Genomic DNA, 144179 nt, shown 5'->3' on the forward strand with positions numbered 1-144179 from the left:
ACTAATCGCGGCAATGATGATAATGATGATTCCATGAAACGACAAGGGGAGGAACCCCACAAAACTTTCTTAGTGCCATCGACATGAGTGTAAGGAAACTTTCAAACCAATGGGACAAGCGACACGGGATGTTCACACTGTCACACCAGTGACACACACTTCCAGACTGTAAAATAGCATTCATTGCACATTAGGGTCCAAACAGCAAACGACACGTTCATATGGCGTATTCGCGTGCTACTTGTTACTTCGGTCGGAAAGCTCCTTAAAGGAAGGTTGCTCAGACCGAAGCGACGCGCTGCAGGGGGGGGTTCCCAACTAAGTGACAAGCGACATGGTGCCTTCAGTCTATTGGCAAGCGTTCGCTGCTAATTGTGCGAACAACAGATAGGCGACACGACAAACCGCACATTACAACAACAGATCTAGGCGACACGATAAGTCACACGTGTCGCTTTGTCGCTTGTGCGTCGCTCAAACTGGGCCATTTCCTCAATAGCTTGCAACATGTTGCCGTGGTTTGTTGTTCGCGCATGCGCGATGCAATGAGTGTCTTGCTTTAGGGAGATTGCGCACCAAAGCGACAAGGGGCACGCGACACTTGTCGCTTGAGGATTTCACCAACCGAACGCTGGTCTGTGCTTCCCATCATGCCGCTACGATGTGAAATGTTGCTCTTGATTGGCTCGTTTCCAAGCAACATGTGACGCTTCGGTGTGAAAGTTGCCTTGGACCGAAGGACCCGTGTCGCTTTGGTGTGAAATCCTCGTATCGTTTGTCGCGTGTCGCTTTGGTGTAAAATCTCCTTGAGGAAACGGTGCAGTCAGAGCTTGTGTCCGTACGGTTCGAAAGGCTGCATTGATTACGGACTGTTCGCTTCCAAGCGACACTTGTGGTTTGTCGCTTCGGTATGAAATATCTCTCAGGATACGATTTATATTCTAATAACATAGAAGAATAAAACTCTAGTACACAATCCAACACCTGACGTCCGGAATCACTTTGCGATGTTTCTTCTTGTGTTACTCATGCTATTTATTTATTAATTTTATTTTACTTTTCTTTTCAAATTATTGTCATTTCGTGACTGCAAATCACTCCACAAATATAACTGTTTCCATCAGTTCACGTACCGCCTTTCAAGACAAACAAATCTACATAATATATTCCAAAAACTAACAAAGCCGCATTACTTCCATAAGAAAATTAGCACCGACATTGATCGCACTGCCATCTATGTTTCTCATCCGTCTGGGGAACCAGTTTCTTGGGTCGTTTTCCACACTACGTTATTCAAGGCGCGGCTTTTTTAATTTTTGGAATATAGACGGTGTTAAAGGCGGAGCTACTGCGGAGCATGCGCACTCGTCTGGTCCCCCTCGAACATCCGGTCACGCTTACGATGCTATGGACGTTATATGAAAGAGCAAAGTGGAGATTCTTTTACAAGGGAATAGGGTGTCAGCTGTGTAGCATATGGTTGCACAGTTCGATCGGGAACAACTTTATTGAGTCAAGTATCACTTCGTAGATTTCCGAAGGACGTAGAGAGACGAAACCTGTTGATACAAGCAGAACGAGAAAGGATCGATACCCGGAAAGGATTTTTACGACTTGCAATTTGTTACAAGCATGTTGATCGTTTATCTGCGTATTGTGTTGTGGTGAAAAGCACGCCTTTTAGTGAGCGACAGCGGTGGTTCGTACCGAAGTGACAAGCGACACAGGCCCATTTAGTCTATAAATATGCATTTACCGCTCATGGGAAATCAAGTCTCAGGCGGCACAATACACGCCATTGGGAATCTGAGCGACACGTGTAGCTTGTCGTGTCGCTTCGGTTCGAAAAATTTCATTGATCACCGAGGATTCACTTTAAGTGGCACAGAGATTACACACCGAAGCGACAAGCAACAGCCCCTTTACTCTAAAGGAAAGAACTTGCATACGAGTACAACAGAGCGAGGCAACACGATATATGGTACTGAGAAAACAACATTCCAGTCCAAGCGACACGTGCATTTTCTCGTGGTGAATTGGTTCGATTGATTGGTTTATTGAATTGTTGTTTTTAAGTCTTTATGCACAGAAAAGCTAATCGGGACTGGACCTACAGTTTAAAGTGGAATCCAAACCACTGTGCCTCCACCGGGTATCGAACCTGGGACCCCTTGATTACAAGGCAACAATGCTACCACTGCGCTATCGGGGAGGCCCTGAATTGGTTCGAAAGGAAGCTTTTAGACTGCAGCGATACGTGTCTCTTGGAAACCAACATTAAAAAATAAACAACACCTTCCGAACGACAAATTGCAGGTGTCGCTTGTCGCTCGGACTGGGCCGTTTTATCAATACCGTGCATTGTGTTGACCCAGCCTGTTATTTGTGCAAGCGTCCCTGGTGAATGGTTTGCTTTATATCGAATGCTTATGTGCGAAATCCCGATATCGCTTGTCGCTTCAGTCTGAAAACTCCCTTGTTGCTTGAAGTAAATTTGTGCAAGTGAAAGTGGCATGCCATATCATAGGTTTTCCCTAAATCCCTCAGGCGAAAAGGTGACATTGAAAGCACTTATATTTACTAGCATTTGTAATGTGTCATTACTTCTGCAGATTTGTTGGCAAAGATTCACTTAAGCATAGCTACTTTATAATATAATAATATCACTAGTTTTATAGAATTCTCTTTTCCTCACTTTTCCATTTACAAAATAATTGAATATATCTAAACGTTCGTCGTGCGTGTACATGAGATACTTGTATGTACGTAGTGTGCTATACAACTGGCGGACACAAAGACACGTCATATTTTAATAATTTGCTCTGGAGTTGATCATCCGACGGATTCTAGACGTCCACTCCTTCATAGTAGAACGGTAGAATTTTAACAAATACCTTTCTTGACTATCGTCGCACAACTGATGAAAACAAGTGCTCATTTTTCACTTCGTATGCCGGTGAATCTGCACTGGCAACAACGGGGACTGGCCTAAACCGGAAGTTCTGGGGGGACCGGGCAAGACCTCACCAATGTTTATGTTTACATTTTTAACACGGTCTATAGGAGCTATCCACGAACACGAGTAAACAAAAACATAACGAACGGCACAATCGATTGTGGAACTGTAGCACAACAACTTCCGGTTGACGGCGGTCGGGTAATTCAAGCGCGTACTTGTGTCCTTTCTTCTCGTTTTATATACCGGATGAAATGGATAATATAAAAGCACTTGACGACGAGGAGAATAAGAGATATCAGGGCAAAGTAGGGGCCATTTCATATCAATTGGATGAGAAACTAGAATACGGCATTATTCCAGGATGAGATCCATTTGCTGATCGTCGTTGCATTGGCGATCTTTGAAGCCGACATATTTAAATAGAAGGTAGTGTCTGCTACCACGTTCTTTTTCTGCTGGAACCTCAAAAAAGATGCGCGTGGCAGTAGACTCGGTCTTTGTTTTATCGTGATTTCATCATGCTATGTGTGCAATTACGTCTGTAACACATACTGTGAAGCTGTAGCGATTACATTCACAAAAATGTCTTAAGATTAGGTCCCTCAGCATTCTCTTTAATAATAAACCTAAATGCTCTCGTAGTTAGGTTAAGTTCTGTTAGCATGAGAATAATATCGCTAAATGCTTTCTAAAGAAAAATGGTTCTAAATTACCTGTATATTCATTCCCACTAATCATAAACTTGCATTTCTCTCGTCTTAATCTGTTCTTAAGATTTGTAACATCCTCATAGCAGACGAATTACGTGGCAGCAGCAAATTTGACACTTATTCTTACTGCTGACACGTGCGTGGCAGCAGACTCGGCTTTAATAGAAAGTAATTTTTCCTACAGAGCGACGAGCGAGAACGCTTAAAGCATGTAAATCTTTGGATGCATACATTTATATTTAAGTGAAAAAGTGCGAGATGTATGGACATATAAAAAACGGGAAAAGGAGCTTTTTTCTTCTTTCTTCAGCCAGGGCGAGTCAGAGGGATGCGGTAATACACACTTGCTGGTTTCGTTCCCGTATGAACGCAGAAATACAAAACGCTCATTGTTATTTTAAGTCAATTTTCTGCTATTTGTGTTAAACATGACGGTGAAGATTAATAATAAACTGGAAAAATTAATGATGGGAGAAAGACAATGACACACCATTGCCTGACCATGGTGTTCAAACCTAGGACATCTTCGCTATCAATGTTGAAAAGATTTCCATTGCAAAAGACGAAAATTAATAATAGTGCCCGCACTTAATTTTCTGGTTACACAAAAAAATATTTCCTCTGGTTGCACAAAAATTTATTTCCTCTGGTCAAACACACACACACACATACTACTTCACACTTGCGTATACCTAGCAGGCACGTATCTAGAAATACATTTTGGGGGGTCCAACCAAGTGTCGCAATAATAATAATAATTAGGATAATTATAATTAATTAAATTAAAATATTAATTAATTAAATATGTACATTAATTAATATTGTTATTATTACATGAATAGGTAAAATATAGTAAAATAATATAAATACGAGGCGGTATTTTTTAAGTAAGTACCATTTTGATATGTACAAGAAACAAGTAAACTTTTTATAACAATTTTATTGTTACATGAAAGACCACGCTTTTATCTACTTTTTCCACATAATTGCCACCAATATTAAGGAACTTATCATATCGAACAACAAGCTTTTGTATTCCGTCGTCATAGAAGTTTGCCGCCTGAGTTGACAGCCACTGCAACACGGTCGTTTTGAGGCTATCGTCGTCATCGTGGCGCTGACCTCCGAGATGCTTCTTCAGTTGCAGTCACTTAACGCTAGATCGGGGCTGTATGGAGGATGATCAAATTGTTCCCAGCCAAATGATGCGATGAGATCTTGACTTCGATTGGCCGCATGTGGACGGGCATTGTCATGCAACAAAACGATCCCTTTACTCAGCATGCTGCGCCTTTTGTTTTGAATGGCACAGCGCAGTTTTTTTAAAGTCTCACAATATGTTTCGGAATTTATTGTGTCACCACGAGGCAAAAAATCAACAAGCAACACCCCCTTCCTGTCCCAAAACAGACGACTCCCGGGCCAAGGTTGAGCACAAAGTACATGAAGCTCTAGAGGCCCTAAGAATATGGTGCAGGGAAGCCAAGCTAGAACTATCCGCAGAAAAGACAAAATACTTGTTTCTAAAGGGTAAAATTAGCACCAGGAGAAACCCATCGATAAAACTATCTGGCTCTATCATTCAAATATCAGAACATTTTGAATATCTTGGGGTAACCATAAGTGAGGGATTAAAATTCGATAGACACATACAAAAAATAACTACCAAAGCTGAAATCACAATGCAAAAACTCACCAGGTTGACATCATACCAAGTTAATCTAAATTCCAGCTTAATGGAAGCATATACCAAGTCAATTTATGAAGCAATAGCCACATATACGTCATCCACATGGATGGAGGGGTTGACACTGAAAAAGAACATTAGAATGCTTAGGGCCTCTCAACGTAGGATTCTTCTGCGAGTAACGGGGGCCTTCGGAACAGTCTCTACGGAGGCATTGCTTGCCCTTACGGGATACCTTCCGCTGGATCTGGAGGTCCGCTGGAGGGCGGCCAAATATTGGTTTAGGAAGGGAGACGAGGAAAACCTTACTAAATGTGTTGGAATTTTCTTGCCTACTCTACGGGAGATAAGGGAAAGATTCATGGATGCCTGGCAAGGGGAATGGGACGTTGCCCGGAATGGAAGAAGGACGTTCGGCTTCGTCCCAAACCTACGTCAAAACAAACTGATAACTTCTCATGCCACAAAGGGCTTAATACACTTCCTGACAGGCCATGGCCCTTACGGAGAGCATCTACACCGGATAGGCAGCAGAACTTCCACAAAATGCATCGCCTGCGAAGCTCCGGAAGACACCCCAGAGCACAAGGTCTTCTTCTGCCTAGGATCGGGTGAGAACATCAAAAACATGAGGAGGGAACTTCCAACATATGATATAACAATCCTGCTCTCTAAGCAACAGATAGGAAGATTCGAGAAACAGCAAAGGCGACCACCCCAGCCAATACACATACTACAGACCCAATCTGCCATGGAAACCAGGAGAAGAACTGCTGGAAGGCCCCTTGCTTCTCGTGCTTTGCCTCCTACTCCTGTAGAGGAGGAAGGTGAGGAGGAGGAGGAAGCACCCACCAATGTTTCCAGACGAAGGCACTGTGTGGTTTCCACTGGACGAAGGGACGCCGCAGAGCGGAGAAGAATTCGCCTCGTCCGATTACCAGGAGTAAGACATAAGGATTATATGGAAAGAGTAATGGCTTCAAAACAAACACCTAGCTGGCACACCAGCTACCATTCAAACGTCGGTATTCCGGCGTTATTCTCTAAACTACATATCATACAATGCATTTATAAATTCTAATCCATAAATCCCATTCAAAATTAAATTCATTAATATTTCAAATATTTTTACCTTTTGTATTGTACTACCTATATTTTATCATTCAATAATTCATATCAACTATGCTGCTTTCTGCTGAAGTGTATTTATTTAAGCAAACAGATATACAAGGCAGCAGGTAACTTTCTTCCACACGCACAATACTACACACATTTTTACAATTCCAAATGGGAACTGACCGCACCTAATCACATCAAATTATCTTCAAAAAATGGGAGCTGGAGACCGACAGCGGAACACCTGGCCTCTGAGGTGAAGCATACCCATCCCACTAAATTAATATAACTCAAATCAATGGTCTTAAACCACATGCTGATCTACTATCGCTCTCTGGCTCCCTATGCACTGTTTGTAACAAGAAATGGTAACATGCAGGGCGCGTGAGTTCTCAACACTATAGATTTCGGATCCCGAAATCCGATATATGTTAAACAATGCATACATACACACAATACTCATCGTATTTTAAACATATTCCAGCTAAGGTTCATGTAAAAAATGAAAGGTATAGATGTGTTAACATTGTATTGTACTCATACCAATGTAATTATACAAATTACATTTATGTTATATATTATGTTATTAAATATTATTGTAATTGTCAATTTTTTATTTCAAGATTTATGTAAAATGCAAATTTCAAATAAAGTAATGGAGCGTAACAATAATGGGGGAACCGTAAAACGAGCAACTGCCGTCCCAGTTTTTATCAGAGGCACTGGGACATGCGCATACCCTCGAATGTATGCGGGTGGAGGTTAGGATACATTCGGGGGTTCCCCCCTTATTGTGTCCCAAAACACGATGCACATGATTTTCCGGACTGAAATTGTCTGCTTAAACTTCATTTTATTGGGTGATGTTGAATGCCGCCATTCCATGGATTGTTGTTTTGTTTCGGGTGTAACGTAGGCCACCCATGTTTCATCGCCTGTGACAATTTGGCTTAAGTACGCGTCACCTTCAGCTTCATAACGCACAAGAAAAGTCAAGGCGCTACGTAAACGTTTGCTTTTGTGCGCCTCAGTTAACATTTTTTGTACCCATCGTGAGCACAATTTTCGATAGTTTAAGCGTTCGGTAACAATTTCGTAGATAACACTTCTTGAAACTTCAGGGAACTCCTCTGATAACGAAGAAATCGTGAAGCATCTGTTCTCTTTCACTTTTTCGTCGACTTTTTGCATCAAATCGACAGTGATCACTGAGGGTCGCCCACTCCGTTCCTCGTCACGAACATTCTTTCGGCCATCTTTGAAAGCTCTTACCCATTTGCGTACCATTCCCTCACTCATAGTGTTTTGTCCGTACACTTCACAAATCTGACGGTGAATTTCAACTGCTTTCACGCCTTTAGCACTAAGAAAACAAATAACGAATAAAAAGCAAATGCATACACGATCGATTGTTGCCGCAATGGCGTCTGTGGCTTGCCAACAGATGTAGGTACACAGTGCGCATGCACGGGATACCGATTGCAGCGCTACAGCGGCGGAATTTCAAAACGGTACTTACTTTAAAAATACGCCTCGTATAACAGCACGTATTCATTATCTAGGTTACGTGTAGTTAAGATCGCCAAGAATTGCACAAGACAACTGCCCTGGCAAGGAATTTAACGTCAAATAGAAAAAGAATTGAATATTTATTGAATAATAAAAAAGGAGTTAGATCCAATTAACGAAAAGTAAAGTTCCTGAATAATATTGTATGGATATTATCATTAGTAGTGTGCATAAATCTTTGGAACCCTTCAAAGCCGTATGAGCCAAATTTCTTGCTTTCCAATAAGTTCAGCGGAAATAACCATCGAGTATACAGACTGCAGCAGAAATAACTCCGAGACTTCATTTGTGAATAACAAAGCAACGATAGATGTTATATAAAATTTTATTTCACAGTTGGAAAGAACAAGGTTTACCATTTTGTTTCCCATATGTACCGAGACAACTTCATGAACGCCCCTACTTTTTTTTAGGAAGACGGCACGCAGTTACTGTAACGTCTGACCGTTATGTATGGATGCTACGCAATTTCCTGAAGCCGCAAAGAACGAACGTGGGAAATTGGCTGTGTGGTTCCAACAGGAGGGTGTCACAGCACACGTATCGATGAACGTGCTACTCGAAATGTTTCCAGGATGTCTGATCTCACTTCGAGGTGACATTCTATGGCCAACTCGTTCCTCCGAGCTCGCACCCTGCGACTTCTTTCTGTGGGGGTACCTGAAGGCTAAAGTTTATCAAGGAAGGCAGAGGATAGCCAATGATCTGAAAGATGGTATCCGACAGGAAAGCGCGGCAATACCAACCAGACATGACTAGGAGGGTAATGGAGAACTTCAGGGCGAGACTTCAGAAATGCGTACACTGTGCAGATCAGCATTTGGACGATATCATTTTCAAAACAAAGTCAACTATGTCACAGAAAATGGTGACTTGTGGCAATTTTGCAACAAAATGGTAAACCTTGTTCTTTCCAACTGTGCAACAAAGTTTTGATTAACACCTATCGTTGCTTTGTTATTCACAAATGAAATCCGGGAGTTATTTCTGCCGCACCATAACTTTTAATTGTTACGCTGTTCAAGCATGGTATTGGCATTGATGGAAGTTGTGTGTAACAAATGCTAAACAATTATATTTTGATAATTTACTTTTACTACTTGGTAAGTCTTTCGGGGCGGGAGGGGATCCGGACCCCCACAAATACGTCCTTGATAACTAGGTATAATGTGAAGCCATGAGACATATTAACAAATGTCCTGTTATTTAATGCAAAATTTGCATAAATATATTTCTTTGTTTTTCTTAGAATTTTTTTTTTTTTTTAAAAAAAGAAGAAGCAGATTTTAGAATCAGATAACAATTCTGAAACATAGAAAGCTAAGCTCTAGACCTCATTCTGGGCTTATTAGGATTTCACGGAACAGAAAATCAGGAGTGATGGGGGTCTTGAGCCACCCCAACCAAAAGTAATCATCTCCAACCCACTGGATATAGAATCCACATTATTGAATATATCATACTTATAGAGCTCCACTTCAGTTCAGTTCATTCTAATTAGAAGTCCCATAGCTACGCATAAAAATATATTTAAACAATTTATGGCAGATGTGTACTAGGGATGGCCAAACGGATCTGAATTAGGATCCGAAAATTCCGGATCCGAAAATCCGGATCCGGTTCCGAGAGTTTCGTATCTCAATCCCATTATAATATTACCACACGGTACGAGGGTCTCTATTTATATTTTGAGCCTTGGCAACACTGATCGAAGTTAGGCGCGATTTGACGTTTGCACGGAATCGTCTGGCATTATTGACCATAACATACTTCAAATGTTTTGTCAATAGCTTCATTTGTGTTGCTTATGTTGCCTTGGAGATTGCGCGACAACAATAAAATGGAATTAACTCGTGAACATTTTCGTGCGATGATTTTTTATGATTTTCGACGTGGATTATCAAGACAAGAGTGCATCGATAAACTTACTTCCACATTTGGCGATGAAGCCCCATCCTTTGATACTGTGAAACGCTGGTATAACGAATTTATTCGTGGCCACCATTCGCTCACCGACGAGATTCGCGAAGGTCGTCCAAAATCAGTTGTTGTTCAAGAAAACATTGATGCTGTGCAAAACCTAATACTGCAAGATCGTCATGTGACATACCGTGAGATTGAGGCAACCATAGGCATTAGTTCCACCAGCATATATAAAATATTACATGATCATTTAGCTGTGAGAAAGGTATGTTCTCGTTGGATCCCACACAATTTGACAAAAAATCAAAAAGACGCTCGCGTCAATTGGTGCAAACAAATGCTCGATAAATACAATCGTGGTGCTTCAAAAGACGTATATAACATTGTAACAGGTGACGAATCATGGATATATGCATATGAGCCGGAACGTAAACAGCAGTCGACTGTATGGGTGATTCAAGATGAACCCAATCCAACAAAAGTTGTTCGCGCTCGAAGCACATCGAAACAAATGGTCGCCTGTTTTTTCGGGAAAACTGGTCATGTGACAACTGTGCCTTTAGAGGAACATAGAACGGTCAACTCTGAATGGTACACAACAATTTGTTTGCCAGAGGTCTTCGGTCAAATACGGAAAACAAACAAACGCCGTCGGATCATTCTTCATCAAGACAATGCCAGCTGTCACACATCTCGTCTAACAACCGACTTTATGAAGTCAAAAAATCGAATTGATGGGTCATCCGCCGTATAGTCCTGATTTGGCACTCAATGACTTCTTCTTGTTCCCGAATGTCAAGAATAAATTGCGTGGACAACGATTTTCGTCGAAGGAAGACGCCGTTGATGCGTTCAAAAACCATATTATGGAGGTGTCTCAAGAAGATTGGAAACACTGCTTTGACAAATGGTTCGAACGAATGCAAACGTGTATTGACCATAAAGGAGAATACTTCGAAAAACAATAAAGCAGTTTTCAATGCCAAATTCCTATTTTTTCATTGTTAGGCTCAAAATATAAATAGTGACCCTCGTAAAAGGTATTATAATCTTCGATTACAAAGAAATTTTTCATTAGTTAGTCCTACAAGAAATTTTTTCAAGTGTTGTTCCTAAAATACTTTGCTACGCATCCCCTAACACACTCGTGCACAAAATAATCTTACTTGTTTAACATAAAATGTCACAGGTGATTTTGTAAATGCCATTGAAACGAATATGTATTCATTCGAATGTATTGGAAACACACATAAATGTGAGACATTCCATTCCAGGATGAAACCTTTAACACATATAACAAGATAGAAATGTTATACAAAAATTATAAAATTTTTCTACAGTTACAGTTTTACAAATTAAAATAAAACATTATAATATATGCAGTGTTATATAATTACAAAGTGTAAGACTAACAAGGGAGGTTATCTAAGTGTCCCCCTCTGATTTCCATGAAACTTGACAGGTGTATAGGGGCCCAATGGAAGAAATACGTGTTTTTTTGTTTCAACTAAAAAACTGTTTTAGGGGGCAAACCCCCCTCAAATGTCAAAATGAGGACAAATATAAGTGGGCATTTGACCCCTGTGTCTCCGTCCGATTGTCTTTTTTTGTTTCTGCTAAAAAACTGTTTTAGGGTGCAAACCCCGCCTCAACTGTCAAGATCAGGACAAATTGACGTGGGGATCATCTGACCCCTGTGTCCCCCTCCGATTTTCATGAAATTTGGCAGGTGTATAGAGAGGCCCTATGCCCCCTGTTTCTTCCTATGCCATATTTACGTGGTTTCGGGGTCAGATCCCCACTTCAATTTCTCCTCATCTTGACATTTGAGGGGGTGGGGTTTGCCCCTAAAACAGTTTTTTTAGTTGAAACAAAAAAACACGTACTTCTTCCTTTGGGCCCCTCCATACACCTGCCAAATTTCATGGAAATCGGAGTGGCACACAGGAGGGGTCAGATCCCCGCGTCAATTTGTCTTCCTCTTGACCTTTGAGGGGTGTTTTGCCCTCTAAAACAGTTTTTTCTTTAGCTGAAACAAAAAAAACATGTATTTCTTCCTTTGGGCCCCTCTATACAACTGCCAAGTTTCATGGAAATCGGAGGGGGAGACTTAGACCTCCCTTGAAAGTGTATTAATTAATTACAAATCGCGCACGCGCACACACACACTATATATATATACCGCGTGAGGCACCTAAAAGTACCACCTGAAATAGCGAAGAAACCAGAAACAGTAGCGATGTGAGGTTTGCGGGAAACAATAATATCAAATGGGGCTCGTAAATCGGAGGTATGGGGTGGGTCGAAAAATATCGACAAATGGGGCATCTGGAGCAAAGTCATATATATTTTTTAAATGGAACGATATACAATAACATGCATAATATAAAAGAGCACACGCAGAGAAACACAACGCCGTTGGTCTCATGCATCTACTGCACATAGGAACGAAGATATGGCCATGTGAAAATATGTAAACAAACTAACAAGTGGCCCACTTGACCGTCAGTATGTCGAAGAACCACTGCGTAAGAAGCGAAAACCTGTCAAAGTGTGTGTTCAAAGTGGTGGCCGTCAGCTGCGATACAGGCAACGAGGCGCCCACGCAAAGATCGTTGCACAAAATGTAGAGTCTCGTAGGGAATGTCCCTACAGGCTGCAGTAATGCGGTGTTGCATATCCTCTGGATTTGTTGGCACATCCCGGTAGACAACGTCCTTCAGCTTTCCCCACAGGAAAAAGTCTATTGGTTACAAATCTGGGGAACGAGCCGGCCATTTGACAGGCCCTCCACGTCCAATCCAACGATTTGGAAATGTATTTTCCACACATGCTGTAGCGCGTCTTGCACTGTGAGCTGGGCACCCGTCATGTTGGTACGTACCACATTTCCCTCCTTGTCTGAAGTGGTATGTCCTCCAATAGTACAGGCAGTTCATGTTGTAAAAACTGTATGTATCGGTCAGCATTCAGTGTCCCTTGTATAAAAGAAGGGCCAATGAGATGTTCACCCACTACACCACTTCACACGTTCACACTCCATTGGCGCTGGCGTTCACTTGGCGAAGCCAATGTGGATTTGTCACCGACCAATAGTGCATGTTCCTTAAGTTAACATTTCCATGATTGGTAAAAGTTGTCTCGTCAGTGAAGAGGATACGTGACAAATCGGTTGTGTCGTGTCGTAACATCCATGTGCAAAACTGAACACGGTCCACAAAATCATTCCCGTGAAGTTCCTAATGGAGGGAGATATGATACGGGTGAAACTTGTGTGTGTGTGCAGAATGCGCAATACACTTCGCCGACTCATCCCAGCATCCCTGGTAATTTCACGGGAGCTAAGGTGCGGATTCACAGCAACAGCTGCGAGAACATTTGTTGCACCGGCCTCACCTGTAGTTGGCTTGTTCCGCACACGTGCTCGTGGTGTTACACTTCCGGTGTCTCTTAATTTAATAAATAACTTACCAAACAGACGTCGAGATGGCTGTCGTTTGTCCGGATATCTCTCTGCGTACACACGGTAGGCTTCTGAGGCATTATTTCGGCATTCCCCATAAATCAGGATCATGTCCGCTTTTTCTATGTTTGTGAACACCATAATCCTCGCTCTTACCACTACGACTGCTTGCTATGAACTAACACGATCTCGTGGACCTGCTATGAAAACTTGCTCTGCGTAAAGGCAGTTCTGTCAGGCACCTGAGAAGTCTTACATGCCGTGGTACTGACGGTCAAGTGGGCCACTTGTTAGTTTGTTTACATATTTTCACATGGTCATATCTTCGTTCCTATGTGCAGTAGATGCATGAGATCAACGGCGTTGTGTTTCTCTGCGTGTGCTCTTTTATATTATGCATGTTATTGTATATCGTTCCATTTTAAAAAAATATGACTTTGCTCCAGATGCCCCATTTGTCGATATTTTTCGACCCACCCCATACCTCCAATTTACGAGCCCCATTTGATATTATTGTTTCCCGCAAACCTCACATCGCTACTGTTTCTGGTTTCTTCGCTATTTCAGGTGGTACTTTTAGGTGCCTCACGCGGTATATATGTGTGTATGTATGTATATTATATATATATGTATATTAGCAGGTAACAATATGTTATAAACACATTCTTACTGTCCAAAGAAGCGCATGTGTGATGGCAAAACGGATACGGATCTGAAAATTCCCAATCCTGATCCGGATCCGGATCCGAAAAATTTTAGGATCCAGAACCAACTGGATCCGGATTTCGGATCCGCCAGGATCCGGATCTGGACATCCCTAATGTGTACCACATCCAATCCCTTTTAGAAGCCATGTATTAGGCGCGTCCAGAAAGTAAGTTTCCCCGGGGTCGTGCACAAGGAGGAAGCATTATTTCATTCAATGATTTATTGCCACAGACAGGCACGTATCCAGGAATTCCTTTCGGGGTGGGTCTGAACACCATTTTTTAAAGGGGTATAGATAGAACCTCACAATTGTATGTTTAAGGCCAGTGGTGACAATTGAGTGCCAAAACGGGAAGGGGGGGGGGTGCAAGGAAAGTTTACTTTCTCTTGGTAGACAAGGCTTAGCATTAAGAGGCCATAGTGTGATAGTGTGCAGGCAAAAAATGAGGAGCAACTATCCCCTCAATCGTCGGTACTGTTTAAGGGTACATTTTCATCAGAACGTGAGATCGGAACACTTTCTACCACTCAACTCTGTTTCCATGCTCTAACGGAACCATCTATCTCAGTAGGTGTGTTTTCCATTTCTTCTCATCAGGCATCAAAACATCTATGTAGTACCAGAAGTGTTTTTACAAAGCTGTTACACATGCACGGGATGCACAATTAACTTGACAACACGAAATTCAAACTGTGGACTGCGAACTGGACGCTGACAGTTCTCGAATATTTCACTCTGATCCGAGCCTGAACACCACTAATGTGCCTTGTCCTCCCATGTTTGCAGCTCTTATAAAATTCAAAACCCACCAAATGGTTCATATTCAGGCCTAAGCACTCGCAGTTGTTCTAAATTGTCTGTTGAGTGTGTCGAACCCAGTAGGCTTAAACAAAAGTATTTTTTTATGCCATGAAATTATCGGACTGCATACACGAAATTAGGTCCTGGCACAACTAAATCATCACCTGTGCACAGGGCCGTGTCAAGGCTTGTGGAGGCCCCTGGGCAAAATGTTTTGTGGGGGCCCCCATTTTTTTTATTATTTTTTACTAGGAGCTTCATTAGCTCAATATCTTAACCACCAATTTTCAGAAGTTGATATGATAGACGTGATTTCAGATTCAGTAGTCATTCACAATCGAACATATCGCAGATAGGTTTGCAGGGAGAATAGCGCAGTAAAATAAAGTTACAGGACGAAAATTGTAGCGCTATAGCAGTAGTAAAATTCTGCGTCTAAATGTCTACAGTAGCTATATTATGAAGAGTGAACACCGTAACTACAATATGTAGTAAATACTAAGGGGTTTCAGACAGAAACAGAGAACTGAGCAGTAGACTGTACTTACGTACATAATTTATTATAAATGATATTATTTACAATTAAGAGTACATATGCACTTTCCATCTACTGGACAATTACCGACAGGTTCATTGTGGAAATTGTAGTAACTGCACTTTCTTCAAGAACATTCCCAAAGGCATAACACTTACAGTAGACACAGTTTTCTTGGCTTTTTCCCTGTCCCATGGCAGCACGAACCCTGTTTTTTACTATTTGTTACCATTAAGACCAAATACATTCTAAAGAGAATTTCGACATTGGGAAATGTACTGCGGATCGGGTCCTTACATACAATATTTTAGAGGCATGCATATTTCGTTTTTGACGAAAACACGAAATGTGAAAAAACACAATCTAATGATAATTTTCATGTTTCTGAAAGGTGTGAGGTGCATTTTCCTACCCTATTTGTCACGAAACGATGCGAAATGAACTGCAAAATGCGAAATAGACTCTTAAACACGAAATTTACCGTTTATATACCGACGCGACACTTTCTAAAGTCTGAAGTATCCTGTGAGTTATGCAATTCACGGAAAATTGATTAATTCTGCTGTAAATATTTGAGAAGAAAAAATGGACCCCTTTATACAGGAATAAACTTTATATTCTGGTAATGATTTAATGTGCAACGTATTAGCAGGGATATGTTTGTTTTGTGTAATAAATCAAACTTGGGATTATATTCACATTTTTTAAAACCAAATCGTCATTTTATATGGCGCTTTTTCACCGCTATAACAGCGAAATTTCATTTTATTTACAGATTTTGAACCCGAAATTGACTCTATTTTGCTTTTTTATTTACCAAAAATATGTGCCTCTAACATTATACATACAGTTCCATTGGGATGTCTTCCTGATGTTGACATTGCTACTGCTTAGAACTCATAGTTAACGAAAGAAAGTTATGTACTTCGTAGGATTATTTATTATCTTAATCGTATCTGAGAATTGATTGTTTGAATAAGTGTACCTTTTTTCCACACCACAGCCAAATCAATCCATGGTATAAACTATACTGACCTTCAGATATCTACAAACAGATCGACTGAGAGCTGTGCTACAATTGGATCCAGAAGAGTGTAGACATACGACAATATTGAAGTTCTTTTGATTTTTAAAATACAATTTCTTATGTAATTTTTCACAAGCATAGCCAGCTGGTTAAAAGATTTTTTGGAGGAGGACCTTCACAACTTCCTCTTGGTGGGGGGCTCGGGGCAATTGCCCCAGTTGCTCATAGGTTAATCTGGCCCTGCCCGTGCATCTTATTTATTTTTTAATAAACTGCTCTAATACCCGCTACTGCTGAAAGATACACTTGAGAGAGAGAGAGAGAGAGAGAGAGAGAGAGAGGCAGACACTCGATCTCTTCGGTTATATATAGGGTTATAGAACATTCTCCGTCTTGCCTCGATAATTATTTCTCTCTTTAAATTAACGTCAAATTATTTTATTTCACTCCAAAAGAAACAAAAAATCCCATTTTATCTAGTGTAAACCGAAAACTTTCGGGGGGGGCTCGAGCCCCCTAAGCCCCCTTGGATATGTGCCTGGCCACAGATACAGCACTTGTCCAGTTACTTGTCAACAGTGACGTGCGGTGACATCGACACTTGGGGTAGCAATCAGTGGAGTGCCAAAGGAGGGTTGGTGGTGTCATACCCCCCCCCCTCTTTAGGACAAGTATAGCTAAATATAAAGAGCTTGACTTGCAACAATATGTAGTATTGAAGATTGATCATAATCGTCACAACCTCATCATCAAAATTATGGATAAAGCGAGATATGAGAATACACAAACTTTAGGTATATGCTTAGGTATCCTGAAAATCTCACATTGTAGTCAAACAATTTGGTTAGTCGATATGTGTATAGCACGAAGACGATAATACAAGCGACAAATCAAATTATATTGTGAGACAACATCGATCTGTACTTTCTAGTATGTTCATGGACGTACCCAGAGATTTTTCCAGGGAAACAAACTTTCTCCCGCGGGGGAAAACAACATTAAGATATTTTTTAATATTTACAAATTTGAAAATGTATATTTTATTCAGGCAGATGAACAACTACAATTTTAATGTTTGAGCAATATCGCTGAACCAATATTAAAACGTTTGCCATCACAAAATTTTGGACAATTTTTGGGGAGAGGGTGTCCTCTCTGGATGCGCCCGTAATTATGTTCTTCGTCTCAAATAAACAACGAAAAATAAAATAGATATAACAACATCAAATCCATTCAAAACATACAGTCACGGACACTTCTGGAATGTAACGATTACATTGAGAGTTAATGGGGTTCTTACAGCCCAGAAGTGTCTGTGACTGTACAACATAGAATGCAAGACAAATCCAAAGACTTACCTATTTGTATGTGAAGTCCATTCGACGCTCTGCTGTAGCGAAGCGGTCAATTACAGACAAAAAATGTATCTTGTTCCTTTAGTTCACTCAGCAGTCTTGATTCAATTGATATAAGCGCAAGATTAGAAAGACGAATTTGTCCGCATCTGTTTCTCGCGTAGTTCTTAATCCTTTTCATTGCTGAAAACAATCGTTCCACGGTGGCTGTCGTTACCGGTATTGTAGAGATCAAGGAGGCTAGTATGAGAAGCTGTGGCATTGCCTTCCCAACAGGCGTTGCGCTCAGATAAAGTAGCAGCTGGTGAGGAGATTTGTCTGCAAATTCAGCAGAAGAATAGGCTACGACCAACTCATTTTTCAACAGAACTTCATCAAAGAAACGACCGTAACTTGCAATTAGGTTCTTGAAGTGTTCCGAAGGAAATTGATGTTTATATGTCTGAAATTTGGATGTGTCCAAAAGACTCAAAAATGAAATGCTATTGTAGTCCTGAAATCTGGTCTGAATCTGTTGCTGTATATTATCTAATATTTCAATGAACAAACGCTTGAAATTTAACTTCGGATCTAACGAAGCATCGGAACTACGTGATCTTCTACGTGGTGGCCCCACATCAGTGACAATTTCATCATAAATCTCATCAAAAGAATTTCTTAGAGACTGAATCGCCATTAAAGTTTCCGACACCTTATGTCTGTAGTACACAATGTCCAAAGCTTGCTTCTGAAGATAGGAAAAGAGAACATCTGTGTGCATGAATATTCGGTGGAAAACAGCAAGAAGGAAACAAAATTGAAAATTTTCCATGTTTGCTAAGTGACCCTCTACAGATTCCAAAACATCTCTTTCAAGTTCATTGTTGTGGTCGATCATGAGACACAAAACACTTCGCGTAGGCTTTCTTTCTTTTCGTGTACAGTGTTTACCAGACGCGATGAATAGTTCCACCTGGTTGGACAGACACTTGGGAGACGGCGTTTCAGGAACTCTTCTAAATATTTTGCACGTTTTGGCGACCGAGAAAAAAATGCTGCCAATCCACCTAAGGTGGCAAAAAAATACGACATTCTGAAATATTTGACGCACTTTGTGACAGCACTAGATTTAAAACGTGTGCGTAGCAATGAACAAAAACATAGTTGCCCCGATTCACTGAATTTTCTGTTTCATCGTCACCACGAAATGAGAGTTCTTGTTGGCCTAAAAAGCAAGCTGCGTTTATCAGGCGTTTCAAAAGTTCCCTGTTTGTTTTTACGGTTTCATTATGCAGCAACCTCTCCTTTCTAACCTGCTCACTAAGTTGAGTCTCGATTCTCACATTGCCAAACGTAGATAAGGCAAGAGACGCTTTAATATGTGTTAGGGATGTTTCGTGAACTTTTACAGCCTTGGTAAACCCCCCTAAATTACAGAAACCTAATTTCGTCCAAGACGAATTTCTGTCCGTGCTGAAAAGTAGGCAATTCCAGCAATACAGTTTCTTATTTGTTGTACTACCTGTCAACCAGTAAGTAATTCTTATTCTGTTGCGATATTTGAAGAGGTGGAGTTGGTCGACCTTTCTTGATCAGTGCCGCCTTTTCTTCAAATGTCCTGCAAGCAAATGGTCTCTGAAGAATGTTGGCCACAAGATCTTGATTTTCTTCGGACATTTGATTTGTTACACACAAACGCACACGCAGGCACACACACTACACACGCACAACCACACAACGAACTTTTCTTTGCTTAAAAACGCACTATGAAAACCTTCGCGAATCGCAATAGCACTCACGTCTACACTCACAGCTCGGAACGGAAGCAACTATTTTAACTAACCACCGTACCCTATTTTCACCAAGGGTCACGAGACATCGTTGCCAATATTTGTCTGATTTCAGTTCTTCTATCCCACTGAAACACGAGAGAAATATGAATACTTTTAAAATCCAATTCAAGTATTGGAGCAACAAAATTTTCGAATAACATACGTTTATTTTACTGGATTGCTAGATGCATTGCGCAGAATTGTATTATGCAAGTTTATACACTATCCGGAGGGTGATTCCATAAATTATGTAGTTTTGCAAAAAGTCTAATAGTTGGCAACCTTTTTTTATGATACTTGTAAACTGCGGCATCTCTCGCCTCTCTTGTCCAGTGATATCTCCGAGGGACACTTGTTTCTTGGCAGGAAACGAGGAGAAGGGGAGGGGAGTGGTTGCTACCGCTTCGGTGTCAAGCAGCTAGGAAAACAAGGGTCCTTTGAGACCTAATGCCAAACAAGGGCCTTTTTTTAAAAAATAAAGAAAAAAGTGCGAGGAGAGAGGGGGGTATCGCGTAGACAACGCATCGAATCCCATCGCGCATTTTTCTGAAACCGGATCCAATACGTATTCTTAAGTAGCTCTCACACACTTTGGGGTCCCCATTAGGAACCGAACCTATTACAGATGACAACAAAGACGATTTGATTTGACTACGAAGATAGACATACGGGTTCGAATCCCGGCCCGGGCATTGGTGTTCTTTGTGTGTGTCCCTTCATCAATTTTATCGTATCATCTTCGCGATTACCCAAAAGTGGCAGACAAGTGAAATAGAATAAAGCATATCAAGCAATCAATCAACGATTTGATTTTTGTTGTTTGGCGTACCCTTTTTGCCACATTTGGTTAATCTCGGGGTAGAGGATGGGCGATGGTATGATGACATTGATGAAGGGATACTCACAAAGAACACGCATACCCAGGTCGGGGTTTGAAACCAGGACCCCTGGTGTCGTAGTGCGCTGTGATAACCACTTCCCCAGGGAGGTTGTCCAAACAAAAGAAACGGGAGGAAAGCTCTAACTAATCCGATACGGTTGTATCGGAAAAGCAAACTGCACTTTTCCGCTGTTGTATTTTTCAAATGGATTTTTTAAACTCAATCTTTGCATATGATTCGTGTTTTTTGAAATAATGTTTATTTCTTGATTTCCCTAATTTCACAATCGCAAGATCTCGTTACTGAAAGATCCAGGCTCGAAGCCTGGCCTGTGCATCAGTGTTTCTTGTAACCACTCTTCACCCGTTTAATTTAATCAACGTTCATCGTCATAGCAAAGATTAGGTGATGAAAGAGCAACGCTAAATAACAAAAATACAAATTATTTCCTTCCAGTGCATTTGCAAGGCACTACGAAATCAGGAGTCAAGAGCTCTCTATTTATGAATGTCCCTCATGACTTCCAAAAGCTCATTAGCTACTTATTATGGCAATTTAACCTATACAGCTAGAAAAAGTGATGGAAGGTAGCAAACATTCAACATAGTAAAAGGCGGATGAACTGGTAATAATAGACACTTTGTGTACTTTCTTCAATAATATTCAGGGCCTCCCCGATGGCCCAGTGGTAGCGTCGTCGCCTTGTAATGAAGATGTCCCGGGTTCGATACCCAGTGGAGGCATATAGCAGTTCGGATCCGTACTTTAAACTGTAGGTCTAGTCCGGAATAGCCTTACTGTGCATAAAGCGGAATTAAAACACCAAATCAATCAATCAATACTATTTATTTGGCTCTTTGAGCTCTGGAATACATAATTCATTCCAAATTATTTCATTTTTCACTGCACGACTGCAGAGTACAGCACATCGAACAGGAATGCGCGTTCTTCACGGATTCGAATCCTGGCCTGGGCATGGGTGTTCTTTGTGAAGTTCCTTCATCAATTTCATCACATCATCAATCATCTTCATCTTTGCGATAACCAAATGTGGCAAAAAATCGAAGTAAAATAAACCAAACCAACAACAATAAGAATGTGTGTTCTTTGGCCCAAATAAATACATTCGTATTTATGACCGTTTAGCTTACCCGTTTTTTTATTTATTTAAATAAAACACTACTTAGACGAACGAGAGAGAGCGAGTGAGCAAATATTTGTTATTTAATCATTATATCTTCCATATTTGAAAAAAAATAAAATAAAGCATAACATTTCCAAGTATTTTTGTCTGCACATAATACGTTCCCATTTCATAAACAATAAAACTATATTTTTACATCCCACATTATACATTCATATTATACAACGTGCATAAATACAGAGAACGTATTAAGTACTGCAGACACTTCCCCCCGAGTTCTTTAGAGGATTTACAAAGGAATCGAAGGGAAACCAGTCCCCTATCTGTCCTATAGGAGATAGACTGGGGGACCTGAAACCACGGGCTTCGAAAACCCGTTTCTACCTGAAAGTGCTGCGGCCGAGGAAGAGCGAGCTAGACCAGTCCTGCCGGCTGATGTCACCGAGGGACGAGAAGCGCGTGAAAAAAAGTATTGTATATGAACTGCGGCTTCAACAAGACAATAAATATTGTGATTTGAAAATAATTAGAGACGTGAGATTGATTGATCTATCTCTGCTAGACTAGCTACTCCTCAGTGCACGTCACTGCTTGTCAACATAACTCCCGCTGGAATTCAGACACTTGTCATAGCGTGGGACCAACTTCTGTATACCTGCGTCGTAGAAATCCGCCGCCTGGGCACCGAACCACTGTGTGACAGCAGTCTGAACCTCTTTGTCGCTGTGAAAATGTTGACCGGACAGGAACTTTTTCAGGTGCAAGAACAGGTGGTAATCACCTAGAGCGAGATCCAGGCTGTAAGATGGATGATCGAACACCTCCCAATCGAACTTGTCCAGAAGGGCTGCAGTGTGCCTAGCCATATGCGACTTCGCATTGTCGTGCAGCAAGATCACCCCGGCACTGAGCTTAGTGCATGCCTTATTCTGAATGGCTCGTCGCAATGTTCCCAGTGTTTCACAGTAACGGTTAGCATTCACAGTCTCACCTCTGGGCAGAAACTCGATGAGCAGAATGCCTTGTGTGTCCCAGAATACTATGCACATCACTTTTCATGCCAACACAGTATTTTCGAACTTCGTCCTGCATGGAGATCCACTGTGACGCCAATGCATGGACTGCTGCTTGCTTTCTGAGGTGCTGTATGCAACCCATGTTTCATCCCCTGTGATTATCCGGTTGAGAAAATCGTCATCATCATGGTAACGCTGCAGAAATGTCAGTGCTGTGCCCATGCATTTTCCTTCGTGTTCGGGCATCAGTTGTTTTGGCACCCACCAGGCACACAATTTCCGGAACAAGAGGCATTTGGTAACAACGTCGTGCAACAACGACCGAGAAATCTTTGGTAAATGGCTGCTGAGTTCTGTGATCGTGACGCAACGATCCTCCAATATGCGCTGCTGCACCTGCTCCATAAGCTCGTCCATAACGGCCGCTCACTGCACTCTTCGTCATGCACATTTTGCCGGCCTTCAGTAAATGTCCTGCACCAACGACACACCATCTGCTTGCTCATGACGTCTGGCTCATACACCTGGCACAGCTGACGATGAATTTCGATCAGCTGTATGTTTTGTGCGTTCAAGAACTTGATCACCGAACGAACCTCGTACGCGGCGGGAGATGGAATAAGAGCCGCCATGTTTCCACGCTACTGAGGACTTTCACTAGCCAGGGCATGTGCTTCTCATGCATGCGCAAAACCAGTTTCAATACTTACTTTCTGGATGCACCTAATATTTGGTATTTCCTCAGACATCTATAGAGCGTTGTATTAAAAAGTAAAAAAAAAAAGTTCAGATGGTTCTCAATCAACTCGTAAGAAGTCTAACTCGAAATATTTGTGAAACATTTGACAAAGCATTTATTTGTAATATAATTAGCTGTACCTAATGACGCTCTTCAAATACTGAAAGTAATATCGTTCGGTACATTTACAAAACCGAAATCATTCAGCTCTCAGAGGAAGCAAGGAAAGCCATACTCTCTAAAGTTTTTTTTCTTTTCAATTTTTGGTGGAAAATGTGAAGAGCCGGCCAAGGTTTATTTTCGTATGTAGTAGTATTAAATGCAGATGCATGCGTGTGTTTTAGGGTGACATGTCAATTTCTCGTTTATGTGAAAAGGTAAACTTTAATGTAAGCAAAAGCATGTGGACGTCACAGTTATAGATTTTCGAATCTACAAAGAAAATCCAAAACACATTCCCACCTCGCCGGCCTCCATGTTGGAGGGGTTAGCATAGCCAGAGGCTATGATGCCTGAGGTCCTAGGTTCGAATCCCGGCCTGCCCATGGGTGTTATTTATGAGTGTCCATCAATTTCATCATATTATCACTCATCCTCATCTTTGCGATTAGCCAAAAGTGGCAGAAATGCGAAGAAAAATGAACCAAATCAATCAATCATTCCCATCTCACTCCTAAAGACCTTGTGAATCCAATCCAAAATCTACAAATAGAACCTGCAGTGAGTCTCATTTATCTCCTGCATTCATCTGACTAAAGTAATTTGCTTACAGTTTGACTTTAGGGTTTAACATAAAATGGCGTTGTGTTTGTGTTACATTCGATATCATAATTAGATTTTAAGCAATTAATATCCAATTAATTATAAGTATACCTAATAAGAAACCATATAGCGCTACAGCCCAATATTGGGCCAAGGCTTACCTACCGACTGCTGGCCTCCCTCCCACGTGGGCCACCAAGGGGGCATGGAGATCTGCAGCCAGACTAGGGGGACGGGTGGTCGGCCCGACCAACCCCCCAGCCGTTGTAGGGCTTTGCGACCGGATTACGCTCACTCACTTGGAGCTCCCCAATTTCTTCACGATGGTGGGTTGCCACCGGCCCTATACGTAGGCCGAATAAATTCCGACCAGAGCCGGATTCGAACCTACGCCGTCCCACAGCGAACAATCTCAAGACGAGTGAACGCCTTAACCTGCTCGGCTACGGAGGAGGACAAGTATACCTAATACATAGGTAAAAATAAACCCCCCCTCTGATAAAATCACAAATTGCACCGTTTAAATGTCACCTAGGAATGATATCGCCATGCGATGCGTCAAGAATTGTCACAGCCTCATCTTCTCTCCTTTGTGGTGAGGAGGTCCTTCTTGTTCTTGCTTGTGCTTATTTTTCTTTCGGTTTCCACTCTGAAGTTATTAAAACTTATTCTAGATTCACCTCATACTCAAATAGGCTAATCGGCACTCTATTTTAAAAAAAATATATCTTAATATATAGGTTTAAGTATAGTTTTCCGAACACCCTCTTACAAATTTATGAAAAATATGGGCGAGGTACAGGAGTGCATTGTACCCCCCAAGTTGGTCTGTCATGTCTCATCTCGTTCGTGTAAGTATTTAGTTTCGGAAAATTCCATTTTAAATATTAAAAGAAAAAGGGGTCAGTCATATACTCTTCTGATGAATTGAATCTTATCTTCGATTCGACGCGACCACTTCTTTAGAAAAAGTGTACACCTTCCCCTTATGCAAAGCAGCATTTGTCTGCAGCGTGTTTTTCTGAGAGCTAATCTGATTCCATCCTTCCACACACACATTTTAAACAATTTTCATCTCCTTAAAGAGGTTTCCAGGAACTTAGGTCAATGAACTAACTAGTAGCAAGCACAATGAGAATAAGTTTACAATTAAATGGTTTGAATTTCTGTGGTAAGGCAAATAATGCTTATAATTTACAAACAATATAATTTTTTTTATTGGGCAAATTGAAAATAGGTTATTTTCACAGTAGCACCTTCAGTCTGCTGTCAAATTACTAAAAGGGGGGGGGGGGTACAACTCGATTTACGGATTTAGGGGGTTCATGTACCCCTTCAAAAATTTTGGGGGGTACAATGTACCCCATTTTTGTGCCACTGGAATTCATGCAATTCAATATATTAACTACACGTCCAGCATCAAATTCCCCATGTATTTAAATGGGAAAACAGTTGTCTGCACCACCAGGACACACCTATTGTGAAGCCATCTGCACCAGGACACACCTATTGTGATGCCATCTACAATTATGTTTGCCTGACAAGCGATATTGCAAGAGGGTGGAGAGAAGGCACCTGCAGAATAAGTTTAAGTGTGTCATTCCAAGATTCCAGCTATCTGATATGACATCTGGTGAGAGAGTTTGTAACTCCCGAGTATGCTAGGGATGAAACACAGGAAAAGTACATTGAGTATTGAACAAGTGTATTTGTCTAGAGAGGCACATAACCAATGACAAACACCCAGAGCCATGTATCTCAAAATATGACATGCAGCAATACTCTTTACAATATATCAATCTCCTGAGGACCTATTTTGATTATGTTTCATGTCCTGCAACACATAAAACCCCACAAAATGTACCATTGTCAAGTTTAAAATTAAATCTAAACCAGACTCGCACAATATACTTTACAGGCTTGCAATACGGCATTCTTCACCAGGAGCACATAGTGGTCCGGAACCCACTTTAAACTGTAGGTCCAGTCCCAATTAGCCTTACTGTACACAAAGTGGACTTAAAACACCAACTCAATCAATCAATGACAATATGCATATGCACTTATTGTGACTGGATTTTCTGTATTTCTGCTCACAATCATGTTCAAATTATGCTTCCAACATTTTATGCCTCACCGAGTTCACATTGGATTTGCAACATATGAAAATTCCGAAAATTCAAAGCTTCCTCTATTCTGAACAGTTTCAGTGATCTTAGTGATAGCAACACTAGCACCCCAGTGTTAATTTGAATTTTGAATAATGCTCAACTTCCATATTCATGTTGTTCTCTTAGTAGTATAACCTTTAAAAAGTTAGTAGCAGTCGTGTAGTCTCACCAGGTTGTCACCCTGGTACTTTCTTGTGTGACCAGGGCATGCTCTTCTTCCCAAAATGACATTATATATTTGAAAATTTTCTATATTTAACATTAATTTTTTGTGTGTGTTTCTAAACCAAATCTAACATAGCAAAACAACTCTTTTTTGTATAACAACACGATAATACTTTTCTTACTGGGAGACACTTGAGATGTGAAGTGCATTTGGCTTGTCAACATAGAGCAGAAAATAATAAAGGATGTGGTGCACTGAAAGAAATAAAACATACGGTTCTTTCTCTGTGTGCTATTACTTACATATGATGATGATTATAAACATCATGTTGTTACATATGATGATGATGATAAACATCATGTTTCATATGATGATGATGATGATAAACATCATGTTAACAACTGTTACACCATACTGTGTAGCATAATACAGGCACCATACTGTGTAGCATAATACAGGGTGTCTACAATTTCATGAAAAGAAATTCCCGGACTCTTGCATATCAGGAACCAAAATTGTCCAGATTAAAGCCATTAGGACAATTTATGTATTTAAACGTGTGTGTAAGAAGATCACAAAATTTAGCTAACACCACACTTAGAATCCTACTTAACCAAGTTTTTAGAATATTAAATTTACAAGTAAAAGTGACGAGAAGGAAAAGTGAATAGAAAGGGAGTATCGATGCAAGCTTTTATGTAATGCTTGGCATGTATTGACTTATGATTAACAATAATTTTTTTTTTATGAAAATCATAATTATACAATTTCATAATACTATCCTATAATCCTAATATCTAACAAACACAATCCAAAAATTGAAAAAGAAAGTGGGATATTCCAACAACCACTTACTCTAATAGATTTCTACTTGAAAATAGTTCAAAGCATGACCTTTTTCCTAGAGTATTTACTATACAATTTCTAATGTAACTTCCGGTAATGTTCAGCAAACTGTAGTATAGGTTGTCCACAACAATTTTTTAATTTCTTGCTTGTCCTTTTTTTCCGTCTTTGTTCATACTTTTGGTGCACTACTCCAAAAAAGACGTTTTTCACCCCCAGAAACAGAGTAAATTTCCATGACATTTCCAGGAAAGTAAATTCCCTGACTTTTCCATGGTTTTCCAGACTGATATAGACACCCTGTAATATGTTTACTGCTGGTATTTTATGTCAGTGTAGACTTACTGGGGGATGATGTGAATACAATTAAGAATAATGCTAAAATATTTTTCAAAACTGCTAAAGAGATAGGTTTGGAAGTTAACACAGAGAAAACTAAATATATGCTTACAGGCCGAAACCAAGTGTTAGGTAATAATCAAAATCTAATTATTGATAACAACTCGTTTGAACCAGTTTCCAAATTCAAATACTTAGGAGTAATATTAACAAATGAAAATTATATTAAAGAGGAAATAAAAAGTAGGCTTAATTCGGGAAATACATGTTACTTCTCTCTTCATAAACTTTTGTCTTCTCGTTTAATATCTAAGAAACTAAAAGTTAAAATATACAAAGCAGTAATTTTGCCTGTAGTATTATATGGGTGTGAAACTTGGTCCCTTACATTGAAAGAGGAACATAAATTGAGAGTATTTGAAAATAAAATCCTTAGGAAAATCTTTGGACCTAAAAGGGATGAGGAGACAGGTGAGTGGAGAAGGTTACATAATTTAGAACTACATAATTTGTACTCATGTCCAGATATTATTAGAATAATTAAATCAAGAAGACTTAGGTGGGCAGGCCATGTGGCACGAATGGGAGAGGAAAGAGGAGTTTACAGGATTCTTGTTGGGAAACCAGATGGGAAGAGACCTGTAGGAAGGCCAAGACGAAGATGGAGGGACAACGTTGAGATGGACCTAAAGGAAATCGGTAGGGATGGAAAAGAGTATATAGATCTTGCTCAAGATAGGGACAGGTGGAAGGCCTGTGTTGCTGCAGCCATGAACCTTTGGGTTTAAGAAGGCTAGAGAGTTAGTTAGTTAGTTAGTTATTTTATGTCAGTATGATGCAGTTTGAAAAGTGCCCTGGTACTTTTTATTTTACAACTACATCACTGGTTGGCACTGCTGATTAACAATAATGCCAAATCCGTTTTAGTCCCAGTCAGTCCATCCTTTGTTTTGGATATCTAAGGAATATGCTTAATTTGAGACATCGGGGGGGGGGGGGGGGGGACATGGAAGCTGATATGAAAATTTGGACAATCAAAATAATGTACATGTTGGAACTATTGTCTTGCTTAATTTTATGATGTCAACAACACATGGCAAGAAGGATCAACTTTCTAATGATGATGATGTTTCAGATATATTGTAAGCAAGAAGCAACTGCACCCCCTATTCTCTTTAATCCACCCTTGCAATTTTGTTAAACACTACAATAGGAAAAAAAAAGGTCAAATGAAGCTTGTATAATGAACTTTATTTTGCAGAATGATTCAAAATGCATGTACCTGTATTGCACAAGAAAACAGGGCATATATCTACCACAATTAGAAAATTTTCAATCCCTGAACTATTTTTAAAGTATATCAAACTAGAAAATATGTGAAAATTACATACACATACAATGCACAGGAAGGCAAAGTGCTGTTTTCACAGAAAGCTTCAGGTATCAAAATATTTAAATAAATGATAATACATAACTATTTCAATAAATAAATACTTTTGTAGATATTATTTCTTCAGTTTTAATATATATTATGTACAAATATTTTAATGAAATAAGTTATAGATCAGTGATCTTTTCCCCTTATATCCCATAATGTGAAAGTTGTTTAACACTAATAGTTCATTTCATTAACAATACAATCATAAAAAAAATCATATTTACAAAAATTTAAAACCTTTTTCAGGAAAAAACACAGCCACTCAAAAAGATACTTTAGAAAAGAAAGGTAAGTAAATTTTTCGCCTATAAATGTAACTTATATTGCACAAAAAAATAAGTTAATAAATTCCTATGATAAAACTAACAATACACAATTTCTGAAAAGAAACTACTAATTTCCTCCTTTTATTGTGTCAAGGATAAAAAATATTAGAAGACAAAAAATGACTAGCTTCATTTCTCTTTAGTTAAATCGTGTATTATGACTCCATCTTCATCGACAACAGTCTGTATTATAGCTTTGCAGAAGAAACACTCTCGACTGTTCATTAAGTGGTGGGCAATGCAGCATCTGAAACAATAAATAAAAGTACATCCATAACCAGTTTACATACAAACTATGTTCATATTTCCTAACCTCAGGCTCACAAAATTCTAACCCATCCAGTAAAAATATCAACTTCCAATGCTCAATTATTATCTGTTAGTGATGGGTAATTCCATTCATTTTGGGGATTCGTTCGCAAACGAATTGCCTCACCCGAAACCTGGTTATAAACAACAGACAAATTGGAAACAGGTACTTATGTAGAAATATATTCCACAGGGGAGGGGGGTCCAAACCAAGTCTCTCAGAAATAATAACAACTTAAATGTTTAAATTAAAATAATATTAAATAACTGGTGTAAATTAATTAATATTGTATTGTTTTTATTACGTCAATAGGGGCCGGTCTCTGTGGCAAAGTGGTTAGCACACCACGCTACAACACAAGAGGACCCGGGTTCTAATTCTAACTGGGGCATGGGTGTTCTTTGTATGCCCCCTCATCAATTTCCTCATATCATCACTCATTCTCATCTTCACAATTAGCCAAAAGTGGCAGAAATGTGAAGTAAAATAAACCAAATCAATCAATACATTAATAGGTATAAAGGTGATAAGATCACCAAAATTGATCTAAAAAACTGTCCTGGCAAGGAAATTTGCATAATGTTAAATAGATACAGAATTGAATAAGAAAGAAGTATGCGAGATCCAGTTGACGGAAAGTAAAGTTCTTGAGTAATATTTTTGCATATTATCCTAAGTTGTAGTGTGCATAAATCTTCTTTGATACTGTCCTCTAAACTCGTATTATCCCAATAAAATCCTTGCCTTCCAATAAGTTTGACGAAAATAAATAAACCATTGATTAATACAGAAATGTTAAACAAATATATTTTCATTAATTAATTCAGCCTTTATAAGGGGCCCGGTCCTCTTGGACACCCGCTAAATACCTCCTTGGCTAGAAGATTTGTATTCTTTTCTCTAAGCAGCACGAATCCGCTCGCGAACAAATTGCCAAGGCCTTCGCAACCGACTGACAAGCTAGAAGATCGGTTTCTTTGAATCCGTTCGCAAACAAATTCACTGATCTGGTCACACACGACCGATAAGCTGGGTGTTCTGTTTGCTGGAATCCGTTAGCGAATGAATTTGCTGATCCAGTCATCAATCACCAGCTGGAAGATCTGCATTCTTTTCAGCTGTCCAGATACGCGAGGCCTGCCTTGCCTGCAAGAACCAATCAGAGAACACAGTTTCGGCTATTCCATAACCTTTCATTCGTCTTTGCCACACACCTCGCCCAGCAGCAACCAAAATAGTCCTCATTACGTAGTACCGAATGGTACTTCGCTTGGAAGAATGACATCATAAGGACCTGCTTTGCATCGATAGGCAGCCAAGGTCTTCGCTGCAACACCACACACACCCCTCGTATGCATTGCATTTGTTCAGAACAATGAAAACAATATATTTTTTTAAACAATTGGAGAGTAAATGTGTTTCTTGTGTACTTATTACTTCATATTTATGAGAGACCATATTTTTATGAAAAGCATTCCCCTCGATATAGCACTGTCCGGTCTCGGAGTTTGAAACAATGCATCCTTTACTACACATTATTGTTCAATACATAGCACTTATGTTTGTCATTTTGTTTATGTAATTTGGCTTCACCCTCACCGCCCGTTGAAAGCATGAAGATTAAAAAGAAAAAAAAATGCATAATACTAACAAATCAGACAAATATATAACTTACACTCAAAGAGATTATGCTAAAATGATCGGAAAAGGAGGCAGAACAATGGGTGATTAACGACAGGCTGCATAAATATTGTATTTCAATTTTACGTCACTTTTCTGTCATTTTCAGTAATTACAACAACTGAATGACGATCACATGATAAGGTGGCTCACGACAGAGTAACGTGACCCATAAAGCACCCAGACTAGGACTCGAACCCGGGAGCTTCAGTAGAATTTTCAGTAAATTAGAATGCACATTTAAATGAAAACTTTGTAAAATAAACTAAACTAAACTAAACTGATTTGCTGGGCGACTTATTTCGAGACATAAAATAATGAGGCAGCTGTCTGATTTGTTTACCGTTTGATGTACAAACTTATGTTGTTGTTTTTTTGTTTTAATGATTTTTTTTTTACATTTTTGTATCTAATAGATACACATTGTCAAAAAACTTGTTGGAGTTTAAGTTCAATTTGTTCTCATGTCTGAATTACACCTGGAGTTTAAATTAAGATCCCCATCGGCATTGAACCCTGGATCTCTTGATTTCAAGGCTACAGTTACCATTACGCCATCGGGGAGGCCCGAGATATTTCTTGAAGAATGAGACATAACCCGAGACAACAATGCTCCTTCACTCAAGAAACGAGACGTGATTATGGCAGCTCTCACCACATAAATGAAGAAATAAATAAATGAATAACTTTCCCACATTTTCTTTATGCTTCTGATAAAACAACAAATTTGGCAAATGGTTGCAGCATTATTTTCTTGCGTAAACAAAATAAAAAAACATCACCTTCAGTGTTTTTAACCAGTACATTACCTTTCTTCACAGTGGAATTTGTCCTTCCCTGAGTGAATGGGAGGAGGGAGGGGCTGGTTTCTAACTGTATACCCCTTGTTGAACAGCACTGGTGCTCACATGAATGGCTATGGTTGATGTTACGCTGGAACTTTGTTTCGTATCGTGGGCAAGAACAAAGGAACGAGCAGCTTCTCCCGAGCAGAAACTTGTCCTTCGTATTTGTTCGCTACTGAGCCGTTTGAAAGCGGTCCGGTGAACCAGAAGACTCGTTCATTGAAAAGATTCGTTCGTTCGCGAACGACTCATCTCTATTAGCTGCTTGCTTACATATCAGAGGCACGTCAAAAAAAGGGTCGATAATTTTTTACTTGGGACTGGCAACACTGACGAAGCTGCAGGTGCATGGAAGCATGCTATAGTAGTATTCTGTGCCTGCAACAGAGGTATATTTCTCAGTGTGGAGGTGCATACGTGCATATAGCAGGAAGTTAAAATTGCTGCTGTAATAGAAAATCCCGCCAAATGCGAGGTGAGGTCGGTGATTAGATTTCTCAACGCAAAAGTTCTGAGTACAGCTGACATTCATCGGGAATTGTGTGCCATTTATGGACCAACAGTAATGAATGAATTAAAGGTAAGACAATGGTGCCGTGCTTTTCGGGAAGGACGTTCAAATGTTCATGATGACGAGCGAAGCAACGTGTTGATGAGAAAGTGCGATCCAATCACCATTTCACCATTACTGATCTAGGCAAGGAGTTTCCTGAAGTGTCTGATAAAACATTGCACAGAATTGTAACGGACAATCTGGGTTATCGCAGACTGTGTGCAAGGTGGGTGCCAAAAATGTTGAGAAACACTCACAAAGATGAAAGAATGAAATCAGCACGTGATTTTTTGGCCCGCTGGGAGAAGGATGGGGATGACTTGTTTCTTCACACAGTGACTGGAGACGAAACCTGGATGTCATATGTCACTGGCGAGTTGAACCGTATTTTGGGACCAAAAAGGTGTAATCCTTGTGAAATTTCTGGAACCGGGACGAACCATCACAGCAGATGTGTATTGCCAAACACTCGTCTAATCTGCGACGTGCCATCCAAAACCGGCGAAGAGTAATGTTACGGTCTGGAATTTTGCTTATTCATGACAATGCCTGTCCACATACAGCTGACCGTACTGTTGCGACAATTCAAAAATTCCGATGGGAACGTTTTAAGCACCCACTATACAGTCCCGATCTTCCCCCAAGTGATTACTTCCTGTTCCTTCATTTCAAAAAGTGGCTTGCTTTGCAATGTTTCGATGATGTGAAGTTCTCAAGACATCAGATCTCAATTGGCAGAGATCCCAGGTGGCAGATTTCTACGCAGAGGGTCTACATAAACTTGTTCCACGGTACCAAATTGGTTGGAGCGTCATGGTGACTATGTACAAAAATAGCCAGGGTATGCACTTGTATAGCATCAAAATAAAAATTTTCGCGCTTGATTTTATTCTCTGTAATAACCAATCAGCTCTTTTTTTTTTACATGCCCTCGTATGAAACTCCCCAGTAGCAGTGGCATAACCTGAAAATTGAACCTGGTGTAGTGCAACAATTCTTATGTATTGTATGTATTTATTATATACCCCACTATCTAGATGAATTAGCTGTAATAGAAATAAAACACAAGTGAAGGGTCGGGAGGGGGGGGGAACAGTTAAGTCAATTTTCTGAAGTAAGTGTTGAAGCTTTCCTGGCGACGAATGATGAAAAGATTCTCTCAGGCCATCGACCAACTCACCTGGTCAATAGCCTGCAAGAATCTTTTCAACAAGTCAACAAGTCAGTGATGTCATTTCCTGCAATGTGGATGCTGTACTGACTTTACAACATGTTTTCTTTTGAATATTATGCACACAGAGGAGATGTACGACGTAGAAATTTTCAGCGAAAAATGCAGGCTCGACCAGGACACGAACCTGGGTCTCTGGCATACCGTGTCATTGCTCTAACCACTGAGCTACCGAGCCAGCCTGGCCTCGCCTGATTTTTTGTGTTCCTGTTTTACCTGTGTGGAATCGTCTCTGCCAGTGCTACTGCAATGGGATCTGTTGCCAGGTCGGCTCGGTAGCTCAGTGGTCAGAGCAATGGCACAGTATGGCAGAGACCTGGGCTCGAGTCCTGGTCGAGCCTGCATTTTTCGCTGAAAATTTCTATGTATGTTTTCTTTTGTTTCATACATTTACATTCATGAAAGTACATGTTTTCTGTACCTTTTCATTTACATGGTGAGTAACATTTTGCAATTAAAATTAATTTTTCTGGAGTTTGATGAGCATTGACTTACCTGGTTTTCTCCCCCGACCCTTCAAATGCATGAAACTAGAACAAAAACAGAGGTTCGACAACTTCAAATTTTATGGCAATTTCAATATTTTTCATATTCCCTTTTCACAGAAAACTGGATCTAGACTTTCATTCACCAAGATAAATTTCCCTTCATGTAGCAACACTGCCTCTCTCAAGCATGGCACAGAAACAGAAAGGAACTAACATTATTCTCTCACCAATGCTGTTGTAATATATGCAGTAATAAAACAATGTATATATTATTTTATTACAAAATAACAATAACGAAAGTTGTGAACAGTATTTAAACTATTTAGGGACATGGAAGAGTAGCCAATGATAGCTGGGATGTGTCTGGATAGAAATGGAGTGAGTATTATCTTAAGAATTATCATTTGACAAAAGATCATGAAACAAATGTAAAGTGGATGTAAAAATGTTGAGTTTCTCTCTCTTGTCCTGTTCACACCAATGGACATTTCCACTCATTTTTTTTTACAACAATTTTAAAAACTACACCCTGGAAAAATGACCGCTGCAAGTTCTCGCGTTTCTCTGCGTCCAGTTTAAGGCAGAAACGAGACTTCCAAAGTTGCGAGGCTAGCGTTGCGCTGAAAACACGCCGCCGCCATGTTACTACGTCAGTCCTTAGGGAGAGCTCGTTTGTCGTCTGCTTCGAGCGTCCAGTTCCGGATGGGTAGCCTACGGTGAGCGAACACGTGCAGCAGTTTCACAAATCTGTACCGATTTAAATACTGGAAGGAGGAGCGATAGGAGAAAGGAAAGCTATGCTTTGTAATGATCATTCTTCTATGAAATATCCGTGCTGCTCACGTGCAAGATAAATTAAAGGGTTCAGTTGCGTGTGTGTTCTCAGGCCATACGAAAAATATTGCTTATAAAATTGGTTGCTGACCAGACACTCAAAAATCATTTTTAAACTTATATTTATCGATATTTACCGTAACCTATGTAGTGTAAGATAGGAATTTTCACTTTATTTATAAAGCCTATTTAACTTTCTCTTCCATAATGCAATTTCAGTTTGTGTTCCATTTCTGTTGCGCAAATTATGATCAAATATGTTTGTGCAGATAAGAGAAAATACACTGAGAAGATTACATTAGTTGCACAGTACACATCTATACTTAGTTTATGTATAATTATTACAAGGAAATAATGTGTATAACCATGGGCGTATTTAAGGGGGATTCAAAGGGTCCAACCCCCCTCTTTTTTTGGTTCACTAAAATTACCAGTTTCCTTGTTCTTTCCGCTTGTTCATAAAAAATTCCTTCGGACTTATTTCATTCTCTTAAATTAGAGACGTATAGGACGGGATACGGATGGGAAGGAAATTTCGTAATACCACACACCAGATGGGACTGCAGACCAATATCTGCAATTTCCTGAGAGTTTCGGAATTTCTGCGATAAGAAACTGCATTGAGACTGTCAAATCAGTTATTCCCCCCCCCCCTCGAATCATATTAAAGAAATTTGGTTCTTAAAAACGTAGTGACACAAGATGAACAGAAAAGTATCAATACTAAGTAGCATGACTTCGTGACTACAAACACACAACTTTGTCGGGTCCAACATCCCCTCCCCCCATGCTCCCCAACAAGCTACCGGCCAGCAGTGTCCTGGATTTTCACTTACGAAATAAAGCAACCCTAATCATACCAAAAGTTGATCCATCCCTCACCCCGTGAACTATATATACGCCCATGTGTATAACAATATCCCATACTGAAATAGTACGATATAATTATTTTGAATTTTGTACTGCGAAAAAAGCCGCCTCATCTCGTTACCGCGAACGCATTAATTGGTTGGTTCACAACTTCACCACTAAGGATCCTATCGAGACGAGACATGGCAGCCTTGGTCTCGTTCTCGTTGAGAGTTGTAAATGTCTGTCTCGTGTTTATTTGTAAATGTCTCATTGACAGTCTCGTCTCAATTTATAACATCCGTCTCGGTTTGGGAGGGCAATTCTCGTTCTCGTCTCAAGTCTAGAAAAATATAGAATTAACAACGTATGCAAAGGCTTATCATTATAAATACAAAAAAATCTCTCTTATTATTTTTTTTGACTCCTCGTTTCGACGGTACAGCCCTCAAAAACTGTATATTATCCTGCTTATATATGCAAACCAAACTGCAGATTCAGAATTACCAGGAATGAACTGGCGTTGTAATGATTATACACAAAATTCATGATTTATCTGAGGAAGTCGCATGTTCAGGTTTGACTCTCGACCTGGGCATGACTGTTTCCTTGTGAGTGACATTTCATTGAACTGGAAATTGTTACATGGGAGGATGTTTGCTCGAGACTTTGGGGACAGCTAGGGGGATGCTTCTATTGTTAATGTTAGTGTTGCTCACGAGACGAGGCATGTTCCGTTTCGTCTCATAAAAGGAGATTGGACAAGTGAATGTTTTCGAAATGAGATGGGACAGAAGAAAAAGTTCGTCTCTTATCATGGCAGGTTGGGTGATACTCAGTTGGTGGTAGTGTGTGTGTGGGGGGGGGGGGTGTACTCCTGCACCCCGACTTCGAATACGGCTTGTAGTTCTTCATCTTCATTGTAGCGATTAGCCAAAAGTGGGAAGAAATGTGATGTTAGAGATGATAATTAATAAATAATTTATAATAAATTAACCATGCGTTCTCATCGTTGCGGTTAAACGAAGTGAACGGAAAAGTGACGTAAAAGTAGGCTAAATATAAAAGTTTGCAATATATATATTAACTGAAGAAAACTGTCATTTACTGCAGGAAATTGAAAAACTCACCGTACCTTTTTATACCGTATCACCTCTTATATTGCAGAAATTGGCGTGTAAACCAGAGTGTTCTAAACGTATTATCTTAAAGTTTGCGAAGAAAATATTATGACGAAAATAATTGTAATTCCAGAAAAGGCATTCCTATAACATTAAGTTCTTGCCAGTCAGAACTAACCTATGTATTCGCAATGAGCAAGGCTGTTCACGTGTTCAGCCATTGACTGTTACAAGGTTTGCTTTGTCACCCTAATGGGAAAAACTCTCTAACGAGTGGCTGAATTATAGTAAATACTGCTATACTGCTAGGGCATAATTCATCTCCAAGAAATGGAGCACAGATTTTTGCACTGGAAGTTGTAAGATACTTGTTTTACACAGTAACAAGTGAATTTCCTGTCGCTTCCGCGGCTCTTGCTAAGTTGACGGGACGAGCAGAAGCCCCGCCTCCACGCATTTCTAAGGGATGACGTCAGAGGACCTCCTGTCTGTGGAGAGAACGTTTTCAAATCTGTGACGTAGGAGGTGAATTTCAGCGGTGTTTGAAGGCGTGTTTCTCGAGAACCGAAACAAATATCGCCGAGATATTTTGCACATCTCATATTTGTGTCATTATCTGTAAAATGAATGGATTTAAAACGTTTTTCATGTCAAAGTGGAAATGTCCATTAGATAATTATTATTTTCCTGTAGTTTACGGTTATTACAAGCATAAGAAAACAGTTTTTCGTTGTGACGTTTCACAACACATCACATAAAATTCACTTGCGAACCCATGAATAACAATGTAATTTCTTTCCTTGATCTCCTTGATCTGCAAATTAAGACAAATGACGCAACAATTCAAACATCAGTCCATAGGAAAAAATTAGCAGGGGAAAAATACATCCATGCCAATTCAGAACATTCACGTATAACAATGGATAATATATTTTTAATTTTTTTCCTGAGAGCACAAAGACTATGTTCTAATAATAAGGATATCAAAAATGAAGAAGAAAGGCTTTTTTAATATAGCAAAACAAAATGGCTTTCACACTAACAGAATAAACCAAATCAAAAAACAAGTCGCAAGAAAACTAAAGGAAAAGAGAAATACAGACAAAGATGAAAAATCTGTTGAAAATAAATTTGTGTGCATTCCATTCCACAAGGGATTCTCACATAAAATTGCCAAAATTTTTAGAAGATTTAATTTCAAAATTGTCTTTAGATCACCAAGAAGTTTGGAATGTACATTTAATGAATTCAAAATGAGAAACTCTCTACCAGATGTGGAAACCACAGGAATATATAATATAAGTTGTTCATGTTCAAAGGATTATGTAGGACAAACAGCAAGGAAAATGGCAATAAGATCGCATGAACACGATTTGGACATTATACATCTAAACCCAAGAACAGGTTTGTCAGCTCACATCATCGAAGAGAAGCATTTGATTAAAAAGAGAAGGGTTTTAAAAAGATTGATGGGAAACATAGAGTTGAATGTCTGGGAAGCTGTTCATTGCAGAAGAACACTGGAATAAATTAAATAATGAAAATGGTAACATAGATCCAGTATGGAGTTTTCTTTTCACAAATGGTGTAAACAACCATCTTTAAAATTGAATGTAACAGAAAACATCAAGAGACTTTGTGAAAACAATGATGACTTTGAATTACCTGATGATATTTGGGATTCATAATTTTAAATAAAAAATAATGTGATAAAAAAAATATCTGAAATAAAAATAAAAAAGACTGCTTCTTTTCAGTTAGGTTGCTATAATACAACAATGTAACATTGACAACATCCATTATATAATGGATTATTTTTGTTTACAAAATTGCTAACCATTGTTATAACTGTATCTTTAGTCAAAATGAAAATAAATGTCTGATGAAGGGAGCGTGTGTTCTCCTGAAACATCACAACGAAAAACTGTTTTCTTATGCTTGTAATAACCGTAAACTACAGGAAAATAATTCTACAATGCAAGCAATGTGTACATACAAGAAAAACTATTAGAAAATTATACTTCAAGTTTATTTTCGGGATACGTAAAATAATGACGTAAAAATAATCCAAAACGACCAATATTACATTCCGTCAAACAGACATCCGTGACTATGCAATCCCACACAACGATAGTGTTTCTCAGTTTGTCTAACATTCAGGCTAATATGACTTTGTGTTGCGAAAATGACTGATATTAGTGTGGAATCCATACTTTACGGGGTCGCTAAGATGAATAGTGACACTCCCAATGCCGTTCAACTCCAAGACACCCCTAGGGGTGGGGGTGGGAAGGGGGTGCAATGTAAAACGACCGATATTAGTGTGGAATCCATAGTTTACGGGGTCACTAAGATGAATAGTGACATTCCCAATGCCATTCAACTCCAAGACACCCCGGGCACCCCTAGGGGTGGGGGTGGGAAGGAGGTGAGATGTAAAATGACTGATACGGGGTCGCTAAGATAAATAGTGACACTCCCAATGCCGTTCAACTCCAAGTTCATTTTGCACTATAGTTAGAATTCATTATTTTCCTGTCTAATACAAGATTGGGATAAATAAATATCCGGGCAATGCCAGGTAATCAGGTAGTATATTTATAAAACAAAACCCCTTACCTGCAAGACCTATGATTGCATGGTTTAAACGTTGCACTAATTGGGTATGCATAGCATATGGGGCACAGTTCTTCTTCACATATTGACTTCCTCGCTGCTTTAAACTTGTGCTGAAACACATCCAAATGATGAATCATCGTCTTCACATCCTCTATCTCTTCTGTGGACACATCATCTGCATCTGAAGATAAGAAAACATCTATTAGCAACTTTATGATTAAAAATTACATCAACTTTGCATAAGTATTAATTGGCAAGCTGTATTTGAGACATATGTGGAATATACCTTCACATGGAATGAAAGTTTACATAGTATGTACCTTTTTAGGATTGGAATCCAACAAGTGATGAAATGTGAAATAGATGTTGTTATTCTATTCTATAATATTCTATTAGAACTGTACACACATTTTTTGCAGTGGCGTGCATTCAAGCACTGCTTCGGTAAAAATTCGAATTTTGCATAACTCCCAGGATAATAAGACTTCCCGAAAGTGTCGAGAGGCATTTTTGCGGAGCCCATGAAAGACTAAAATGCCGCAAAGCAGTGACGTGTGGTGTTTTTATCAAGGCAAGCCTGCCCCTTGATGGACTACTGTTTATTTAAAAATTATATATTCAGTGCTTCGGTTATCTAAATGGTCACCGCACGCTACTGATTTTTTTGGAAGGTACTCTTTCTTGCAGTACACCCTGTACACTACATTCTTGAATACAAACTAGGATCTAACACCTGGACCTACAGGATTTAGTTCATAAGTTGTTCTTTGCATCAGTATTAATGAGTGAAAGGGCATATTTTAGTTTAAGAGCACTGTCCACCATTTTTTTTCTTGTTATGAGACTTGTTACCATATTGTGTGATGGGTGCAAATAGCCATTGTGCTAATAAACCCTTAATTTAAAAATCAATTAACAAGAACTTTTTATTTTATGAAGCAAAGCTGCAATATTCTTAACCTTACTCATAGATGCATTCGTGGTGTAATCAAGAACATGCTCTCACTGTCTTTACTTTCCTCAGAGGTTGTAGAAGCCTGGAACAAAAGCACTTTGCCCACTTGATAGATCGACAAATGCAAAATTAAATTTTAAGCCGCAACAAGAAAAAGTTATTACTTTTATTAACCTTGTGGAATGCATTTAAAAAACCTACTTACACATACGAAATGAAAATGAGTGTTGAGATTTCTGTTCCTCTTGGTCCTCTCGTAGCATATCTCCCAAAACAAAATGTAGGGACCCTAGCTGGAAACTGGGTTCAGACAAAATGGCAGATGTAACTTTTGGAGTTTCTTGAGACGATACTGAAAAAATAATAATAATTAATACACACATACGTGGATAAAAAATAGCCATAATTTATAATTACTCAAGTCCAAATATATACTTACCTATTACCAGTTCAATGGCTGAGTGCATTAAGTGGTTGACTTTCATTCACTGGTTCAAGTCTTGGCTTGGGCATCACTGTTCTTTACGAGTGTTTTTTCATCAATTTCAACTACTCATCAAGCATCCTCTCATTGAAATTAGCCAGTAGCAGAAAAACTGATGTAAAATTATGAAAATACATACATACCTATTAATTTATCTATTGGGTACAGTCACTGTACAAACATTTTACACTATGAGCACCTGGTGTACAGTTCTGGAAAGGTTTCCGAGCTTTCAAGAACTAAGGTCACTCTCATCTTCAAGGTAGCATGCAGCTCGGAAACCTTTCCAGAATTCACCTGCTCATTAGCTCGAGAGAATCTGTTCATAATTCATCACCAGGAAAGCTTCAAGACTTATTTTACACTATATTTTTTACTGATTTTTCACACTGAAGTGGTGTCATGTAGGGGTTCATGTTTATTCTGCAAAACAAAATCCTCTGAATTTCCATTACATATTCATTCAAAAATGGATTTCCCCATTTATCCTTTTCTCCAGGTTTTTGACATCAGTGGAAACCTTGGTTGTGCTGCATATGGTGCACTTTTTTTTGTCATTATTGTGGTTTTCAAGTGACATGTGGTATAGCAGTATATTACTTTCATCTCAGATCTGCTTTACGGCACAATTCATATGTGCTTGGTACCAAGTGGATACATATTGCTGGCTGAACGTCATGTTGTTGTATGTCCATCTGCACTAACCTTTCAGGAGAGCTGATTGAAGTTTGATTTAAGTGAAGTTTATGTGGATTTTGAATACACAACAAGATTTGCACAAATATTTTATTAATGTTGATAATTCACACCACTTGTTATCTAGATCTGTCACTTCAGAAAGTGATGCATTAGCATGTACGGAACACAATAACGTCATCAACTCATTTCCGATGAAAAACTGGAGATACAGCAAAACAGCATTTAGCCAGTTAAATCAGTTTTGATTTATTTATTGAGTTGCTGTTTTAAGTCCACAGTAAGGCTAATCGGGACGACCTACAGTTTAAAGTGGGATCTGAACCACTGTGTGCCTCCACCGGGTATCGAACCCAGGCCTCCTTGATTACAAGGCAACAATGCCATGGGGGAGGCACAATATCAGTTTTATTTTGTACAGAATATGACAACATATTGATATGTAAACCACCCAAACATATACACAAATATTTTGGCTATGGTTCAAATCTTGGTAAAACAATAAAGTGTTTACTGATGGAAACTTAAGTACTTTTGATTATACAGCAACCCATATATGTAAAGTAATATTTTTTTAAAGTATAAACAAACAAAGAGTATACAACACACTTATACAAAGGGGTATGAGGTAAATGCATGACATTTTCATAACTTAACATTGATCTTACTTTAGATTAAATGGAACAATGTCAATGAATGATGACTACATTCAAAAGACAAAATGATAAACACAATGCAATATCATACCCTAGCCAGGACTCAAACTCAGTACTTCGAAGGAAAGGTCATAAGGTTAAGCCTCAGCCAGTAAGAAGACAACAAACTGTAAGTTCAAGACGTGGTGTAGTATTATCATTATTAATGAAAGGTACTCTGCATGGAGAATTACAAACAGAAAGCACAATTTCAATGTACAATACTCATATATGATTGTTTTCCTACACTACTGCAAACAAACAGCAACATTATAAAAGGGATATTATTAATTATATATGTAGATCTCACACAGGTTTAAATGAATGGAGCATAATTTTCATACAAATGTTAACATTATTCCAAATGATTCTATCGACAACATATCAACTTCATTACATTTCACACATAACATAACTAATAGACATGGGCATTGGGAGGAGAGGGGTGTCAAATGGGTGTATCGACCCCCTTTCAAATTTAAATTGTATACTGCAAGCTACAAAAAAAGCATTTTTATTGTTAACAACACAAATGAAGGTCACTTAGTATTTAAACAGAACAATCAAAGTAAAAGCTGCATTAGATGGAAAAAATTGTAAAATGCAGCAACCATGTTATATTTTCACATTCCAGCATTTATCCCAAAGAATAAACTGTTCCACAGTATTCAAAATTCCAAAAAAATAGAGTTTCATGCGAGAGGTCAAACAACATAAACATAATGCCTAAAAATGTCTTTAACTGTTCAAGCTTGTTCTTGAACAAAATATGTAAAAGTTAATAACAAAACAGAATAGTTATGCATTTCATTACACATTTGTACCTACATACAATATAAAAATATAATGAAAAATAGTTGTGCTGGATATTCTAATTATTTTTCTATGATTGTTATTACTTCTACTATTTAAGTTTTATCAATGGCTTGACCTTCTCTAAAAAATTTCTGATAATGCCCATGCTAAAATGCTATATGGGTCATTCCATATGAAATCAACTAGGTCCTCAACCTTACATTTTCTGATTCATTTGAAATTTGGTATACTGGAAGAGCCACTTGAGGTAGCATGACTTTGCAGATCCATATCATTTGTATTTCCGAAATTACAGTGTTGCAAACTGTGCGATTTTGACCATTTTGCCAACATCTTGTTAACTTTAAATTGCAATATTTCGGCAACTGGGTACCTATAGAAGGGATTGGAAATGTCTTGCAAGCTCTTTCACATGAGATATAGCATGCCTATGCCAGGGTAAAAAAAAACAATTGAATGTGGTGTAAAGAAAACTTTGGTAGCCCTTCCTCAAAAATGGGTCTTTTAACACTTCTTCATACATACACTATTACTCAATACGCGTACAAAGTTCAAAAAAGGGATGCCAATGGAATCCGGCGTTATCTTAGATTTAGGTTAGGTAATGGATGATGATAGATTTTGATAGACAAATTCCAGATATTATTTTCCTGTAGTTTACGGTTATTACAAGCATAAGAAAACAGTTTTTCTTTGTGACGTTTCAGGAGAACACACGCTCCTTTCATCAGACATTTATTTTCATTTTGACTAAAGATACAGTTTAACAATGATTAGTAATTTTTTTAAACAAAAAGAATCTGTTATATAATGGATGTTGTCAATGTTACATTGTTGTAATGCAACTTAACTGTGAAAAAAGCAGTCTGTTTTATTTTTATTTCAGATTTTTTTAAAATTATGAATCCCAAATATCATCAGGTAATTCAAATTCATCATTGTTTTCACAAAGTCTCTTGATGTTTTCTGTTACATTCAATTTTAAAGATGGTGACTGTTTTCTTATGCTTGTAATAACCGTAAACTACAGGAAAATAATTCTATAATGCAAGCAATGCGTACATACAAGAAAAACTAAATTCCAGATATTCAAAAGTAAAAGTCTAACAGAAATCAAATACAATATTGTTTGAATTAACATACATTAATATGTTGTTTAAACTCACATTTATTAGAAATACAGGGTGACTCAAAAGTCTGGTTTCATAGGCAATTCCGTTATTAGAGCGCATAGCGACAAATGAAAAGAGGGGAAAGTTGGTGGAAATAGGTGAGTTTCAATCTAAAGTGCTAGAAATTTTCAATGTAGCATGCACCATTCAGGCTGTACACAGGTGCGACCCTAATTGTTAACCACAAATGTCACATGCTTGGCTCGGAATACTGTATGTCATCGCAATGCCATACAATTCTTGGTAAATTAAGAATTGATGATCATAATTGCCTCTTTTGGTGAGTTCCATACTATGATAATTTCAATTTATTTTAATATATTTGTTTGTTATCATGGATTTTCTTCACACTTAAAATGTCACATCTATTTAATATATGTAAATAACCGTTGACTAGAAAGTAATATTGTTCTTTGGCTTTCATTAATATGATTTATGTAGATCTCTAATACATACTTAATAGTAGTGGTGGTGGTGGTGGTAGTAGTAACAGCAGCAGCATTAGTAGTGATAGTAGTAGTAATTTAACTATAATACAATACTGGTAATGTGAATTTGAATAAACAGTTTTTGAAAAAACCCTCCCCCTTGATGAATACGTGTACGCTACTGGTTTAGCCTTTTCTAGTGGTCTGGAGAGGGGAGCAGGAATGGTAGTCACATGTTCACGTTTATTTACTTGTTTTCTTTGCCTTTAATTATCATCATCCATTCTTAAGTTACCATTTACTGTGTGTTATTGCAATGCCATACAATATTCTGGGTGAAGCATGTGGCATTTTTGGTTAACAATTAGGGTCGCACCAGTGTACAGCCTGAACGATGCATGCTACATTAAAAATTCAAGCACTTCAGATTGAAACTCATCTATTTCCACCAACTTTCCCCTCTGTTCATTTGTCGCTATATACTCTAATAACGGAGTTGCCTATGGAACCAGACTTTTGAGTCACCCTGTATTTCTAACAAACAGGAATATAAACATCTTATTCCTGTACATTAATTCAAACAATATTGTATTTGATTTCTGGTAGACTTTTACTTTTGAATATTAGGAATTTATCTATCAAAATTAAAAGACCCATTTTTTGAGAAAGGGCTACCAAAGTTTTCTTTATACCACATTCAATTATTCTTTTACTCTGGCATAGGCATGATATATCTCGTGTGAAAGAGCCCTTCAAGATGTTTCCTAAGCTGTCTGAATCACTTCTATAGGTGCCCTGGTTGCCAAAATATTGCAATTTAAAGTTAACAAGGTGTTGGAAAAAATGGTCAACACTGTAATTTGGATATACAAATGATATGAATCTGCAAAGTTGTATATTTTCTTACCTCAAGTTGCCCTTTCAGTGTGCCATATTTCAAATGAATCAAAATATGTGAGGTTGGAAAGTTCCTCTTCACTTTGTCGATTTTACATGGAATGCCCCATATGGTCATGCTGAAGGGTCACTACACTTACCATGACACAAACCTATTTCGTTTCTCAGGAGAGCTAGCAAGATCCCAATAACAGCAGCTAAAATAGGAAAGTGGTCCACTGTTTCTAAATCCGGTATCTCGAGAAGAACAACATGCTGGAAGCATCCAACTTGAGAGCTGACTCGATTCAATACTTGACACAGCAGCTGCAAAGACACATGCATCAACATAAGAAAGAAACACGACCTCAGGGGTGTAAAATACTCACGAAACATTTAATTCGTATATTTACACCCTATAAAGTGCAGATATGAATATACCAAGACCACTAAAAAATATTTCACTGATTCAATGTCAAATTGCCAATATTCTATAGAGTCCAGGTCTGGTCAATTAACCTATGTACATAAGTAACCAGGTGACTGCTCAAGTTTTCCAATGTTAATTTTTGTTAAGCCAGCCACACACCGGATCTGACAGGACGTGGTGCAATGCAACATAAGTTCATGCAGTCATTTTGTTTGTGAGCTAAAATATCATTGCAGATTTTGTCCATGTACAAAATAATAATAGGCAGATATGAAATTTTGGCCGATACCAATAAAGTACCGATATAAAATTTACCGATACTGATAACTGATATTCTACCAATCCGATATAAAATTAGAAATGGTCATTGAAGAATCTGAAAGGTTCATTGACCTCCTTAATAAATGTGTGTTTCAAGGTGACTGCAATGCAAAAGAAATTGCATATTTATACATTTACTTTTTTAGAAAGTAGGGCATGGAGATTATCCATAAAAATGACAACAAAATGGCAGAATTTTGCACTAAATTATCAGATATTTATCGATATATTGAATCAGAAAAATAATCGGTAATTTTACCGATACAGCGATATGCCTATATCGGCCGATACCGATAGAGTACCAATTAATAGGTCCCATCCCTAAATAATAACATAATTCAGGAAGCGAGTAACGATACATCAGAATCAACGTGTACATAGAATTAATGTAACAATTTATATGTTTTGAATTGATTCTACATAATATTCAATTGAATTCTTGTTTTAAGTCCACTTTATGGCTAATGGTATCGAACCTGGGACCCTTTGATTACAAGGCGACGATGCTACCAATGCACCACCGGGGAGGCCGATTCTATATAATGCTGCTACTGTGGTGGCCACATGGGCTGTTCAAATATGATTTTTTCTTTTGTCCACATTTTTGGTCTGTAATTACAGGTCTGTGATTGAAGAGAATGGATTTGCACATGTCGCAAGCTGCTCCACACGATACCAAATTCTACAGACTTCCATTGTTTGGTCGTTGGCTGGTCTTATTTAGCGTTGCTATTCTACCATTTATGGTTAATCCCGATGATGAGTGATAATATGATGAAAATGATGAAGGGACACTCGCAAAAAACACCCATGCTGGGATTTTAAACCAAGCAGGTGCACATAAACTCTACCACGTCAGCGACTGCTAAGTCTTGCCTTAGATAGTCGAGCTGCAAATACAAGGGCATATGAATTATACATTTTCTCATAAAAATAACAACATGTTAGAATTTTGAACTAAATCAAATGCTCTTTATATAAATATCAAGTTTTGATTACCAGCAAGTGTACTGATGCCTAAACCAGTTCATAATGATAAGAGTAGTGTCCCATGCATATCTCTAGTAATAATATACTAGAGCTGACATTATATATGTAGATATAAGCACATCCATGTGTCGATCAAATTGTCAATAATTTTACACAGCTCTGGTATTTCTGTAAAAATCATGATTTTGTGTAAAATTCTACCATTTTGTTACTGTTATATGCATATAAAAAATAGTTTATATACTGTGGTTTTGCAAAGTTAATGCCAAGGTACATGGTTTCCTTTTGGCTAAACCAATTGCAGTCACCTGCTTGATGATGAAAGTGCAATTTTATATCAACCCAGTAGAATATCAGAAAATTTTATATTAGTATGCTAAAATTTTATATTGAGTATATCGATCAGAAAATTTTATATTAGTATGCTAAAATTTCATATTGAGTATATCACAATACTATCTTGAAAAATCTATACTGAAGGTTTTCTCATGACCTGTACTTTTAAGTGTGGACTTACTACTGCACGGTGTGGCGACCATACAAGATTTAAAATCAGTACAATGTTTACAAGCAACAGTTGAAGCACAGGTAGATAGATCTGTCCATTAAACAGTATCATAGAACAGGCAGTCACAAACAGAATTTGCTTGAGATAGATCAGATGTAATATTATAGAAGTCGAAACTTAAAAATATTTAACTGATTTCTGAAACTTTCTTCTTTCTTCAATTTCTTACCTGACACAATCTAGCAAGCAGTAAATCTGCTGATGGTCTGCTGCTATCTGTAAATACCGCTGGAGCTATGGACACAACCATCTCAACGACTCGAAGAAGGGAGAGTGCCAGATCAAAACACGTAGCGCAGATCTTAAGTTGTTTCGATTCTATAAAAACACGTTCTGGTCTATTTGATACATTCTGAATCTGGAATTGCATATAAAAAGACATAATTTGTAACAGTTTCATTGTTATAATGTATATTCTTTCTGTGTATTGTTAATGAAGGTAATATATTTTGTTAAATTATAAATTTAATAATACAACACAATAATGAAGTGTAAAATGTTTTAGTTTTTATCTACTGTGTAATTATTTTTATTAGTTTATAATAGTTATTATTATTGCATAATAGTCATAACCATGATAATAATAATAATAATTATTGTTATTGTTACTATTTCTATTCAAGTTTTACATGTAAATGGTCTGACCCTTCCTCTCTACAAAAAAATATCTGGCTATGCCCACGGCTGTGGCAACCATGAACCTGGACCATGTGTTTGCAAACATACAAGAAAACAAGCAAGTCTGTTCACCTTGATATCCTCTACACATTGTGAAAGTTTGTTGGGACTGTAATCCAACACCCTGTATATATCAAAGCACAAAAAACTCATTTAAAAAACATGATAGTTACCTCTTGAAGCATGCCAATGAATTCAGAGAATGCCCAGTTCAATTGATTCAACACTGAATTGATGAAGGCTGTAGCCAAAGCCTCGTCCGACACCAACACCTGGGCAACATGCTCTTGAAGCAATGGCGATGGACATGGCTCTGAAAGAAAGAAATATACACAATTCTTTTACTCTATTCAATGTGACATACAGTGGCGTAAATTGTACCTCCGCAACCCCCACGGTGCAGAGGGGCACATCAGTTTGGGGGCGCAGTAGGAATGATTAATTAAGAAATACAGAACCGATAGTTCACAAAGGTTTTCCTTTAGGCGTTAAAATATATTTTCAACCAAACATATTTTATTTCTATGTCCTTACAACTGCAAACAGAAAATGTTAATCACTAGAAAATTAGTGAATTACCACATTAGAAGAAAACCTTCATTAGCTGAATAGTTCAAGTCATTGATTATGTCACCTAAGGGTAGACGACAGGCAAGAAAATATGTTTCTCTACCGTGCTTTAGAGATTGTAGTAAATCAAGTAAACAATAGATTTTGGTGTATGAAACAAATGAAAGAAAGCTTCACCTTATTAAGCCCCACCACCCTAATGGAACTCACAGACAAACAGTTAGTGGAATCTGCTATTTTCTGGGAGAAATATGAAGAAAATGTATCTTGCACTGTAGCTACAGACATTGTTTGTTTTCGGAATATAGTGTCAAAACTTAATAATAATAAAAAAGAACATCTGCGAACTTTCAGAATTCCTGTTGATAGGAAAAAATATTCTGGCTAGTAGCATTCCTGGCGTATGCCCTGCTAATATATGCTGTATTTGACCATACTTGTGACATCTTCATCAACTGAAAGGTTGTTTTCGAAGCTAAATTGATCAAAGATTACTTGAAGAGCACAATGACAAGAGTGAGATTGAGTGGACTGGCGTTGATTAGTATCGAAAGCGATCGGGCTCGAAAACTGGACTTCACTAAACTAGCACAAGAATTTGCTTCCATCAAAAAACGCAGAGGACTGGTAATAGGCAATTAACAATATCGTATTTTTTGTAGTAACAGTGAATTTTCATATGTAATTATAATGTATACTTTTCTACAGTTTGTCTGTTGTCTTAACCTTTCGTACCAGTTTTTACATTGATTCAAATTACATGTATATATTTGCATATGTCTAATATAAATGTACGTGTGAATTAATATTTTAGAAAGGAAAGCTTTTTTTTTTTTAAAAAAAAAAAAAAAGAGTAGGGGTGCACAACTGGAAGTTGAACTTAATGTTGCCCTAACTTATGAAAATCTACTAGGTACAAGAGCAAATAATGTGTCACTTTGCATACTTATAACTTTTTGGCAGATCAATTCTACTTTTCTTTTGCCTTGCAACACTTCAGTATATGTATTATAATAAAACAATAAAATTAATATTTTAATTCAATAATTTTGTATACACATATGCAATCATGTACACTAAATACATTCTTTCTGCTCTATAAACTACAAACAATGTTTCCATCTCTTACCCTTATTGAAACTACAGCGTATACATGTGTAGGTGTTTCACTGATAACCTACTGGTTTGAGGGTAGATTGCCAGTGATATGGATTGAGAGTCCAGTTCTCATTATAACCATAGTAGTCTATGTGCCACAACGTGGTTTAACTTTAATATGTGACCTTTGGAAGATATTGAAGAGAGACTCATGTCTGCATTGTAACATAAGCTTTAAAGTGTGTCATTAGTTATTACTAATTGATCACTGCTGTTGCCATATGACATGATAGGAGGTAGGGTAATCACATGATATTTAAATGAGCAGTGGTTATTTTTGACAAAAAAAATAATAATAAACCTTGACATTAAGTACTACTCTAAATAAAAAAATATCCTCAGAAAGCAAGAATGACAAGTGTGTATTTCTTTGTATGAGATTGAAGCATATATATTCCAGCAAGAAATTCAGTACCATTTTTTATCCTGAAATTCCGGTAGAGTCCCAAGGATCAGGTGCAAAGTTCAATATCAGTGAAAATAAAGTTTTTAAACAATTTCTTCTTCTTCTGATTACTAAAACTTACACAATATTTATGATGACTGTAACTTATGTAAAAAAGCTTGGAACATCATGTCATGTCAATATAATACGTAGAAAAATGTACAGAAATGTACCATAACCCTTCATCGCTTGCACTGTATCTGTGAGATACAAGTTCGGTTTTACTAACATATTCATAATTACTTTGTAATTTTCACTTTATTTTATTTTAGTCGTACATATAATGATTCTTAAAGATCTTAAAAACATTTCTTTGGCACTGCATATGATATTTATTGTAACCTTACAAACATTTATTTATACGTGACACACTGCTGTTTACCACATTTGCATCACATTTCAGTTTAGTCTCCAAATCACCTTCTCTTTCTTCAACATTATCACAATCGCTGACAGATCCTTCATCACTCATATCATTGTCTTCACTGCACTCAGCCTGATCTATACTAAAAACAAGAGGCATGATTCACAACTGTGCCATTATTAGTTTCCCAGATATTATATTTTAGTTAGAGTAGTGCTTAATTTCAAATAATGTGCCAAAAACAGACCCAGGGATCAGGCTACCATTGCACAAACTACCATGACATAAAAATACTAAGGTGGACTGAAATCTGAAATAATAACCATAACTACGTATCTACTCACTTATTGCTTGATTTATCAGGCTACTCTCTGGATGCAGTATTTTTGGGCCAAGCTTCTTATTCAGATGCGGAGATTTTTGATAACGAAAGGCAAACCCACAGCCCTGCCACAAACGTACCAACACCCAGTTGCTCTGAGCCCAGGCACGGTTTTCATATGGACGTAAAAGATTTCTCACCATGTTCATCTGGCTGGAAGGTACAAGAAAAAAACAAGGTGTCTATACTGTGTGCGGAAAACTTACTTCACACTATAACAAATGAATCAACAGTTGACAAATATATCATTTTAACTGTGTTACATCAGATTTATTGATTGATTTATTTATTTTATTTTCTGCCAGTTTTGGCTAATCCCGAAGGTGAGGGTGAATGGTGATAAGATGAGAACAATGAAGGGAGAATCACACACATATAGGACAAGACAACATGTGCTCCACAGAGGAATATACAGGCTGAGTGTCCAGATGTCAAGAGTCTTGCCAGTCTGCAAAATTCAGTCCAGGGTGTACTACGTGGAATAGAAGTTGACATTTGGGTGTCTCCACAAAGGGTCACCCCTTATAGAGTCTGTGTGTTCATTATATCCCCAGCAGTTAACAAAGGGAGTGGTGCTCTTTGTTAAAAAATAAAAAAAAAACACCCAAGCAGGCAGGTTTTCTCTTGAAGTAGAAGCAAACAAACTGGAGTAGGAAAGCGATGTTGCCAAATTGAAGAAGAGATAAAGATGAAAAGCAGAAGGAAATTGTAAAGAAAGGGTAAAGAAAAAGAAAGAGAAACAAACAAATTAAAGAATATGGAAAGAGAAAAGAAATACAGATAAAGATTAAAAAGGACAATATTAATAAAGATAGGAAAGATTGATTGATTGATTTAGTTTATTTTACTTCGCGTTTTGTGCCTCTTGGCTAATTTGCGAAGATGGGGATCAGTGATGAGTGATGAAATTGATGAATGGACATTCACAAACAACCAAGCCCGAGCGGGATTCGAACCCGGGACCCTTGGCGTCGCAGTGCGATGTGCTAACCACTTGGCCACAGGGTCCGGCAAAGATAGGACAGAGGCACATTCTAAATCCTCATATTTACACTGAATACCCCTATCTTGTCTACTCAAAAAATATATTATTCAGAATATACATATATAGTTAACTTACTTTCACTCATCGTCATCGCTGTCCCCCACGTGAATCATGAATCTCTCCTGGTTACTATCCGTGTCATGGTTAATATATTTTCTCTCAATTTTGATGGTGTACTGAATACAGGACAACGAAAGCTGGGCATCAATTGTCTCTGTTCCATCACGCAACAGCTGGCATACACTGGCACTTAAGAGTAGGAGATACATTGTTTTTCCTCACATATGATTTTAACTTGGCCCACATCAGTTCTATGGGATTAAACATGCAATGGTAGGGAGGGAGTCGCAACACTTCATGTCCACGTGAGGCTGCAAGCTCATCCACTACGTACTTATTAGTAATGTTTGCCAATTTAATTATTTCTAATAAAAGGGCTTTTATAGGAACAGGTTTCGGTACTGGAATGTCGTGCCTCTCCATGAAGGAAATAATGTCCTGCAGTATTCATTTTTGGGATTTTCACTAGCAGCCGAGTGATAACTTGCAAATTATGATACACTTCACAATACTTGTCGATTCCATTATTGCATTTCTTTTCTTCAGCCGTCGAAAAGAAAAACCAAGTTTCTTCAGAAGCTCTCGAAGCGTTGTTTGTTTGTAAGGGAAGTCTGATACTAGTTTCAGTTGTGTTAATAATTCACAGACACTTAGTGTGCGTCCTTTAGAAAAAAAATATTGTAAATCTCTCTCCTAACAAAATCGCAAACAAACTCGTCCACTTTATGAATTTTTTTCTTTTTATTACCAGACTTCTTTGGTGTAACTGGGCCTCTTTCTGTGATCTTTCGCACTGTTTTCCTGTCTAATTTCAAAATATTTGCTGTCTCCGATATGGTTCTTCTTCCTGAATTATTCCTGGAGACATATTTGTGCACAATGCATACAAATTCTTGAGCTTGTTTGTTCAGAATTTTCTTTTTACCCTCAGCACTCTGGAACTGCCGCTGCTAGTACTTAGCTGGGGGTTACTTTCGTCAGTTAAATTCTCCTGCGCAACAACGTTTACTAAAGGAACCTGTTTTGCAACCCACGGTCTCCACATGCTAATAACAAAACCAAAATCTAATAAAAAAACTAAAAGCACAACAAGCAAGTTTCATGAAAGGATTGCGGATGGAGATATAATGAATGCGCGAACTTTACCACTATTAAATCAGAGCATGAGCACAAAGTAGAATGCAGGATGAAAATAAAAAGCCAGAATGGGTTATTGACATCCTGTGATTTTGTTCTGATTTTAACACAGGTAAAGTATTTTTCTATGAAACATCTCACATTTGAAACAATAGACAAATAACTTAAAAAATATTACTACATAAACTTTTAGTAAATTGCATTACAATAAATTAGATAAAAAATACATTTCTCAAATCCTGTCTGAACTCATTTTCACTCAATTCCTCTAATGATTAGGTGATAAATTCAAAATGGTAATATACAGTGGCATATTCGGAAAATTTGACCTGGTTTACCACAACAATTCTTATATACGAGGGTCGGGGAGTAGGTCATGGCAACCCAGTAATAATTCGAGAATCGAAGGATATATTAAAAATTTGTTATATGCAACTGAAACAGTATCCATTATGGATATTTTGTTGGTAGGAATCATGAAAGAAAACCCAAGCAACCCTGTGACATACACATGTATAAATGTACAGTACCGGACACTGCTGGGTTGTAATGATTCCATTGAATGAGTCACCAACACATGCTACCTCCCCCTCTTTCTGTGTTTACTATCCCAAAAATTATACTTCTGTAACCACCTTGTTTATTCAATAGTAGAAGAGAGATCAAAATTAAAATTATGTTGTGGATTTGCAGTACTCAGGAAGTTATTTTCTATTATTTCTCGCCCAAGATATACCATTGACACACACACATCCCATGTACTCAAATTCTGCCAGAATGTGTTTTTCTCGGTGTCGCAAATGTTACATTGCAAAGTAAAAAATCTTGGAAAATGGCCATTTCACTTTTATATTTCTTTAAAAAATTATAATTACTACAGACATCCAACCTGGTAATTTGTCTATTTATCTGGTTATTCATATGTACATGTTCTACGCAGTGACATAGTAAAAACATGCATGGTTTCCTGGTGGTCAAAATATTTCATGCACAATACACACCACAGTTTCTGGGGGCACACATTTTGTAAAAAAAAAAAAGTGCACATTACACATGAGTAAAAATGGTACATGAACAGTTGGTTTACAGGCAATATACCAGGTAACATGGGAGTATACACCACTGGTAACATACGTATATCCAACATTTTCTTCATAAAAAATATAAACCTATGTACAGTTATTTCTTTCTGCATTACCACAAACAGTGCCCATATCATTCAGGCAATAATGAAGTATTAATATGCAATACAATAGTTGTACGCAATACCACACAGGCATCTTTTTCCTAGCTGGCAATAAGAGAATTCATGACAGACGAAATACACAGATAAATATGAACAAATATATATTACAGCATTTTTAATAGCTGTTTTAGTAACTCTGAGTTAATTCTATTGCTTATCAATGATGTATATGTATTACAAGTCAACATCATATCATGGAAAGGTTTATCATACATACTGGTTCGGACAGTTCTTATTCAAAAGAACAAAACTTTACTTCAAGTTACAATTTCGAATAATTTTATATATAACTTATTGTAAACATACCTTGCATAAGGTACTCTTTCCAGTGCAGTTAACGTGTTCTGATTACATACAAAAGTGGCTAATGCCTGTATCAATGTGTCTTTAGAATTTGCATGGACAATCCTTTGGTCTGCAAAATGTATGCATAAGAATTCTGCCACTTCAATTAACAGATCTTGGTACCCTGTAAATACAATGCAGTCATTAGTCTGATAAAAGTAAATAATGCAATCATTAGTCTGATATCAAATTAAATTTGCACATTAAATTTAAATAAACATGAATATCAACAGTCTTTAGTTTCTTATTCTTCCCCTGTAATATAAAATTAACAAAAACAAAATTAGAAATATACACTTTAGTGGTTACAAATTTATTTTATAGGTACAGTAGAACCTCAATTTTACGTTCTTCAGGGGACAAAGCTGAAAAAACTTAAAATGAAGGGAATTTCCCAGGAATTTCTATATACGAGGTGCACACCAAAAGTACATGCCGTTTTCTTCTGAAGTCAACATTTCTTCTCTTTTCAGGAAATAACTATGGCATCGGAGACTTCCATCCTTCGTCTTCAAGCAGTGTCAGTTTTTTGTGCTAGGTGGCAGTGCCTGAAGGAGTAAGACGTGTTTCTGATACTGCCTGGGGAAATGGAATTTCCACTTGAAGAGCAACGGGTAATTGTGAAATTCCTTACCGTAGCTGGACGTTGTGCAGCCGATATTCATCGCCAACTGGAGGCCGTGTGTGGTGATAGTGCTCTTGCAGAAAACACTGTTAGGAAGTGGGTGCGTGAGTTCAAAGATGGACGAACGAGTGTGAAAGACGAGCAGAGGTCTGGACATCCGAAAACAGCATCAACTGAGGCTAACATTGACCGTGTTGAACATTTTATCATGGAAGATAGGCGTGTCACCATGCAGGAGATTTGTGATACCCTGGGGCTAACAATGGGAACAGTAGAACGAATAATCACCAAAGATTTGTGCCTAAAGAAAGTTTCCTCTCGCTGGGTTCAACGATTGCTTAGTGACGATCAAAAAGATGCTCGCGTTCGATCCAGTGTTGCAAATTTGACACGATTCAGAAGGGAGGGACACAATTTTTTGGACAGTATTGTGACAATGGATGAAACACAAATTCCATTATTCAATCCAGAAACAAAAAGACAGTCGATGCAGTGGAAACACACGGATTCACCACCCCCGAAAAAATTTCGTCAGGTTGCATCAAATGACAAAGTGCTATACGCAATCTTCTGGAATTCCCAGGAAGTGATATTGTCTCATCCAGTTCCCAAAGGTCATATAATTACGGGCAAGTATTTTCGTAAACTTTTGGCTACAGAATTTTTGCCGAAATTGACTATGAAACGACCACAAATGGCTAATGGCAATTTCATTCTCCACATGGACAATGCACCGCCACATCGTGCTAATGTTGTGACCTCATTCTTGGCTGACCACGGTATTGAACTTCTGACACATCCACCATACTCACCAGATTTAGCCCCGAGTGACTTCTGGTTGTTCCCCAACCTCAAGAATTCTCTTCGTGGATGCCATTTTGCCAATAGATCATCCCTGGGAAGTGCTGTTTTCCAGTATCTAAAAACATACCTCCAAATATGACTATGCCACATGCTACACAAAATGGACTGAGCGATGGCAACTATGTATCAATAAACAGAGAGAGTTTGTTGAAAAATAAAAACAGGTTATTTCATTGTATTTCATTTTTCTTGAAAATTAGAACGAAACGGCACGTACTTTTGGTGTACACCTCGTACAGTACCGTATATACTGTTGCTGTTGGAACCATCAAGACTGAACGCATAATGTGGGAAAATGTAAAATCAGGGTTCCACTGTAATCCATTTTCCAGACACAATAGAGGGGCATTTTTTAATTATTACATGGTTATTCAATATTTATTTTGTGTAATATGTTTGTGGACTTGAGATTTGAGATTATATTTACCATTATAACACTGAAATGTCATTTATATACTTCTCTTGAACATGATTAGTTTTTTATATTGAAATTCGGACCCTTCATTCATCACAAATAAGTGTCTGTAGATGAAAGTAAATGTATCCGGCTACACTGATAGATTGAGTATAATCTACAATTCATAATAAAAGGAGTAACATGAAGGACTCTTATCAACTTACCTTCAATGTTCTCCAAAGGAGCCGTAGGATGGAAGTAGTTTCTGAGAGCAGCACATGTCTCTATTAAAGCATCAAGATAAAAGTCTGGAAGAAAACTGAACAAGGGACCCTGCTGCGATGCAATTTTCACGCTCTGAAGAATCACCCTCAGCAACCAAGCTATCTGAGTTTGTTTCTCCGTAGAGTACACGGCCGCTACAACCCATGCCATGTGGCGGGACTGTTCGGACAGTTTCCTGTCAAACACTTCGGATGCCTTCCTCAACTCGTCGATCACTTCACTGTCACACTCCTGGACTTTTATTTCACTCTCACTTTCCGAATAGTAAAATTCAAGTTTCTTCCTCGTTTCCTCCATTGCCGTAACATATTCATTCATGCTGTCCCTCAACGTGCTCACTTTCCCCAGCTGTTTGTATGCGGCGATGTGAAAGAACAAAATAATGCCATCCAACAGTTCAATGAGTGACAATGCAGGATCGAGTGCACCGTGTTCTTTAACTTCGGAGGTCATTCCGAGAGGTTGATGCAGAAGCAGGGTACCATCTGAAGACATGTTTTCAGCATAGTTAATATTCTCTATGATCGGAATCACTATGGCAGCTTGAGACTGAGCATCCAGAAAACCTGCGGCGGACATGGAAGACGACGAAAACATTTCCGTCGTAACCGAATTATTACTTTCGGTAATGGTAGTATTAGACTCTTCAGGTGCTGGTAATCTTGGTTCCGGATTCGTCTGCGCCGACGTGTCTGCAGTTCTTGATGTGCTTCCTTCGGGAATGGAGACGATGTTTTGGGTTCCGAGAACTTTACCGAGGTCTTCCCTCAGGGCTTTCTGCAAGTGTGACAGAACCCCACCGAGCCTGTCGATGGTGAAATAGTTCACTGAACCATCATAAAATATTCGAGCAGGTATCACAACTGGGTACGAGGCAACTTCCTTTTCCCAGAGGGCTCTGAAGGTGACCAGCAGACGATGGAAGCAGCATAGTGTCACAGGAAGGGGAGTCTGCAGAAATGGCACTGACTATAATTAAAAGGTAAAATACTGTAACTGACTATAAATTAAAAAGTAAATTATTGTATTATTACGGTTTACATTTTAAAACATGCGAGCCTCTACAACTACATTTGCTGACAGTTAGGGACTTATTGACACCATTAACCCCATCCGGAAAAGCAAGATTACATAATGTACTGCCTGTTGGCTTATTTACATCATGTCTCTGCCAAAAAGTAACATAAATTGTAAGATTTTTTGTGTGCATTTAATGATTCTATAACAACGAAAATTTTCTTCTAGCTGTACAATATATTTACTCAAATAACAAATTACAAATACTTCAAAATATGCCACATACATGATTTTGAAAAGGAAAATTATAAAAAATAATATAACTGAGCCCATATCAAGCCATCAATATGAATTCAAATTTAGTCAATGACATACTAGTATGTGAAAATGGAATCAATATCAATTCAAAGTGGTATTTGCTCAGCCCAAACAAATACATTTCTCTGTGATACACCAAAGTTGTCCTACAACTAAACTATGCAGGACAATAGACATTTTGGTGTTATAGTTTCAGGTTTAAAGAAAGACAATTGAGAATCTAAATTAGACAATTAAAGTATTGCTCTTAGATACCATTCTGTCACCAAATTCAATAACAATCTAACACAAGAAAACCTCATTAATATCAATTATCCATATTTTTTAATACCAGGCTGTCCCAGAAGTCCTGAACCATCAGCACACTGAGCTTCAAGAGGTGAAGTTTGCAAGGGTAGGTGGCGCCACTGTTGGCAGGCATAGAGGACAGGTTCGTGGGATGAAGTGAAGGCACACACAGCATGTGTAGCGAGTGTTCCCGTGAAGTTAATTAAAGTGGGCACGATGAGTGAGGACCAAATTGCACTTCGTGCAGTGCTACATTTTTTATGGAAAAAATGACTAACAGCAAAAGCGGTAGCGAAGGAAATTTGTCGTGTAGAGAACGAAGAAGTGTTGAATCAATCGGCAGCTTCCCATTGGTTTAAAAAATTCGCTTCAGGTGATCTACGCCTCGCGGACAAGGCCCACACGGGGTGACCTCCGATGGACATTAACGAGTCTCTGCAGGATGCTGTGAATGCTACACCACAATCCAGCACATGTGTGTTAGCAAGACTGGTTGGGGCATCCAAATAGACAGTAACCGTAGTTTGCATGACATGGATTACACCAATAAACAGCCCCGACAAAGTCCGCACGAGTTGACAGAGGTGCAGGGCCAGCGCAGAGTTGCAATTTGCCAGACATTGCTACAAAACCCACATGATCTTCGTTTTTGGAGGAGAAATGTGACAGGAGAGAGAAGTGGGTGTTTCTGACAACCCTGACACACGTAAACAGTGGGTGAAAAGAAGACAGGAGGCCGTCGCCCATGTGAAACAGGACAGATTTGGGAAAAAGCTCGTGCTGAGTGTGTGGTTGAATATTGATGGGATTGTCCATTATGAGTTTGTTCCAGAAAGTAATGCTGTAACGGTGAACTGTATTCTGAACAATTACGCCGAGTGTATGCCATTCTGAACGGGAAATACCTGGCATTAACGAAGAGGAAGAGGTTACTGCTCAAAGAGTGACCAACACACTAGCTGAGCTTGACGGATTTGAGTTGTTACCTCATCCTGCCTATAGCCTGGAAGTTGTACCATCGGATTACACTTTGTTTCGCTCTCTCTCACATTTCCTGTGTGGTCGGCACTTCAATTCATATGATGAGGTAAATTCTGTCTGTCGCGAGTTTTTCAATTCTAAACCTGCCACCTGGTATCGCCATCAGATTGAACTGTTGTCGCAGAGATGGATGAAGGTAATTGAACATGGAGGTCTGTACTTTGCTGAATAAAGTCTGTCTTTGTTGCTGATATTCTGTGTTTCATTTTTGCCCTTGTATGGTGCAGGACTTCTGGGACAGCCTGGTAATGTACATTTTAAACATGTCAAGGATGTTAATATGATGGTCTGTGTCATAAGCATCAGTCATGTGTGTATTAATTTTGTTTCGCTTGCTTCTCTTTGTAAAGGGTAAAACTATTAAAATCGCCAACCTAGATTTGTTATTTGACTTGATGGGCAAATGAGTTCTGTGATTGCTCACACAGTGGCAGCAGTATACGGTACGGGAGGCAGAGCTGTTCCATAGTACCGATTTTGCTCAACAGGTGCCCTCAGCTCATTCTTAGTATCTAAATATCGAAATTATTGTGTTCTTTTGAACTGCTCATGAATGTTATTATAAAAAAAAAAAGTGCTCCCCTGTGCTTAGCACCACAGCATGAAGGCATATAGGGGGTGTGGGGGTAATGCCCCACACTTTCTTGATCCGGTCGTGAATGGGGTGATGTGATCAGCATCATGCCCCTGACTGCCTGTACCCCCCAGGGTTTCCCCCAGGTACCCAGGCACTCGATGCTGGGTGGGCGCCGGGGTCGCTTCCAACGTTAGAAAAGTTCCCGGATTTGAACCGGCAGGGGATCGAATGAATGTTATTATAATATAACTAATCACAATGTTCAAATAATGCAATTAAGGTTTTAGATGCAAACTTGACTGAGATTGTGAATGCATCTATGCACGAGTGAGTGAGCATAATAACTCAAGATCAGCGAGTGAAAGAATGGAATTGTTTCCGGGAACCGGGGGAAAAACGAACGGTTCATGGACTCGTTGGATATAACTGTGTAAATTTGAATTTCACAATACGAAAGAGATTGGGGAAAATCGTGCTCATCGAAGGATTACAAGTGAATCGGAATAGCACGAAATGTTTACGAAAGTCAGTGAATGGTGATACAATTCGTACATTGGGATAAAAAACAATGTGATGCCAGATATTTGAAATTTTTTTGAGTCATTGTGAACTGTTGGTTGGTATACACACCAGATACGTAAGTACCACAATCGTCTTCTAATCAAGCGGTAGCCAGTGCAATGCATGAGGAACTTTGTAGAAACAAATTATCATTGCATTCCACGACATGCTAGCATGCAAGTTTCCGATTATGGCCATAATTTGCGGATACGTGTTTTCGTAAATATGGGCAGGAACAAATGGTGTCAGGTAAAACGTCTTGCGAAAACACAATGGATTAGTCATAAATGAACGTATAATCGACAGTTATCGTAGTTAACCTCAAATATCAACACAAGGAGTATAACTTGTAAAAGATGTAATAGCATAATTTTGGTCAAGGTCATGTGATACATTTTGACATGTAACTTTCACCTATGGAAGAGGTGACCAATATCTCCTTGGCAGAGATCTTGTTCTGTGAATCTAATAATTAGTTTGATGGTATATTTATTTCAATGTTTTCAATTTGAAATCCGTCCAATTTTTTTTATTGTCAAAGTAGCTTCACCTTTGACAAGAGAAGGATTCTGTTCAGGGTCATTGTAGGTAAAGACAATGCATGGTGTGATAAAAGCTTTACAGCCATATCTACTTTGAACTGAAAGAACCGACAGTGTTAGTTTTCATATAGATGGATGTTAAGTATGCTGGCTGATAATGATTGTATAAGATTTATAAGAGATACAGAGTGTCGGTTGTAAACCGGAAAGAGTTAACTTTCATTCTACCAGTCGTCTAATAAAGAACACATGTTGTTTATTATTGATGTTACAATTTAGCCTTACAGGGTTCCTCAGAGTGCATAAACTTAGAAATATGTGTGCTAATGTCTGTATTCTCTTTCAGAAGGGGAGGATACGTGTCGCATTGGTCACTCTGGGTTATGCTTATGTTAATGAGCCTTGGAAGCATAGAGGGGTTACTACAGTACTAAGGGATAAGTTAATGTCTGTCTTGGAATGGGGTACTCAGTCTCTTAATTTCCCAATCTAAAGATATTCACTGGCATTATTGTTGATGAACCTAAGTTTCCAATGTAATTTATGGTACTGACTCACATGCACAAGGAATGCAGTAGGGATCCTGGGTGAATCATGCATGGCAACATAAATTATCATCTTGTAGGAGAATCTACAATTATTTCAGTGGTAGTAGAAACAACTAAGGGGTCTGTTTAATTTGATTCATTTATAGTACAGGGTGTACTGAAAGAAGGTTTTTTTTTCTTTTAAATTTGGAATGCACTATGAGTGAATATTGATTCATTGGATTGAGCACACATGAACGTATTAAACAAACAAGTTTGAGCTAATGCGGTTTCGGAGTTTGGATAAATTGGGAATGTTTGGGTATTTGATTGTCCCAATTTAGTATACCATTTTATGAGGTATCGAAACTCAGTTGTTGGGGTTTCACAACACATGTGCTCATAGTAAATTTCGAAACTCTTTTGAGTTTCTACAGCACGTTCACATTAACTTGCGGTTAAATAAGCTTTAGAAGTCCTGTAACTGCATAAATTTGAATGAAATGTTAATTTAAACAAAACTTAGAATATATTCAAGGGGTGACTGAAAAGTTTTGAACCTAACATAGAAAATAGGTGGCTAGGCAAACCAAATGATATTTTTAATAATGTACCAATCTTCATTAGTATCATGACCCATGTTCATGCTTCTAACGTTTCTCATTTTTTGGTTGCTGGGTCTTGAAGTGAAAAAAGTTCAGTGACTTGTTGAAAAAGGAGAAATTGGAGTATCACACTGCAAAACGTTGGCCAGCTAAAGTTGCAGGCCAGGTCCTGCTAATATGGGGATGAGGAACAAGCTTGAATCCACAGTCATTGATTGCTGCCATGGCAATCTCTGAGGTGTGTGCTGGAACATTGTTCTGGTGAAAGAGATCTCCTCTGGTCAGCATGGTCTGATCTTCTCTTGGATTTGCACTCTGAGATCTTTCAGTACGTAATCAGAGTAATATTCTCCGGCGATGGTGTGACCCCTTTAAAGGTAATCAATCAGCACACCACCTCGGGAATCCTAAAAGTCTGTCACCTCTTCCCGGCTGACGGCATGACATTGGCCTTCTTTGGTGTGGGAGATGATGCATGCTTCCATTCCTTCCTTTGTTATTTTCTTTCCGGCTGAAAGTTGTGGTCCCAGCACTCATCCATAGTATTGAATCGAGCAATAGAATTGTCCACATCTGCTTCAAACAGTTCCAAATTTTCCCTTGACATCTTGTGCTGAGTGTGCTTCTACTCAGGAGTCGAAGTCATGGACTCATCGAGCAGAAACTTTCGGGAAGCCAAGCTCTTTCTTCAAAATGCAATCAGCTCGCTCCTGTGAGATGACCAATGTCTGCTACTTGACATGTTGACAATTGGCATTCTTGCATGATCATGTCCAGAACAAGGTTAACACATTGGGGTCTCACGACGGGCATAGCCCGCAGGGCATGTTACAAAGTCAATGTGGACGAACGACGGGCATAGCCCGTCCTGCAGTATGCAATCGCTTTGCCGATTAACTACGGGCTATGTTCGTACTTCGTCTCATGTGCATGTTCATTCAAGCCGCTCTGTTGAAATTCCGACTGCTAGGTGACTCATGTGCTATTTTATCTCGCACCTGGTACTGTTTGTGTTCGGGTTGATGTACGTTGCATTGTTTAGAATGGCGTCATTAGATCCAGACTGCATAGCGGAAATTCCGCCTCAGAGTTTGAAGTTAGCGACAATTTTGATGATGCAGATGAATTTGAAGATTTGGAAGGTAGGTTATATTCGTAATAATTAATTGTTGACAATATAAACAGTGTTGCAAACTCTAGTATTTTATGAATGAAGTGAGAAGAGGTAATATTTTGGGTCTATTCATCTTGCCTCTTGCTTGATTCTCCTACATGCACTGATGTATTTTTAGTTTTTCCATTTATTATTTTGTATAGTGTATGTCAAATGAAAATTTATTTAATTTATTTAGTTTATTTATTTATTTGCTTAATTTTTACAGATGACGCAGAACCAGCTGATACATCGTGTGGTCCTGTCCTGCAGCCACTTTTTCATACAAAAGCTAATTACCTGTAATTTGTAATTATTTTTTGTTATGTGCACATGAGAAGTATTCTTATGCAAGATTCAAAAGATGTATTGATAGTTTATGTACTTAATTATTGAAATTTCCAGATTACGAACTTAAAATATCTCTATATTAACATTTGTTACAATGTTGTACTTTTTTTCTTCTTCACAAAACATTCCTGAAAAAAATATTCAAAAATGTCTGAAAATGAAAATAAAATTTAACAAATTTTTGTTAATTGAAAAGAGAAAGTTTTGTAGATTTAAGAAATGTGTGGTAGAAAAAAACAAATTAAAAATATTTTTTTCTATGATTTTTTTAAAAACATCGAAAAACCGCAATCCAGAGGTAAAAATGCTGTATTATGAGGCCAGACCCGAATGTGTTAATATTTTCTTTGGTGGTGACAGTTCCAGGTCTACCAGACCTCCACTCATCTTGAACAGTACCCTGCCCCTCTTGAATTCTTGTACCCAACATTTGACTATGGCATATGAAGGGACATTGACATGTAAAGTATTGAACATATCTTGGCAGATTTTCTGATAGTGACATTCCTTTGAGATGAAGGTATTTGACCACCAAGAGATACTCCAATTTCTCAACTGTCAACAAATCACTGAACCTTCTTCACTTCGAAGACCTTGCAACAGAAGAAGAACAAAAAATAAAAGAAAAAGAGAAACATTAACATGGGACATGATACTAACGAAGAGTGGTACATAAATATTATTTGGTTTGTCTAGCTACCCATTTTCTGTGTTAGGCTCAAAACTTTTCAGTCACCCCTCGTATACAGTAATAATGTACAAAGCATCTTTGTAAAATCATGTTTTTTCTCAACTTTAGAGCAGGAAACAGTAGGCTATCTCTTTAGGATAGGGGGGCCCAAACTTTCCTATATACAGGGAGGGCTAGTATTGGCCACAGGAAATATTACATTTTACTTCCATTAAAGATAATGCTTCAAAATAAAATTAAAGTTTTAATAAGTAGTAACGTGGGCTGCATGAAGTACCTCAGCATGCTGGATGTGGCCTGAGGGTCATACTTTGGGCATCCCTGTTAAGGAGAAGAAAGCTGTGGTGATATGACACAGCAATTGAGTCACATTAAGTCGATGTACCATGCACTGGGCCACTTTTTCAATTGTGTGTGTCATGTTGCTTCAGTCTGTTGGTCCTACATGCTCAGTGAATGCTTTTTTATTATAGGTTGGTTGTCAATTTGGTCTAGAAGCTCCTTAACAGTTATTTACTTTTATCTATTAGTTCCAACTTTTATAGTGGTTAAATACTAATCATACAGTATTTCCAAAAACTTACACGGCTTGTTACTATATTCTCTCTAAGAAACTCTCTGAACTTTTTAAGGAAGATCTTCCTTGATGAAGGTTGAGTTGGGGTTCCATCCGAGTTGTCTAGTAGTATTTTCAGTAGTTCAACTTGCAAAGATTCAATACCTGCAGTAAGAGAATCAATACTTCACAAAGGCAATAAAACAATTAGCCTAATATTCGGTACAGACTTCAAATGAGTTTGGAGACTTACATTGCTATGACATTCAAGATTTGCAGAAAACTAATAAGTTAGTAATTTACTAATTTACTATATCACTAATTGCACACTTGCTTAGAGAAAGAACAATATGCATGGTTGGACATACAAGTATTTAAGCCATAACTATTTCTCTGTAAAGTAAACTACAAATTCATGATGAAAGTTGTGTGAATTACTCACAAACTAGATTACCTTGCCATAGGAATAGATTATGGACAAACCACTATTAATATATATATAAGTAAACTACACCTACTTCTACGGAAGCTTTGGACATAAAAAAACAAAAAAACAACAATAACCAAGAATGTAAAGAATCATTACAAAATGCAAACTTTTCTTGTACAAACAGGGGTTACATTCATCTCCGTAATGCATGTGATCATGAATACGTTGATTTTGCCTTACAAAGAGGAACTGTGTGGAACATAAAACATAGTACACGAATTGCACCTTTATATTAGGGTTGAGTGACCAACACCACTTTGACTCAATGCTAGTAATTTACACTGACAATGATGCTTGAAAATTGGAACAATTCAAAAATAGTTCAGAAAATATATAAATTTAAAAAAAGTTGTTAATTGTAAATATACCACATCAGTCTACTGGCATATTGCTTTAAATTATTCATTATTGTGTAAAGTACCTTACTGCCACTGGCGTTGCCTCGACAGTTTGTAAATAACCTTACATGTTTGGGATCTTATCATTGGGGGAAGCGGTAGCTTGTAATCACTCGCTTTGCTACATCTTTCATATGCGGAGGTACACTCAAAATCGAATGAAACGTCCCCCCTTACGGTTATGCAACCCAGAATTTTATATCATCTAGTTTCGCCAGGAAGAGCAGCTCGCGAGAAGCGTAGTGTTTCCAACTCTTGAATCTAGCCAGAGATTCAAGCGACCGGGTGGAGATCTTGCTTTCCTCTTGATTTGATTTCAACGGACAACAAGTTTATTTTGAGAATGTCTCTGGTAATAATAACAAGTGTTATTAACATTTATGCTTGAGTTTTTTTATTATTCTTTTACCACTTCCGAACGAATATGTGAAGATTTTTTTTTTCATTTTGCAATAACGCTTTCGGCACTTTTCCTTCACAGTTATTCTTTTTGTTTTTAAATTTTTGGCGACATCTGATTTGGAAAAAGTTCCACGAAGTTTGTTTTAAGTGTAAATGCATCTGGACAAACAGTGTAGAGTAGGATTCGAACAACAAATATGAGCTTCCGTCGCGAATCGAACCAGCGCTCCATTGATTATGTTTTCTTTCCACGTTTATTAAAATTTGCTTCCTTCAGCCTACTTCATATTGTCATATATTTCAATTCGTATTCCCGTTTTTTTTTTTCATTTGCATTGTTCGAGCCGTGATAAGTTTTTCTCTTAATCTAGTTATTCGAATATTTTCATACTTTTTTTTCTCGATTTTCCATTCGCACTCATTACAGATTTCGGTATCGCGCTTTTCCATATTTTCAGTAATTTAATTCTCTTGTGTATAATTCCTTTGACTATTTTTAATTTGCCCTTAGTCCGAATCAAGAAAATATGTTAGGAAATGTTTCCCGCATAAATCTTATTGTATGGTGGTGTAAAATTGATGCCAGCTTTTTCTTGCGATAAGGGTTTTGAAAGTGCAAGGGTCTCATTTATTAACCATGGTTGGAAGGGGGGAGGCGGAGGCGGAGGGGTGCCAGAAACTTTCCAGACGGAATATGCCTGAAACGAATCAGCAGGTGGGGTGCTGAGAAGGCTAGGCTATCTGCGAGCGAGGGGGAGAGGGTGACGAGCAACACTGCCACAGCGAGTCGCTGTAAATGATTTCATCGTCTGTGCTGCGTGAAACCGGTTCTTGGTGCTCCTATACTTTTCCGATACATTTCTGCCAGCCTTTTTAGCGAAGCGAGGTCATATGTTCCAGATTCGAACTCTGGTCAGGCATGAATGTATCACTGAGTTTGTCCCGTCACAATTTTATAAATTGATAATTCATCCGTATTATCGCGATTAACTCAAGAGGCAGAAGAGTGATGTAAAATAACCGAAATAGAAATTGATGCATTTGTGCCTGGTGCTAGTGTAACGACGAAGTTCACTCTTTATAAATGATGAAATAGGTAGCCCTTGCGCTCAAATACACTAATACCTTGGCAAAAAAAAAAAAAAAACTACTACTCTTACTACATTTGGAATACAGCCAAGAGCGATGTAAAGTAATGCAATTACATTGTGAATGTTTCACATCCTGTAGTTTTTCATAGTCTTTCTTTTTCTCGTAGCGGGGACGGGGGTTCATTCATTACAAATATCTAGGAATGGATTTAGCAGCAATCCGTGATATACTTAAATATCATAACATGCTGCGTAGCCAGGGTTCTTGGGTCCTAGCCTCTGATAATTATGAGTTTTTCTTTTTCGTTGTTCCTTCAATCTTCATAAATTTCCCTGAAGCATCATTCATCCTCTGTCGCCATTGGCTATATTTGAAAGTTGTCATAAAATGAGCAAATTTCGAAAAGAAAACACAAGGATCTACTTTTCTCATAGCTCGCCAAACATGCACATTTCCGTATTTTATGGTTTCAGCGCTATCATTATTCTTGGCCGGCAATGGAATTGAAGCAACTCTCACAACTAACGTAAACTACATGTCACTCAGGCATGACAATTCTCGCGGGAAAAGTGGATTTTTTTTGTATTACCACATGCTAGCGCAATAACTATCTTCTGGCCTGCTAGATTTAAATCCGTACTTTTTATTCCAGTTGAGTGATTGACTCACAATTTCGCCACTGAAGGTTTGGGTTGTATTTGGGTTATACATATTGTGTTTTTGGTGCACTATGAAAAAGCAATCCCAAAGGTTCGCACTGAACAGAAAATTGTGTGCTTTCCCTCTCTCTCTCTCTTCCAACTCCGTCCCTATCTCTCACCCCACGTCCCCACTATTTAGGTAAATTGTTGTTAGAAACATATTTTCTGAAGAATATCCACATTGAAAATAATATTCCCCAATTGTTTTGATAGGGCATTTCTATTGCTCCGAACGAATTATCTCCGTAAGAGGACTAGGGCCTCCCCGATGGCGCAATCGTAGATTCGTCACCTTTTAATCAAGGGGTCCCGGGTTCGATACCCGGTGGAGGAACATAGTGGTTCGGAACCCACTATAAACTGTAGGTCCAGTCCCAATTAGCCTTTCTGTGCACAAAGTGGACTTAAAAAACAACAATTCAATTCAATCATCTTATCAATATTTTTAAATCTGCATGCACCTGCTTAATTTAATAGATTATACATTTATATTCATTGCAGGCAGAAATGTGCGAGAAAACAATGCATTCTTTTTCAGGGAATGCATGAGTCAATAATAATGTATATTTTACGGTATATACTCTTTTATATTGCATTGATTCACTAGTATCCTTATTTCCTAAAGCAAGCGTGAGTTTCTTTGCACACACCACGCAGGCCCTGCTTGACGTAAATCTCAGATGCAGTAACTTCACGGTTGCCTTTTGCCAGCACGCTTTGGCTTTAATTCGAGCCCGGGTGGGTGCTTCGTTCGAGATCCTGCAGCAGTTTTACTCGTATCTATGCCTTGAGCATGTCACTTGCAACGGAACCAATAAAACGAAACTTTCTGCACCGGAATGGGCGTGAAACTCTACATGCACCAATGATAAGGTGTTTTCAAGAGGCATGTGCCACGTGCAGCATGTCCCTTCGGTCCGAATGTTCCTTTACGATATCATTTCATCATGCCTTACACTTCGGAATTTACAAGAGAGAAGATAGTCCGCATGTTCTTGTGCGGCGGATCTGCTGCACAACAGATTGCTACGACCCTTGGTGTGGACAATTCATGCGTCAGGCGTTGGATTCGGTGTTACGAGGAAGAAGGGGACCAAGGAATGAAGTCACGACCCAACAAAGGCCGCCGAGGAAGACAACCAGGGAAGAAGATGCAGGCATCATTGAGATGAGCGAGGGCAACCCCTTCATGGCTTCAACGAAGATTCGCCAAAAGTTGAAACTGGAGTGGCATGCTGCAACAGTTCGGCACCGTCGAGCGGCAAAGAAAGAAGCAATGATGCATTTCCATCACGAAGCGCGGATCAGTTTTGCTTTACAATATTTACCAGCTCCTCAAGAACTTTGGCAGATCGTAATTTTGAGCGACGAGAATGTATTTTCGTCTGACGAAAATGGTCAGGTTTATGTTTGGAGGCGCGACAACACTCGCTACGACCCCGAGAACATTTCTACCCATGCTAGGAGTGGCAGGATATCCGTGGCGGTGTGGAGATGGATCAGTTCGTCTGGAGTAGATGGATTGGTGGAAGTGTACTCGAGAATGAATTCGCAGGAATACGTCGCAGTGCTGGAAAACCACATGCTTCCCAGCGTGCGAGAGAGACACCTTGAAGATGAGATTCCGCACGTGACTTTCGATCAAGACAACAGCAGCGTCCATACATCGAAAGCGACCACCATCTGGTTTAATCAGCACTAGTGTTGCCCACGAGACGAGACTTTGGCCTGTCTCGTCTCGTGGAAATGCTGTGAAATGCTGTCTCGTCTCGAAAATATTCGTTTGTCTCGGGACACATGATCAATCTCGTCTCGTCTCGAATTTTTAAAAGCCTGTCCCGTCTCGTCCCGTGGGTAACACTAATCAGCACCCAGGAATATCAAGAGTAGATTGGCCAGCGAAATCTCCCAATATAAAACATTTGGGCGTTGATGGTGAGAGAGTGGGAACCTAGACAGCTGAGAACAATGGAAGCTCTACTGGCTCACGTGTTTGATGTTTGGGAGAGTTTAAGACCACCAAACATCTGCTCGGGCAATCCTTGCTTCGTCGACTAGATGCGGTGCTTGAATCCAACGGCGGATGGACACAGTATTGACCATGATACCCCGCACGGTTTAACCAATGTTCTTTGCTACATCCCAGAACAAAACTAATTACACACATCTTCATACGCAACTTATCTTTCCAATTCTTTCTTATTGATACCTTGGTGCTCATGGTTACTTTTTCACACACCTGCACCATTATATTATATTCTATAACATTAATATTCACATTATTGACAGATTTGATTCACATGAAATTCAAATGCGCAGCACAAATGCACCCATTCCTAACACTTAACTATTAGTTACATTACACCTCTCACGTTGTCACAGTTCTAAATCAGTGGTGCCCAGGGGGAGGGGCATTATGGCGCAGACTGTGATGGAAGTTTGACCGAGTAAACAGGGCACAAGTTCAATTACGTTATCAATTAGCCATTGCTGTTATACAAATAGTAATTTGTAGATTGTCAGGGGAATTGTTATGGGTAATAAGTAATATTGATGGGGGGCCTTAGATTGTTAGGGAAATTATGGTGGGCGATTAATGAAGTTAGTGGTATTTTCAGGTAGCGGGATTGATAATTATTTTGGGGGGCAGGGAATCCCAACTCTTGTGTATTACTATTACGTCTTAGATTGCTTTTCTGGAGGGAGCAATATCAACTGGATATCTAAAATTGGCATGGAAATTTTGTTGGGAAGATTGAGTATGAAATTTGAGGTGGAGGGGAGGGAAATGAAGTTTTGATAAAGTGTTATGTCTTAGATTGCGAAGGGATTTCTGAAGATTAAGAAATTGACAAAGGTCCGGGCGGGACTCGAACCCGGAACATTCGGTGTCTGGATCGTTAGTCCACCACTAACCGCGCTTGGCCTCAGAGCCGGTTCTCTTTGGTGGCCAAGCGCGTTAAATGGTCCACTTCCGATGCCACGACATTTCCGGGTTCGAGCCACGGCTTCAGTATTGGTATCATGGTGTCAATTTAATCCAATCGTCACTCATCCTAATTAGCCGAAAGTGGCAGAAGAGCGGGTTAACATAACAAAGATACAAAAACAACTTTAACACTCTAGTAATTTCTGATCAATAGATGCGTATTAGCTTTGATTGTTGACTCTTTAATGATAAGCTTACGATTATTATTGTTAATATGAATTGCCATCCATCAACAGAAGGACGATCAACCGATCATTTAATTCATGTCGTTTTTCTGGTATTTGTTGTCCCTTCGGATCAGCTTCGAAACCTAAGGAAATTATTAGATGTTTGTCTGAAGTTAGTGACAATGGTTCTTTAAATTCCCGTCGCTCTTTCAGCCGGCGCGGGAACCACCTTTATGGCAGTGATCCTCTGTAGCCGCGTTTACCTACGAAGGAACTCGTGGCCAAACAACGAATTAGGCCTACCGCTTGGGCAAGAAGCGACAACGTTACAAAGCCCTTCTCCCCGAAGCAGCCAGCAGGGAAACAGGATTTTGTCAAAATAACCCTTCTGCTCTGTGAATGAACACTGGTTCAAACAGCGTTTCGACTTAATTGGACATTATCCATTGTTTTTCTTTTTGATTGACTATATATTCTATCTATATATTTCGAGACATTCAAGAGATCACCTCTTCTCTCATCTTCATGCGAACAATTTTTTCTATGTCTGTAGTGTAATTGGAACTATGACAGTCCGTGATTTTTTCCAAATCCGGTCCGCTAAGCAACCAATCTTAGATGCCCATTCCAAATCGACAGCTATAGAGCAAAATATGTTTGAAGTTAAGAGTCTTATTGAATTAAACATAGCTCGACTCACCCTCACATTTGATTTTTTTTTAGATAACTTGCGTGCACTTCGTATAGAAGGCACCACGAGACTGAAAATTCACACTATTTGGCATGGCAAATAGACCTTATTCCAGCTTCGCTGAAAGTTCGATGTATATAATAGTTGTCAGTCATTAAGTTCAACGGCCTCTGCGCGTGTGTTGTGAAAGGTTGCCGTGTTCCAATTTTGTTTTAATTCCATTTCATGCTCAAAAAGACTACCCGAAGTAGGACCTACAGTTGAAAGTTGGATCCGAACCACTAGGCAGTTGTGTCTCCATCAGGAATCGAACCTGGAACTCCGTGATTATAGGGTGTTAACGAGTTCATGGCTTTACAGTTTCGTGAATTCAAGGAAGCCAAGGTGAGAAAAATGTGAAGAAATATCTTCTACACGGAACTAACTATGTGTGTGTGTGTATGTAAAACTTTCTAGCACATCCATTTTCCTACCTTCATTTTATCGTCATTACGTTGAATTTTGCACCAGTGATTTTTCACTACGTTCTAGGTCACGTCACTTTGAGTCTTAAAATATTGTATGTAATTCAGTTTTAGTATAGTTTGTAGCCTGTCACCCAATAATTTTTAAGGTGGGAGAAGGGAGGTGGCTTAGACCAAATTCTGGCGTTTATATTTCAATTCACTTCCTCAACAAATTATTTCTCGATTGACTAGATTTTAAGCGGAGCGTCATTCAGTTGTTTGTGCGTGTTCTTTTTGCAGAAGCAACAGCAGCTCGCTCGCACCCACAGTGCCCCGCCCACTTGACGAGACGCGTTGTCTGTGCAGTGCAGAACAGTGACAGTGTTGCCTCTCTATTCGGTATTTTCTTTTGCCTGGCACTACGCACACAATTCTTCCCATACAACAAATGGAAAAGCAATCAGGCTACTGTTAAATGACTCTTTTCTAGATTTTGTATTAACACTTTCCACTCTCAAGATATGTTAACTTGGTTCTGTTTCGTATTCCCACAATTTGGCTTCGTGCAGTAGGTGTTCATATTGCAAAAAAGGAAGGGAAAAAAAACAAAACAAAAAAAAACGTAGGCAGATATTTTAACATTTTAATTTTCATCCGTTTCATTATTGTATGAAAGAATATGGTGGAAAAATACACTACTTAAGACAATATCACTAATAATAATTGGCCGCCGCTGTGCCCGAGCGTGGTAAGCCGTCGGCTTTTGATCTCGCTGCCGAAATTCCCGGGTTGGAGTCCCGGCCTGGGTATGATTGTTTATGAGTGTTCCTTCATGCATTTTATCATACACTAATTCTCATCGTTGCGATTAGCCAAAAGTAAAGTAAAAAAAGAAAGATAATAATAGTAATAATAATTATATGAATCTAGCCCCCATGGTTTCTTTATGACTGTCTTCTTATCAATTTCATGGGGTCATCATTCATCCTCATTGTTGCGATTAGCCAATAAATGGTAGAGAAGCTGCGAAAAATAAGATGTAAAATAATAACAGAATTTTCTCCGCAGAAGGAAAAATAAATGCTCCAGAACACATGCAATGCAGGAAAAGAGTGTCCTGTAATGTGAGTCTGTAAACCAAATGTAACTCACGAATGAAGAAGTTTACGTGAAGGTTTCGTCTTCTACGAAGCAATACAGGCTTGGATGGCGCAGTGGTAACGTCGTCGCCTTGTAATCAAGGGGTCCTGGTGGAGGCACATAGTGGTTCGGATCCCACTTTAAACTGTAGGTCCAGTCCCGATTAGTCATACTGTGTATTGTGGACTTAAAGCACCAAATCAACAACCAACCAACCAATACAGGGTTGGAAACGCTACAGTTATAGGTTTGGAAACACTGTTCTTCTCGGGAACTACTCTACCAGGCGAAACTAGACGATATAAAATTCCGGGTTGCATAACCGTAAGGGGGGGCGTTTCTTTCGAATTCCTGTGTACACGGTCGGCACTCTTCGGAAGTCAGGGAGAGAGGGTGAGAGAGAGAAAAGAGGCCGGCCTCTCAGGTTACATTACAGGCGAACGCACCCCTGAAATTATGCTTTCCCGCACGAATCACATAGGTTGTTATGGGACCAGCTGAGGCACTCTCGGGCGGGCCTCGCTCAATGCTCAGATACGGTTCCAGGCAGGGTTGCAAACTTGCGGTAATTATCGGAAGACCAAGAATTTCAGGTCGTTTAATGAAATTTATAAGTAATAAAATAATACGTTATAGACAAATATATTAGGGTAGGCCCGGCCTCCGGGCCTCATAGGACGCTTCGCCACTGCTCGTGGATAGCTCCTATAGACCGTGTTAAAAATGTAAACATAAACATTGGTGAGGTCTTGCCCGGTCCCCCCAGAACTTCCGGTTTAGGCCAGTCCCCGTTGTTGCCAGTGCAGATTCACCGGCATACGAAGTGAAAAATGAGCACTTGTTTTCATCAGTTGTGCGACGATAGTCAAGAAAGGTATTTGTTAAAATTCTACCGTTCTACTATGAAGGAGTGGACGTCTAGAATCCGTCGGATGATCAACTCCAGAGCAAATTATTAAAATATGACGTGTCTTTGTGTCCGCCAGTTGTATAGCACACTACGTACATACAAGTATCTCATGTACACGCACGACGAACGTTTAGATATATTCAATTATTTTGTAAATGGAAAAGTGAGGAAAAGAGAATTCTATAAAACTAGTGATATTATTATATTATAAAGTAGCTATGCTTAAGTGAATCTTTGCCAACAAATCTGCAGAAGTAATGACACATTACAAATGCTAGTAAATATAAGTGCTTTCAATGTCACCTTTTCGCCTGAGGGATTTAGGGAAAACCTATGATATGGCATGCCACTTTCACTTGCACAAATTTACTTCAAGCAACAAGGGAGTTTTCAGACTGAAGCGACAAGCGATATCGGGATTTCGCACATAAGCATTCGATATAAAGCAAACCATTCACCAGTGACGCTTGCACAAATAACAGGCTGGGTCAACACAATGCACGGTATTGATAAAACGGCCCAGTCCGAGCGACAAGCGACACCTGCAATTTGTCGTTCGGAAGGTGTTGTTTATTTTTTAATGTTGGTTTCCAAGAGACACGTATCGCTGCAGTCTAAAAGCTTCCTTTCGAACCAATTCAGGGCCTCCCCGATAGCGCAGTGGTAGCATTGTTGCCTTGTAATCAAGGGGTCCCAGGTTCGATACCCGGTGGAGGCACAGTGGTTTGGATTCCACTTTAAACTGTAGGTCCAGTCCCGATTAGCTTTTCTGTGCATAAAGACTTAAAAACAACAATTCAATAAACCAATCAATCGAACCAATTCACCACGAGAAAATGCACGTGTCGCTTGGACTGGAATGTTGTTTTCTCAGTACCATATATCGTGTTGCCTCGCTCTGTTGTACTCGTATGCAAGTTCTTTCCTTTAGAGTAAAGGGGCTGTTGCTTGTCGCTTCGGTGTGTAATCTCTGTGCCACTTAAAGTGAATCCTCGGTGATCAATGAAATTTTTCGAACCGAAGCGACACGACAAGCTACACGTGTCGCTCAGATTCCCAATGGCGTGTATTGTGCCGCCTGAGACTTGATTTCCCATGAGCGGTAAATGCATATTTATAGACTAAATGGGCCTGTGTCGCTTGTCACTTCGGTACGAACCACCGCTGTCGCTCACTAAAAGGCGTGCTTTTCACCACAACACAATACGCAGATAAACGATCAACATGCTTGTAACAAATTGCAAGTCGTAAAAATCCTTTCCGGGTATCGATCCTTTCTCATTCTGCTTGTATCAACAGGTTTCGTCTCTCTACGTCCTTCGGAAATCTACGAAGTGATACTTGACTCAATAAAGTTGTTCCCGATCGAACTGTGCAACCATATGCTACACAGCTGACACCCTATTCCCTTGTAAAAGAATCTCCACTTTGCTCTTTCATATAACGTCCACAGCATCGTAAGCGTGACCGGATGTTCGAGGGGGACCAGACGAGTGCGCATGCTCCGCAGTAGCTCCGCCTTTAACACCGTCTATATTCCAAAAATTAAAAAAGCCGCGCCTTGAATAACGTAGTGTGGAAAACGACCCAAGAAACTGGTTCCCCAGACGGATGAGAAACATAGATGGCAGTGCGATCAATGTCGGTGCTAATTTTCTTATGGAAGTAATGCGGCTTTGTTAGTTTTTGGAATATATTATGTAGATTTGTTTGTCTTGAAAGGCGGTACGTGAACTGATGGAAACAGTTATATTTGTGGAGTGATTTGCAGTCACGAAATGACAATTATTTGAAAAGAAAAGTAAAATAAAATTAATAAATAAATAGCATGCGTAACACAAGAAGAAACATCGCAAAGTGATTCCGGACGTCAGGTGTTGGATTGTGTACTAGAGTTTTATTCTTCTATGTTATTAGAATATAAATCGTATCCTGAGAGATATTTCATACCGAAGCGACAAACCACAAGTGTCGCTTGGAAGCGAGCAGTCCGTAATCAATGCAGCCTTTCGAACCGTACGGACACAAGCTCTGACTGCACCGTTTCCTCAAGGAGATTTTACACCAAAGCGACACGCGACAAACGATACGAGGATTTCACACCAAAGCGACACGGGTCCTTCGGTCCAAGGCAACTTTCACACCGAAGCGTCACATGTTGCTTGGAAACGAGCCAATCAAGAGCAACATTTCACATCGTAGCGGCATGATGGGAAGCACAGACCAGCGTTCGGTTGGTGAAATCCTCAAGCGACAAGTGTCGCGTGCCCCTTGTCGCTTTGGTGCGCAATCTCCCTAAAGCAAGACACTCATTGCATCGCGCATGCGCGAACAACAAACCACGGCAACATGTTGCAAGCTATTGAGGAAATGGCCCAGTTTGAGCGACGCACAAGCGACAAAGCGACACGTGTGACTTATCGTGTCGCCTAGATCTGTTGTTGTAATGTGCGGTTTGTCGTGTCGCCTATCTGTTGTTCGCACAATTAGCAGCGAACGCTTGCCAATAGACTGAAGGCACCATGTCGCTTGTCACTTAGTTGGGAACCTCCCCTGCAGCGCGTCGCTTCGGTCTGAGCAACCTTCCTTTAAGGAGCTTTCCGACCGAAGTAACAAGTAGCACGCGAATACGCCATATGAACGTGTCGTTTGCTGTTTGGACCCTAATGTGCAATGAATGCTATTTTACAGTCTGGAAGTGTGTGTCACTGGTGTGACAGTGTGAACATCCCGTGTCGCTTGTCCCATTGGTTTGAAAGTTTCCTTACACTCATGTCGATGGCACTAAGAAAGTTTTGTGGGGTTCCTCCCCTTGTCGTTTCATGGAATCATCATTATCATCATTGCCGCGATTAGTTTAAAGCGGAAGAAAAGAGACAGTAAATATCCAAAATACAAATGCTTCAGTGTGTATTCGCGATTAAAATTACCACCAGAGCGCTAGTGTCGCTTCCAATATGGCCGCTCTAAGTAGGAGAAATCTTTGTTTACATTCAGTAGCAGTACAAAATAGCAGCGTGTTGTCATGACTGGTATGGTAGAAAACGTTTAAATTACGCATTATTTTTAAATATTGCAAATGCGATGTGAATTCCAGGTACTCTAACAAACGTGAAGCTGTACTGAGAACGAGCATTTAATTATGATAGGCAAAAATAACACGGAAAATGCAGACGAAACTATGTATACGCACTGGTTGTCCAAAGCAGTGTTGTATCATCTGCACGTCATGTTGTAACTGGGGTTCTCGGAAATTATTTGGAAATAAAGGAATTGAAATTGACCTGTACTTGAAAAGCTGGGACAGGAGAAAATTGCGAACATATCGTTGGAGTTCTTTCTAGAAAGAGAAAGGCTGGTTTAATAATAATATTCATTATTTCATGACCAGGCTATTCGCGATTAAAATTAACCGATATGCCATCTGCCGGGATTTTCAGGAAGTACTCTAAGTAGGATACGTTGTGTTGAAGTCGTTTAAAGCATGGTGAATATGCGAGAAAGTAAGGTCTACTGTTCAGGTTTTTTTTGCTCTAAATAGTTTTATGGGTCAGAACAAATTAAAAGTTTTCATGTGTTTCCACCCCGTGGAATCAACAAAATGAAATTTGTTAATAAATCAGGGAAAACGTAATTGACAGAAGATTGGTATGGGGGATATAACACTGTAATTCGGCAAGGAAATTACGAAGAATGCACGAGTCTGCTTACTTTATTTATCGAGAGATAAATATATATTTCCATGAAAATAAAGTTTTAAATTGTACTTTATAAATAAAGCTTTTTTTTTTCGAAAAATCATGAAGCGTCTTAACCAATGCGTCCATGTATTACCGGTGTTACGTATGTGTGAAATTTGGAACAGGTGCAAGTCGGAGGGAAGATGAAAATAGTTTGAAAATGAATTAATGTCAAATGTAACCAGAAAAAAAGTGGATATGCTAATGTTACTGTTTCATTCAGTACGATGTCCTTTTTCAGTGAGTATAGCCTGGTCATGAAATCGTGAATATTATTATTAAACCAGCCTTTCTCTTTCGAGAAAGAACTGCAACGATATGTTCGCAATTTTCTCCTGTCCCAGCTTTTCAAGTACAGGTCAATTTCAATTCCTTTATTTTCAAATAATTTCCGAGAACCCCAGTTACATGACGTGCAGATGATACAGCACTGCTTTGGACAACCAGTACGTATACATAGTTTCGTCTGCATTTTCCGTGTTATTTTTGCCTATCATAATTAAATGCTTCGTTCTCAGTACAGCTTCACGTTTGTTAGAGTACCTGGAATTCACATCGCATTCCCAATATTTAAAAATAATGCGTAATTTGAACGTTTTCTACCATACCAGTCATGACAACACGCTGCTTTTTGTACTACTGCTGAATGCAAACAAAGATCTATCCTACTTAGAGCGGCCATATTGGAAGCGACACTAGCGCTCAGGTGGTAATTTTAATCGCGAATACTCGCTGAAAAAGGACATCGTACTGAATGAAACAGTAACATTAGCATGTCCACCTTTTTTTGGTTACATTTGACATTAATTCATTCTCAAAAACTATATTTATCTTCTCTCTTAATCGACTTGCACCTGTCCCAAAATTCCCGGGTTGGAGTCCCGGCCTGGGTATGATTGTTTATGAGTGTTCCTTCATGCATTTTATCATACACTAATCCTCATCGTTGCGATTAGCCAAAAGTAAAGTAAAAAAAGAAAGATAATAATAGTAATAATAATTATATGAATCTAGCCCCCATGGTTTCTTTATGACTGTCTTCTTATCAATTTCATGGGGTCATCATTCATCCTCATTGTTGCGATTAGCCAATAAATGGTAGAGAAGCTGCGAAAAATAAGATGTAAAATAATAACAGAATTTTCTCCGCAGAAGGAAAAATAAATGCTCCAGAACACATGCAATGCAGGAAAAGAGTGTCCTGTAATGTGAATCTGTTAACCAAATGTAACTCACGAATGAAGAAGTTTACGTGAAGGTTTCGTCTTCTACGAAGCAATACAGGCTTGGATGGCGCAGTGGTAACGTCGTCGCCTTGTAATCAAGGGGTCCTGGTGGAGGCACATAGTGGTTCGGATCCCACTTTAAACTGTAGGTCCAGTCCCGATTAGTCATACTGTGTATTGTGGACTTAAAGCACCAAATCAACAACCAACCAACCAATACAGGGTTGGAAACGCTACAGTTATAGGTTTGGAAACACTGTTCTTCTCGGGAACTACTCTACCAGGCGAAACTAGACGATATAAAATTCCGGGTTGCATAACCGTAAGGGGGGGCGTTTCTTTCGAATTCCTGTGTACCTAGATAAACTTAATCTACAGAACCTTTTAAATGAATGGCAACTCACACGTATTCAGGTTAAAATGGCCTTAAGACTGCATTGGCAATGTTGGCTTGAGAGAAAAGCATATTACCTGTCTTGTTCTTGAAGAGATGATCAATAACAGTTTCAAAGTTAACTCTCACACACACACTGTTGTTAGTCTCTTAAAACTGTCTCTTAACTTCTCTCTGCAATAACTGGAAAATGCATTATGCTGAAGTTAACACATTCTTTGATGTTTCCTGCCTGCTACATGGCTAAGCGTAACTCGAAAAATGAGAGGTATGCTACGGTGCCCGACTGGCCAAATACAATTCCTTTGAGTTTTTAAAAATTAAGATAAAGCACAGCTATGTTGCCACTTATGCCGAACCAGTCCCTTAGAAGGTATATTTATTAGCAAAGAAAAGAACACACTCCAATAAAATAAAATTACCAACACCATATGAAATAAATAAAAAAAATAATTAAAAATCAAAATTGCAATCAAAACGTAAGTCCAATGCCACAGCTCGGTGAGTAAGGCATGAATGAAAATGAATGTATGCTTGTAGAATGCCTTTTGCTGAGTGCAATGCTTTTCTCAGAAATGTTGATCAACACCGGCCAGCAGCTGTGAAGTCAGCTCGTGCTAAAGAACCTTGAGAGGTATGTTGTTACGTCAGATACACAGAGAACAACGAACTCAGCCACACCCACACACGAGGGTGGCGCCAAGAGTCACGTATCACTGTCAGCTGAACTGACGTCATAATGGCACAAAACCAGAGCCTGTCGCTCCGCCCAAAAGACATGTGGAAGAAAATAAAGAACTCGTAGCACAGTGGCCACAGAGCAGTCCACAATAAAATGAGGATCAATTTGCACTAATCACTAATGTAGCACTAACACAATAAAATCCAGATGAATATATAGACAGCAAAGCCCACGCATATCTCTGTCCTTTAATCTCTCTCAGAGAATAATATATGTATATGAAATTAACATCGTCCATTAATATGAATAAATGTCTAAAATATATATTATAGAATATTGAATAATGCTACACTGCATTGTGTACTAAAATGCCCAAAAAAAGTTGTCCAACACCATCCATTAAATATGAGTAAATATTGAGTAAACTCGCAATATGTGAATATTGAGTACACTCACAATATGTGAAGAAAAAAAAACAACTTATTCCACTATAAATAAATAACTGGTGGAATATTAAAATTAAATGTCCATTATATGTGTATATTTATCTTGGGTAATAAAATAAAAAAATTAAAAAATCACACAGTCCTTGCTATGCGACGCAAAACGTTCCTGTGAAGAGTTCGTAATATAATTTGAAGACTCGCGTAAGCACGCACATGGAGGGTGTAAGTTCCACTGCACTGCCATAGAGTATTGTGCATGCAAAAATGTCTCCAGGGTGAAATCCGGAACAATTTTGTCACAATTCACATCCCAATCATCACATGATAGTGCGGTCCCATTTTTAGCTAGATGGCACGAGAAAGTGTCCATGATTGGACCACTGGATGTGAAAACTCAGGTAGGGTGACTTTTGATGAGAGGGGGTTTTAATCTTGAAGATCGGCGAGTGAACAGAATGAAGAAACAGTCAGATTAACTTTTGCTGCCAACTTACAGGAGAAATGACATTCAGGGGAAAATTCTGCTGTTCTCCTGACTGGGGAACTAGTCTCGTACTTGAAGAGATGATCAATAAGAGTTTCAAAGTTAACTCTCTCACACACACTGTTGTTAGTCTCTTAAAACTGTCTCTTAAATTCTCTACACTTCTCTCCCGAACAAACTTTCGAACTGACGTTCACTTTCCATAATAAAGATCGACTGTCTTTCAAACTAAACCTGTCTCTTTCTTTCACTCTCCCGCTCGACTCTCTTTCAAAACAAAACCCCACCGTTCAGCTCCCGACTAACTCCTTTTCAAGCTAAACTCCGACTGTCCTGTTCAAGATTCAACTTGCATCCTGTCCACCTAAGCTCCTCCTACTTTTCTCCATCTCACCCCACTTTACCTCTGCAATAACTGGAAAATGCATTATGCTGAAGTTACACATTCTTTGATGTTTCCTGCCTGCTACAATGCTGTTGCCAAAATATTGAAAATTATGTAAGAGTGTATTGCATAAAATTCCCTGTACTCCAGAAAAGTATCAGTGATTAAATCAGCATCGCTGTCAGCTTAGCCCTACTATACTCATAGGAATAACAAAATAACAGGATGTGCATTCAACTGTACACTATCTACAGAAATATCAAATTACTAAAATTATCAGTTGGTTCCCTAACACAAAGTAGAAGCATTATTATATTTCAAGAGTGAGCAGCTAAAAAAATAACAATCAAAAAGATTAAGTGAATCATGTGGAGAAAATGGAATAAATCATTGTAAGCATTTCTCTAACCAAATATACCTCCTACAAAGGAACACTGAAAGCCAAAGCTTACCAGTAATTGCTTCCTTTATTCTCTGACAAGACTCAAGATATGCCTGTTTCTTTCCTTCTCTTGCTGGAGTCATTTCTGATGTTGGCCACCAAGGTGTGCTAACGACTGCTGCGAGACCTCCTTCATCTAAAGGTTTTATGTGAACAAAATTTGGAAACCTGAAAGGAAAAGATACTAAAAAATATGAGCAAGAAAGGAATATATATTTCAGGGAAGTGACTCTAATATGAACAAAATGTTGGTATAATTTATATTTGTAATGCGAAATTTGGATTGCCGACAGACACACATTTTGCCAATTTAGTAACTGGGTAAAAAGGCTCCAATATGAATATTTAAGTAGTAGTAGACTTTCACATTGCATGTAATTGTACTGTCAGGGGGAAATTCCCACAACCCTCTTTCTATTTCTGAAAACCAATCTTACACAGTGAATTACAGAAATTCAGGGCATGCTTTAATGATTTTTATTTTCTTGTAGTTTACGGTTATTACAAGCATAAGAAAACAGTTTTTCTTTGTGACGTTTCAGGAGAACACACGCTCCTTTCATCAGACATTTATTTTCATTTTGACTAAAGATACAGTTATAACAATGGTTCTTGTAATAACCGTAAACTACAAGAAAATAATTCTATAATGCAAGCAATGCGTACATACAAGAAAAACTATTATGCTTTAATGAATCCATTACAATAGCAATTTACTCCTGTGTACACCTAACTTTTGTTTCTGCCTCTACATTCAGAGTACTGAATATAAATTGCAGTGTAATAATTATTCCTTGTGCTGCTTTCAAATCTCTTAACTGGATCCATTCTCATCAATGAGTGAAAAATGTTTGTGTATAATCTAACGATATTTAACATGCAAACCAAATTTTTACAGTATTTTCCTGTTAAATAATGATGTATATCTGAACTAGTCTGGCAAATTATCTACAAGTACACCACAATTGGTAAAATTACCTACTTCATCACATAACTAATTTGAACCAATTTTCAAAAGATGAATGCAAGGTAAAATAATAGCCTTACTGTACCTTATTTTATCAAAAAGTACATGTTGCAGTAAGTATTGCCTTGTTCTCATATGGCGCAGGATATCAATCAGCAAACGCAGACTAAGCCTCTGGTGGGGATATTCCAGGACAAACGATGCATGTCGAAACCCAGTCAGCAAACAAATGATGACACTTTCCAAACACTGCTTCAGTTCATGCTCCTACACACAAAAATCAACAAATACAATGAACAAAAGGAAAATGCACAAAAATAATATCCACACACATATATACAACCCAGTTTTAATTCCAGCATAACTGCACGAGACAGAAACTGCAGTTTTTACAGAACACTGAAGATAGAGAATACTCTTTAGAGCTGCCCAGAGGAAACTAATGACTTTTGGGTGGAGATGTTTAAAAAAAGCAATACTGTAATTGTTCACAAATATGCCAACTAATAAAATATATTTCAACATTTTTATTGTAGCTTTAATAGGTTTGGTTTGGTTTGGTTTGAGTTGGTGTTTTAAGTCCACTTTATGCACAGTAAGGCTAATCGGGACTGGACCTACAGTTTAAAGTGGGATCCGAACCACTTGTGCCTCCACCGGGTATCGAACCCGAGACCCCTTGATTACAAGGCAATGACGCTACCACTGCATCATGGGGGAGGCCCTGTAGCTTTAATAGGAAACCAACCAACTGACAATACTATGAATATTCAAATAAAAATTACTTAATTTTACAATTTTGTTCCCTGTGCAGTAATCTTATTAAATCTTTTTCTCTATGAACAGAAATGTCATAAAACTCCATAATAATTTATGTAAAAACTGTACATACGAGGGTCACTATTTATATTTTGAGCCTAACAATGAAAAAACAGGAATTTGGCATTGAAAACTGCTTTATTGTTTTTCGAAGTATTCTCCTTTCTGGTCAATACACTTTTGCATTCATTCGAACCATTTGTCAAAGCAGTTTTTCCAATCTTCTTGAGACACCTCCATAATATGGTTTTTGAACGCATCAACGGCGTCTTCCTCTGACGAAAATCGTTGTCCACGCAATTTATTCTTGACATTCGGGAACAAGAAGAAGTCATCGGGTGCCAAATCAGGACTGTACGGCGGATGACCCATCAATTCGATTTTTTGACTGTTCATAAAGTCTGTTGTTAGACGAGATGTGTGACAGCTGGCATTGTCTTGATGAAGAATGATCCGACGGCGTTTGTTTGTTTTCCGTATTTGACCGAAGACCTCTGGCAAACAAATTGTTGTGTACCATTCAGAGTTGACCGTTCTACGTTCCTCTAAAGGCACAGTTGCCACATGACCAGTTTTCCCGAAAAAACAGGCGACCATTTGTTTCGATGTGCTTCGAGCGCGAACAACTTTTGTTGGATTGGGTTCATCTTGAAACACCCATAAAGTCGACTGCTGTTTACGTTCCGGCTTATATGCATACGTATATCCATGATTCGTCACCTGTTACATTCTTATATACGTCTTTTGAAGCACCACGATTGTATTTATTGAGCATTTGTTTGCACCAATTGACGCGAGCGTCTTTTTGAGTTCTTGTCAAATTGTGTGGGATCCAACGAGAACATACCTTTCTCACAGCTAAATGATCATGTAATATTTTATATATGCTGGTGGAACTAATGCCTATGGTTGCCTCAATCTCACAGTATGTCACATGACGATCTTGCAGTATTAGGTTTTGCACAGCATCAATGTTTTCTTGAACAACAACAGATTTTGGACGACCTTTGCGAATCTCGTCGGTGAGCGAATGGCGGCCACGATTAAATTTGTTATACCAGCGTTTCACAGTGGCAAAGGATGGGGCTTCACCGCCAAATGTGGAAGTAAGTTGATCGATGCACTCTTGTCTTGATAATCCACGTCGAAAATCATAAAAAATCATCGCATGAAAATGTTCACGAGTTAATTCCATTTTATTGTTGTCGTGCAATCTCCAAGGCAACATAAACAACACAAATCAAGCTATTGACAAAACATTTGAAGTACGTTATGGTCAATAATGCCAGACGATTCCGTGCAAACGTCAAATTGCGCCTAACTTCAATCAGTGTTGCCAAGGCTCAAAATATAAATAGTGACCCTCGTATAACAAAGCTCTTATCAAATTTCTCCTTCACAAATGCTAGCATATTTTTAGCATTTATACTTGTATCATAACAAAAGTTATATTTGAATGTTTCAGTATACCAAAACGAAGCATATACTCTTAGCCACAGTATCCTGATAAATGTATAGTAGTGGTTCCAGTGTAATAATTTACATCCTTCATTAACTAACGTTATGAATTGACCGATACTGATATAAAATACAAATATTCCACTGTCTTAATAGTTACATGTAATCCCATGATCACAAGGAGTTTTGCCTTAGCAAAATAAACTGTGTATTTCAACACTTGAATTAGGCTATTTTATGTCACTTTTCTGCAACGTTTGGTTAATCGTGACAACAAAACCAATGAGTGGAGGATATGAACTATACCTATACATTCATTAAAAAATAACAAAATGACAGAATTTTGCACTATATATATTAGAAATTATTATTATTATTAGAAATATCAGTAAAATTAGTAGCAATGGTAGACCTACAATGGTCAATGTCAATAGAGTACTGATTAATCTCCACCCCTAATTCATACAATTTTTTTAATGCAGGGTACAGCAGTGTAAATAACATATTTCAAAATGCAAAATGTAACAAAATTAATTACACTCGTTTATTCCTAACAGTTGCAAATATTGATGAAAGGAATGCACTTTAAGTGGGAGTGTTTTGACTCATGTAAATACGGAGTGTTTTGACTCATGTAAATACGGGCCTTCCTGATGGCATAGTAGTAACATTGTCACCTCATAATCAAGAGATCCCAGGTTCGATACCCGATGGGTTCGGATCCCATTTTAAACTGTAGGTCCAGTCCCCATTAACCTTTCTGTGCATAAAATGGACTTAACAAAATCAACAACAAATCTTTGGCAATGTATGGTGATACCCTTTAGCCACCCACGTCTCTGGATATGACACCTGCCGATTTCTTGTTGTGAGGACACTTCAAGCAAGTAGTATTCCAAACATTTCTGTTACCATCAAGGACTTGAAGAACCATGAGGCAATGGATAGTTTCCAATGCTAGTTGGCAGAATGTGTGGCACAGCGTGGATGTCATTTGACAGGACTCGTACTCAAACATTGAGACGTAAATTGCATTTTCTCTCTTACAACGTGCATTTCAAAATATGCTACGAATGCTACCATATCCAATACATCATATACCGTATAAAGAGGCAAAGAATTAGCAACTTCATATGCTACACATGAGAAACAAATAATACATAATGATAATATGTGTATTGCAAATATTACCTCAAGAAAAGCCCAGAATATGTCTAATAGATTATTTAGTCTTGTTTTCTTTAGTGAACTCCTGGTTGATGGTTCTCCGCACACATGCTCCAGAAACGGTACAAAGCAAGCCTCCGTTACATATGATGACAGCAGCAAAGGACCAAGATGATGCATGATCACTGATGCTACCACCATTATGTTCGCTTGATGGGAGAGCCTTTCTCTACGACCAGGAGTTCCCGTTCCGATAGATATTGCACCTTGTCCCTCCTATCAGGAATAGAAATAATAAGTATATTAGTAAAAAAAAAAAAAATAATTTGAATTTGATTTTAAAATTGTGGGAGCGGCAGCACTTAGGCTATTTTGCTCCCGTCACATTATACGGGGGCCAGCCCCTTATCATTACAAAGAACAACTCTAACGTTGCATAATTAATAATCTTAAAATGTTCTGACTTCTGTTAAAAGCTGAGGCTGTAAACGGGCACTCAGCACACATAAGGACAACAGGACAATACAAACAAAATTATACTGGCCATGGGGCCAGTCGCCAGAGCCTCGTTAGTCTTCAGTCCAGGGTGTACTAATGTGGAAGTGAGTTTGACATTTGGGTGTAGTACATGGAAGGTCACCCCTTACACCCCAACAAAAAAAATAAAAAAAATAATAGTAATAATAAAGACAGACAAAATGGAAAGACATGTCTTGGATGTAAAGATTCAGTATGGAAATTCCTAGGGTTGATACCAATGTATTAGTATGGTCCACTACCAGCAGGAGAGTTTTTAATACATATCTCAATCTACAAATATCTTTTAGGAATATAAGACAGGTTGCAAACTCTTAAGAAATCAGGTTTCTAACTTGAGAATCACTGTCATTTTATTGGAATGAACAATTTTATTCATCATTTTTACACATTTTTTCTTCTCTATTCTGGTCGCTGAGCTTCAGGCTTGTATAGATAGCCTAACTAGTCTAGAATATATGCTCCTGCTTTCATTACACATATATCCTAATAATTTGTATGGAACTTTAAATTTTGACATCCTTCGTCAATCCTTTCCATCCTTGTGTTATAAAAAAGATCATACAGTTTCCAAGCGTACAGAACAACATTGCACTTTTCTTATTTGTGTCCCTTTTCTGCCACATTTGTCTAATTGTGATGATGAGAACGAATGACCGTTAGATGACACCAATGAAGGAAAATTCACAAAGGTATACATATGCCCAGGTTGGCACTTGAACCCAAAACCCATTGCGGGCAAGATCATGAGTCAACCACTCAAAACCGAGGAGGCTAAATGTTTGGATGCTAAGTTATATAGTCTACAAAATTCCGTAAGACCCAATCTAAATTCAAGTAACACACTTAAATGATAACTGTGGAATTAACTACTATCTCCATTTCAATACACTGCAAGATTAGCTTAGGCATATTTGTACTACAAATACTAGTTTCCTTTGCAATCTTTGAACAACAATAGTTGAAAAGAAAATGAGGAAATGTCTCTACTTTGTTGCTTACCTCAGTCTTAAGCTCCAACAATTTTAACACTTTAGAGAGCCATTTCAGTAGGGTATTCGCCTTGGATACATCACTATGAGGCTTATCTTGGATTGGCAGATAGCCTTCAACTGGATATCTCAATGGTGTGGCACCAAAATTTGCCACCAAATTTTCAGTGAAAGCCAAACTTACAGCTGGGAAATAAGCAATACCCGGACCGCAATGTACATCATCAAATGCTACACCCATTGACCTCCCATTCCTGGAAGAGAACCACCACACATATCATAATAAAAAAATGCAATTTAATTTAATATTAAGGGTTAAAGTTGACAATGGATTTCCCATACACATACTTTGTTCTCATCACTTTTCAATATACAGGGTGTCATTTTAATGGCGCCCACGGACCACAGATTCGTGTAGAGGACATCAAAACAAACAACTTTTCTCAGTAACATTTTTCACGCTGGTGTGTCAATTCGACGCTACAGCCGTTCAAAAAAGACCGTTTTGCCGCCTGGATGCTGGCAACCCAACACAACATTTGATCGTATCCGTGACGTCATTTCCTGCGGCGAAACAACGCACGGTAGGGTTGCAAGGAACACACAAGTTTTGTGAAAAATGACAAACTACCAACCACATTATTAGCTGTAAAACGAAGCGAGAAACGCGTCCAGTAAACCGAACATCATAGCCTACCAGCCAGAAGATTAGCAGTCATCTCAGGGGAAGGGGGAAGTGAACCAACGATATGAGAAATGGTAAAAACTTATTGAAAATGAAGAGTCAATATCGGATTTTGTCTCAGCCTACATGTCAAATATCAACAATAATAATTTATTGTACTTACAACTTACATGTGGCTGTTTACGTCCAGCTACATGTCAAATATATGCAAATCTCGTTGCAAGGTTGATATCTACAGGTTTGTGTCCAGATGCCTTGTGGTACTTTGTGGTGATAACGGAAGGATCTGAGGTTCACGTTGTTACATTATGGCTAAAACACGTACAACCACAGTAACAATCTAATGATGAATCAGTAGCGAATATACTGCCCTGTTCAGAGTTGCAAACTATTACATGTGTATCCGGTGCGTAGATAAACACAGTCGTCGGAGAGTTTGTTTTACTACTATTTATATCCCTGTATTTTCAACCATTTTTGTCACTTGCCTCATAATGCCCTGAATATACATTATATTATGTGTTGCTTACCTTTGGAATTTTGAGTTCTTTAATTTCTATTTTGTCATCTGTTCAGTGTGTCACAGACAACTGGTATCAAAAGGACGAAGTGGATAGACTAAATTGTAGATGCCAACTTGGTAACTAGATTTGCAAATATTTGACATCTAAGTTGAGACAAAATTCGATATGACCATTTCCATTTGAATTCTATTTCCTTTCTACCATTTTTAGCATCGTTTGTTTACTTCGTGTTAGGTTGCAGAACGTGTTTTCTCGTTTTGTTTTACGGTTCATAATGTGGCTGATTGTAGCTATGTCATTTTTCACAGAATATGTGTGTTCCTGGCAACCCTGTAACGCATCACTTCACGACGGGATATGACGTCACAAATGCAATCAAATGTTGTGTGTGGTTGCCAGCATTCAGGCGGCAAAACGGGCTTTTTTGAACGACTGTAGCGCCGAAACGACGCTGCAACGAGAGAAATGTTACTGAGAAAAGTTGTTTGTTTTGAAGTCCTCTATACGTTTCCGTGGTCCGTGGGCGCCATTAAAATGACACCCTGTATATATATTAGAGGCATATTCTGGGTGCATGCGATGCATGCGTAAATTGTGGGAAAAGAATTATTACTTTCTTTCACTTCAGATCCAAGAAATGTAATATAAGCTTAGTTGAGCGCTCTTGTGTAAAATAAATGCTTCTCCTATATGAAGAAATTAGTATGTAGAAATGCTCATTAATGTCGTCGCAGAGCAAGCTGTCCAATGTACCGCATCAGCGAAGGAAGATTTTAATGTGGGCAAGCGCTGCTCCCGTGCTTCTTCACTTACCTTTCCACTTCTTCCCCTTCACAATGCGTAAATATCGCGTTGGCTGCATGCTGCGAGGTGACAGCTACAGAGAAGAGTATGCTTGTTGTTTTGTTGAACAAAGACATGGCAGCGATTGATTTTTTTTCCTTGGAGGTACAGTGCAATGCACATTTAGTTTAAAGTTTGGTTTATTTTTATTTCTGGGCCTCTTTCAAAGTTCCACTTAGTGCAGTATTTTCCCCAAAATATTATTAAAAAATGATGGAAAATGAAACAGAGGGTGTGATACAGGATTATTATTATTATTTGACTTTGTAAAGCTAAAGAATGAGTTGATTGCTCTCTATTCTTCCCCAGAGTTTGAAAACAAACCTGTACATGAACTAGTACCATATATGAACACGAACAATATTCATGACATTATGAAACTTACACGTAAAACGGCGCCCACCCAGCGTCGAATAACATGGGTACCTGGGGGAAACCCTGGGGGGTAAAGGCGGTCAGGGGCGTGATGCTGATCACATCACCCCCACTCACGACCGGATCAAGAAAGTGTGGGGCGTTACCCCCACACCCCCTATACGCCTTCATGGCGTGGTGCTATGCACAGGGGAACACTTTACCTTTACCTTTTATGAAACTTACACGTTGGTTACACTCATTTTGTCAATACCACCTTCAACTGTATCAGTGTAACGATCTTTTTCATCATTAAGAAGAATTAACAATTATATTAGAGCAACCCAATCGCAAGAAAGATTAAGTGCACTTGGTATATTATAAATTTAAAAAGAGCTGCTTCTGAAAATTAAAGCATTGCCCTTATTTTTACGAAGATGTTATAAGGAAATTTACCACGCAAAACAGAAGAGCAGAATTTACATTTAAATTATTTTAATTAAGTCTGGTCTTTTGTTCCTGAATATTAACTATAACTATAATGTTATTTGCATAAGCCAAACAAACCTAAATTGTGAATCTCCAATGTAAATATAAACTGTTTATAAATATCAAGTGATTTTATAATTTTATGAAGACTTCCACATCAGACATCAAACCTGGTGAGTTTTTAACTTTATTATCCATATTTCATTACTTTATACGTTATGCAATATTTAGTAATGTTAATGTGCAAATCATCAACTATTGAATATGTATAATGCTATCCCCCATTCTATAATATACGTGTTTTAAAAAAATTGTGTACAGCATGCCCTTTATGAAGATCCAGGATATATATATATATATACACACACACGCATACATACATGTATATACATGTGATATTTGTGCATATTTGATATATTCTATATTTGATACTAACACAGTAAAGCACAGTCTTTTTATCTGTACAAGGCACACAATAAAAAGAGAATGAAAATAATGTAAAATGTGGTTATATTTCATGTATCTAAATACTTGAAGTGAAAGCAAGAAAGAATATTCATGTTAAGATTTATTTACTAATATGTGCACATATCACCTGATGACAACTACAGTAGCTATTCTTAATTACACGTAAGCGAGTTACAAACTTTTTCCGCGAAACTTACTTGTAGACATTCTATTAATTTCCCTGACCTCTGCCACCATTGAAAAGTGGATGATGGCAAAGGCCACCAAAATTAATAAAACCTCTACAAATAAGTTTCGCGAAAAAAGTTAGTAACTCGCTTAAGTCTAATTATTATCAACTGTGTCTTTTATTCCCCACACATGAAGAGTTATTCTTGTTGAGATACTTTCAATATAAACAATAAAATTTTCTACGATAATAGAATAAAATAAAGATAATTACCATGAAATTATGAAAAACTATTATTTGTATACATGTATCTCACGAAGAAAACACATCTGTTCTGGGCATTAATAATGAGTGTTTTACGTTAACACAAAAATAATTGGTTTCAAATTTAGAACTCAGAACAAAACTTACCTATAAAATTCAATTACTCCTTTATCTAGATCAATAGTACAGCCTATTATGTCCCCACTAAGCCAAGACTCTCCATATTTATGGGTTGTATAGTTCCACTTTCTCACTCTATTCCCGTCATATGCATAAGAAGTAGTTGTATCACCTGAGAATAAATATGTTACTTTAATAAAGTGAAACAAAAGATTTGGACAGACAGGGATTTCCACTCGATTATAATAAGTGACATAAGAACACATTGCTTTGTGCAAAACCCTCAGATATTGATAATGAAAGTTACTTACTTTTAATTTTTATAACTGAATCAGAAGCTTGTGAGGAATAAATTGTCACATACCTACGCCAATTTCCTGAGAAAATCTGCAACCAGCTGTTGCCCATCCTACTTGCATCACTCCTTTTGAACCCAACTGCAACTCATATTGCCACTTCCCTGCAGGGAATGCAACAGGAGAACAAATGTATTAATAAGATAGGCAATACACAATTCAAGAATCATGGTAAATGGAAATTTTATTTAATGAAAATTACGTCGAATACTCTTCAACTTCTACAATTCGAAACATCAAATTATAAAACTGAAAACTAACTTTAGATTTTTAATGTTGCGAACATGACAACAATGTAGCAGATCATCAGTTTGAAATTATGTTTATTAATTATTTAATTAATTCCTGCAGTCAACAGAAGGCAGATAAACATATACACATATTGATTTATACAGAACCCATACAATTAGCATAGACCGATAATACAAGTAATCAATTAAATAATCACAAACAATCAGATTAACCAATCGGGATCTTTCACTGGTCTTTATCATACAAGAACAAAGACTTGTGAAATAAAAAAAATACATGTATTGAATACATATATGTGTATAATTGTAGAATGCATTAGAATATAAAATATTGTTATGAAAATGAGTACAACATATTTGTAATTATAATTTTGATTTATATCAGTTTTTACAAAGTTTGAATGACAATGAGTAATCTAAGGTCTGGTCTGATAACACAGGCCTGCATGGCTTCGGATGACTCACAGATGGCTGTTGTCCCTGAATAATTTCAGTATGCTGATTCCAAAAATGAAATCCATTTTTACCCATCACATATAGTTTTTTCAGAAAATAGCAATATATTAAGTGCCTTTATTTCACAATAAAATGTGTAGTTCCATGATTTCCTCAATAGATGGCTCTGTTTAGATGATGATAAAATATTGGTTTTCTAGAATACAAATCCTCCAATTTTGAACCATAAATTCACATAGAGTAGTAAGCATTTAATCCATCTTCTATCTTAACAAGACACATTGGCATTAAGGTTGCAAACTTTGATTACATAAATTACATTTTCGAAATCTCTCATAAAAGTTTTCTTCACAAAATGTCCAAAACTCAATGTTATAATGTAGTGAGTTGATTGAACTTAATAATGTGGAGAAAAATCCTGATCTAGGGAAAAGTCCTGACTTGATGGGATGAATTTTATGTCATATCCCTCATCAGCATTCAAAATACTTCCAGAATCACCTATTGATTTGAAATCATCCGATTTTTTGCAGGGTGGTGTAATTGTAAGCGTATTATACATTTATAGATGCTTTAGAATGGTATGTTGTTGAAGTGCAATATAGTTGGAATCTGTAATAGTTACATAGGTTTAGAATACATGAATATACCATATTTAAAAGCCTGGGTGTGTTACTTATGACAAGCTAGATCAAATATAGCTATTTTGTTGAATGCCAACTATATACCATCTATGGTACATATTTCTTGCACTTTCTTGCATCTATGGTGGGGGAATAATCATTTGTTTTATTTTTCTTCACTTTTCTGCCAGTTTAAGCTAATTGTGAAAATTTGGGGAAATGAGGACCAAGCAACATATGCATTCTAAATGCAGGTACTACACCTCGAAATATTAAAATCAGTCAGAAAAATGATGAAAAAAAGAGCAATGTTTCTGGTTCTACACCTTCAAAGTCATGGAAAAAAAGAAGTTTTTTTTATCAACTTCTGAACCCTGTTCATAATACTTTAAAAAAAATTGTAGACATATTTAATGTTACAGATAGGATTATGAAAGTGTTGCAAATGATACCAAGAGAATCCATACAAAAACTTTGGAACTATAACAGTTTAAGGAGGAGTGTAAATGTTAACATTATATAAAGCAACAGATTTCACACCAAAGCGACAAGTAACGTGCAGCATTTTACTACAAAATGCAATTTTCCCTCCAGTTTAGAAGCACTCATTGGACATACACAACAATCAAACAAGGCGGCACAACCCCTGGTGTAGAAAATCAGCCTGGTTCAAGTTAACACCCAAATGACAAGTGCAACATGTCATGCCCATCTGGTGTGAAAGGTTGCATTTATTTCTAAAGGATCATTTTCAAGTGACATGTCACTCATATGCCAGGCGACATGTTGTACATCAATTTTCACTTTGGTGTGACATTATTACTATTCACTAGCAAATTAGCAGCTTCTTACCTTTGTAAATGCACACATTCGCTCTAATGGAACTGAAATTACTCTGGGAGTTGAGGCTAAGCCTATCTGATCCAACAATGAATGAACCCACATGTGTCGCTACATCAAATTTTACAGCAGGTGGACCAAGACGACCTTCCCTTGAATCAGTTGTAGCCCGTGCCTTGGCGGAGCAGTTCAAAAATTCCTCTACTTGCTTTGGCAAAAATTCAAAAGGTGATGGTTGCCTAAAATTGACAGCACAGTTGTTATTAACCTTGGGAGTCACCATTTGAATTTTTCCATAAAATTTATAATTGTCAAAAACAAATACACACAAAAAAGAACAAAGGTCAAATGTTTCATAACCTTGACATTTTTTTGGAAGCATAAGCCATTCCTCATAAAAAAAGTGTGAACTAGATTAACATAACACACACAGCTCTGATGTTATTGAAATAGAGACCTGCTGTACAAACAGCTAATAATATTTCAAATAAGTCTTGTTTCTTGTTTACTGACATATCTTCCATTACTTTTTAATGCATATTGGCATATCCACAAGGAATGAAAATTTGGGGTTGCAAAAAGAAAATATAGCAAAGTTTATACATAACTGAAAATAAAAACTACAAGCTTTAAGGAATTAGTACTTTGGTGGCCTATTGTTTATATTTTCAGTACAAAACGATGTATTTTCTATTTCTTGTATTCACTTAAAATGTACACCTCAGCATTTAATGAGCCCTTGGATGATATTAAAGTAAAACTTGGCAAAATTTATGTTATATTACTCAGAAAAGATAAATCTTTATATAAAGCATAATGTTATAACTATCTACTTAAAAATAATTCATTAAAAATACATCCATGAGTCGACCACAAGGTAAAAAAAAAACATTAAAAAAATTATCTATCATATATACAAATGGATTTATCAAGTTGATCTTCTCAAATCTCCTAGATGGTATCCTTAACAACCCCTTGTAATTAGGAACATTTTAACCTCATTGCCCCGGAACAGCTATACAAAAATAAGAAGTGTCACAAGAGTAACACAGATATAGAATCACCAATAAAACTTTGATGTTCAAAGTATGATACTACTTACTGAGACAAAATGGTGTCACAAATGGGAAGTGCTACGATATGAATACCAAATATTGCTCCCCCTCCCCCTCATCTACTGTATTTTTATGCATACAAATGAAAACACAAAAATACAGGATATGATTGTTTAATTTGAGTTTTAAGTCCATTTTATGCATAGAAGAATAATTGGGACTAGACCTACAATTTAAACAGAGGTCGGAAGTAGCGCGCTACTGTAGCTAGCTACAAAATTTGTAGCTGTAGCTGTAGCAGCGCTACATTTTATAAATTGTAGCTGTAGCTGTAGCGTCGCTACAAAATTCTTGTAGTTTGTAGCGAAAATCACCTCGCTACCGCTACTTTTCTTGTTGGAGTTTTGAGGTAAATGTTTACGTGGCAACAGTGTTTACCAGAGAAGAAGAAGAAGAAAGGTTGCCATGCAACTGTGTAGCGCGTTAACTTTGTTGTTTGTTCCTAAAGGAAAAAGTATAAATACCTTCGTATTTGGTCTCTCGATCTCATTTGTATTTTGTTTGTTAGAAGTAGTGGAAGCTCGTGAGCCCGTTAATTTTGTGCGTCGCCTTTGTTTTATAGTACCACGTGTTTTAATAATGAGTGGAAGGGACGATTGTGGAAGCAAACCACGCGAGAAGTTGCCATGGGAAGAATACAATAAGTTTTTTACTTTCAAGAGGACAGGGAAAAATGGAAATTACATTGTAAGCTGTAATCTTTGCTGCATAGGAAACGAATTGTCGGTGACGAAGACCAGCACATACAATATGAAAATTCACTTACAGGTAAGTGTAAAATTAAAGGATATAATAATAATAATGAAAGGGGAGATATAAACTCGGTCACATGTTTCATTACAATTTCTTGAAAGTGTGTAAATGTAGAAATAATGCAATTACATGCCACGTTGTTTACCTGCCAGTTGGTAACCATTAACATTTATCATACAATTGTACATTTTACACAGTTTTTCTCCTGTGTGCTATTTGGACAGTCTTTCGAACAAAGGCATGTAGATAGTGCTCAGAAGGATTAATTGAAGCATGCGAAAGTTTCCGAAATAAGTTTTTAAAATTGTGCAGAACGTGCACCTAGTTTTAGTCGAAGAAACCTCCAACTGTGCGCCAATTTCGTACTGGAAAGTAATTTCCAAAGTTTCCGTGCCCATAAAATTGAGGTGTGTGTGTTAACCTCAACTTTGAAATATTCGCACGTAAATAGCGAGACCCGAATATAAAGTTCGGTATTATCTAACCTCCTTGCTTGGCCGAATCATTTTCTCATGAATATAGTAATATTTTGGGCCGAATCTGCCATTTTGCAAATTGTCCAACGTACTGTTATTTCAACCCTTTTGGAAGAGCAAATAATATTGTAGACGAAATGTTTGTTGCTTGGAATTTTGATCGACGTCTTCAATCGAAGTTATTTTTTTCCCGCTTAAATAAGAATTTTCAAAGGGATTGCAGAGAATTTCACAGTGCGAAAATTGAAATTTAGAGTTATAATGAATTTAATATCTTTTTCACTAATCAGGAGCTACTACAATGTGGAGTTCTTAAGTCAGTGTGGTGTTCATTGTCATTTAATATCATGCACGTGTGATATGACCACAAAAGACATAAAAAAATGGAAGTGACTATTTTCACCAGGTGGTGGCAATAGCATACGAGGCTATTTTCACCAACAAATGTAAATACTTGACCATAGCATTGTATTTGGCGCAAGTTTCTTTTGTTATGTTGCGATTTCATCATGCTACGAATGCAATTTTTATATGCTTAGATTTAAGTCTGTTAACACATACTGCGGAGTTTTAGTGATTACTTAAAGATTTTGTTCAATGTATGCTTTCATAGTTATCTTAGGTGGGCCAGGTTTGGTTTTCTTAGCATTAAAATAAAGTCCCTAAATGCATTCTACTAAACTTCCGATTTACTTCTACTAATCTACAATACTTAAGTTGCTTCACAATGGAAAATGCATTGTCCGTGGGAAGCACGCATGCTCGCCTAAGGTAATTTTTAAGTGTTTTTTTCAACATTTATAACTTTTACCGAAATCCAACAAAGGTTCAAATTTTGTGTGATAATAATTGCCAAAATTCTACGATTAGTCCTACTGCTAGGATAATTTGAAAAAACAACAAAAAATCATAAAATAATCTAAACCGTTACCCACATCCATGTTTGATACCCAGTGGAGGTACATTGTAGTTCAGATTTTAAAATGTAGGCCCACTCCCGATTAGCCAAACTGTGCATAAAGTGGACTTAAAATCTCATTGGGCAGTAGTACTTAAGTTACTGCTAAGGAGTTAATTTAAAGTAAAATTGGTGCAACTACTACTGTCACAAAGTAGTGAGAATAGCAGAAAGTGTTAAGACCAGAAATCACATGATCTGGTGTTGGGAAGTATTTACAAATAATTTTAATGCTGGAAGTGACCTGCCTAACCTAACAATGAAAGTACAAGGAATGCAATGCCCCTTTCATACTACATCATGTGACATATTAGCAGTACCAATTCATATTAGAACACCTCGTGATATTTTTCAAACTTCATAGTGTGAAGAAAAATTACTTGTTGTCCATACGAAAATAAATGCACACCGACATAAGTTTCTTACACATCAACAATTAAGGAATGCCCGCATACATGTAGTAGGCCAGGTTGGAGATCATACACATGAGAATTTAAATTCTCGTGAAAATACCTCCAAAGCTAGCTTCACCACCTGGTGAAAATAGTTACTCCATAAAAAATAAAAAAAATGTATAGAGAATAACTTTTTTGTAGTGAAAATGTTGAGACTGTGAGTAAAGTGTACAGATAGGTATCCGAGTAGCCATAGCCTGGAATGATGTTGGAAGTGACATTTTCTCATTATCTGATTTCACAAACTTGGAGACATTTGCATTACTTTATGAATCTGGGGTCCTGGATTTTCATCGTGGAATAAGGTGTTTTGACATGTTATGAAAGAGTAGAGCTGTAGAAGGTGTGAATCAAAATTCTTGACCCTCGTCCTGCCAACCCCCCCTCCCCACAAGGGTTGGAAATGAATAAAAAAATTATTAGTTATTATTCTTATTCACAGCTTTCATTCTTTCTAGTGTAATTAAACACTTATTTCAAAATTTTACATACTGCTTTGATATGGAATTCATAGCTAGACAAAAAATGAAACTGACTAATCAGTTTCTTCAGTGCATTCTTCAAATTTCAGTTCCGTTATTAAATGGAATGTGTGCACATTCATAGAGCTAGAATATATCCATACAGATATCCTCTAGTGTTCAAACCCAGTAAAACTTGACGTTAACGTAAAAACAAACATAACATTTATGTTACCACTTTGCCATTGGGTAAGCACTAAGGCTGAGCCAATATCACTTGGATGCTTGGGAATTGCAATGATAAAAGCTTTTTGAAATATTGATTGATATCAGAAATTATACTGCTCTAATTATTTGCATAAATTTACCAAAGTTTTTGCTTTAAAATATTCATGAATATTTTATGTTATGCTAATACAAAATTCAATATTTTTGCACATAAATCGGGCACGACTTCCAATTTTGCATAATTCCCAGGATAATTAGCCTCTGCGAAAGTGTTTTGTGCCATTTATGTGGATCCTGCATACAATCAAACAACAAAAAAGTATCTGCCAGTATTGATAAATAGAAAAGATGCTTTCTGATACAGATACCACTTGTATCAGCTCAGCCCTAGTAGGCACACACATGAGGCAAAAACAAATTAATTCCTAGAAGCAATACCCAATGTCTTCTCTCATGACATGCTATTCACATTAAGGGAAGTGTTTTCCCACAAACACTAGGGACCAAAATTGTATATATTGTTTCCATTGCAGAATTATTTATCTCAAGACAACTTCACGTCTTTGGTTTCTGAGGTAACATGGGAGAAAGTTGCCATGGAATTCCACAGTATTTATGCATGACAGTCTCGGCAAGTTTTATTCTTATTATGGTCCCGTGGCATTTTACTGTATGGTAACATGTGCAAGATTTCCTGTGATTATTTTAAATTCCAAGTATTTTGTAAGAAGTTCAAAATTTCAGAGATTAAATCTTGTTACTGTATCACTGCACTTTCATTTGTGCACCTATAGTCATAATGTTTTTTTCTTTAGAGAAAACATGAGCAGAAGTTTGGAGAGTTGAATAAATCCATCGAATCAAGCAGGAAGAGAAAAAGAGAGATCTGCGATAGCAACCAACGGCAGAAGCAGTTAAAATTAAGCAGCCTCAAAGATGGAAGATTCTCTTTTTCAGGTGAGTTATTTGTGAGAGCATATTGATGTTTGGGATTTCTATTTTGGTTTTCATCGTTCTTATACCACTCATGAGTGAACTGTGACTGTGATGAATGGAGAGAATGAAAGAGACAGTCACATCCATACTTTACCCACGATCCAAACCAATTGATGAAGGACAGTGGCTACTCACCGGAAATTCTGGGAATTATGTGGAATTTTGGATTCATTGGAATCGCACACTCTTCATATTGTTAATATTTTTATTGAGGGGCGGTAGTATGTAAGGTTGGAATAGAGAAAACCTCTGCTTGCATCCTTGAATTTTTGGAAGGTTTGCCTTGAAAACCGGGAATTATACTTGAATTTTTTCATGGTCTTAGAGTGGCCACCCTGTGAAGTAACATGCTAATGCTAGCAAATCCACCATAGGGACTGGCAATTTCATAATTTTCATTTTACAATTCTTTTGTCTTCAACCATGGGCAGTGCGAGGGGGTGCTTGCGTGCCCCTTAATTTTCTTCTGCATCCCCTACGTTCAACTGAAAACCCTAACTGTTAGAGTGTATATTATGTCATGTCACATTGAGCACCGAATGTCAGGTACTGAATGAAGTAAGACCATTATTATTGTATGCAACGGGCAAGCACGTAAAGAGATGCAGCGGCAGCCTCTATAAAGATCAGCGGCAGATTTTTTTCTTCAGTCAGCATTGTTGTTATGATTGTTTTCTTCCTTTGTTTCATTAAGTGCTCTGTATGCGGTTTTCAATAATCGCCTATAGCAGAGATTCCCAAACTTTTTTTGTTTCACGGCACCCTTAGTGTTTCAAGATTTTTCCGAGGTGCCCAAGTCAGAATGTAGGCCTATCTAACACTTGCAACGCTCAGTTAGTGTGGTTAGGTTGCTTGCCTCAAGTTAAAAAAATAAGCACATACATTGAAGTGTCATTTCACTAAAATAGAACATTTCGCGGTGCGCCTGTAAGCCATCCAGTGTGCCGCAGTGAACTGTTTGGTAACCACTGCCCTATAGCTTGGTGTGAGTTATGTTTTTTTTATTTTTTTTTATTGTTGATAAATGGTTTATTTTTCGCCTACTTGTTCTTCCTCTTACTGGAGCAAAAATTGCAGCTGCTTTCAAGGTATCACCAAGTCGTGCTCAGGAAGTTATTTAAGCAAGTTGTAATGTGAAGGGTAGTTTTCTTGTTAATACATTCTATGTATTTGTTCCACTTTACAAGTCTAGTAAACGTACCATTTCAGGCTTTTTCAGAAACTGTTACGAAGAGGCCCAATGTTCACGAAAATATTTTGGAATAAGTTATTGGGGATGGGATTTTATCCTGAAGTGGCAGACGGAAGGTACAATGTACTATGCACTCGTATTTTGTAACTCCACTGGTTACATTAAAAAGGTTCAAGAATTGTGTTTTTAAAGGTCAGGATAATTTCATTTTGTATTTCACTACATAGTTCAATGAGACTGCAACGTGTATCTGAATGTTTACAGTGTGTGACAAATTTCTTGGAGTATAAGTATCATCATGGACGTCCAGGGGGAGTGCAAGCTGGGGGGAGGGGGCACAGCTTCTCGTGAAAATGGATGTCAATCTAAAGATATATAATTTCATTTCAGTCAGTAATTTGTTAATCAGTGGAGGCGATTAGGGGTGTAGTTGCCCCCCACTTTTCGCTATTTATGCTAGTTACTATGCTAAACCTTATCTACCAAGAGAAAGTAAACTGTTCTTGTCACACACACACCCCCCCTTTATTTTTGAAAGATTGCATGCATGTTAGTTGAATACTGATAATTACAATTATATATTGAAACTTTTAATTAATTCTTAATCTTTCATGGCATTAATCAAATTTCATATCCTTTCATTTGTAGGGGAAAATCAAGAGAGTATAGACAATAAGTTGCTTGAGTGGATAGTAGATGGGTTGCATCCATTCTCTGAGGTGGACAGACCATCGTTCAATGACTTATGGCAGTCTTTAACAAAGAAGAAGTTGATGTGCTCTGCGACCTTAAAGAAAAAGTTGGGGGAGCAATATGAAAGAATGAAATCTTCAATGTTAGACGAATTTGAAAAGGTCAGTTTTGTCTCAGCCACAGCAGATTGTTGGACTGCACATCATAGGTCCTTCTTAGGCGTAACCTGCCACTGGTTGGATCCACTGTCTCTAGAGAGGAAATCTGCTGCTCTTGCATGTCGGCGTCTCATAGGAAGCCATACTTACGATGTTTTGGCAAAAGAGCTGCAGGACATATTTATCAGGTACCACATTCATAATAAAGTAGTGGGTGTGGTGACTGATAATGGATCAAACTTCGTGAAAGCCTTCAAGGAGTTTTCTGCAAGTGAGCCGGAGGACAGCCAAGAGTCGGATGTGGTGGAAGAAGAAATTACAGAAATTCTTGCCACAGGAGATTGCACTTTGCCACCACACATTCGCTGTGCAGCACACACTTTACATCTTGTTGCAGTGAAAGATTCAGAAAAGGCTGCATCATCAGATGCAAATTACAAAAGGCTCTTCCGAAGTGCCTTCGCTAAAGCACAGGCATTGTGGAATAAATCCAGGCAGTCTCCCCAGGTTGCTGACATAGTGAAAAAACAGCTTGGTGCATGTCTGATTGTACCAAATGCAACACGGTGGAATTCAGTGCATTCTGCTGTATCGGCACTATGTGAGCATTTTACAAAGCATGAAGAGAAAGTGCATGCAATTTCTGATGCAGTTGGCCTGTGCAGATTTTCTCCACTTGAGATTGAATTTTTGAAGGTAGGTCCGATATGATAAAATTACTTATGTAGTTGGCACTCATTTCATACTCTTAACTTATTCAGTCATTGCAAGCTGTACTTACAAACTGCTATAATATTCTTAATTTTTGCCTTCAATTATTGTAGTGTACTTTTTAAGATTCCAAAGTGCAGAATTTGCATAATATTTTTCTCATAAATTTTAAGTGATGCATACACTTATGTGCTGGAATCAGAAGAAATTATTAACGTACATTTTTATTGTGGAGATTAGAAACTGTTTGCTGTGTTTTTCCAAAATGGATTTCCTTTGAATGATATGCTACATTTAAAGTACATGAAGGAATCACGCTTATGAATTGTTTTTAATATTTTCACCATTGTTTATTGCTATAACAAACATTATATTTACAAATGAATAAATTAATCCCTACAATGTTTTAAAGTAATGTACATTTTATTTTTGAAGGAATATGCTGAGGTTACACAACCACTAGCCAAAGCAATTGACATTCTCCAGGGAGACAAGAAGGTGTCCATTGGATATCTCCTTCCCACACTCCACCAACTTCTTCGGATCCTTGGTTTGAAATTGGATTCTGGAGATGTAGCTCATTGTGATGCCCTTGCCAGAGCTATTGTTGATGGTGTCAAGCAAAGGTTTGCAGGCATTTTGTGGGATAAGGATACAGTGCTAGCTGCTTGTTTCCATCCAAGGTAAGAAGTTATCTGGAATTAATTCACTGCAGTGTCTTTTATATCTTGATTATTCACATGAAAGATGCATGATGTTTTACTTTACATAACAAAACATCAACATTGTTAACTTCTCTTATAAGATAACAATTACATGCTTTCATATGTGCACAAATCAGAATATAGTTGCTTTATTTGATGTTCAAAATAATTTCTTGGCAACCTGTATTTTATTTAGTGCATGCCAATGTTAAACTTGTCTTTGGTTGAGAGGCGGATATCTAGTCTTGGCCAATGATACCTTGTTATGTGAAGTATACATTTCAGCTGTTTCTTTTCACTTTTTTTTAACATTTGTCTCATACTCATTTGTTTTTATAAATATGTTATTTTATGCAGTTTCTCAATAGCCTAAGAGGTTTTCTTTTATAGTTTTCAGAACTTGATAACATGGTTATTATTATTTCAGTGTTCAAATGTAAACCAGCTGTCTTCCATGGTGCAGTAGTAGTTATCAATGATACCCAGGAGTCTTGGGTTCAAAGCCCAGCCTGGGATTGTGTGTTTTTTGTGATTGTCCATTCATCAATTTCACCCATCCTCATCTTTGCGATTGCGATTAGCTCTCTCTCTCTCTCTCAATATGTCATTTATTGTCTCACTTATTGTGTCCCGTGCTGTACTTTTCAAATATCTCCCTCTCATTCAAAATAAACAAAATCAATTAGTTCAATGTAAACCTGCAATAAACTTGAAATTGTTGCCCCAAAGTGGACATCAAAGATTTTTTTTTTTTGTCTTCAGTGTAGTTAACCAATACCCTGATATAGCACTTTTATTGTATTTCAGATTCAAATTGTCATGGCTTGAATCGGAAAAAAAGAGTGAGGCACGGAGATGGATGGAGAAAGCTGTATCTCATGATACGAAGGAAAGTTCAGCTTGTCACAGTGAAGAGAATCAACTAGATGATTTTGAAGATTTTTTCAAGTTTGAGCAAACGCAATCGGAAACCGAACTACAAGAACTGTGCAGATTTCTAAAGGATGGTCCCAAACCCGTGGAGACACTGCACAGTTACAGTAACAACTTCAAAGAAATTTTCATAAAATTGAACACTGTTATGCCGTCAAGTGGAGCTGTTGAGCGTTTGTTCAGTGTTGGCGGAAACTTGTTTTCTAGCAGAAGGACACGGCTGACCGACCAGAACTTCGAAATGTAGCTGTTGCTAAAGTTCAACAGACAGTTGAATTTGGTTTAAAAAACTTGTATTGGACAAACCAAACATGCATGTTATACACAGTTAATAAAGTGGTTTGTACATTCGCAATAGGACTTTCAATAGTGTTATAAAATTAATATCTTATCTCATACCAAAAGTTTGTCAGCAACTAGCTTCAGGACAGGTTTTCCTTAAAACTTTATTTTTTTTCCCCAAATATCTATTGTGAAAGTTTAGTATATAGAACAGTAATACAGAATCATTAACTTGAGTTGATATAGAATGCCATGAGTGAGGGTGCAGCCCAATAGGTAGAGAAAAAAAAGTGGACAATAATGCTTAGTTGTGCTGAAGGCTAGTATCAAGATAAGGACATCCAGATGATAGATGTAATGATATTACAGATAATGTATGTATGCACACTTTAGTTATTTGATATCTGGATACATTGACAAATAAGTATGTAGAGGATGTATAATCAAGTACTGTATTTGGATATTATACATCCAGGTGTATAGTTTACCAAGTACCTGAATAATTTTATTATCTATATATTAGGGCTAAGCCAATACTACTTCGAATCAATATCAGTGCCAACATACATCATAATGGCGATACTTGAAAAGATGTAATAATTCAAAGTAGGTCAGAATGTGTAATATTTTTTATGATACTGCCCCAGTGGAACTAGGCTATTGTCTTGAATATTGATTTTTCACGCAAGATGATCGTTTGATCACCTCATTCATTTTACTCCCAATGTCTCTGGATATTTACCCTCTGCAGACTCTGGAAAAAGTATCAGTCAGCATCTATGATACCATTCAATGTATGGGACTCTGTATCAGTTCATTCCTACTATACATTCATGGTGCCGAAATGTGACTAATGCTGTCAGGTAATCCAATGACTATACAAAGGTACCTAGACATCCAAATTGAGGATATTGGATTTCCACTATTCAAATTACTAAAAATTTATTTATTAATTAAATGATTGATGTGTAGGAAATTTAGATATTGCTTGTCATAGTTCTCTGGGTTCATGCTCCTGATAATTCTCTTAGGAGTTTATGAAAAGATGCAATTGAAACTTTTTGTTCAAAATCCTTCCTTCATATTTTTCATTAAAAAATTAATTGTTGCCACCAAAAATGTTAAAACAAGTCAGATGGTAACTCAAAAAATATATCAATTGACTGGTATTGTGATAACTGCCTATTATCTAACTAACAGCTGGGAAGTTTCAAATATCTTCATGACTTTTTTGTTCATGCAGAAGTAGCGAAAAAGTAGCAAAGTAGCGAGTAGCGCACAGGAGTAGCGTAGCGAGCTACTTTTAGGTAAATGTAGCTGTAGCTGTAGCGAAGCTACATTTTGGAAGAGTAGCTGTAGCTGTAGCGAAGCTACTTTTAAAATGTAGCGTTCCGATCACTGAATTTAAAATGGGATCAGAACCACTATGTGCTTCCACCAGGTATCGAACCTGAGACCCTTTGATTACAAGGTGACGATTTTAACAAAAAGACAAGTGTGTGTCAACTGTGTTTCATGTATGTACTCGTAAAATATTCAGGGAACAAATTAAATAACACAAAGATGGCAACAAGGGAAAGTAAGCTTTCTGGTACTACTGTCTCTGTAAATCACCAGTGGCGAAATGGCCTGTGTGGGGCAGGTCCTACCTATCTACTGCCGACCAAACTCCCACATGCCTCAGCAGAGGTGTACGATGATTCAACCACTTATGGGGTGGTGTGTGGTCAACACAACAAACCACCAATTGATGATGTAGGTTTCCATGACTGGATTACGCTATTCGTTTGTAGCTCCCAAATTTCCTGGCCACCAGTCCCATACACAGACTGAAATCTCACGAGAAAAATTGTCACACTTTCCACCAGACTCGAATCTGCATGTATCCCGTAGTGGGAGCCCAAAGCATGATGCTTTACACCATGGTGAGGGACACTACTATATCTACATTGTGTTACATAAAAAAGTAACTAACTAACTCTCTAGCCTTCTTAAAACCGAAGGTTCATGGCTTCAGCAACACAGGCCTTCCATCTGTCTATATCCTGAGCAAGATCTATCCACAATTTTCCATCCTAACGATTTCATTTACGTCCATCTCAACATTATCCCTCCATCTTCGTCTTGGCATTCCTACAGGTCTCTTACAATCAGGTTTCCCACCAAGAATTCTGTAAACTCTTCTTTCTTCTCCCATTTGTGCCACATAGCATGCACACCTAAGTCTTCTTGATTTAATCATTCTAATAATATCTGGACATGAATAAAAATTAAGTAGTTCTATATTATGTAACCTTCTCCACTCACCTGTCTCTTCATCTCTGTTAGGCCCAAATATTTTCCTAAGGAATTTATTTTCAAACACACTCAATTTATGTTCCTCTTTCAATGTAAGGGACAAAGTTTCGCATCCATACAATACTACTGGCAAAATTACTGTTTTGTATATTTTAACTTTTAGTTTCTTAGATATTAAAGGATAAGACAAAAGTTTATGAAGAGAAAAGTAACATGCATTTCCTGAATTAAGCCTGCTTTTTATTTCCTCTTTAATATCATTTTCATTTGTTAGTATTATTCCTAAGTACTTGAATTTGGAAAGTGGTTCAAACAAGTTGTTATCAATAATTAGATTTTGATTATTACCTAACACTTGGTTTCGGCCTATAAGCATCTATTTAGTTTTCTCTTTGGTAACTCCAAAATATTTTAGCATTATTCTTAATTGTATTCACATCATCCCCCAGTAAGTCTACATCATCTGCATATGCTAACAGCTGAGTCACACAGTTTAATTTTAGTCCTTCATTAGTTTCTTTTACCTTCCTACCAGCATATTCTAAGGCAAAATTAAAGAGCAATGGAGATAATGCATCTCCTTGTTTTAACCCATCATGAATTGTAAATTTGTCAGACATATTAATACTAACACAAATTTTACTTTGTTTCACTGGTGCATACTTTTATCCAGTGGCGGCGATTGGGTTCCCAAACTAGGAGAGTGGGGGCAAGGTGCCAAAACTTGGGGGGGGGGGGCAAATACAGTAAATTTCCATTTGTATATAAGGTTTAGCATAAGGAGGGGGCAAAAACAGCAAAAAGTGGGGGAGTGCCCCCCCCCCCTAATCACCGCCACTGCTTTTATTATATTAACAAGCTTCTTAGGTATTCCAAAGTCGACTAATATATTATATAATTTATCTTTTGACTGAATCATATGTATTTTTTAAATCAATGAATAGCTGATGGACATTTTGATTACATTCCCACTTTTTCTCAAGTGTCTGTCTAATGTGAAAAATTTGATCTGTTACGTTTATATCTCCACATTGATAATCACCTATAATTTCATTAGCTTAGGGTTTAGTCTTGCTAAAAGAATGTTAGATAATATTTTATATGTTGTTGAGAGTAGTAAAAAAGTAATGCAATATATTATCTATTTCCTTTAATAGTGAGTAATATGCACAAATCTACAATATATTATGAATTACGTAAAATCTACTCTTGCATGAAATCTGCAATCTCTACCTTGCTTCTCTTGCATGATATATAGTATTTGGTGACAACACTGGTAATATTCTAAAATTGGTGTCAATGTTTAGACTTGCGTGCATTCTAAAGTGTGCAGCATCGATTTCAGTTTCTGGTGACATTTAGTTTTGCTTCAAATAAAGATTTGAAGTGCTGAAATAAAACTATTCCTATTAGAATTGTGAGAAAAATGGAACTCTCTCTGAGGTGGCAACACTGTTGGTGTTGGCCATACATACACATTAGACCAGTCTAGCTTGCTGCAGTTTCTGGCACCAGGTGTAGTGCAGGTACATCCCGTGTCACGCTGGTGCAAGAAAATTGTGTTCAACCAAGTAGACACTGCACGGAAGAAAGGCGGTGTTCAAGATCAGAAGATTCAACGAATGCCTGTCTGCTGCTTTAGGCATTCATTCAATTGGTTAGCATGTACCATGTGACCATACACCACACTTTACACCATTCCAGAACATAGTGCGAACAGTGTAGACGACTGTGGCACCAAAACAATGTAGACGACTTGGTGAAGTAAGCAGTGGAAGAAGGAAAGTTATTATGTTATATTTATGTGTATTATAAATCTGTTGTTGCACTTGGTAAACTAAACACGTTAGTGCAAAAAGAGTCAAAAGGTGAAGCAAACTAGATGGAGTCATTGTGTGTTTTCTTTGGTTTGTCCTTCTCACAATACAGTAGAAGCCCAATATTAAGATCCCAGATTTTACATTTTCTTGCATTACACATTCAATCCTTGTAGTCACAAGAGAGCAAAGCATTGTAAAATTTTCACGAATTTAAATTTTCCTGCATTATATGTTTTTGTATGTAAATTTGGTCCCCTGAAAAGCAAAATCCAGGTTCCACTGTGTGTTCCTTTGTTTTCAAAATATATCAGCTTAACACTTATTATAAAAGAATTGGACAAAATGTCACAAGGGCAATGCAGTTATAAATTTCAAAGCTGCTAAAATCTTTGATTTTGGCTTATTGACTTGAAATGTTATCCTTCTGTACAAAAATAACTAGTGTTGCTTGTATAAGGACATCAATATAATAACACTATAAAATTCATCTTCAAGTTAAGAGAGATTTTCTGGTCATAAGTGTGTTTCTCTTATTAAAATTTTGGAATGACTTAAGATGACCAGACCCCTGTCCGATTTTCTTCATATTTGGCATACTCCCTAATTGAGGCCTCCTAATCACGAATCTGAAGTTAAAAGTTGTCGGAAACGTTTAGAAATTGCAAAATAAGCAAAAATAAGGCGTTAGTTTTCGGAATGGAAACCATCGATTTTTGAGAAATTTTTTGTTTCACAAGGAAATATATATATTCCTGATACTACCACGACACCAAATTTTAACTGTTTGCCTAACCTAACTACACGTCAATGGTTCAGAATCATTTTGCAATTTCTAGATCCTGATACTACCACGACACCAAATTTTAACTATGTTTGCCTAACCTAACCTAACCACACGTCAATGGTTGGTTAGTGGGGCTAGTGCCAATGGTTCATGGGGCTAGCGTCAATGGTTTTCAATTATTTTGCAATTTCTAGAAGTTTCCGACAAATTTTAACTTCAGATTCGTCATTAGAAAGCCTCAATTAGTAAGTATGTCAAATATCAAGAAAATCGGAGAGAGGTCCGGTCATCTTAAGTCATACCAAAATATTAGTATCCGCCAAACGTCTGAAATTCCTTTATTTTCTTGTTTTTCACATTGGTACTTACATATTCTGCATTGCTAAGGATTGTTGAAGGTGGGATTTCGTTTTTTTTCACAACAACAGTATCAATTTTCCACATATCGAGTAATTATTGTTCGTTGGTTTCTCGGTTCCGTTACACACAATATGGCGGGCAAATCTTGACTAGCCTTGTCTATGATCAGTGGTGTGCAGTGTTTCCAGCCTTCTTCACCGAAAAATACCTACTTTAGTGTTACTGATTTTGTATTTTTTTTCCGGGTTCGAAAACCCCACAAACAATGCACGTAGCCCCATGAACCATGCATGGCAAGGTTATGTTAGGCAAACATAGTTAAAATTGTCATGTTCTTGCAAAACAACGGTGCGGTTGGAAACACTGACCGAGGGTTACATCATCGAATGCACGCAACATTTGGTTCACGTAGTAGAAGGACATAGAGGCAACAGCTTTCGTGCATTGGAGAGACATTAATCTTCAAAAATACATGATTTACCGGCGAAATAAATTAAACGATGGGAAAAAAAACACTTCCACGACCTTTCAAAAGTGTACGGAAAGTCAGTTCGGTAAGAACTTTCTCCTGCAAAATTGAAGAAATACGTTTTGCGGATACTAAAATTTTACCTTTCTCTTTCCAAAAAGATTAATAGCTACTTTTTACTAAATTGTCTTTCAACATAAAAGTTTCAATCTTATGGTAAAAATAGGAATATACAGAATTTATTCACATCCTAAGGTTTTTGAGTGGTAAATTTTATGACATGAGGCACAAAATCATCTCTGACGGTCACAAGAGTAATGGCCAATATTGATATGCATAAAATGTAACATTTGTTAATAAAAAAATATTTTAACTGTGCAATTGTACTAACACTCTATGTGCATTTATCTTATTTTACACTGTGTCTTTAGATTAATCACAATAAGTATAAACGATGATCAGATAAAATCAGGACATTTGCAAAGGAACATCCATAACAAAGCTAGGATTTAAACACAGAAACTTGAGTTCTTAAGACTCTCCAATGTCCATTACATAGAAATTCACACACATATTCATTGATTGATTGATTGATTTAGTTTATTTTACTTCGCGTTTTGTGCCTCTTGGCTAAATTGCGAAGATGGGGATGAGTGATGAAATGATGAAATTGATGAATGGACATTCACAAACAACCAAGCCCATCCGGGATTCGAACCCGGGACCCTTGGCGTCGCAGCTCGATGTGCTAACCACTCGGCCACAGGGTCGGGCCACACACATATTCATAGAAGAAATGCTAGCAGATTCAAGTGAAGCTATGCTTAAATTAAATCATCATTACTAAAAGTAATTTTGGTTAAGATTAAGACATAGCAATGGTGTGAAAATACACATCAACTGGTGTAACACTTACTTGACATCAGAGGCACTTGATGGAATCCCAGTTAGATCTTTTTCTGCTGACACCAAGAACTCTTTTCCAAAGATTGCATTAACAACCTCACTCGCATTCATGGCTAAAAATAAGTACAATTATAAACAATGGAATGCAATGAAAGATAAAATTAACAACTAAAAGAAGAAAAAAGAAAAGAAAAAACACAGTTTGCACTAAATTAAGCTTGAGAGCATGGTTTGTATTATCTAAATTCATAGCAGTCTACCAACATCTCTCTCTATTTATTCATAATATGTAACCATGTAAGCACCGGAGCAATTGAAGGTGACGAGAGTGTTCTCCGATTTATTTACTAGAGAATGTACTAACCAAATAAGTTTTCCGGATGAAGTATCAGAGGTTCTGATGTCCCAGTCACTGTTTGAAATTTGGATATTACGTGTGTAAGGTGTAATATATTGCTTTTCATAATGGTGATATTTCTCCAGAAAGAAGTGAGGAAGCCATGTTTTGTGGAATGTAGCCACTGAGTTGCACTACATTGGGTAACAGTATGGTACAGGGAAAACACATTTCTTCAAATTTACAGGAGAAACTACTTACGGAACTGAGCTTCTGTAGACATTTGAAAGCTCGTGGAAGTGTTTTCTCCCTTCGTTCAACTTATTCGGCCCGTAAATCATGTATTTTTCGACATTAATGTCTCTCCGATGGACAAACGCTCTTGCCTCCATTACTTTCGACTACGTGAACCAAATGTTCCGTGCGTTCTATGACGTAACCCCCGGTCAGTGTTACCAAACTCGCCATTGTTTTGCCAGAACATGTCAATTTCAACTATGTTTGCCTAACCTAACAGAACCTAACCTAACCTTGCGTGCATGGTTCGTGGGGCTATTTATGAATGGTTTGTGGGGCTATTTATGAATGGTTTGTGGGGCTATCCATGAATGGTGTGGGGGGCTACGTGTGCATGGTTTCTGTATTTATGATTGGTTTGTGGGGCTACACATGCATGGTTCGTGGGGTTTTCGAACCCAGAAAAAAATACAAAATGAGTAACACGAAAGTAGGTATATTTCGGTGAAGATGGTTGCAACACTGCAAACCCACTGATCATCGACAATGCTAGTCAAGAGGAACGAACAATAATTACTCGATAAATGTAAAATTGCTGCTATTTTCGTGAAAGGAGCGAAATCTCACCTTAAACAATGTTTTGCAATGCATAATAGGTAACTACGAATGTAAAAAATGACTCAATGAACGAGTGAAATGTGTTTTCCCTATACCATACTGTTACCCTAGACTGTAAACACTACAGACTTTTAAGGTAAGCTTAGTGTTATTTGAAGTATGTTTGCCAAACCTAACCTAATGTTACGTGAAATTTTCAAGTTACAGACGTGACCGGGAAATTGTAATGTCACATTCGTGTTCAGGAGGCCTCATGTAGAAAGTATACAAAATTTCAAACAAATCGGGGAACACTCCCGTCATCTTCAATTAAGCCTAAGTACCTTTGAAATTAGCATTTTCTTTAAGATCCAACAAAAATTACAAGGAACAAGATTTCTCATTGAAAATATGGTACTAATCTGATATTCCCCGGACAGATTTCTTCATTTTTACAGAAGAAACTACTTACGGTAATAAGTTCCTGTAGCATTGTCTAACATCTGGAAGGTGTTTTGTGTGATGTAATGGATTTATTCAAATTTAAAAGTTTGGGGGCAGGTGACTCCAGCCAATTTCTAACATGCCTTTAACAGGGAGTCTATAGAGAAAGCCGGGGAGCTGGAGCGGAGGCGGGGCCACGTTAGCAGTTGGGGGCGGTAGATCAATTACCCCAGGGGCGGAGCCCGGAATCGGTGGGAAATTTGGACTCAAAAATTTCAAACGAAAAGAATTTGTTTCTTTAAGTTTCCCACCGATTCTGGAACGAAAAACGTGAATACACCTTAAAGAATGTTCTGCGAAGCAGATAGGTAAGTACAAATGTCAAAAATTGACAAAACGAAGAAGTTATAGGTGTCCGGGGAATATCAGATTTTTACCGAAAATATTTACAAGCTGTGGTAACTATTATGAAATCCTTTATCTCTTTGTACATGACACTATTCCAAAATCAATATCACAGATCTATGTATCTGTTTTGCTGTTTTTTGAAACAAAGGTACATATTGTTCTCATTTTCTCTTTGGTATTTTTATTATTTTAGCATTGCTTTTCTTTCAGCACTGACGTATATGTTAGTACTTTCTCTCACTGATTATTTTTCGCTAATTCTGACAGAAATGCTGAATGACTAAATTAAATTTCAATTATATTTTACTGTAATAAAAACGGCCAAACTGAGCATACACTTCATACCGACAATTATACCTTATACACACACAAATTTAAATCTAACAATATATTCAATTATCATGTATAATAGTTTATATAGTCTTACTAACCTTTGTCAATTTAATGGATAAAGTTTCAGGTTTTAAATCAGACTGACGACGCTAATATTTAATAATTTATGGTGACAGAACCACTGAACACAAACTCGTTATTGCATATGATCGCCACTTATTCCAAAACAACATTCACGAACAAATTATGGCAATATCTAGGTCATGGTATGGCTAACAAGAAGAAAATATTTTCTCCTTGATGTAAATTTTTGCTAGCTCCGGAAGTGAATCATCCTTACAAACAATGCTTCAAAAAGTGTTTACTAAAATATGAAAACATCTGGGATTTATCCAGATCCTGTACGACGTTATTTGTTCAATTTGCTTTTGAAAACCACATTGGAAGCTACAAATAACAAAAATATGATTCTAGCACAGATAACACCAAATAACACATTCCACCATTGATCGCAGTGCGCAAAATCGTTCGTGATTTGTTTGTCATCAGCTGATGTAGGAAAACGACATTGCGTCGCTTACACTTATGTAGCACATCACCCACTGAAATTTATTATATCGTCAAATTGCTTAATCAAACCGTTTATTGTTATTAATAACTACCTCACCTTAGACTTTACAAGGAAGTTTCATAGTAATTTCCTTTACGTCATGTATCCATGCAACCCCGCCCCAACAACCCCAAATTTCCTGAACATTCAACACCGGCGTACGAAGAGAGCAGGCTGATGGGGCTACAGCCCCTCCAGAAATTTTGAGAAAATCAAAATTTTCAAATGAAAGCACTAAGGAACTCAGGAGAAACCAAAGTGGTAACTGAAACTCTGCTTTAAAATGGCTCCCGATTACAATTTTCTGTCTTTGAACAACCTTTAAGACGAGGTTAAAATATTACACTATAAAATATCCCGCCCTCCTAGAACACAGCTATGTAGTATCCACGCCTGTGTTCAACAACCAACAATTTATTTTTTAACAAATGCCCAATTTATTATCAATTTGGCTTTAACCAAAATTGGGTTCCAAAACTCGGGTGGGGGAGGCAAGGACAATTTACTTTCCATTTGTAGATAAGGTATAGCATAGTTACGCAGAGGGGGGGGTGACTGCCCCACCACGCCCCACTAATCGCCGCAACTGGCTCTAACTATACTCTTACACCAGGGTTCAAGATGCTGGGGGGGGGGGCAGGGTGGATTCCTCCCCACCAACAATCTTAGCATCAAACACCCCCACCAAAAATTTCCGGGGTTTGTTAGAACAACAAAAGATAAGCGATTAGTTTTTACTTCAAATATATTTTACTAAGGATAATATCGAATAAGCACACAAAGTAGTGTAGTTAAGAGCGTTGAATGCTTTCGCTTTCTCTCTAAAAAGATGATTAACAAATCTACGCCAACATTAATATACACAAAATAAAATGAAACAAGAATGCAAGACAAAAATAATTATGAAATCTAATTGTTTACATTAATATAAAGCCAAAACTAAAGAAAACTTCCACATTATTAAAACATTTCAACTATTTCGTAATTTATTGACATCTTCAACCAGTTTGCAAAGGAATTAGTTTGCTACTTTATAAATTCATATATGTAACAAATTAATTCCTTTATATGTAATTAATAATAATAATAATGTATTTTTAATTATTTAGTAATTTATTTTTACATTTAATAATATATATATATATATATATATATATACCAGGTGTATAAGCTTAAATCTGCTGTTTGCTCATAGATGGCGTTAGTGAGTGTATGAAGCTACCATGGGCACGCCATACCTGGTGTTTGTATGAGTTGGACATCTGCCAACACAAATCAGTGCACATCGCCACCATGTGCAGACAACAACAGACAGTGTTCCTGTGGTAAGCATGTCTAGTTTTGTGCCAGAAAAAGAGCATATGCGGGAAGGTCTGCTTTTCTGCTTCCATTTGAAGAAATTGGCTGCCGAATCGCATCAAATGCTTGTGGAGGCCTATGGTGACAGTGCTGTATGGAGACAACATGCAGGGATTGGTTTCGTGGGTTCAAAGACGGCAATTTTGACCTGAGGGACAAGAAGTGTGAAAATCGGCCCAGGAAGTTTGAGGACCATCAATTGCATGCTCTTTTGGACGAGGACGATACCCAAACGCAAAAGATGCTTGTCGAGCAATTGGGTCTTACTCAAGCAGCCATTTCCATGCGTCTACGTGCCATGGGAAAGGTTCAAAAGATCGGAAAATGGGTGCTGCATGAATTGACCGATCGGCAGCTGGAGAGACTCCAAAACACATGCGAAATCTTGCTTGCCAGACATAAAATAAAGTCTTTCCTGCATCGGATTGTGAGTGGCGATGAAAAGTGGATATATTTTGAGAATCCTAAACACAAGAAATCGTGGGTTGATCCCGGCCAACCATCAACATCTTCCTCGAGACCAAATCGCTTCAGCCGGAAGACGATGCGGTTTGGTGGGATCAACAGGGTATCGTCTACTTTGAGCTGTTGAAATCTGGTGAAACTGTCCCTGCCCACGGCTACCACCAACAACTGATGAAATTGCACCATGCTCTGTGTGACAAAAGGCCGGATTATCAACAAAGACATGGCAAGCTGATTTTCCTCCACGACAACGCCCCACAGCACACGTCAAGACTGGTCCAAAACTACTTGGAGACACGCAACTGGGAGGTGCTACCCCATCCCGCCTATTCACAAGACCTGGGCCCTTCCGACTACCATCTGTTTTCGTCGATGGGCCACGTCGTCGCTGAGCAGCACTTCGATTCATATGCAGATGTCCGAAAATGGCTTGATGAGTGGTTTGCCTCGAAAGAGAATTACTTTTTTTGGCGTGGTATCAAAAAATTGCCCCAGAGGTGGGCAAAATGTGTATCTCGCGAGGGCAAGTACTTTGAATAAATTTCTTGTTGCCTTCTATGAACAAACCATTTTTTTTTCTAACTACAAAACAGCAGATTTAAGCTTATACACCTGGTATATATATATATATATATATATATGTGTGTGTGTGTGTGTGTGTGTGTGTGTGTGTTAGATCAAAATCTTCCTCCCCCCACCAATCTTCAATGATTTAGCACTCTGCCTTACATCCCTGTAAACACAAGCTCACACCTCTCAAATGAAAAACTCTGGATAAACCCCTGACCAGAGGGGGCCTGGTGTACAACCACCCTGGATAAACACACACCCAGGGGTTTATCCAGGATTTTTCCCTTGGGGGGTGTTGGAAACTTTTGAATGGGGTGTAAGTTTGGGAATGTTAAGTGCATATTTTGGACCGTTTTAAAATGTTTGCCCTAATTCAATTTGTTCATAGATGTTTCCAGAGATTAAGCTCCTCCCTTCCTTCACGTAACATTTCAGAAAAAAAAGATGTCAAATGCTGGAAAAGATGGAAAATATATTTTTGTGACAATGTTAATAGTTCAGTCTACAGTTCAGTACTTGATTTAATCAATCGTTAGACAAACACAAGAGATGACATTAAAAAACACAAAATTTAAACATGTTATTACCAGGGATCATTTTATGCAATTATTAAGCTAGTTATAAAGAAATTAGGAACACTTGCGCAATATTTTTTTTATTGTATTCGTATAGTTCTTATCGTAGGTGTAACTCAGAGATTATCTTTTGGGGCTGCCCAATTCATCCATGAAATAACGGTGAGAATGCATTGCATGGGTGCGTGCGCTCTTGCCTGTCTGAAGCAGTAGGAATAAGTACATGTATTTGCAGATATAATAAAAGGTAAAGGTAAAGTGTTCCCCTGAGCATAGCACCACGCCATGAAGGAATATAGGGGGTGTGGGGGTAACGCCCCACACTTTCTTGATCCGGTCGTGAGTGGGAGTGATGTGATCAGGATCACGCCCCTGACCGCCTTTACCCCCCAGGCTTTCCCCCAGGTACGCATGTTATTCGACGCTGGGTGGGCGCCGGGGCCGCTTTTACCGTTAGAAAAGTTCCCGGATTTGAACCGGCCGGGGATCTTGAGCATGGTAGTCAGACGCGTTACCGACTGAGCCACCGCGAGTAGAATCCACTAGAGATCTGACCTTTTTTCATCGATTTTCTGTCATTTTTAATTATGATTAATGGTTTTTAATTCATTATCGAGGGGTGACGCTATTGTTAATTAATCAAGCGCCACGTGTCGTGGGTGGAGGAGGAGATGAGTCATCGATGACTCATGCACACGTGTGAGTTTGAAATTAATGGTTTTCCATTAGTGCACAAAATATACTATTATGTATTCCGTTTTCGGCCTAAGCTAACCTATTGTTGTATTTTATATATGCGTTTCTGGCGGATATGAGTCACTGATGATTTATACAAACGTTGGAGTTTGGAATTAATGGTTTTTCCATTAAGGTACAAAAGACACTTTCGGCCTATTCTAAGGCGTCACGTCCGGCCATTTTGGCGTCGGTGGTGAGTCATATTTGGTATAATTAAGGATCCGTATTTACCCGTATTCAAACGGTGCCGACGCGTTCGATCGGAGGTAGAAGATATTATAACACATGTTCGCTTTAAAGGCGAAGACATTGAACGATGTAGCCTATATGAAAACGAAGTATGCGGGCAGAAGATATGTTATTAATATTAACCTGTTACGGAAGAATCTGCTACGAGTTTGCATTCATCGTCTCCCCAATCCGCGAGCGTTCATGGACACGTGAGGGGGAAGAAAGGTTCTACATTGTTCCGTCCCCCATCGTTTTTTTCCGGAGTTGAATGGAAGCCCGGTCCCGCCAATTCTTTTACACGCGTGTATTGATTTTCTTTGAGGTTCCAATTTTATTTGGTGGAAGTAATATACACGTTCTTTTTTCTTCCGCCTTTCGTAACATTGCAAAGATTATTTAACCTAAGGCGTAAGGAATTTGGCTGAACTAGAAACAATCAGTTCCTGTATCTACAGGTTAAAGTGGATGCGAACCACTATTTGCTCTTATTTCTAGCTTGCGAACCACGGAGCCTTTGATTATTGGGTTATAAACATCAGGATTTACGTAAAATTGACCAGATGTTTTTTACTGTTAGGGCCAATATTTCGCATTTTTTGTGTATTTTTACTCAGAAAACGCTATTTGAACGATTCAAGCAAGAGTTCGCATGGCAATTTAGACACACAAACTGCGTTTCTTCAACTTTAGCTGAAGTTTAGGTTTATTTTTTACTCTAATATCACAATTTCATCTATTCAGGCAACATTTTTTATTAAATTTTGGACTCACAAAGACATTTTTCAACTTTTAACTTGTTGTTTTAAAAGTTTATTTCCATTTTTTACTCTAATATCACAATTTCTTCTATTCAGGCAACATTTTTTATTAAATTTTGGACTCACAAAGACATTTTTCAACTTTTAACTTGCTATTTTAAAAGTTTATTTCCATTTTTACTCTAATATCACAATTTCATCTATTCAGGCAACATTTTTTATTAAATTTTGGACTCACAAAGACATTTTTCAACTTTTAACTTGTTATTTTAAAAGTTTATTTCCATTTTTTACTCTAATATCACAATTTCTTCTATTCAGGCAACATTTTTTATTAAATTTTGGACTCACAAAGACATTTTTCAACTTTTAACTTGCTATTTTAAAAGTTTATTTCCATTTTTACTCTAATATCACAATTTCATCTATTTTGGCAGGAGTGTTTATTGCAGTTTAGACTTGCAAAGATAATTTTTTCAACTTCTTTTATTAATTTTTCTATTTATTGCCTTTTGTATCTTATATTTTTTAATTCTTAACTTTGAGTTTTGTTCTTTATTTAAAAAAATTCTCTAATCACTAAGGAAGAAGTACCTTTAAGTAAAACTGGACCCACAAACTTTATTATTACTATTATTATTAGTATTATTATTATTATTGTTGTTGTTTTTGTTTTGATGTAGTTGTTGAATCTTGTTGTTGTTGTTAGGGTTTATTGACTTCCACTACACTATTTTTGGTTTGCTTCGTAGGAAAGTTTGTTTATTTTAGAGTTTCCTCGGTATTTTCTTACTGTTAGGATAGGTAAAGTTTCCTAAATATATGAGTAGGGTTCCATATATTCTTGTTCTTGCATGTTTTTCATATGATGTGATCACCACAACTCTCCAAGTGCTTTTACTGCATGTTTCCATTTTTATTGAGGCTTAGTGATTCCTAGAGCCACTTTATGCATGAGAGAAAGCTTGAAAATTTCGATCTCAGATAACCGCCAATCTTATGTCAGAGTATTTTCGAGTATATTTTAGACTTATTATGGGCTACTAGAATATCTCGGCTTGCTTATTTCTTAAGTATGTTGCGCAGTTATTGTATTTTTGCTTTTGCTTACTAGATAAACTGTATGAAATGTTTAATACTTGTACTTTTCTTTGCACTTATAAGAGGCCAAACTTTTACTGTAACCAAAATTATTATGTGTCTAAGGACTGAAACCCCTTTACCAAGAGTACTCTAACTGAATGTTTATTAATATTGTTTCTTTCTTCCCTTAAATATAACTACTTAACAATATAATGACAAATAACAGGACAAGACGATGTTAGTAGATGACTACGTGGCTCTTAAGTCCACCGGCCAAACTTTTCTTACCATGCTATTTAGACTTATAGTCTTTTATTCGGGGTACGTTTCAAGTACTATTGACTTTTTTGAGTGTTTGCTTAACACCAGGGTTTTTTTGTATCTGTTATGCTGTATTATTCGAGGCTTCTATTTTTTATTCTACAATCACTATATGTCCCTGAGAACTAAATTCCATTGACTGAAGCTTAAAGCTTAGGCTCTACAGCATGTTGAATGGTTAAGCACTGGTCAATATGAATTTTACAGAGGCTAGTAGGAGGCATAGGAACACACGCCAGAGCCTTATTAGCGTGCAAGAAGCACTTTCAGGGAGTACTACGAGGAAACGAAGTTGATTTTTTGAGTGCTTTACCAGTTACACAGCCAATATTTGCTATTTCAAGTAACTACATGTACCAAAACATTTTACAGCCCAACACTAACTAGGCTTCAATTTATACTTTATTAATTGCTAAATGTAGCAAGAACACTGATTGTACACACTTTTGAGAATCCAACTATATCAGGATTTTTTCTATGCAAGTATATTTTTATTGATTATTAACTTTAACAGCCCAATCAGGAAGACGACAAAATTCACTAAACTTAGTACTATAGGGTAGGTGATTGCATGAAAAGTAGAAATTATAACAACCACAAGATTTCTCTTTTTTGCTTTTGTGACTAATCGTGACGCTGAGGATGAATGGATGGCCAAAAATCTTAAGGACTGGATGTATTTTACCACTACAGAAGCCTATGTAGAAACACTAGAGTACGGTTAGCTTTCAAAATGGAGTTTATACTGTACTGTTTCTTAAATATTTTGTATTTAACACGTTACACTTATATCCATTTCAGGACAAATATTGCTAAAACTCTAAAATTTACTGTGTACAAGTTGATATTTCTGCTATCTGAGGAATTAACAACCCTATTTTACAAACAAATGGTATTGTTTACACTTTATTTACTTCAATCTGAAACTAATATTTTACAGTAATTGAATCATTCAGCCCTAGTCAATACTTTACTGCGTCAGAAAGTTTGTTATTAATCTAATAAGTATGCTATTTTGTGCTATTCTAACGCAAACGTTGTTTAATTCACTGGTTATAATGCAAACTTTTGCACAAATTCGATATATTCACTACCTTCAAACCAAACAATTGTACTTATTTAGCGGATTTCATTTATATTTCTTGTAATTAACTTATGTTTCTTATAATTAACAAACTAAACTAATTACTTTGGCATGTTAAAAACCTTATTTTTTACTATTTCCTATTCTATCAGGTTCTATATTGCTGTTTTTATCAATTTATGTAAGACCACACTCTGGTAAATACAAATATATTCTCTTTTATACACACGCACGCCACACACACACACACACATTTACACACTTATACGAACATACATCTGACGTTTTTCAATATTTTGCTATGAAGTTTGCATCAACGCTATTCAAACAAGGGCAGGCAATGTAGTACTTATGAGTATTAGTAATCCCAAAGTGCTGTTTTTTGGGAGTCCAAGTTCAGATGAGAGTCTGCTATGTGCCTTTTGCAGGGGATTGCATGTGAAGTGTATGCATATTGAGCATTATTGAGTGTGTAGGCTTCCAAGTTTTGCTGTTATTTTCCTATAATTCTGCGAGACTGTAGAGAGTTCTCCCTTTTCAAGCAGTTTTTATTTCATGGATTGGATACTTTTTTGGGAACTTAGCAGTTTTTTATGTTATGAAGGAGATTGTTGTAGAATATTTTGCATGGTCTTTTGTGATATTGAGTGGCTGCTGTAATGGTAGTAAGTATCTTTCCTTCTTGTGTTGATGTTCTTTTGTAGGTTTCCTATTTTCGGTCAAGTTGCAGGACTTAGAATAATCGCTATTGTCTTATTGATCTACGAACCTCCTTTGAATAATCATTTGCATGGGGCCCTATACTCCCCGCTGTACTTTGTTCTGGGAGCTATCTTTTGAAGCCTTAGCATTCTCCTGGTACAGTATTATTAACGTAGAGGTAAATTAGTTCGTGAAAATATGTATTTTTCTGATTAGCTATAGTCGCTTAGTTGTTCTAGCAGGTATAAGTAGTTACTGCTGATGTTGTTAATTTCCTATTCGCAGGTGCTATGTATACTGCTGGACAAAAAAACCGGACACTTGCATTTTTTGTGATAACGCAATGGGTCGATAAAAGCTCTGGTACAAGGGCTAACTAAATGTTGCAGAAACTGAATTAAGTACGAATGCATAAACAAAGTCCGAGCCTATGAATGGTGCATATGGTACTACATGATCTGCCGAACATTCTGTAATATACCTGCGAGCTGTTATTGCAATTCAGATGTCAAATATTAAAGTTACCGGTTTTCATTGTCCAGCAGTATATGATGTAGCTTATTTGGGTAATTATAATTCTTTACTGTAAATAGCCTTGGCTGTCCCTTTTATTCTTATGTTGTTGAGTTTCTCCATAACCATGCCCTATGTTACTCTATTCTATGCCTTGTTGCTGCTAGATATGTGGGGTATGTTGCTGGTTCATATCTGAGTTAGCTTGTTTGACTAGCTATTATTTTTGCTATGGCTGTGGGTATTGATGTTCCTTTCTGAATTCCATGTTGGTTTCTATTTATCCTTGTTGCTGCTTGTTATCTGAGTTAGGTTGTTTGACTACCTATTACTTTTGCTATGGCTATGGCTATTGATGTCCCTTTCTGAATTCCATGTTGGTTTCTGTTTATTCTTGTTGCTGCTTGTTATCTTAGTTAGGTTGTTTGACTTCAGTGCTATCCTTTTTTAACTTTATTGTTGATTGCTTTTTTGTTTATTTCCTTATTTGTTTTTATTTGTTTACTGAATCTATTTGTTTTGTGTCTTGTAATATTATTTACTATAGTAACACAATTATTTTCCTTCCATCCCACATTTATTATTCTGAGCAACAGATTTTCTCCTCCTTTCCCATATACTTGATTATTTCTGGTGCTTTCAAAATTAATAATTTAAGAGTACAATTTTTTCAAAGTGAATGTTTTAAAAATACAATTTTTTCAAAGTCAATAATTTAAGAGTACAATTTTTTCAAAGTGAATGTTTTAAAAGTACAATTTTTTCAAAGTCAATAATTTAAAAGTACAATTTTTTCAAAGTTAATGTTTTAAAAGTACAATTTTTTCAAAGTTAGAGTTTTAAAAGTACAATTTTTTCAAAGTTAATAATTTAAGAGTACAATTCTTCTGCTATTTGAACTTTTGTTCAATTTTGTTATTGTTGTTAAAATAAATATGTTAGTTGATATAAAATTACAGTAAATTTTCATGAATTTATATATTAAAATTCAAAATAGTGTTACTTGCTAAAGATAGCAGTCAAAATAAGTTAAACTTTGACAAATACTGAACAAGAAATATACAAGCTTGTTGATAAATATCAATTTTTAAAAATAATTTTGTTACTATAGTAAATAATATTACAAGACACAAAACAAATAGATTCAGTAAACAAATAAAAACAAATAAGGAAATAAACAAAAAAGCAATCAACAATAAAGTTAAAAAAGGATAGCACTGAAGTCAAACAACCTAACTCAGATAACAAGCAGCAACAAGAATAAACAGAAACCAACATGGAATTCAGATAGGGACATCAATACCCACAGCCATAGCAAAAATAATAGCTAGTCAAACAACCTAACTCAGATAACAAGCAGCAACAAGGATAAATAGAAACCAACATGGAATTCAGAAAGGAACATCAATACCCACAGCCATAGCAAAAATAATAGCTAGTCAAACAAGCTAACTCAGATATGAACCAGCAACATACCCCACATATCTAGCAGCAACAAGGCATAGAATAGAGTAACACAGGGCATGGTTATGGAGAAACTCAACAACATAAGAATAAAAGGGACAGCCAAGGCTATTTACAGTACAGAATTATAATTACCCAAATAAGCTACATCATACATAGCACCTGCGAATAGGAAATTAACAACATCAGCAGTAACTACTTATACCTGCTAGAACAACTAAGCGACTATAGCTAATCAGAAAAATACATATTTTCACGAACTAATTTACCTCTACGTAATAATACTGTACCAGGAGAATGCTAAGGCTTCAAAAGATAGCTCCCAGAACAAAGTACAGCGGGGAGTATAGGGCCCCATGCAAATGATTATTCAAAGGAGGTTCGTAGATCAATAAGACAATAGCGATTATTCTAAGTCCTGCAACTTGACCGAAAATAGGAAACCTACAAAAGAACATCAACACAAGAAGGAAAGATACTTACTACCATTACAGCAGCCACTCAATATCACAAAAGACCATGCAAAATATTCTACAACAATCTCCTTCATAACATAAAAAACTGCTAAGTTCCCAAAAAAGTATCCAATCCATGAAATAAAAAACTGCTTGAAAAGGGAGAACTCTCTACAGTCTCGCAGAATTATAGGAAAATAACAGCAAAACTTGGAAGCCTACACACTCAATAATGCTCAATATGCATACACTTCACATGCAATCCCCTGCAAAAGGCACATAGCAGACTCTCATCTGAACTTGGACTCCCAAAAAACAGCACTTTGGGATTACTAATACTCATAAGTACTACATTGCCTGCCCTTGTTTGAATAGCGTTGATGCAAACTTCATAGCAAAATATTGAAAAACGTCAGATGTATGTTCGTATAAGTGTGTAAATGTGTGTGTGTGTGTGTGGCGTGCGTGTGTATAAAAGAGAATATATTTGTATTTACCAGAGTGTGGTCTTACATAAATTGATAAAAACAGCAATATAGAACCTGATAGAATAGGAAATAGTAAAAAATAAGGTTTTTAACATGCCAAAGTAATTAGTTTAGTTTGTTAATTATAAGAAACATAAGTTAATTACAAGAAATATAAATGAAATCCGCTAAATAAGTACAATTGTTTGGTTTGAAGGTAGTGAATATATCGAATTTGTGCAAAAGTTTGCATTATAACCAGTGAATTAAACAACGTTTGCGTTAGAATAGCACAAAATAGCATACTTATTAGATTAATAACAAACTTTCTGACGCAGTAAAGTATTGACTAGGGCTGAATGATTCAATTACTGTAAAATATTAGTTTCAGATTGAAGTAAATAAAGTGTAAACAATACCATTTGTTTGTAAAATAGGGTTGTTAATTCCTCAGATAGCAGAAATATCAACTTGTACACAGTAAATTTTAGAGTTTTAGCAATATTTGTCCTGAAATGGATATAAGTGTAACGTGTTAAATACAAAATATTTAAGAAACAGTACAGTATAAACTCCATTTTGAAAGCTAACCGTACTCTAGTGTTTCTACATAGGCTTCTGTAGTGGTAAAATACATCCAGTCCTTAAGATTTTTGGCCATCCATTCATCCTCAGCGTCACGATTAGTCACAAAAGCAAAAAAGAGAAATCTTGTGGTTGTTATAATTTCTACTTTTCATGCAATCACCTACCCTATAGTACTAAGTTTAGTGAATTTTGTCGTCTTCCTGATTGGGCTGTTAAAGTTAATAATCAATAAAAATATACTTGCATAGAAAAAATCCTGATATAGTTGGATTCTCAAAAGTGTGTACAATCAGTGTTCTTGCTACATTTAGCAATTAATAAAGTATAAATTGAAGCCTAGTTAGTGTTGGGCTGTAAAATGTTTTGGTACATGTAGTTACTTGAAATAGCAAATATTGGCTGTGTAACTGGTAAAGCACTCAAAAAATCAACTTCGTTTCCTCGTAGTACTCCCTGAAAGTGCTTCTTGCACGCTAATAAGGCTCTGGCGTGTGTTCCTATGCCTCCTACTAGCCTCTGTAAAATTCATATTGACCAGTGCTTAACCATTCAACATGCTGTAGAGCCTAAGCTTTAAGCTTCAGTCAATGGAATTTAGTTCTCAGGGACATATAGTGATTGTAGAATAAAAAATAGAAGCCTCGAATAATACAGCATAACAGATACAAAAAAACCCTGGTGTTAAGCAAACACTCAAAAAAGTCAATAGTACTTGAAACGTACCCCGAATAAAAGACTATAAGTCTAAATAGCATGGTAAGAAAAGTTTGGCCGGTGGACTTAAGAGCCACGTAGTCATCTACTAACATCGTCTTGTCCTGTTATTTGTCATTATATTGTTAAGTAGTTATATTTAAGGGAAGAAAGAAACAATATTAATAAACATTCAGTTAGAGTACTCTTGGTAAAGGGGTTTCAGTCCTTAGACACATAATAATTTTGGTTACAGTAAAAGTTTGGCCTCTTATAAGTGCAAAGAAAAGTACAAGTATTAAACATTTCATACAGTTTATCTAGTAAGCAAAAGCAAAAATACAATAACTGCGCAACATACTTAAGAAATAAGCAAGCCGAGATATTCTAGTAGCCCATAATAAGTCTAAAATATACTCGAAAATACTCTGACATAAGATTGGCGGTTATCTGAGATCGAAATTTTCAAGCTTTCTCTCATGCATAAAGTGGCTCTAGGAATCACTAAGCCTCAATAAAAATGGAAACATGCAGTAAAAGCACTTGGAGAGTTGTGGTGATCACATCATATGAAAAACATGCAAGAACAAGAATATATGGAACCCTACTCATATATTTAGGAAACTTTACCTATCCTAACAGTAAGAAAATACCGAGGAAACTCTAAAATAAACAAACTTTCCTACGAAGCAAACCAAAAATAGTGTAGTGGAAGTCAATAAACCCTAACAACAACAACAAGATTCAACAACTACATCAAAACAAAAACAACAACAATAATAATAATAATACTAATAATAATAGTAATAATAAAGTTTGTGGGTCCAGTTTTACTTAAAGGTACTTCTTCCTTAGTGATTAGAGAATTTTTTTAAATAAAGAACAAAACTCAAAGTTAAGAATTAAAAAATATAAGATACAAAAGGCAATAAATAGAAAAATTAATAAAAGAAGTTGAAAAAATTATCTTTGCAAGTCTAAACTGCAATAAACACTCCTGCCAAAATAGATGAAATTGTGATATTAGAGTAAAAATGGAAATAAACTTTTAAAATAGCAAGTTAAAAGTTGAAAAATGTCTTTGTGAGTCCAAAATTTAATAAAAAATGTTGCCTGAATAGAAGAAATTGTGATATTAGAGTAAAAAATGGAAATAAACTTTTAAAATAACAAGTTAAAAGTTGAAAAATGTCTTTGTGAGTCCAAAATTTAATAAAAAATGTTGCCTGAATAGATGAAATTGTGATATTAGAGTAAAAATGGAAATAAACTTTTAAAATAGCAAGTTAAAAGTTGAAAAATGTCTTTGTGAGTCCAAAATTTAATAAAAAATGTTGCCTGAATAGAAGAAATTGTGATATTAGAGTAAAAAATGGAAATAAACTTTTAAAACAACAAGTTAAAAGTTGAAAAATGTCTTTGTGAGTCCAAAATTTAATAAAAAATGTTGCCTGAATAGATGAAATTGTGATATTAGAGTAAAAAATAAACCTAAACTTCAGCTAAAGTTGAAGAAACGCAGTTTGTGTGTCTAAATTGCCATGCGAACTCTTGCTTGAATCGTTCAAATAGCGTTTTCTGAGTAAAAATACACAAAAAATGCGAAATATTGGCCCTAACAGTAAAAAACATCTGGTCAATTTTACGTAAATCCTGATGTTTATAACCCAATAATCAAAGGCTCCGTGGTTCGCAAGCTAGAAATAAGAGCAAATAGTGGTTCGCATCCACTTTAACCTGTAGATACAGGAACTGATTGTTTCTAGTTCAGCCAAATTCCTTACGCCTTAGGTTAAATAATCTTTGCAATGTTACGAAAGGCGGAAGAAAAAAGAACGTGTATATTACTTCCACCAAATAAAATTGGAACCTCAAAGAAAATCAATACACGCGTGTAAAAGAATTGGCGGGACCGGGCTTCCATTCAACTCCGGAAAAAAACGATGGGGGACGGAACAATGTAGAACCTTTCTTCCCCCTCACGTGTCCATGAACGCTCGCGGATTGGGGAGACGATGAATGCAAACTCGTAGCAGGTTCTTCCGTAACAGGTTAATATTAATAACATATCTTCTGCCCGCATACTTCGTTTTCATATAGGCTACATCGTTCAATTTCTTCGCCTTTAAAGCGAACATGTGTTATAATATCTTCTACCTCCGATCGAACGCGTCGGCACCGTTTGAATACGGGTAAATACGGATCCTTAATTATACCAAATATGACTCACCACCGACGCCAAAATGGCCGGACGTGACGCCTTAGAATAGGCCGAAAGTGTCTTTTGTACCTTAATGGAAAAACCATTAATTCCAAACTCCAACGTTTGTATAAATCATCAGTGACTCATATCCGCCAGAAACGCATATATAAAATACAACAATAGGTTAGCTTAGGCCGAAAACGGAATACATAATAGTATATTTTGTGCACTAATGGAAAACCATTAATTTCAAACTCACACGTGTGCATGAGTCATCGATGACTCATCTCCTCCTCCACCCACGACACGTGGCGCTTGATTAATTAACAATAGCGTCACCCCTCGATAATGAATTAAAAACCATTAATCATAATTAAAAATGACAGAAAATCGATGAAAAAAGGTCAGATCTCTAGTGGATTCTACTCGCGGTGGCTCAGTCGGTAACGCGTCTGACTACCATGCTCAAGATCCCCGGCCGGTTCAAATCCGGGAACTTTTCTAACGGTAAAAGCGGCCCCGGCGCCCACCCAGCGTCGAATAACATGCGTACCTGGGGGAAAGCCTGGGGGGTAAAGGCGGTCAGGGGCGTGATCCTGATCACATCACTCCCACTCACGACCGGATCAAGAAAGTGTGGGGCGTTACCCCCACACCCCCTATATTCCTTCATGGCGTGGTGCTATGCTCAGGGGAACACTTTACCTTTACCTTTTATTATATCTGCAAATACATGTACTTATTCCTACTGCTTCAGACAGGCAAGAGCGCACGCACCCATGCAATGCATTCTCACCGTTATTTCATGGATGAATTGGGCAGCCCCAAAAGATAATCTCTGAGTTACACCTACGATAAGAACTATACGAATACAATAAAAAAAATATTGCGCAAGTGTTCCTAATTTCTTTATAACTAGCTTAATAATTGCATAAAATGATCCCTGGTAATAACATGTTTAAATTTTGTGTTTTTTAATGTCATTTTCTTGTGTTTGTCTAACGATTGATTAAATCAAGTACTGAACTGTAGACTGAAATATTAACATTGTCACAAAAATATATTTTCCATCTTTTCCAGCATTTGACATCTTTTTTTTCTGAAATGTTACGTGAAGGAAGGGAGGAGCTTAATCTCTGGAAACATCTATGAACAAATTGAATTAGGGCAAACATTTTAAAACGGTCCAAAATATGCACTTAACATTCCCAAACTTACACCCCATTCAAAAGTTTCCAACACCCCCCAAGGGAAAAATCCTGGATAAACCCCTGGGTGTGTGTTTATCCAGGGTGGTTGTACACCAGGCCCCCTCTGGTCAGGGGTTTATCCAGAGTTTTTCATTTGAGAGGTGTGAGCTTGTGTTTACAGGGATGTAAGGCAGAGTGCTAAATCATTGAAGATTGGTGGGGGGAGGAAGATTTTGATCTAACACACACACACACACACACACACACACACACACACACACATATATATATATATATATATATATATATATATATATATATATTATTAAATGTAAAAATAAATTACTAAATAATTAAAAATACATTATTATTATTATTAATTACATATAAAGGAATTAATTTGTTACATATATGAATTTATAAAGTAGCAAACTAATTCCTTTGCAAACTGGTTGAAGATGTCAATAAATTACGAAATAGTTGAAATGTTTTAATAATGTGGAAGTTTTCTTTAGTTTTGGCTTTATATTAATGTAAACAATTAGATTTCATAATTATTTTTGTCTTGCATTCTTGTTTCATTTTATTTTGTGTATATTAATGTTGGCGTAGATTTGTTAATCATCTTTTTAGAGAGAAAGCGAAAGCATTCAACGCTCTTAACTACACTACTTTGTGTGCTTATTCGATATTATCCTTAGTAAAATATATTTGAAGTAAAAACTAATCGCTTATCTTTTGTTGTTCTAACAAACCCCGGAAATTTTTGGTGGGGGTGTTTGATGCTAAGATTGTTGGTGGGGAGGAATCCACCCTGCCCCCCCCCAGCATCTTGAACCCTGGTGTAAGAGTATAGTTAGAGCCAGTTGCGGCGATTAGTGGGGCGTGGTGGGGCAGTCACCCCCCCCCCTCTGCGTAACTACGCTATACCTTATCTACAAATGGAAAGTAAAATGTCCTTGCCTCCCCCACCCGAGTTTTGGAACCCAATTTTGGTTAAAGCCAAATTGATAATAAATTGGGCATTTGTTAAAAAATAAATTGTTGGTTGTTGAACACTGGCGTGGATACTACATAGCTGTGTTCTAGGAGGGCGGGATATTTTATAGTGTAATATTTTAACCTCGTCTTAAAGGTTGTTCAAAGACAGAAAATTGTAATCGGGAGCCATTTTAAAGCAGAGTTTCAGTTACCACTTTGGTTTCTCCTGAGTTCCTTAGTGCTTTCATTTGAAAATTTTGATTTTCTCAAAATTTCTGGAGGGGCTGTAGCCCCATCAGCCTGCTCTCTTCGTACGCCGGTGTTGAATGTTCAGGAAATTTGGGGTTGTTGGGGCGGGGTTGCATGGATACATGACGTAAAGGAAATTACTATGAAACTTCCTTGTAAAGTCTAAGGTGAGGTAGTTATTAATAACAATAAACGGTTTGATTAAGCAATTTGACGATATAATAAATTTCAGTGGGTGATGTGCTACATAAGTGTAAGCGACGCAATGTCGTTTTCCTACATCAGCTGATGACAAACAAATCACGAACGATTTTGCGCACTGCGATCAATGGTGGAATGTGTTATTTGGTGTTATCTGTGCTAGAATCATATTTTTGTTATTTGTAGCTTCCAATGTGGTTTTCAAAAGCAAATTGAACAAATAACGTCGTACAGGATCTGGATAAATCCCAGATGTTTTCATATTTTAGTAAACACCTTTTGAAGCATTGTTTGTAAGGATGATTCACTTCCGGAGCTAGCAAAAATTTACATCAAGGAGAAAATATTTTCTTCTTGTTAGCCATACCATGACCTAGATATTGCCATAATTTGTTCGTGAATGTTGTTTTGGAATAAGTGGCGATCATATGCAATAACGAGTTTGTGTTCAGTGGTTCTGTCACCATAAATTATTAAATATTAGCGTCGTCAGTCTGATTTAAAACCTGAAACTTTATCCATTAAATTGACAAAGGTTAGTAAGACTATATAAACTATTATACATGATAATTGAATATATTGTTAGATTTAAATTTGTGTGTGTATAAGGTATAATTGTCGGTATGAAGTGTATGCTCAGTTTGGCCGTTTTTATTACAGTAAAAAAATAATTGAAATTTAATTTAGTCATTCAGCATTTCTGTCAGAATTAGCGAAAAATAAACAGTGAGAGAAAGTACTAACATATACGTCAGTGCTGAAAGAAAAGCAATGCTAAAATAATAAAAATACCAAAGAGAAAATGAGAACAATATGTACCTTTGTTTCAAAAAACAGCAAAACAGATACATAGATCTGTGATATTGATTTTGGAATAGTGTCATGTACAAAGAGATAAAGGATTTCATAATAGTTACCACAGCTTGTAAATATTTTCGGTAAAAATCTGATATTCCCCGGACACCTATAACTTCTTCGTTTTGTCAATTTTTGACATTTGTACTTACCTATCTGCTGCGCAGAACATTCTTTAAGGTGTATTCACGTTTTTCGTTCCAGAATCGGTGGGAAACTTAAAGAAACAAATTCTTTTCGTTTGAAATTTTTGAGTCCAAATTTCCCACCGATTCCGGGCTCCGCCCCTGGGGTAATTGATCTACCGCCCCCAACTGCTAACGTGGCCCCGCCTCCGCTCCAGCTCCCCGGCTTTCTCTATAGACTCCCTGTTAAAGGCATGTTAGAAATTGGCTGGAGTCACCTGCCCCCATAACATACCATATTTTCAATGAGAAATCTTGTTCCTTGTAATTTTTGTTGGATCTTAAAGAAAATGTTAATTTCAAAGGTACTTAGGCTTAATTGAAGATGACGGGAGTGTTCCCCGATTTGTTTGAAATTTTGTATACTTTCTACATGAGGCCTCCTGAACACGAATGTGACATTACAATTTCCCGGTCACGTCTGTAACTTGAAAATTTCACGTAACATTAGGTTAGGTTTGGCAAACATACTTCAAATAACACTAAGCTTACCTTAAAAGTCTGTAGTGTTTACAGTCTAGGGTAACAGTATGGTATAGGGAAAACACATTTCACTCGTTCATTGAGTCATTTTTTACATTCGTAGTTACCTATTATGCATTGCAAAACATTGTTTAAGGTGAGATTTCGCTCCTTTCACGAAAATAGCAGCAATTTTACATTTATCGAGTAATTATTGTTCGTTCCTCTTGACTAGCATTGTCGATGATCAGTGGGTTTGCAGTGTTGCAACCATCTTCACCGAAATATACCTACTTTCGTGTTACTCATTTTGTATTTTTTTCTGGGTTCGAAAACCCCACGAACCATGCATGTGTAGCCCCACAAACCAATTATAAATACAGAAACCATGCACACGTAGCCCCCCACACCATTCATGGATAGCTCCAAACCATTCATAAATAGCCCCACAAACCATTCATAAATAGCCCCACGAACCATGCACGCAAGGTTAGGTTAGGTTCTGTTAGGTTATTCAATATAGTTGCCTTCGAGGGCGATACAACGATTATAGCGGTCATACAATTTTTCGATGCCATTTTTATACTACGATTTCTCTTTAGCCTCAAAATAGGCCTCGGTTTCGGCGATTACCTCTTCATCAGTGCTAAATTTCTTTCCACCGAGCATTCTTTTAAGGTCTGCAAACAGGAAAAAGTCACTGGGGGCCAGATCTGGAGAATATGGTGGATGGGGAAGCAATTTTATTACGGTTGAATATCGCTAAACATTGCTCCGAATCATCAAAACTTTGTTGCTTTTGATCGATTGTGAGCACGTGCGGCACCCATTTTGCACACAGCTTTCTCATGTTCAAATATTCATGCACAATATGTCCAACACGTTCCTTTGATATTTTTAAAGTCTCAGCTATCTCGATCAACTTCACTTTACGATCATTTAAAATTATTTTGTGGACTTTTTTGATGTTTTCGTCGGTAACAGCCTCTTTGGGGCGTCCAATGCGTGCATCGTCTTCGATGCTCATTTCGCCTCGTTTAAATTTAGCAAACCACTTCTCAACGGTTGATTTTCCTGGTGCAGAGTCCGAATAATGTTTATCAAGCCAAGCCTTGGCTTCAACAGTATTTTTTTTCGCCAAAAAGCAATGCTTTATTAACACACGAAATTATTTTTTATGCATTTTTTCACAATAGCAAAAGCTGCTTCACTCACAATGCTATATCTCACGAACTAATTATCCAGCAGCTGTGAAATTTATACACGTATCTTTTGAAGGTTAGTACTAAGTAAAAATCACATGGATTTAATTCTAGTAACGCCATCTATGAGTCAGCCTACGAACTTTTCAGCCCAACTGTTATATTGAATGCAGATCACAATTGCAATTATTAGTTTTTCTTATTGTAAGTTAGGTATATACTGACTCTATAGCAACAAAAGTTTTTGTGGCATTATTGTAATCAAAATATAAAAAAATCACTAATATTAATTTTGTAATTACGTGTATTTTCTTTGTTATTGAAAAAATGAACAAAAATTTCAATAAACAAAAAAACTATTACACATTTTACCCTATGAAAATAATTAAAATTACAAATTAAAAATATGTGCATTTTAAAAATATAAAAATAAAAATAATTTATGAATCCAAAAATTAATATATAATGGTAAATTGCGGCAGAGTCTATATATAGATTGTTTTGATTAACTTCATTTTGCGGAGAGTCTAAATATAGTTATTATTTATGATGAATTTATTTTGCGGTGGCGTCTATATGTAGACGATCTTTTTTTTGTCGAACTTCTCTTCAAGGCTGCCGCGGTAAAGGGGTTAATTAAACATAGCAACAATACTTTCATTTCACAGTATCCCACAATGTGTACTCTTTACAATCTTGCTTTGCTCGTTCGGTGTCCTCTTTACCTCAGCACATGCCCCCTGCCCCCTCCTGTTCTAGCTTCAGTTAGAAAATATGCATATATATAATTTTAATAGTTCTATGTTGCGAGTGAGTTCCAAATGCTGCTGGTGTTTTCAAATCTCTGTTTAAACAATGATTCACAAACTGAAATAAAATAATGAAACACTATATAGAGCATGCCCATGAAGACTTTAAAATATAGTGGGAAGTTGAGATGCATGTTTGATAGACACCTGGGACCTCCCACATGGCGAAGTGGTAGCGTTGTCGCCTTGTAATCAAGGGGTCCCGGGTTCGATACCAGGAGGAGGCTCATGGTTAGTGTTGCGCACGAGACGAGACTTTGGCCTGTCTCGTCTCGTGGAAATGCTGTGAAATGCTGTCTCGTCTCGAAAATATTAGTTTGTCTTGGGACACATGATCAATCTCGTCTCGTCTCGAATTTTTAAAAGCCTGTCCCGTCTCGTCCCGTGGGCAACACTACTCATGGTGGTTCGGATCCCACTTTAAACTGTAAGTCCAGTCCCGATTAGCCTTACTGTGCATAAAGTGAACTTAAAACACTAACTCAATCAATTAATCAATTGATAGACACCTGGTATAGCTTTTGAATGAAATCGGTCAATGAATATCATATTGAAGTCTTCTTACCCTTACAAAAGATTGGAAAATATGCTTGGCTCTGTTGAGAGTTTATCTTGCAAATACTGAACGAGATTGTGCCTCCTTGCCTTAAAAGAAAACTAAATAACATGTGCAAATAAACGCATGTCATGTTAGCTGCAAAGGGAAGGCAAGGAATTTTCACTTCTAATTTGAGGTAATGCTTTATTTTAAATTATTTAAGAATTGAATGACATTTATTTCACTTTCCAACACAAAGAGCACAATGAAGCAAGCGAATTTTTTCTCTCCAGGTTTTCCAGCAGGCAGTGGCAAGCACCGTCGTGCCCCCACTGGTGCGCCTATGGTCAGATATAAATTTGGGACTTAATGTAAATAAAATTTATTTTTATGTTTAATTCCTTATACTTCCTTTGCTTCCTCTGAAAAGTTGGAAAAAAAAAATAATATGTCATTATGTCAGGGAACAGACTAGATAAAAAGAGGAAGACAATTTTTACTAAATCTATATCTTTGCAAACTGACAATAACTTTAATAGGGTGCCAGTAATTTCACAGGGCACTACGACGTTAACGCTTTTCTATTTATATCTGTTTTGCTTGTTCGGCAGCCCATTTGTCCTTTGCGCCCAGGCAAACGCCGCGCGACCTCCCCCCCCTTTTACAACTCTCTTTCTAATTTCTTATAAAATATAATTTCTTTTACAAAGGTAAGAACTCTTAGGGCCTCAAAAATTGTCACACACATCAACTAGACGTGAATGAATCATTTAGGTTCTTCATGAAATACCTGCCGTTTTATATCGAATACTCTGTCAGTAAATTTTATATTGGTACTTTATGAATGGTTGGTTGATTTGGTGTTCTAAGTCCACTTTATGCACAGTAAGGCTAATCGGAACTGGACCTACAGTTTAAAGTGGGATCCGAACCACTATGTGCCTCCGCCGGGTATCGATCCCGGGGGTACTTTATGAATATCCTTTGGAAGAAATTATACCTACATATAGACCGTGTTAAAAATTTAAACATAAACATTGGTGAGGTCTTGCCCGGTCCCCCCGGAACTTCCCGTTTAGGCCAGTCCCCCATGTTTCCAATGCAGATTCCCCGGCATACGAAGTATGAAATGGGCACTTGTTTTCATTTTCATCAGTTGTGCGACGATAGTCAAGAAAGGTATTTGTTAAAGTTCTACTATGAAGGAGTGGACGTCTAGAATCCGTCGGATGATCAACTGCAGAGCAGATTATTAAAATATGTCGTCTTTATGGCTGCCAGTTGTATAGTATATTACTACTATCTCATCTACACGCAATGCGAACTCAAAACGTACGAAAGTTTAGATATATTCAATTATTTTGTAAATGGAAAAGTGAGGGAAAGAGAATTCTATAAAACTAGTGATATTATTATATTATAAAGTATGCTTAAGTGAATTTTGGCCAACAGATCTGCAGAAGTAATGACACGTACAAATGCTAGTAGTGTGCTTTCAACTTCGCCCTTCCGCCTGAGGGATTTAGGGAAAACCTATGATATGGCATGCCACTTTCACTTGCACGAATTTACTTCACATAATAAGGGAGTTTCCAGACTGAAGCGACAAGCCATATCGGGATTTCGCACAGAAGAATTTGATCTAAAGCAAACCATTCACCACGCTTGCGCAAATTACAGACCGTGGCAACACGATGCACGGTATTGATAAAACGATCCAGTCCGAGCGACACCTGCAATTTGTGTGTCGCTTTAGTTCGGAAGGTGTTGTTTATTTTTGAATGTAGGTTTACAAGAGACACGTATCGCTTCAGTCTGAAAGCTTCCTTTCGAATCAATTCGCCACGAGAAAATGCACGCTTAGACTGGACTCAGTACCATGCATTGTTTGCTTTAGAACAAAGGGGGCGTTGCTTATCGCTTCGGTTTGTATTTTCCGTACCACTTGATTTGGTTTGGTTTATTTTACTTCGCTTGTTTGTGCCACTCTTGACTAATTTGCGAAGATGGGGATGAGTGATGATATGATGAAATTGATGAACATACATTCACAAACATCCATGCCCAAGCCAGGATTCGAACCCGGGACCCCTGGCGTTGTAGCGCGATGTGCTAACCATCTGTACCACTTGAAAGTGAAAGTGAATCCTCAGTGATCAATGAAATTTTTCGAACATAAGCGACACAATGGCGTGTATTGTGCCACCTGAGACTTGATTTCGCATGTGTGGTAAATGCTTGTTTATAGACTAAATGGGCCTATGTCGCTTGTCACTTCGGTGTGAACCATCACTGTCGCGTGTCGCTACGGTTTGAAACCTCACTAAGAGGCGTTCCGTTTTTCTCACCACAACACAATACGCAGATAAACGATCAACATGCTTGCAACAAAATGCAAGACGTACAAATCCTTTCCGGGTACCAATCCTTTCTTCGTTCAACTTGTATTTACAGGTTTCGTCTCTGTACGACCTTCGGAACCTATGAAGTGATACTTGAATCAATAAATTTGTTCCCGTTAGAACTGTGTAACCATATGTTACACAGCTGACACCCTATTTCCTTGTAAAGTAATCTCTACTTTGCCGTTTTATATTAACGTCCATAGCACCGTAAGCGTAACCGGATGTGCGAGGGGAACCAGACGAGTGCGCATGCTCCGCAGTAGCTCCGCATTTAACTCATTGTCTATAGTGTCACTGCTTTTCTACTCGCCACTTTCGGTTTCTTTCTGTCTGGTTTCAATTTCTCTATCTTCTTCAACCAATTTTGCAGTAAAGTTTTAGACATTGTTACACTAAGTAGAACGACAACACACGAACTGAGATACTACACTGAGACTGACATAAGGCATTTGACTGTTCTCTTCTCTACCACTCTAAAATCATCCATCTCGTCCAAGTTACAGAAAACAGTGTTGCTAACCCAGGCGCGGAGCGTCCATGTAAGCCGTGTAAGCCGGGCTTACACTTTATTAATTCTAGTAAAATGTATGTAATTAGACGGCAAAATTCGTAAAAACTTCAAAGTTCATCTCGGCCTGATACCAGTCTTCGAGATCCTGTTTGTTAGATTGCAACACTTCACACCAGATGGCACATGAGAACTCCCGCCTTTTGCTTGGGGAAAGTTGTAAGCCGTCTGAATGTTGCCTTACAAATTTCTGACCGCGAAGGAGCAGTGCCTACCGTCGCCCACCGTATCTGGAAGGAGAAGAACAAGGAATATAGGGAGAAGAGCGCGTCGAAACCCTAGGTGTGTAAACCCAAGACTAGTAGAGTAGAAGGCTGGGGCCATACCTGATCACGTGGTCCTTGACGTCAGGCGTGACGTCACGGGCGGACAGATCGCTCTACGCTCCCGTTTCGCAGCCGAATCAAAGCAGTAATTATGAACAAAAAAGAGCCGCAATAATGCCCAGAAGCTAATTGGGAATGAATACACAGACTTACTTAAGATCCGACATAACGTATGTCCTTACAGATGGATTACACAGCCATTTACGCACACATTTTATCGGTAGTTTATATGTCGTCACATTCCTCTGTGAAACATTAGGTTTCATGTAAAATTGGGTTAATTCACCTAGTAATGCGTTTTGTTAGGGCAGAAAGAAAAATATATGTTGAATGCGTAAAATAATTTTGTTAAATAAAGAAAGGCAGAAAGCCAAAATTATGGATAAGTTGAATATGTAAAAGAAAACATCCTCATTTATGCTCTCTTTTAGGAGTGAGAGAGGAGCTGTTTTCACTTAACTTCTTCAAATTTGGTAACTTTGCTTCAACTATTGATATTTATTTCTTCATTAATTTTCCTTATTCAGATTACCATTCTGAGTCTTATGAATCCTTGAACTACACAGGGAGGAATGTGAGGAAGTTCCGTGTGTATTATGTCACAAACACTTTAAACAACTTTTGACTGAACAAAAACTTGAGACATAGAACTGAAGAATGTCGAGGCTCACTTTATATACGTATATATATAATCAGTGGGATGTCGAACAGGGGTGCCCACAGGCGGGTATGTGAAAGCTGGTTGAGTCCGCTTAACTTTGGGGGGGGGGGAAGGGGATTGTGATGAAAATTTGACTGAATAAATAATAGAACAATGGAGGACGGAAGTTGAACTACGTTGTCATTTAAGCATCACTCGTATATAAATAGCAAGTTGTGTATTTCCAAGGGAATTATAACAGTTACTATGTATTATTAGTGTTGTTAACGAGACTAGACACGGAATTTTCACGCGACGAGACATACCAGTGTCGTCTCTCGGCAACACGGTATCTACTATTTGAGGTGCACAATATCCAGCCAGCTATTACATATTAAACCTTAAATTTTTATCGTGAATTCTGATGTGGAATTACCCTTGGTTTGGGAAGTTTCCAACTCTATAGTAAGGAAATTGAGCACTAGGATGGGAGATAGCCAAGTCTTGAGTATTAATTACTGTTGCGCTTAGACTGTTGTGGGAATTTTGGTATGGCGATTGAGAATTAAATTATTTGGAGGAGGTCGAGATTCAACTCTTCAATACCAACAGTGAACCTAAAATTGACATAGGAATTTTGGTGGGGGACTGGATATTAAATTGGGAGGGGCATGCTTGCAGTTTTTATCTTACTATACACGTGAGAGCCTTTATTAAAAAATTACAATATTATTATTTTTTATTCTAATAATTGTAACCCAATTGAAGTGTATGGTAGCCTGATGTTGTGTAATGAGACTACTGGTATCGCAATCCACTAACAAGTCTTGTTAGATGCGATGTGTTCAGTTTTATATTGTCACCCGCTGTTTTTATTTTTTCATCGGAGATCACGACACGTCGCAACACCTCACTGAAGGTATTGTGAACTGCAACACCTCACAACCCACCAGGGTGCGAAATCATTGAAAACTGGTGAGGGGGAGAAAGTTCTTAACCTACAACCCCCTCCCCACAAACATATGTGTGAATTATACGATGTACATATTTGTAATGTTATTAAAAGCAAAAATAAATTACTCAATTAAAATAATTATTATGATTATTAATTAGAAATTAATTTCTTACTTTCATACATATCAGATAGTGTATAGCAGCTAACTAATTCCATTACTAACCGGTTAAAGATGTTAATAAATTATGACATAGTTGAAGTGGTTTTATTATGTGTAAGTTTTTGTTTAGTTAGATTTCATAGTTATTATTGTTTTGCATTCTTGTTTTACTTTTACTGTGAAAATTGATGTAGATTTGTTAATGATCTCTTGAGGCAGAAAGCATTCAACACTCACAACCACACTAATTTGTGTGTGTTTTCGATATTATTCTTAGTAAAGTATATTTGAAATTAAAAGTAATTGCTTATCTTTTCATTGTTATAACAAAAACTCTTTCCCCCGGGAAATTTTTGGTGAGGGATTTTTGAGGCCAAGATTGTTGGTGGGGGGAATCCCCCTCGTCCCCTCCAGGATTTCGCACCCTGAACCCAACAATCCAGAAATACAAGAAAAAAGGAGCGAAAAGAACAAAACAGATCAGCTATTCCACGTTTCTTTCCGTATGGGGTAAAGACTCAGCTGGGTTTTGTCCGGCCATGACGTCACACCCGCGGCAGTCGCGAAAAGAGGCGTGTCTGACCCCAGCGTGTAAACCTACGGGCAGAGGCTTACAGCAGCGTTGCAAACCTCATGTTTAGAAAAAGTGTTGTTCATGGACGTCCGCAGTATTTCTTTCCACCAGGGAGAATTAAGCAAAGTATTTTTTCAGGGGTTGGGGTAAACTAGGTATATTTCCCTTCTCAAAATATACTAATTCAATTTGAAGTTAACATTTTTCTGCAACGCCCTTACAATAATTAACAATTTGATGTGACTGAAATGAAATTATATGTGTGAAAATGGTTGACATTCATTTTTCAGGAAGTGCCTCCTCCCCTTGCCCCTTCTGGACATCCATGGTGTCGTTTAAACTCCGAAATTATGCTACATACTACTAAATTGTTCTGGGATTTTCATATTATAAATATTAATTTATAACAAAAACAAATATAAATTTGAATGGTTCAACCAACGACATGGGTTCCACGTTATGTGAAAAGTTTGAGAAAATTCAACCACAACGAAAAGCGGCCCTGTTGTTTTATTTATATCTCCAACTTACAAACAACTTTGATACGCATTGGTATTTTGGTGATATGTAATATGTTATTGGTTTTCTGTTAATTTCACAGAAATCTGTTTGATTTATATGTTAGTTTCAATGCTGTTGTTTGTGTTGATTTAAATTTGTAATTTTTGCTGTACATTTGTTACACGCAATATCGGAAGTGGAAGTCATTTCCGGTTTGTGAAGATGTGTAGAACTGTCCAATCTTTTATTGATTCGGTTGCGAGGACAACAGTGCGTGAAATGGAAAAAGTAAGTTGAGTTGCGTGAGATGATGTTTATTTTAGTGAAAAACGCTGTTTTATAGGTAAAGTCGCAACTTAATTCAAATGTGATTGCGTTTGTGAATATTATTGTTATTTTGCAGTGATTGTTTAAAGGCAAAATGTGTTATTAAATTTGTAAAATAGCAAGAAGCTATTTTTTTTGTTCAAACCGTTTCGTCCTGAGAATGCTCATTGTAGCATAACATTAAGGAGAGTCTCATAACTCCACCGCACAAGGAGATTGGGTAGCTACCGTGACGTAGTGATCCGTGATCCAGTGGCGAACACCAGAAAGGAACGTCACAGGTAAATTTGGCGCTCAACGAGAAGGCATCGATGATGTAAAAGGATAAATTGTAACTGTAATATCGTGTGAAAAAAACGTGTGTTTTGTGCCGTGTGAAGTCATGAGGAAATTGTCGAGCGTTACAAAGTCTGATAACACATAGATGTAAGTCATGTGATCGATTTTGCAGAGATATCAAGGTATGAGCAGGAGAATTTTGAGAAGCCAGAGCAAGAAGAAAATGGATAAATTGAGTTGTTGTGATGATAAAGATAAGCCCTTGGACGAAATATTTCAGTGCAGGAAATGCGAGACGTATTTCCATTTAGGGTGTGCAAATTTGCCAATATCCAGAGAATTTATTCCTGATGATGACTTAGTTTGTAAAAATTGCAAATCGCATAGTGCTACTTTAAACATGGAGGTACTTTGTGGATGGTTAAAGAGAATTGAAGAAGGAAGGAAAGAAGATCAGAATGAATTGAGGAAGATCATTGAAGAAGGAAGGAAAGAAGATCAGAATGAAATGATAAAGAGGTTTGAGAAAATGGAAGAATGAAGGCTAGAAGATAAGAATGAATTGAGGAAGATCATTGAAGAAGGAAAGAAAGAAGATAAGGATGAATTGAGGAAGATCATTGAAGAAGGAAGGAAAGAAGATCAGAATGAAATGATAAAGAGGTTTGAGAAAATGGAAGAAGGAAGGCTAGAAGATAAGAATGAATTGAGGAAGATGATTGAAGAAGGACGGAAAGAGGATAAGAAGGAGTTGATGAAGATTATTGAAGACGGAAGAAACGAAACTAAGGTAGCTTTCAGAAACTTAGAGGAGGTATTTAGGAATGATAAGGAGGAAATGATGACGAGAATGAAAGCAGACCGAGAAGAATTGATGAAGAAGATTGAGGATGAGC

At 37.6% G+C, this 144179-nt stretch overlaps 1 protein-coding gene across 4 annotated transcripts; it reads right to left on the reverse strand.

Annotated features, from left to right (window-relative positions):
* Window positions 1-28970: 28970 nt before the first annotated feature.
* On the reverse strand, window positions 28971-115499 carry LOC145995987 (E3 ubiquitin-protein ligase RNF123-like). Of its 4 annotated transcripts, none has more exons than XM_083132142.1 (19): window positions 115096-115499; window positions 112652-112754; window positions 95902-96128; window positions 93728-93823; window positions 93391-93535; window positions 89458-89701; window positions 87943-88194; window positions 84560-84741; window positions 83518-83675; window positions 66311-66447; window positions 57995-59006; window positions 55846-56008; window positions 52014-52204; window positions 49306-49445; window positions 48624-48812; window positions 46319-46472; window positions 41184-41330; window positions 40024-40204; window positions 28971-29740 (listed from the first exon to the last, which is right to left on the reverse strand). In XM_083132142.1, exons 2-19 carry the CDS (start codon window positions 112750-112752, stop codon window positions 29623-29625), a joined length of 3837 nt encoding a protein of 1278 aa, XP_082988268.1. In that variant the 5' UTR covers window positions 112753-112754; window positions 115096-115499; the 3' UTR covers window positions 28971-29622. The 4 variants fall into 4 exon arrangements, with proteins under 4 accessions (XP_082988268.1, XP_082988258.1, XP_082988249.1 ...); XM_083132132.1 differs by having other exon boundaries at window positions 46307-46472; XM_083132123.1 differs by having other exon boundaries at window positions 57995-59024.
* Window positions 115500-144179: the final 28680 nt, after the last annotated feature.

Source organism: Lepisma saccharinum, chromosome 1 (assembly GCF_977018435.1).
Source record: "Lepisma saccharinum chromosome 1, izLepSacc3.1, whole genome shotgun sequence".
Lineage (NCBI taxonomy): Eukaryota > Metazoa > Arthropoda > Insecta > Zygentoma > Lepismatidae > Lepisma > Lepisma saccharinum.

What these genes read in the sequence shown, in the direction of transcription:
- LOC145995987 (XM_083132115.1), bottom strand. Translation starts at nt 112,752, where the DNA reads ATGAATGCGAGTGAGGTTGTTAATGCAATCTTTGGAAAAGAGTTCTTG. An exon ending in GGAGTAATTGAATTTTATAG is followed by an intron (nt 89,702 to 93,390) that starts GTAAGTTTTGTT and finishes GTTCTCTTCCAG; the next exon opens with GAATGGGAGGTCAATGGGTG. An exon ending in CTCATTTTCATTTCGTATGT is followed by an intron (nt 40,205 to 41,183) that starts GTAAGTAGGTTT and finishes TCTTATCTTCAG; the next exon opens with ATGCAGATGATGTGTCCACA.